The sequence below is a fragment of the Mesoplodon mirus genome, assembly GCF_964341445.2.
Source record: "Mesoplodon mirus genome assembly, chromosome: 8".
In the NCBI taxonomy this organism is placed as follows: Eukaryota; Metazoa; Chordata; class Mammalia; order Artiodactyla; family Ziphiidae; genus Mesoplodon; species Mesoplodon mirus.
Window position 1 is genome coordinate 16159244 of NC_138984.1, and position 144179 is coordinate 16303422.

Sequence of the window (144179 nt, forward strand, 5' to 3'; positions counted from 1 at the left end):
CACACATTCCGAAATAAACGGGAGAGAAAGTGTTTAATCGCTGCAAGAAGAGAACACTTTTATTTCAGCAGTTATTTCAAGAACCATGGTAATAATTGAGTGGCTCAGCTATCTCTTACCACAATGACAGTACTCTCTATCATATGGAAATGATACTTTGATAGGATTTATACGTCTCCTGTGTGTGCATTTAAAAATAGTTTCTAGTCAAACTTGGGAGGTGGAGAGCAATTGCACCTGACTTGCAGCTTGGGGCGGGGGCGGTGGGTGGGGTGGGGAGGGGAAGGATTAACTTCAAGTTGTCAAGCAGACAGTTTTTGCTTGGAAGAAAATTTGGGACTGAACTCTGCAAGGAAAAGATTTGTCCCTAGAGTCAATTTCTTATTCAATTCACACACAGCAAACTTATTTCCTGATTGGAGCCTTAGCATAGGTTCTCAACTCTGGCTGCAGTTTAGAATTACCTGGAGCGCTTAAGAAACAAAACAAAACAAAACAAAACAAAACGCGGAAGCACCCCCGGGTCGAGACATTTATTTAATTGGTCTGGGAGTAGGGGTGGGGGTGGGGAGGGGAGGCGCAGCAGTTTTTAAAAGGCGCCCCAGGTGATTCTACTGAGCAGCAAGATTTGAAAGCCATTATACTTCACAACGTTGTTTATTGAAATGCGACGTTCGCCCCAATCCCACTTTAACGAACTGAACGCCGCCAGGTTTCTTAGAAAATAGGAGATTGTGGACTAATGCTTGGATTTTTGAAACGGCCATAATTTGGATAACTATTTGTTGCTCTGACTGTTCCCTCTCTCTTTCCACACACACACACACACACACACACACACACACACACACACTCACACTGTTGACTTTGTATTCCCAGGAAATTTAGGTAAATATTTGCCTCCTAATTGCGCGCGCTCGTGATCTTCCCTAATGTGGCGGGGATGACGCCTGCGTCTCCGCACATTACAGGGCTTTTCCGTGGGCTCCCCTTGGTCCCTCAAAATAGGGGTGTGCTTTCCAAGTCAAAATTCAGTGACAACGTGGGGATTTGAGGGTGGATTATATGGATAACCAGGAAAGTCTAGAGGTTAAATTAACAAAACCTCGCCAGTTGACAGTTGTGGGTGTCATCGCCCGTGACAGCTGAAGGGGAAGCTGCTGGTCACCAACAGGTGTGGACGTGCGAGCAGATCCAGAGCAGAGAGTAGTGTTTTAAGATATTCGCTAGGAGAGTTACTACATTCTTTCAAAAGACCTCCGAGTAGCCGTTCAGCGTGCAAATTAATTCCACACTCTTGGATCCAGGTGTAAAAGGCATTTGCGCTGAGACCCAGCGGCCAGCGGTGGGATGAGGGGGATTACCTCGATTTCTGTGCGTTTGAACGCGGACGCCCGAGGTGGCTCGTAACTGAGCTCAAGGACCATCCGGGGAAAAGAGCGGGCGCGGGGACCACCGAGGGCAGCCACCGCGACAGGTCCCCGGGGAGGCTCCTGGGCGGGCGGGGTGGAATCCGCATCCTGGGGCTGGCCTGTGGCCGCCCCCGCGCAGCCTCCTGGGCTGGAGAAAACTTGAGGCCGCCCGGGGCGACAGGCTAGTCCCCGCACAACTGGGCCAACGACAACGCCTTAAGCGTGTCCCTTTCGCAGCCCCCGACCCCAAACCCCAGCCCAGTAGCCCCCAAGCTTGCGATCCCGAAGGGCAGGCCGGGGAGAAGTCGGAGACACAAGGACGCCGTCACCAGCCCATTCGTCGCGCGCGGGGGAACCAGCTGGCACGGTGCCTTGCAAACCCAGCCACTCGACATCGCTGCTTAGCTTGTTTATTTGTTTTGTCTTCGTATGGAAACTGGTCTTCAGCCCTAACTCTCCGGATTCTGTGACGTCCCGATTTCAGGGTCTGAAGGTCTATGATCCAGTGGTGTCCTTACCATCTTTGGATGTCCACGGGCCCTCCCAGCGCCCGCCCCATAGCTCTCGGTTTGCATCTATCTTCCTTCCTCCCTCCCTCCCTTCCTTCTTTCCTTCCTTCCCTCCCTCCCTCCCTCGCTCCCTCCCTCCCTCGCTCCCTCCCTTCCTCCCCCCATCCCTCCCTGCCTCCCTGCCTCCCTCCCTGCCTCCCTGCCTCCCTGCCTCCCTGCCTCCCTGCCTCTTTTTTTTTTTTTTTTTTTTTTGCGGTACGCGGGCCTCTCACTGCTGTGGACTCTCCCATCGCGGAGCACAGGCTCCGGACGCACAGGCTCATTGGCCATGGCTCACGGGCCCAGCCGCTCCGCGGCATGCGGGATCCTCCCGGACCGGGGCACGAACCCGAGTCTCCTGCATCGGCAGGCGGACCCTCAACCACTGCGCCACCAGGGAAGCCCCCTCCCTTCCTCTTGGCCCGGCTGCGGGGCTTGCAGGATCTTAGTTCCCCCACTGGGGACTCAATCCGTCTCCGCAGTGAAAGCGCGGAGTCCTAACCACTGGACCGCCAGGGAATTTCCTGCATCTATTCTTAAAAAGAGCAGAGAAGCCCCAAATACGTAGGTTAAGAAGAAAGAGACGCCGAGTGCGGTGGCCGCGGGGCGCGGAGTCGCTTGTCTGTCCCGTCATTTCTCTGCTGCTTTTTGGTCCGCAACCTGGCTTCTCCCCGAATCCCAGCCCCACGGGGCTCCGAAACCCTCTCCCTCCTCCCGCCGCCTTCCGCATTGTCCCCACGGCTTTCAAAGACGCAAAAGGTGTCCTGACAAACCTTCCCATTGTCGCGGGGGGCGGATCAGCGGGACGTGGACGCGAAGGGTTGGGGGCTTGGAAATACCTTGGGCATCTTCGGGTTTCCTCTTGGAAATTCCTCGCAGTTCCCCGCGGGGTGGGGGGCGCTGGCATCCGACCCCAGACCTTCCACCACCATGAGGCGGTCCGCAAGGAGGAGTGGTTCGCCACAAGGCTAGGGGCCTAGGAGGACTTCAAGAAGCCCGGCCCACGCCACGTTCCAAATATAGCGCTGATCCGCAGGGGGCAGGAAGATTTGGATTCTTTCTGCCAACACTCACCAGCTGCCTGCCACGTGCCCGGCCCGAAGCAGGGGCGGCTGGATGATGCTAAGTGTCTCAGGTTCTTCTCCTCACGGAAATATAGGCTAATAAACTCTGGGAGTAAGAAAAAGCGTTGTTTAAAATAAGCAAAAATTTTAAAGTGGGATTGTTTCATTGGAAGGTTTTAAAAAGGGAACTGAAAGGGAGTAAATTTCCAAATTATTTTCAATCGAGATAAGATAGATCAGTACCTCCCAGAGGCATTAAAGGTAACTTTTGTTGACATGTATTTACAACCAGAACAGGGCAAACAATGAGAGGTAAAGTATTTAACCAGCTCCCAGATTCCATCCCTTTGGGGTTCGATGCCAGCATTAGAAACCTGTAGGGCTTTCTAACTGAACAGGAGTGGCAACACCACATTGTGGGGGGTTTAAATCTTAGTTTTGTTGCTTCTTAGCTGTGTGACCTAGAGCAAGTTAAGTAATGTCTCTGGTCCTTTCTTTTCTATTCTTTTCTTTTTCTGGTCCTTTCTTTTTTCTCATTTTAATTGGGTACAATCTAGGTTGTTTTAAGCAGTAAGTATATAAATCTTTGTAAATGGCTGAGGATAATGCCAGTGCCTATGAAGTGCTCAATACATATATGCTATTACTCTTATATAATGTTTTATTACTATTATTATACAATGATAATGTGCCAGTATGATTAAGTGCTGTTGTCGCCACACAATTTCCCCAGTTCTTCCAAGATGGGGAGCCCAAGCCTCTAGACCAAGGAGTGCCAGGCTTTCTGAGCACTCATGCTGCCAACCCCAGGACACTGGGAATGTTCTGAGAAGTCTCCTGGAAAGTGTGGTCTGATTCCTGGGAGGGAGCCTGGGACAGGTGATGGAGAGATGGCTTAGCAGCCTGTAGTGGTGGGGAGAGGTTGGTGGCACCAGAAAAGCCTGACCTCCCTACACTGGTACTTTGATAACTGGTACCTTAAAAGTGTTTCTTCCAAGTGCTGATTTTATCCATCCTTTCTCCCATCACCCTGCACTTCTGTAATGTGTGAGTGGGCAAAGTCCTATCTCTATTTCTTGTTTTTAACATAAATGAATTCTAAAACCTTGGGAACAAACTAAATGACTTATTCTTAAGTCAACTCTCTGTATCCTGGTAGCCCCTAGTATACAAGTATCTCCCCCATGATCACATATTCTGGAACAGTGAAATTGGAGATTCAGACTACTTTTCCCAGTGCAAATGTGTCCTTCAAATTAGAAACAGTCATTCCTTGTTGTCTACAATGAACTGACCCTGACTAACATCAATTAGGATTTTTTTAATCAGCAATATCTTAGTCATAATGTTTCTTCAGTATTTTGTTATTCTCTCTCCCCCTCCCATTTTCAGTCTTCAAGCAATCCTCTTTTCTTCCAGGACTTTTCATTTTCTTCTCTTTTTGTCTGTCTCTGAAAACTTCTATTTTTAGGGTACTTTCCTGCTTTTTGAGCTCAGGAATCTTCTTTGATTTCTCCCTCCTGGAGTGACTTGCCAATCTCTCCACAGAGTTCACAATGCTCCAGGATCTAGCTCCTGCCTTCCTGGGTCATCCTGCCCACATGAAACCACACCATTTGCTCCTTTCTGAAAGTGGGGCTACCTCACCAATCGGAGGAGGAGAGTGCATGCCTCCTCCCCTACTTGGAAATGTGACCTTGTTTGGGGGGACCTTTGATTATTGTTTCTATTACAGGGATGACTCTTATGATCTTATTGTAACAGGACAGCCTGGGCTTTCGGAGAACCTCCTCAGCCTGCTTTGGAGATAGAAAACATAGGTCTGAGGTGCTAGAGGGATTCCCTTTCCACGTGGGCCTTCTTACCTCTGCTGCAGGTACACACTGTTTCTCTTTTTCTCCTTTACTAAGTAGCTCCAAAATCTAGTAAGACTTTTATCAGTAGTTTTCTGACAAGTAAGAACTGCTCCCTTTTGCTGAGTAGTATTTCTGCTACCATTCTGAGAAAGCCACGGCCTCCTTTCAAGCCCCCACTGCAGGGCTGCATGCCGTTGTCTCTACTTTATTTGCTGGTTCCCTTGATCCCAGACTTTCACAGGGCAAGGTGTTTTCAAAGCCTTCCCATTAATAACGTGTGAAGCCTTGTGAAGACATTCTCTCCTGAATGGTCCTGCGTGTTTCTTTCACGTTTACCTCACAAGGCCATTAGCTGGGGAAGGAGGACTGGATTCACTAGGGTCTAGGGCTCCTCTGGAGGAGTCCTTCCTTTCCCCTTCCCCTCAGAGTGGTGGCAGCTGCTGGGAATCATTCAGGAGGGACACGCACATCAGCCCCGCCCTGTGGAGCAGGGCATTTCTAGTCGGCCCAACTTTTCTCCTGCCTGCAAGGACTTTTCTCCAGTTTGGGGAATGGGAATGACAGGTCCCAGTGACTGGGGGGTTGGATACCAAGAAGTTGGGCCTTCCTTTTCTTTCAAATAATAATGCAATTTTCAGACAATGGACACTGAGAGGAAGACTCCCAAGCTCCTGCTGGATTTTTGAGCCACAGACGTGGGAAGGGAGGGAACAGGGAAATCTCGATCTCCTGACCCTCAACGGTGACATCTGCCTTACTCCCAGAGGTGGGGTGAGGGATGGCTTCAAGGAAGCCTCCGTCTGTTGCTGGGAAGATTCAGTCCCCTGTCACCCCTTCAGGAGCCTGAATGAAGTGTCTTCAGAAAGAGGACAGTGGGAAACATCTGAAGAGACTTCAAGCCCCAAGAGGACCCAACAGCTACCTCTTTCCAGGCAGAGCACCTCTGCAGGTTTGGCTGCCCAGGCTCGGCGCCGAGAATGCCAGGACTTCAGGATGCTCCACCCACTGGCAGTAATAACTCCGTAAGGTGTTTTCTGTTTACACGTGTTTTTCACTTTCTCCCTTCACCCTTTTCCTTCCTTCAGCAATCACTCCCTCCTACCTCCCTTCTCTGCAGGAATCTACCTCTACTGAACCTGCCCAGGCCTTTTCTGCTGAAATAGCAATGCCCCCGCCCCACTCCACCTCACTCCAAGGTTGAATACCCCTTCTCCCCCTAAGTTCTGCGAGCTTCGCCAGAGCTGAGCTGCACCCTTACAATCAATCTCCTGACAAGTTACATTTATATTCTCTTTGGTTATTTTCTGGAACATAGGCTCGGCCAGGATGAGGACTGTGGTTTGTTTTCATCACAAGTGTAGCCCCAGCCCTCGGAAAAGCACGTAGTAGACGCTCAAGAAGTATATGTGGGATAAATGCGAAGCTCTGAGACAGCTCTGGGAACACAGCCAGAAGACCAGGCCGACCATGGTGGTGGGGGGAGCAGGGGGAGAGTAAGGTAATCAAAACTGCCCCAGGGAAAGGCTTCAAAGGCCAGGCTTGCAAGTGTCTCAGGCCCTGGAGGTGACCAGTGAGTAAAGGAGCCTGAACATTTAATGAAAATTTTCGGAGGGGGAATGAATGGTTGAGAGAGTGTCGGACACGGAGTATGCCCAGCGCCCGCACGGAGGAAGCCGCAGGAAAGAGGGCGACGCTCCAGGTGCTGCTAAAGCCAGGAGGGGGGTGCTAGCCGGCCACCGCCTCGCTCACCTCTGGGCTCCGCCAGCACGGCCCAAAGCAGGACAGCAGGTCCCGCTTCTCCTCGGGCCATCGGGTCCCCAGGGCGTGCGCCAAAGCAGGCTGCTCCGGGCACCGCGCTCATGAGAGAAGCTCAGATTGCGTGTTGAGACTTTCCGCCTCCTGGGAAGGCTACGAAAAGCCCGCCCGCCAAGGACGCGGAAGGATGCAAGGGCGGGCAGACCAGTCCTTTAGGGTACAGTAGGCTGAAGGCCCAACCTCCGACGCCAGGCTGGAGGTTGCAAAACCAAGAGAGGCACCTAGGAGCGCACCCTACATCCTTCGGGGTCGGATCCTCGCTCTCCGATCTGAGAGAGGCCACGAAGAGGGCTTGCGCAGCACCCACCTCTTCTGCTATGGCCTCGGAAATAATTACCCTATTAGGTTTGTGCCCTGAATTGCCCCCCCTTTTTTAAATACGGCAGAATCTCTTTATGGGGCTCCAGCGGAAGCATCTCAGCTCCGATGTTCCAGGTTCAAGGTACAGAGAGGAAGGGACCTGCTAGGATGGTGTAAGAGGGGTGGGGGGAGGGTGAGAAGGAGCTCAGACCGAGGGAATAATGCTGGCCAGGTTGAGAGGGGTGGTCTCACAGTCACCCCACCGCAGGACGCTTTCCGGAGCGAGCTCAAGGGTCCCTGCCCTCAGCGGACAGAGTGCAGTGGGGCTTCCTGGAAGGAAGCTGAATTTGGCGGTCCCCATCTCCAGCCAGCTTTCCCACGCGGGATCTGGAGGCTTCGAGCTTTCCTGGGTTTCTCTGCCAAGAACTAGAGCCCCACCCCTCCCACGCTCTCCTGCCCAATGCAGGCGTCCTCTTGCACCCTCCAGCGCCTGGGAGGGTTTGGCCTCCTGGACAGCTTCTAAGGTCTTCCCCGCCCCGCCCCCCAGGGCAGCTCTCAGGGGCGTCCTCCGGGCGACAGGACTGGGTTTTCTTCTCTCCACCCCTGTCTCCTCGCCCCAGGAGTCAATGAGTCCCTCCCAGAAACGCTGCTCAGCCCGGATTCGGGCCCCGCAGAATCGAGTTTGGTCCGGCTCCTTCTGCGAGCATCCGAGGGAAGAGGAGGGTGGGGAGCTGGCTGGGGGGCAGGGGGCCGAAGAAACTGGCCGTGGGGTGTGTTCGAACGAGTCTGCTTGTGAGTTGCTGTGTGAGTAAACGAGCGAGTGCCCAGATGCGGGAGGGACCTGAGTGGGGGACACCGGGCTCTGTCGGGGCTCCGGGAACCGTCGGGCGCGCGCGCAGCAGGCTGTGGGCTCGGGGAGAGGCCTGGCGTGGCCCGGAGGGCCGCGTCTCCCCCGGCCGCCACTGCAGCGCCAGCCGGGAAGGGTGGACACGATGAGGACACCGCTCGCTGGCTTCTCGGCTCCTTCCCCAAAGGCGCTCCGGGAAGGGATTAGGCGCCCGCTGTACTTTCGCTTTGGGCCTGATTGATGCGCCCCGCGCACTGAGGGCTGCGTAATTAATAAAGATTACGCCCGTTTTGTCGAGACGTCCCTCTTAATTAATGGAGAGGAGGACGCGAAGGGTGATTTATTTGCATGTGGAAAATTCGCTCGGCGGTGCGGGCTTTGCCCTGTGGAGGCGGCCGCTGGGACCCAGGCCACCACCGGACTGAGGCGTTCTCGTTCCGGATCGAGGTGTCCCCCATCCTGTTCCCCTCGCCTCGCTGTCTCGGGGACCTACTCCCTGGCACTCAACACCCCCTCCCACAGTCTGCCATCACTCTAGCTCGGGGTGGCCCTCCCTTTCCTCAAAGGACGTTGGGGACCTGGCGGGCACTCCCCTCTCTTGCTCCTTCCGGCTCGCTCCCCGCTGCACCTCCTTACCGCTCCCCCTCCCGTCCAGAGGGGGCTTCCAGAGGCGGGGATCACTGATCCGGGGCTCGGCCGGGGCTCCCTTCGGTGCTCTCAGGGAGGGGCCTGCGGGAAGAAGAGGCCAGCTCCGCATCCCTAAGGCCAAAGGCGCTCAGGAAAGGCTGGGAAGCCACCCCGCGCGTGGGCATGTGCGTGTGTGAACCCATCTCGGGATGGATGTTTGTGTGTCTGCGTGGCTATGTATGTATGTGGATTTCTATGTGCCTGTGCGTGTGCGAACGTGTGACTGTGTATGTCCCTGTGTGGGTCTTCTGTGTCTGTTTCTAAGCATCTTAGCGGTGCGTTTTGCTAAAATACCTCCCTCTCTCCCGCCTTACTGTCCACCTGCTACAGCCTAGGAGAAAAGGGCCGTCTCTCTCTTGAGCTTCGCTGCATTAAAACACTCCCGCTTTAGCCGGAAACATTTCCTCCGGGTGTGGGGACCGAGTGCTTCCCACCCAGCAGGGGCTGGGGGCGGGCGGGTGGGGGACGCCGCGAGTGGCCGGCAGCGTGGAGGGCCCAGGAGCCGGGAAGCGGCTTCAAAGGTTTTCGTAACGACTCTTCGGCCTTTATTTATGCCCCTATTAATACAATATCCATCATGTAGATATTGATCTTTATCCTTTAAACTGATACACTGGGAATCAATTAGCCATGCAGATTACATTTCCTACACATCCAAATGTTAACCTTTCAGACTCTGGTCCAGTGACATATATTTTTGCAGCCAGATAGTATTAGATTTCGTTTAGAAATGAAAAGAAGAAGAAAGGCTTTCTGAAGCTCATTCCTCTCGGGGCTACTTGTCTTAACTCCTGGCCGGGGCTGGGCGTTGGGGGTCTGGGGACCAGGATGCCTCTCGCGGGGCTTTCTTGGGGAAAAAAAAAAGAAAGGCCACGAGGGTGACCTGCACCTGGGACCACCGAGGGGACCCGGGACAGCTTTCTGTGGCAGGGCTCTGGGCAGCTGGTTAGGGCCGGGTCTGCAATTCTGTCCAGCGCTCGCTCCAGCTCAGACTTGTCCTGGCCGCCCCTTCCCATCACTTTGAGTTCGAGATGGTCAGTTTTCATCCTTTCAGGGGTTTCCCTTAGGGTTCTCCTTACTCTAAACTTCTAAATCAAAAGTTTTCTTCCACTCCTTGTCCGCAAACCCAAGGTTAGATGAAAGGTTCATCCCCCCAAAGAGAAACTTTGTTTAGATGAGGAAATAGGTGTTTTCCTGGGGGAAGGGAGATGGAGAAAAAGTTTAAGACCTAGGAAGGAACCTAGTGTAAGTCCTATCTAGAGACTGGAAGGGCTGAGGCAGCCTATTTTGGTTGTGGTGACTTCTTTTCTTTTCTTCTTTCCTTTCTCTCCCTCCCTCCCTCTTTCTTTCCTTCCTTTTTTCTTTCTCTTTCTTTCTTTCTTTCTTTTCTTTCTTTCTTTCTCCCTCCACTTTTCCTCCTCCCCTCCACCTTTGAAAGGGTGGAGGGGGTCAGGAAATGACGTATCCCAGGGCAAGGGACCCCTCCTCTCCTCGTACCAGGTGAGCTCCCAGGGGCCGCTCCGAAGTGGGGGGGCGTGGCCGGGAGGCGGACTGCGCACAACACTTCCTAATCATCTTCTTCCGTCCCTGCCAGCCCTCCTCGGGCTTTAGCCAAGTCGCGCCCGGTCTCCCGCTCACGGGAACCTGGTGTCTTCCAGCTCCGCGCACCTGTTGCGTTTACTCCTCCGAGTTGGCTGTGCAGTCCCCGCTCCCGACCCGCTTTTAAAACCTGGGAACCGCAGGTCAGGGACTCACTCACAGCTCTGCCGCCTTAGGCTCCCGGGACCTCACTGTGGCTCAGCTCGATACCCTGAGTTTGAACAGCCTCCCAGATCTTTCTTGCTCCTTGTGTCACCCGCCCCCCGTTTCTCCCTCTAAAATCCACCTGGCAGAGAAACTTGCTGCGGGGGTTGAAGGGATTCAGGCCGAGAGGCGATGGCGGCTCATGGCGCTGGCGCAGTCACCGGGGCCGCGGCGGAGTCCGAGAGAGACCTGGCCTGATCAAAGCGAAAGGCCTGTCAGTCCACCCCCTCCACTGCTTCCCCTTCCGTCCCCTCCACGCCTCTCCCGCCCCACACCAGCGGAACACACAGTCCGGGCACTTCGTGTCCAGAAGTGCCCCCAGGCACCCTGGGGCAGGAGTTCCTGGCGTGGTCACTTGCTCTTCGTTCTGCTCCAGACGTCAAGGAAACCCAGAAGACCTCCCGCTTCCCCCAGCCCTCAGGTCCACGTCCCCAGCTCGGCTCCCACCCCACTTCAGACCTGGCCTGTGCACTTCCTCTCCTCCTCAAGACCCAGGCTGCCCCCAATGCCAGCCAGTACCCCCTTTCCAAGACCCCTAAATCTTTACCTCCCCTCTCCCACCCCAGGATCCCTTCAAACGCGGCCCTGTGTGCTGGCATCTCATACACAAACCAGTAGAGCAGTTACCGAATTTCTCTTGGTAAACTTCAACACCCACCCCCACAACACACACACACACACACACACACACACACACACACACACACTTTCCGAGTTGGGCAAAACACTTTTGGAAGGTTAGAGAGTATGTATTCTATTTTTTATGAGACACCTCTCCCCCCTCTCCCAGACTCTGGCATCTTGTCTTCCTTATTTGCATAAAAATAATTTTTGCAGAACCAAATGAACATCTTGTAGGAGACAAGCTGCTGTGAGATTCATTCTCTCCCTCCCTCACTGCCTTTCAAAAAATATTTTTTTACACCTCACTTCTTCCTCTCCCTTCTGTTTCCTTTCCTCTTTTTCCTTCTTCCTTCTTTTCTCACAAACCATATGTTCTTTATTGAGAACCCGGTCACACGTTCTGGGGCCGCTTCCCTAGCTACAGGGGCACCGCGGGGACAAAACCACTGCGGCTGGCCCACACCACATTTCAGTGCGATGCGCAGATCCTCATCCAGTCCCTAAATCCGACCCCATCCCGACTAATTTTCCAGTGGGGGAGAATAGCGGCGCCAAAGCTTTGGACAAACAACAGCTGGGGGCCTGATCACGGTCGCTAAGCCAGGCGCTGCGATGGGCCACGGGTTTAACCCCAGCAATCACCAATCTGGTATCCGGCCAAGAAGCGCGTGGTCAGGATCTGGCGTTTTGATTTCCTCCCGGTGAACGCGGGAAAACCTTTCCGCGGAATTGAGGGTTTCCCGTCGCGTTTGCTCGAACCTCGGACTGCGTCCTGAGTGATGCCTGCGACCCTGGGACGCATCCCCGCGAGGCTACACCCTCCAGATAAGGCACCCCCACCTCCAGTTCAGGGACATTATTTTACACAGCTCATAATTTCCTCCTAAGGCCTGTGTCTGGCTAGAATGAAGTGGTCTCTCTCCTCTTGGAGGCCCAAGAAGTCCGTGGGCCATGAAACGCTTGTGGCCTGGGGTCCACAAGTGCGGGGCTGTGGGCTGAAGGGTGTCACTTGGCCCAAAGCAGATTCCACTCAACCTGACTGGACGGCAGATCCACGCATCCAAGCTGGCGGGGAGGGAGGGACTTCTAGTGAACCGGGCATTCTCCCCACAGACTTGGAGGGGCAGCCGCTATCTATTTCACCTGAGGTGCCTCTGAAACTGGGGGCAGAGGAAGCAGCTGCAAGTTATTTTCCTTTTGGGGTCGAATTATCCTACTGTTGTCCTCAGGGCTCCAGTTTCATTTTGCAAGTGCACGTGCGGGTGGACACCACAGTTCCTTCACAGACCTGTGCTGGAGACTCTCCTGGCTGCTCTCTGGGTAATTGGTCAGTCTGAGGAAATGATACTGTCCCCCAAACCTGGGCTCAGGGCTGCAGGGCCAGGCGCCCGCCTTCCAAACCCCACTGCAGGGTTACTCCTTTGCCCGCGAGTGGAATGGGGACTCCAGGGCCCACAGGTTCCCGGCAGGGGAGGTGCCCTGGTGGAGATCCCCTTCCTGCTCCGGGGAGTCAGGTGTGGGTGTAGCTTCGGCTTCCAGAGAGACTTTGGAAAGAAGTAAGGGGAGGCCCAAGCTTCCGAGATAGGGAAGGAGTGGCTGGAGTGTAGAATCGGGTGCTTTCTTTGGAAACCAGTCTGGGAAATCGGGAACTACCCCGCCCTCCAGTGACCTGTTGGTCACCCCGCCTCCCCTCCCCGCCCCGCCTCCCCCTCCCCGCCCCTCCTGGTCTGGCCTGACTACGAGTGGGCACCACCGGCCAGGGAGTCTCAGCCAGCATCGCTGTCCTGGCCCTCCCAAGTCAGACCTCGGGGATACCAACCTCAGGGAATTTGGGGAATTCGGAAGTGACCCCGCAGCCCGACCGGCCCAGCTGCCAGGAGCCTGAGGATGCCCACCCACCCGTCTCTGGGTCTCCAGGGTCCTCTGGCTGCTGCCAGGCCGAGGAAGAGCCGAGTTAATCTTCTGGCTACATATATACCTCAGAGAGGTCTGGCAGGGGAGAGGCCAGCAAAGAGACTCCCGGGCTGCAGGCCGCCAGCCCCCCCTCCCCGCCCCCCCGCGCCCCCGTCTCCATTTGTACATTTTTATAGCAAGTGGTGGTCGGTTTATGGATGCGCCTACTGGATGGGCACCTATGGGCCCTCGGAAGAAATCCATTTCAACCTGCAGCACCTCCATTCAAAGGTCCTCCCGGCTCTACAATTGGGAGGATGCGAAACCCGGGAGAGCGAGTCTGCGGCAAGCGCATCCCTTCCCGCATCCGCGCGCTCTCGAGAGAGAGAACGCCCGGCGGGAGAGCACCGGGTCCATGGGGAGGGCTTGAAGACGTAGCCCTAGGCTCCCAAACAAATGAGACTCAGTCCTGGACGTTCTTTAAGCCCTCGTTGCCGCGGGTCCCAGGGTTCCTTTGAACTGTGAGTTGAGTCTGTATTTGCCCTCTTGAAACACACTTTGGGGTCTCCCTCCTTCAACAAGGACGGGTGACCCTAGAAAGTGCTCTGGCCGCTCCACTCAATCTTTGGAGACAGAAAACTTGGAAAAAGTCTAGCTTGAGAAGTAGCTTAGGAAACAGGACACAGGCTTTTGTGGCTCTCAAGTGTGCAAAAAGGAACTGAGAAAGTTGTCCCCTTGACAAATTGAATCATTTTATGTAAAACCAGGTTAAACAGGGCTGCATTCTAAGCAGTGTCCCTCCTGTGTACTATGAATGCACGTGGGGCCCTCCCCACTTGGGTGGGTGAGGGCATGTCCAGACTTTTTCTGGTGTCTCCAGAGGCTGGTCTCCCCTTGCTCAGAGGGTCAACCAAACCTTTTTACTTTGGGCAGAGCTGAAAGCTGCCTGCTTTTCCCACTTGCGAGTGGATTTTTGAAGAGCCAACTCGCAGTCGGTTGAGCAGCTATACTCCCCCCTCCATCTTGCCTTCTTAGTTTGCCTTAATTAGGGGGTGGGGAGTTGGGTTTGGGGGCCCGAGTTCATGTAAAAACTGTCAACTGAGTTAAGGGAAAGGGGAAGGAGAGAGAGGGTGGAGAACTCCAGTGCAGAAAAAATTCAAAAATCGTAAAAGGAAAAGGGGGAACTTGAAGCCCAGAAGTCATTGTTTCCTTTATTTCAAAGGGAAAAACCTGCCTGATTCTCATCCTTTTGATTGATTAAGGCCCTGAATACCTCGCAGGCCCCGAGTGACAGTCCTTGAATAGACTCGAGCGAATAAAGTGCAGTGCTGAGCGCGGGGCTGGCACTCGGGGGTGTAAAGGAGGCGAGTTCGCTGGCACTTACCAAGTTATAAATAAAAGGCTATGCACAATAGCACCTTCTCTAAGGACAGACAGTCTTTACAACACTCCTGGCGTCATATCCTGCTGGGGACACTTCAGCTCCTAGCCAAGACTTTGCTCCTTTTATTTTTCCAGCAGTTTAGTCTGAATACCATAATAAATTCCTGAGAACAAATGCTGCAGCCGGGCAAAACTTTAACATATAGATGCATTCCCCAATGCCAAAGCATTGGGAAATCTATACCTCCAGATTTAGAGCTGGGGCTTCCTAGAGAAGGTTTTTTAATCAAGAAGAGGAGACCTTTTTCTTTCTCCTCCCTTCCCCAGGCTTCAACCAACCAGTACTGGGGCCTCCAGCCACTACCTAAGCTTCACACCATCCCTGCCCCCAGACTGTGAAGACAAAAGAACTTATCAGCACACTCTGGACTCTTCCTGAGAGGAACCTCATAGGGAAGACCCTCATAATAAGCCTATGCCAAGGGGCATGGACCAGAGGAAGGAAGACTAAAGATGACTGGGGGCTCCAATGCCTTCTTATTGTAATTGCACCCCCTTCATTGGCAAGTAAGCCAAGAAAAATGGGCGCAAGGCAGAGCCGCAGGGAGAAGAACAGAGACATAGAGACACACAGAGAGAGAGAATGAGAGGAAGAGTCAGAGACAGAGAAAGACACACAGAGATACACACCGAGAGATAAGGAGACGGAGAAATAGAAAGTCAAGGAGAGAGACACACATAGAGTGACAGACAGACAGACGCGGACCCCTCTCCAGTCTCAGCAGCTGCCATCTCCCTCGGACTGTCTCTCCCTGTTTCCGTGGGTGTACCCTTCTCTTCCCGGGGAAGAGGCGCAGCGCAGGTTCCTCTCCGGGCCTGCCGAGGCTTCGGCGCCGCCGGGGATGGGAAGAGAAAGTGGCCGCTGTCGCCCAATCAGCGCGTGTCTCCGCCACCCGGGACGGTCTCCCCGTCGGCCAATCGCAGCTCAGGGCTCCTGACCAAGCTTTGGGTGAAAGAACTAATAAATGCTCCCGAGCCCGGATCCCCGCACTCGGTGTCACGACGGGAGGAGACTCAGGCCGGCCGCGCACCGCCCCCGGCCCCCCCGCCTCGGCTCGTCGCGGCGCTCCGAGCCCCCTCCCCAGCGCTCCCAGCCGCGGGGCCGCTCGCCCAGCTTCTCAACAAACTTTTCCGCCCTGGGCTCGGGATCCTGGACTCTGGGCCCTCCCTGCCCGCCCCTTTCCCCGGTTCCACCTCGAGCCTCTCTTTGGACTAGGAGCGAGCAACCCCCTCCCCGTGTCCCTCCTCTCGCTCCAGTCTTTTTGGGGAGGGGCTCTCCACGCTTGGGGGAGTTGCCGAGGGTCACCAGCGCCTCTCTCGTCTTTCTATTTCGCCTTCACCTGGATATAATTTCCAAGCGGCGCTGTCCCCAGGATGACCACACTGGCCGGAGCTGTGCCCAGGATGATGCGGCCGGGCCCTGGGCAGAACTACCCGCGCAGCGGGTTCCCGCTGGAAGGTAAGAAAGGGCCTCAGCGCCGCCCAGATCCCGGGGCCGCGGCGGGGCTGCTCCACCCAGCCCCGGGTCTCCACAGACTCCTTTGGCGCGTCCAGGAGCCCATTCCCGGGGTACCCCCGCCCCAGGAGGGAACGGTCGGGCGAGATCCCGACTCGATTTTCTCTGGGCAAACGAAGCGCCCTTCTCTCAACTCCACGCGGAGCTTGGCCGTCAGGCCTGCTCCTGGGCTGTTCCGCTTTCCTCTGTTGTTTTGGAAATGCCGTGGTGGGGAGAGGATCAGGCGGCTTCTGAGCACCAGAAAGCGACTCCTCAGCATTTTGTCCACCCGAAGGCATCTCAAAACTGTCTCGGTTGCTCCCATGTTTGCTAAACTTTTGTTAATTCCGGAAGGAATTTCTTGCCGCGGCAAAGTTGTGGTGGAGTTTGGAAAATGTAGTATTGATTCATTAATTAGAATTCCATTCATCTCCAGCGGCATCTCGAAGTTTCCACCACCTGTTTGGGGAACTGCCTTTCAGTTAGCCTGAAGGTTCTGGAATCCCAGGGAGGCAAGAGGATTTGCAAGCCCGAAACTTTCTACACAATTGGCGAGGTTGAGGCGCCCGAGCCGGGATGCTGACCGGGTGGCGCCTAGCCTTGGCCCTCGGTCCAGAGTAGGATGTAATATCCAGGGCACCAGCGGAGGCGAGGGGACCTGCGAGCAGACCCAACTGTCGCCTCTGTCCCGAGGTGTAACAGGTGACACGTACTGACACCTGCGGCTTGCTTTCAGGACCCTCTTTGACCTTTGGCTGCGGGCCTCTTAGCCAGAAACCCGAAGGGCTGTCAGCTCCTCCAACTGCCCTAGAAAGAAAGCTGCCCCAATTAGACAGGGTTTAGTGCGACTTCGAGAAGGCCTGGGTGAACATCCTTCTGCCAGGAGGCTGTTCCAGCCTCAGAGTCTTCCCGCACAAGTTGTCCCCTTTCCTGGGCCCAAAGGGAAGACAATTTCACTGGAGCGAGTTATTTTGCCCTGGTTGTTCCCTTCACACAAGATTATGTGCCCCTGAATTGCTTAATAATTTGAACAAGTGTAGTTGAAACAGGGTCTGGGGCTGGGAGCCTGAATGGAGCAGTTTCGGTGTTGAGGCTGTAACATGGCGATTGGCCAGAGGAGTGAGAAATTAGGTGGGTTCATCTTTTGGGCTGCTCTCTGCTCTCCCGAAATGACGTTCTGTGCGTCTCTCTCTTCGCCTTCTGCTCTCAGTGTCCACCCCCCTCGGCCAGGGCCGGGTCAACCAACTTGGCGGTGTATTTATCAACGGCAGGCCACTACCCAACCACATCCGTCACAAGATCGTGGAGATGGCCCACCATGGCATCCGGCCCTGTGTCATCTCCCGCCAGCTGCGTGTGTCCCACGGCTGTGTCTCTAAGATCCTGTGTAGATATCAGGAGACAGGCTCCATCCGTCCCGGCGCCATCGGTGGCAGCAAGCCCAAGGTGAGCGCGTGGTCCTGGCCCTGGAGGCCTCCTGCCTTCAGTGTCCCGAGTTAGGGAAGAATGGGCAGGGGGCAAGGATGGCCATCTGGGGCTTTCTGAGGAGTTTTTCTAAATCTGAGAAGGTGTGTGTGTGAGTGTGTGTGTGTGTGTGTGTGTGTGTGTGTGTGTGTATTGGGGGTTGAAGGGAAGTGGCTAGAGTGCTGTCTTAGCTGGCGCTCCTTGATAAATGCTAAGGAAAAACTCCAGCCTTTTTGCAAAGGTGATAAAGCATTTGTTTTTTATGCCTCAGAGTCCTGGAATCCCCATCAAATTATTTTAATAGGCAAACACCCAAAGTGTGCAAGCTGTATGTGGCCACCTGTTGCTGCTTTCTTCCCCAAGCATCATCCCAGCTCCCAGCCACTGCACTGCCTTTTCCAAAACTAATCCAAGGAGCCACTTTTGGTTTTTAATGGTTTCTCTCCCAACTCCCATCCCCAGTCGCCTCCAGTCCAAATTGTCTTCAAGGAGTCAAAAGCCAGGGTGATTTGTTTTCTTTGTAATGAGCCAATGACTTGGCTTTTAAAAGGTACTTTGGTGCTATCCTCAAATTATTTTGGTTCTCCTTAAAAAAGGAAAGAGAATCACACTGGCTACGGCTGAGTGGGAGGGGATTGTATACGGTCTGCCTTTTCTTCTGGATGTGGGGAAAATCCAATATAATTTTCTAGTTGCCACAGGGCAAAACCAAAAGGAGGGTTCTGGTAAACTGAAGACTTCCAGACAACCGCCTCCCCTCCTGCCATGCCAGCCCCCTTTGCAACCTCTCTAAGAATCTCTGGAAACTCTTTTTTATTGGGAAAAAAAGAGCCAGTCTCTAAAATTATCCATATTTGCTATCCTCTCTAATTTTTAAAAAACCTGGACACTCACCTTTTGCGTTTCATTTTGGTCTTCACCTTAGCTAAAATCTTGTGCTTCTTTGGAAAGGCCCAAGTTGCAGATCTAACTTGATTTTTCTGCTCCTCTTTCAAGCATTCCTTTTTTAGTTTCGTTTTCGTGTTGGTTCAGTGTAAGGGGTTGCCTTTCTTTATTTCCATGGATCAGAAAGTACACCCCTTCCAATATGTCATACCTCTTCTTATTTTAAGCCGATTGAGGGGCTGATCTGGGGAGAAGAGTTCCCAGGCTGCTTCCGGGTGGGATGGTTTCCTCTCTGCCCCTTTCTAAAGTACACTGCCCCAGAGAGCAGGGGTCCTTTTGCTAAGCAGAGGGACCTTCCCAGGGGGTGCAAGAAGGAGCGTCGCTCCAGGCCCGAGGCGGTGCGGCCGCCACATCTGGCCCAGAGGACTGGGTACCAACGCCTGCCTGCCTGTTCTCTTAAAGCAGGTGACAACGCCTGACGTGGAGAAGAAAATTGAGGAATACAAAAGAGAGAACCCGGGCATGTTCAGCTGGGAAATTCGAGACAAATTACTGAAGGACGCGGTCTGTGACCGAAACACCGTACCCTCAGGTACCAGGCTCATTAACGTCTTCCTGGGGCAAGGCGTGAGTCGCTATTATCCGGGCGGGCCATCTGAACCATCATCACCCCAATGATCGATCTGGGCGATCGGAAGACGGCCCCTCCCAGGGCTCTGAAATATTTACGAGCTAGACGTTTTTGGCATTTTATGGAGGGAGTGATGAGCTGCTTGTCCTGGGGGTGAGAGACCGCCGCTGAGGGCTCCCCAAAGAGGATTTCTGTCGAAGAGGCAGGGCAGGAAGCGCGAGGCGGAGGCCAAGCGTTTATTAATATTGATGTTCCCTCTTAAAAAGAAACAAATGTTTTGGTAATCCTAACCGAAGGGAGATGGGGCCGCGCCAACCGAGACTTCACCGTGCGCGCCAAGGAGGGGAGGCTTCGGCAACGGCCGGGATTTTTTCCCGAGAGTCCCAGGGCCCATCCGGCGCCCCCGGCGGCCAGGGGGAGGCGGAGGGAGAAGAGGGGCGAGTGCAAGCGAGGGCGAGGGCGCGCGGGTTTGTTTTTAATTAAAAGGAAACTCCCTTTTCCCCCCTGCGAGAACGAGATGTTTCGGAGCATGGATTTGTTTACCAGACTGGAATCTGGAAAAAATAAATGGGGGAGAGTGCATTTTCTTTTGACTTTTACAATAGGAAACGATCCTGCAGTTGAAATTTAAACCCTTTATGGCCTCAAAAAAAAAAAAAGAAAGAAAGAAAGAAAGAAAAAAGAAAAACGTTGAATTGCAGGGGACGGGTCCTCTCTGGTTCTTCCTGCCTTTACCGCGAACCGCGGGGCGCAATGCCTTGAGGTTGAGGCGGTGCAGTGTGGCTGGCGCGAGAAATCTCTTAGATTGGAGACCTAGAGACCCGTCTGTGGAGTCTAGGAGGGAAACTTCCTACTGGGGAGAGCGGACCGAGACCGCGGTTCCCGGCCCTAACCTGGAGGTGCGAGCTTTCCAGGCTCCCGGCTCGCTGTCCCTAGAGGCCGATTATGCGATGGGGGGTATGCGTGGGAGGGTGAGGGGTGGGTGCAGAAGGACGAGGATGCCCAAAGACGCCGGAGGAGGCAGAAGCAAGCTGTGCAGGGCGGGCCTTCTAGGCCCCCCACCCGTACCCCGACCGGGGGCCGGGGGACCCGTTGCAGCGCGGCCCTGCACGTCTCAGTCGTAAGCGCCCCCTTCCTCCTTCCGCCCCCAGTGAGTTCCATCAGCCGCATCCTGAGGAGTAAATTCGGGAAAGGCGAGGAGGAGGAGGCCGACCTGGAAAGGAAGGAGGCGGAGGAGAGTGAGAAGAAGGCGAAACACAGCATCGACGGCATCCTGAGCGAACGAGGTAAGCGGCGGCGCGCTGGGCGGCGCCCTGGGGACCGGCGCCTCCCCGGACTCCGCGATCTGACGTTGGGGTCCTGAGGGCGGCGCGGCGCCGCTCGTGTCAAGGTCCCTTCTCGCTCATGTCCCCTGCACCCGGGTAAGAGCGTTCAAGTGAAAGACCAGAGACGACGCACTTACAGTGAACACAAAAATCTTTTCTTTTCTTTTTTCCTTCTATCTTTAAACCTTTCCTCCACACCACTCGCAGCCCCACGGAAGGCAGACCTGCAAATTGCAGTCTGGGTGCGGGGCCACCCTGCTGCCCTCTGGGGTACGGGACTGGGCGTCTCTGAGCGGTTGTGAGGCTGGGGGCAGTCCGTGAGCCTCCGGAGGTTAAAGGAACTTTTTCCGCCCTTAGGAAAGGCCCGGGTCTCCAAAGGGGTTTCCACATCAGAGGAGGGGGGCGCAGAGAGGGAGAGAGGGAGAGGGACGGGAACGAGGACAAGAGAGAGAGAGAGACTCAAAACTCTTTAAGGTAGTGAGGTCCCAAGGTTGCAACACATTGATTGCCTTATAAATGTATATCTGTAAGTTGGCTGTTTTTTTTGTCTGTTTTAAATTGGTTTTCAAATGCGGTAGGGTTTGAGCTGTGCGTGTCTGGGAAGTAAAACAAGCCTAAGCTCTGGGTTACAAACCGAGGGGCTCTGGGTTCTTGGGCTCGCAATGCCGGCACCCTTTCTCCGCCCAGGGGTGCGGACCATTGTCTTCTTGTTGGCTGCGATCTGTCAGCCTCAAGAGGAAATCTCCCCCGCGGAGTCATAAGTGCAGCCGGCGGGTTGTCTTCAGACTCTAAAGGTACGCCCACTCCCACAAAAGAAAGCCAACCCCGTGGGAGTTGAACCTGGAAGGGTTCACGGCAGCAGGAGAGTCTCAGCCGTTTTGCGTCTCAGCACTTTTGGCCTTGGGGATGGTTGCGCCTCCTCCAAAGCGCAAAGGGCCGGGAGTTGCCAGGTGACCCCCTCCCCCATGCGTGGCGTTCCCTTGCCCGGGGCCGGGACTTCGTTGGGCTGAGTTGACTTTTGAGTTGCCCTAGAAGGGCAGGCGGCTCTCCAGGTGGGCTTGGAGCGGTCACCCACTTCGACCAGCTGGGCCTGAGCCCTCAGCCGGTGGCATCCAGGGTAGGACTGTGGGTCGGGAAAGTGGTCGCTTCTTCTACCTTCATCGCTCAGCTCCGGGGGCGGACCGCTGGCCCTCCGGAGCGGCAGCTTTACAAATCAATGCAAACTCTGTACACAACCTCGAAGGGACCCAGATTTCAATGTTATAAATCCGAACCACAGATTTCAGCGATAAACAGGTGCCTAGAAGCCCCGGCACACACAGGCAATCAAGAAAAGACACCAAAACCCATGGCAGGTTGGGCAGGGGAGATACATGTGCTGTTGCTTCCCTCCTTCTAAAGCAGGGGCCTCACATGGACTCAGTTTAAGCCCTTCCTTTTGGAGGGGTGCGTTTCTGCCCTGGTCTCTGAGAAGACACCCAGCTTTTATTCTAGGTCTAGATGCATCATGGAGGTGCTGGGGAGGGAGGAAGGCAAGAAACCAGCCAACCCCAAACCTAACGGGGCCCTGCAGGCAGCGGGGCAATGAGCCCAGAGGGTAGGAGAGGCTTGCGAAGGGGGGGTGAAGGGTGGCAAGGCTTTGCTACTTGTTGCTGGAGGCGCCTGCTCCGCAGCTCGACAGCTCCCTCTCAGCACCGGCAACCGAGGCCCAGGAGACAAAACGCCCCAAATGAGCTGGTCAAACATTTGTACAACTTTTCCAGCTTTTACAAAGAAGGCCTTCTCTACACAATCTACACTTGGAGATGAACTTGGGAGACAAAGCCTGGAGAGTCCATTGAAACTCACACTTTAGCTCGGCCCAGACAAAGCTCCGGCTCGCAGCAGCTTGATGTGAACAAAGGAAGGCAACCTTTTTATAATTCAGGGAGAAAAGAAGAGAAAACAGCCCCACAAAGGGCCGAGAATAGACATTATGGGCTTGCAATGAGGGATGAATTATTCAATGAGCCCCAATAGCTGCTGCGCCAGGAAGTTTTATGGACTTTCCAGCGTGGAAAAAGTGGCCATTTCACCTACAAAATGTTTCTAGTCTTTTGGGCCGTCTAGCTGGGCCCGCTGCCATTCAAGGGCAATTGCTACCATTTTTAAAATCAGAGTATTCTCCCCAGAGGGGGCTGAACCGTTGAAAACACACACATACACACAACTTGGAGGCTGAAGTCTAATTTAATTTGGGGTTGTCAGGGAAGATGCAGCGTCAGTCTCTTCAGTGCCTCTAGCTCCCTTTCCAGATGAGCCCTGGAGGACAAGAAGGGCCCAGAGAAAGGACAGAGTGGAGTGTAGTTTGAAGGGAAGTTTAGAAACCTCAAAAAATAAAAAAAATTCCCTCTATCCTTTGGGCCGCAAAAGTCCCAGGCTGCCCCGCTTGGAAAATAGACTGAAAGTTGATAAAGGGCTCTGAGCTCCCAGGCCGGGCAGGAGGAGCCTGGCTGAGGAGGGACGTTTAGGTGTCATGATCAGGGCGGTGCGCTCTCTCTGGAGGTTCCAGCTTCCTTTCCGGCCTGCCGGATGTTTCTGAGACTGGCTTTCCCGAGTACCTCTCTCTACTTGTCAGAGACTGGGACACAGGGAGAGAGGTACCCCGAAAGAGGTCAGAACGGCCCTCGTTTTCCTCTCCAGGGTCTTGTCCTTTCTTCTGGATGGCCTCTTTCACCTTCCCAACTTTGCCGTGATCCTCGCTTCGGGCCGACGCGGGGCGCTCAGGCCCGTGCGCCCTAGGCGCGCAATAGATGCTGTGCGCCCCTCCTGGATCTTTGCTTCCAGCTCTTTTGCCAGGATGGAAGGAGAGGGTAGGGCAACCAGGAACACCCCCCCCCCAGCACCCTCCTCATCTCTCGCCCTCCCCCCTCCCCACACACCCTTCCTCTCCCCAAGAGCCGAGCAGGCGCAGCGGTAGGAACCTAGCCCCGGTCGCGGCAACCGGGGCTGTGGGCACGGCCCGCGCTGCGGCCACTCAATAGGCGTCTCTGTTCCTCCCCCGGCGCTGCGGAGCTGGCCCGCGGGCGCCGCCACAATGGGCCGGCCCCCACTCCTGCGCCCTGCGCCCTGCGCCAAAGCGCCGCGCCGCCCCCTCCCCTGCGCTCCGGCCGGCTCGAAGCTTAGCTCGCCGGGCTGCAGCCGACTCAATTGCCTCCTTTATGTCCTTCTCACTTTCATCTAGACACAGCCCGCCTCCCCCGCCCTCTTCTTCTCCTCTTTTTTCCCCCTTCCTTGCCTGAGGCTCACATTAGTGAAATTTCTGCAGCCTCCCCCCATTTTTTTCTTATTTTAAAGAAAGCCCTTAACACAAAAGCAGTGACTAATCAATAGAAACTGCTCCTTCATCAACTCCTCCTCCTCCAGCGGCAGCAGCAGCAGGGTGACGCTTTTCCTGTTTGTGAGTTTTGGGAAACATTTTTGCTTTGTGCCGTAATGGAATTAGAGCACAGATGAGGACTGTAAATGGACACGCGACTGCAAGACTCTCGCTTAAATATTTAGATGCAAAGTTACAATTACTGACTTGTTGCTGCGGCTTTGAAGTGGCAGCTCGGGAGTGCAGGGGGAGAGAGGCCAGATTGCCAAATTGATGTTTTGATTGGGGCTGGAGATACACTTTCATAGGACTTTACCCCTTTTAAGAATCACCAGTGAGCGTGGGAGGTTTGCAACAATTTCAAAGATTGAGCCAAGAGACCCCAAGCATAGGTAGGTTGGAGCTTACCCTCCTTTTTTTTTGAACGCTCCCTTTCAATTTGATGTTTACGAAAAACAGTGCTTTTTTTCTTTTTTTAATTTGAGAAAGTAAAGGTGACAAAAGTTTTGCTTGAGCTTGTAAACTTAGGAGCTTTTCTAAAATTAACGAGGACGGCATCAACTTTTCAGCGGGACATAAGATTAAGCAATTAAAAACGTACAGAAGTTTTAAAAGTCCTGGAACTATTTCGTTTCCAGTGGAATCATGAAAAGAACATTTTATCATTAACGGGAGTGCTACTGACATCGAGGGGAGCGGAAGGCCGTTTCTTCCCTCACCCGCCCCCCCGGACCCCCCCCCCCAAGCCTTCAAGTTAGCAGGGAAGGACATTTTGGCGCGAGGCAAAGGGCGGGGAACAGGCGGGGGCGGGGGAGGGAGGAACTTTCCCACAGATTAAAATCACGGGCTATAGGATCTTAGGTTTGTGGCATCGGAACCTTTATTAAAGTGGACGGCCCACTCTCCGAGTCCATTTGTCAGAATCACGAATTTGACCCCAATGTCGTCTCTGGTCTTTGGGGTTAAATTTCATGTTTTCTGAAGCCCTTACAATACTCAACAAGGAAATATCACCCGTTTAAAAATGTATTGGAAATATCAAAACTTGCATTAAATTAAAACACCTCGCTGTGTTCTTTTCAAGGAGATAACGGTAACGATTTTCCTGTTGGACCGATTTGAAAGGAAACACCCGAGTTCGGATCGTAGTTTTATTTTTCGAGGGTTTGTTTTGTTTGGTTGACGGCTGTAGGCTCACTTTCTAGTCTTATTGAAAACATGCAGATTTTCTAACTAATGCTTGAAATTGTATGTTTATTTTGAAGTTTGATTTGCTTGTTGATAGCACCGGAGCGGGGACGTAGGGGCTTCACGTGGGTAATAATTACTGAAGGGTCATTTAAGAGTCCCCAGGGCTGTGCAGTAAAAGCCATCGGCGCGGTGAGGTGGAACCAGCAAGGGCGCGTCAGTTCAGGGAGTAGAATATGCGGAAATTAATCAGGTGAATACGAGCGTTGCCACCGAACTCAGGTTCAACATTCATGAATACATATATTTTAAGGGAAAAAAAATTCCTTCCTAACTATGAGGTTAAATGCTCACATTGTACGTAAATAAATAGCCAATGAATATTAAAAGCCTCAACAACAGCAATAAACGGTGAGAGAGTTTGGCCAGGGCTGGGGCAGAGAAGGTTGATTCAGTTCGGTGGAGTCCTATGGCAGGTAACTTACTTATGTGAGTAAATAAAGATTAAAGAACCATTAAGAATGTACATATATAACTAACAAGACAGTAAAAGGCAATTAAGCAGTCAGTTTAATGCCTTATCTCACTGGCTGCTCTGGGGTTGTTTTACAACTAGGAATTAAAATCTGAAAAGGAAGTTTTCAGCAGCTCTGGCCAAATATTGATTAAGTAGCTGTTTGTTGATACCATTGTTACGCATTAAAAGGCCGGGATCCCGGCCTCTCAGTGGCCATCTTCCATTGTGAGGGATTCTTAACCACTGAGATCAAAGCGGGATCATTTCAACTTATCTGTCTTGGAAAATCCTCCTTTTCCTCTGAAACCTCTAAGGAGGATTGACTGAATGCTCTTTAAGAAATAGGAACCGAAACCAGCTACGTGTCCTAAGTTTGCAGAGAAGAGATTCATGGGGTGTTTTTAATTATCCTATGGTGATTTCTTGTTTAGAACTTAGGCTAAGATGGTGAATTTATCATCAAATAACTTCTCATTTGGGGGAGGTGATCAGAGGCATGGAAGCTAAGATCCTGAATGTCACTAAATTTCTAAATATGGAAGTTTTACTGAAGTTACCTGCCAAGCTGGAATGACGTAAAGGCAAGATGTCAGAGTTTTGTGTAAGACTAGCTGGAGAACAATTAAATACACAGGAAACTGGGAGTTAGATTGACTGCATTTCTCTACATATGTTTTCACAATTTTTGTGTTTATGGATGGTTAGATGAGTCCCATGTATATTTTTAAACCTCCTACAGTGTAGGAGCAGATATGTGTTTGTTTGTGTGTAGAGTTAAAGTTTATTTATAAGTCGGTCACTATGAGTTATGTTGGCAGTAAACTATACCCAGTTGCACACACACACACACAGATTTATTTCTCCTGTAGGTTACACTTTCTAGAGTCATCAGAATTTGAGGTAACGGCACAGCTTACCAATTCATACTCAGCACTGCTGTTGAATGCTAGGAAAAATATTTCCTTGAATAATTTTATGACTTTTTTGGCTGTTGATTTTTTGATGAACTGTTAGGCTTTTGTTTTGTTTTGTTTTGTTTAAGAGTTCAATATATTTGGATAGATTTTTCTTTTATTATGAGAGCTAAAATGCATGCAAAGTCTCTTTTGGAAATACCATCTCTGTGCTTAATTTGCAAATTCCAACAAGTCACTCTGAGGTTGTGAAATTTATGCCAGATTCAGTTTTGAATATTCAACTGAGCATCATAGATCTGCCTATGTGCGGGATTTTCTGCATCCCTTTCTCTGTGTTCATTTCACTACTAAATAACTGTGCTGAGGGTTTTATTTTTATTTCATTTATTTTATTTTACTCTTATTCACTCTTTTTTAAATAAATTTATTTATTTTATGTATTTATTTTTGGCTTCATTGGGTCTTCTTTGCTGTGCACGGGCTTTCTCTATTTGCGACGAGCGGGGGCTCCTCTTCGTTGCCGTGCGCGGGCTTCTCACTGCCGTGGCTTCTCTTGTTGCAGAGCACGGGCTCTAGGCACGCGGGCTTCAGTAGTTGTGGCACGTGGGCTCAGTAGTTGTGGCTCGCGGGCTCTAGAGCGCAGGCTCAGTAGTTGTGGCGCACGGGCTTAGTTGCTCCGCGGCATGTGGGATCTTCCCGGACCAGGGCTTGAACCCGTGTCGCCTGCGTTGGCAGGCGGATTCTTAACCCCTGCGCCACCAGGCAAGTCCCCTTATTCACTCTTGAGCAAGATGAATCTTGACATACAGAGTCAGAATCATTAGTGGGTATTTTCTAACATTCTGTATTATAATCTCCCAATTAATTAATAATCTATCTGTGCTCAAATGTCCTTTGAAATAGTCCCAATCATTGCAGTGTGGGACAACTGCCTGACACAGATTAAGCTGGAAGTGTGAGTCAGTGCAGATCTATTATGACTGCCTTGTCCTGGGTCCAGATGCAGTGCTAGAGAGTTCTTTGCTGCATTTTCCATGTATATGTATATTTCATGTTTCATTTACATGTGGAGTTAAAGTGACTTTCCCGCCTTGGATATCAGGCTATTTATTCATATACTGCCAGAGGGGACAGCAGAGTCATACTCTGAGTGGGGCCTGATGTCAGTACCAAGGCAGAATTACTGACTCAATAACGGGCTATGTCAATTATATCTCAATAAGGCTGGAAAAAATAAACATTTGATACTATTATTAAAAAAAAAAAAAACACTGGCTGCCTCAGTGGGGAATTGCGATCAGAGAAAGTGAAAGGGAATTTCAGAAGTTGCCACTCTCTTGGAAGATACACACAAAAGTGGGAACAGAGGACCATCCTCTGCTCTGTTAGGAAAGATTTTCTCGCCCCATTCATGACAGTCTCGGGTAGAGAGTGGCACACCTCAGCTTTCAGCTCTGTCTTGCAGTGTTGGGCCAAACACTGAGCTCCAACAGTGTTGAACTTTTGCTGGAATCGGGACGTCTCTCCTTTTAGAAAGCTTCCCCCACATTTCTGTGATGGTCTCAAAGGAACAGAATATATGTACTTTCCAGTTTGTAACTGGAAAATGAGCAGTTATCAAAATGGCCGTTAACGTTATAAAACGTTTATTTAAGAGAGATGAGTTAGAAGCTTCACCATTGTCAAAGGGAGCTATGAAAAACATGGAAAATAGTTGTTGAAGACACTTGAGCAATAAAAGGCCTTATGAATTCATATATTCAATGTCTGTTTTCCTTCCTTCCTGATAAAAACTGAGAAGAGACTAACGGATAATTTCTGCCCTGGAAATGGCCACTTTTCTTTAAAGAAGTAGTTGTATTTTAATAAAGAACAGTGGTGTAACATTTCGAATTTGATTTGGTGCACATTTCTCTTGGGAAAAAAAAATCCTGAGAAAGAGTTTTACCTTGCACATTGCATATAACAAAGTTCATAGCATTTAAATTTTAGCTGCAGGATTTTAAGCTGAAAAAACCCCAAACAACAAAGAACCCCTTCTCTTTGCGGTGAAGCAACTCAATCAAAGTAAGTCTGAGTTTTTATGTCCTCCTTCTTACTGCAGTGATTGGGAAATGAATCTTCCCCAGTAAAACAAACTAGAACTCATGACAGGCAATAACAAACTAGCCATATATTTGTCTCCTTAAACCCATTTAGTGATTTGATTCTTATGTACTTTTATTTGGCCAGCTTTACTGTATCTACAATAGCATATTAATATAAACTCTTGATTGGAGGAGCAATTTCCCACTCATTCTGGGTCCGATTCCATTGGATTCTATTTTAAAATAGCTGATCAAAATGCTTTGTGACAAGGATGGGAGACTCTTCTTGGCTGACTAACATAGGTTTGAAGGAGAGGAAATACCACTGATTTTTCAGCATTAAAAATTTCCAGGATCATATTGAGAATTCAAATAGTATAGTTTTAAGGAGGCTTAAATGTAAATTTAAAAAAATTTTATAATCAGATGGTAGGCATATTTATGGAAACAACTACAGAATTAAATGTACTTGGCTTTATGTCATTACATGCAAACAATAAGTAAGTTAGGGTAGAATAGCTAAGAAAGGAAAGTTAATGGCTGTGTGCAATTTATCTAGCAACATGGAATTGGTTTTTGTATACTTTCATAGTCAATGCTTGTATGGTCACATACAAATTTACATTTTTAACAGAAAGCCTACATTTGTAGGCTTGTGATTTTTATAGGTACACAGATAAACTAAGAGTACAGCCACCATACCCCTCATGTCTTTTATCTTTTTTTTTTTCTTTCGGCAAACCCTAATATAGGCATTAACTTACTTCAGCATTGTCTGAGGGTATTAACATCATTTTTGTTTCCTTTATAGGTTCTATCTTCTTTCTGAAAAAAATCTTGTTTTTAAACAATTATAGACTCATAGAATCTGTCTTCAAACACATATTTTAAAATTCTTCCAGTATTCAAACATATTATCATGATTAAGAAAATCTTGGCCACAGGGTATGTGTGTGAGTGTGTGTGTGTGTGTGTGTGTGTCTCCCAATTACCATGGTTGAGCTTAACCTGAACTAAAGAAAATTAATTGGCCCAATTCATTTTATTATAAGAAAAGCAACAGGTTCCTTCTTTCTGAATCCCCACTTGGCTGGTTTCCTGACTGAAGTTCACTAATACAAATGAATGTTTCTTGTCTGACTTAAACACACCCCAAAGTCCTTTTTCATGTCTTTGCTTGCCTTATAAGAGCATAGCACCCAAGGTAAAAGTAGTCTGTCTTGCATCACTGATTTTGCTCTAAAATTGAGAACAACACATTTTGGGTGTGAGCCCCTTGAGTTCTGATGTCTGGTAAGATGGGGGCACATTATACCAATTTCCCAGGGTGATACGAGAATAAAATGAAGAGATGCAAGTTATGTGCAAGTTACACCTATCTCACAGGAAAACTCAAAATCTTGTGGGGAAAAAAGCCCTCTGAACATGCAGAAAGTGACTAGCCTACTGGCAGATGGGCTCTGCCCAAGGGCAAATAAAAGCTTAATTCAGGCTTAGGAGCAACAGTGAAGACCAACACACATACATGCACACAAGCATGCACACACTCACCAAAAAATTCACTTTCACTGATTCCAGAAAATTGAGTTTATAAGAAACTCTTTAATGTAATAGACTATATTGATTTAATAGTTTGAAAAATAATAAAATTTGGAAACCATTTGCTGAGATGTCAAAAGATATTTCTTAATTACTTTTTCTCCTGCTCTGTAGTTTACTTTTCTCTCTTAGACTAACTTGGCTGTTTAAAACTCTTCCAAATCAAACTTTGTTTTGTTTGTGTATTTGCACAAGTTTTTTTTCCTCCACTGAACTGACAAATAAGTTGCTTTTTGAAAATGGATCTCACACATACGTTCTTATTCCTGAAATCCTGGTGCAGTCCTTCATTTTGTGGAATTGTGTTTGTATAATTTCTCATTGCGTCCCTTCTCCAGCCTGCTTCCTTGTTCTTAAATGTCTTTATGGCTCCGCACGTGAGATTGTGTGCATTCTTCTTTCTTTCTGCATGATTCTTCTTAATCCCTCTCCTTTAAAATTGGAGTTCAGAAATATTAAGGAAACTTTCCAAAATAGTGTTTGTTAAGCTGGAGGATACATTTCAATGACCTCTCTATTCAGTTTCCCTCTCTACCCAGCCCCCAAAGCTTGGGACTTCTGTATGAGTAGGGTGCAAAGCGAGGGTAAAAAGAAAGTAGCCTGGCTTGTAAGACTTGCGGGGGGCTGGAGAGCTCCTGCCCTGTGGTTCTCCTGCTGGAGCAGCTTGCCAGTGCAGCCACTGGAGAGAAGGAAGGTTGTTTTCTTATCCCTGCATGCACTGGGCTGACCTGTCTCTGAAATAGGTCAGGCTGGGGCACCGCCAGTTTACGCAGCTGTCACGGCTTAGGCGTCTCAGCGGGCAGCCCGGCTCCTTGGCCGGTCGACCCCCAGTGAATTGATAAAAATTCGCTGGTGAGCCCTGGGCCTTCCTTCTGGACTGTGCTAGCCCCCTGAAGGCTTTTAGAGGCAAGGGGACTCCTGGATTATGGGGGCCAACTCTCAGCCTAAAAAACGAAAGCGTTCTTTTATTCCGAGGATTGCCCTCTTGTCCATCCCCTCAAGTGAAAAATACATGCGTTGTCAGATTGTATGTTTAAATCATATTTATTTTTGACCAGGTAAACCCTACACTCTGTACATAATTCAAAATATAGAAAAGGGCGTACAATGACAAGTCTTCTTCCCACTCAGGACCCTCAGTATCTTGGCTGTCTTTCTAGAGAGTCTGCATAAACAAGCAGTTGTATTTCTCTCTTAAAAATATTCTCTCCTCTTTGTTTGCACAAATGGTAGCCCACTGTAGAAACTGTTCTGCGTTTTGCTTTTTTTTTTTCCACCTTAGAATATATCTCTGCAATCACTCCTCATCAGAGGCTGAGGGTCTCCTCAGCCTGTTTGTATAGCTGCATAGTATTCCATCCTATTGGCAAGTGATGATTTATTTAACAGCATTTAGAGTGTTTCCAATCCAACAGTACCATTTGGCACATGTGTGACTTTATTTGTAAAATAATTCCTCTGTGGTAGAGACAAAGGGAATGACATTTGTGATTTTGATAGCTTTGGTGGAATTTGGGTTCTGCATTGAGAACAAATGGTGAAGGAATGCTCACTAAACATGGAGTGTGTGCGTGTTTGCCTGTGGCCACTTGTACAAGAAAAAAGAGACACTTCCTTCTACCACTGTACGTAGGTAGGAGCATAGGTTTTGAAATTTCTGCTTAGGAAATTCCTCCAATATTTTGGTATTTCTCCAAATTTAACATTCTCTAAATCCAAGGAAAGCTTTTTGCTTTGACTTATTGGTTCCCCTTTTTATTCTTTTTTTCTTATCTACTGTTTATTTCACTTCGCCTCCATCAAAAATGGTACACTTATGTTAAACATTCTTATTTTTCTTTCTGCGCTGGAAAAATTATAGATAGTTTTTAGAACAATTCAGAGACAACTTATTCTGATTGTTTAGTTACAAAAGAGAAATTGTCTTTCAGGGTTACCAAATTAGGTTTGAACTAGTAAGAAAGCAGATTATGTCTAATAAAACATGGTGTTGTATTTCTAATTTTTGAAAAATGCTGGCCTGATTCTCTAGGGGTTTCTTGAGTTTGGTAAAGGTTAGTTTTTAATTTTATGAACTTTTAAGGAGTATGTATCCATTCCCTTCTAGGCACAGAAGACTTTTTATGTTTTTGCACATAGCTTGCCTCCCTCAAATCATTTCAGGCCATTTTCCCTTAAATCTGATGCTCAGGAATTCAGTTGTTGATGCTGCTGAGTACCTGGCTTACCTAAGCTGGAAGTTCAAGTCTGCGGAATGAACCAGAAAGAACTAGGCTCCAACTATATGAGAAAACAACATTCTCCAAAGCCCCCTGAGAAAACTGGAGATGTGAACACCAATACATATATATATATATATATATATATATATATACATATATATATATATATATATTTTTTTTTTTTTCTTTGCAGTACGCGGGCCTCTCATTGTTGTGGCCTCTCCTGTTGCGGAGCACAGGCTCCGGACGCGCAGGCTCAGCGGCCATGGCTCACGGGCCCAGCCGCTCTGCGGCATGTGGGATCTTCCTGGACTGGGGCACGGACCCGTGTCCCCTGCATTGGCAGGCAGACTCTCAACCACTGCGCCACCAGGGAAGCCCACCAATACATATTTTAAAGTCAATATTTCAAGTCATTCCTTCTTAGGACTGGGCCTTTTGGAAACAGGAGAACAAGTTAGGGGCTAAGGATTTATTTTTGAAAATCAAAATCTTGATTCGTTTTTCTCAAAATAACAGAAAAACAAAAACAAGTCTTCTTTCTTGACTGTTCCTGCAGCCAGCCCCACAGCATGTAGCACTATTCAGCCAGACACAAGGCAGGAAGGTGTGTTTTCCTAATGCTAGAACTTTTGTCTGTGCTTCGATAGAAACAGCCAGCTGGGAACCCTGGTTCTCTTTCTGTTTCCCCTCTGACTGCCTTACAGAACTCCAGAGGAGTCAGTTGGGCATGTAAACAGGCCTGGCATTTAGAGCATCTGCAAAGAGCTGAGAAGAATGAAAAGCAGCTTTCCCCCCCCCCCCCTTTCCTGGCTCTGTGCATAATTTGGATTGAATCAGGCCCATAATTTGTGACATCTGATTACTACCTGCAAAAGTATGCGGCTCTCCATGTAGGAAGGAGGGTCTTAGGAGGATTAATCCCAACGAGGTAAATTGTGATTTGTTTGTCAGGTTGCTGTGAGGTTCTCAACAGAAATTTAGACCACATAAAATCAGTGGTTTTCAGGTCCACCTCAGCAGAATAGCCACTGTTTAAATTCTCACCACATCCTCACATCGTTCTCATCCCACAGGTGAAGGAGGCAGCGGGTGGAGGCGTTCTCTAGGGAACTGGCTCAGCATCAGGGAGCAGGGGTTCTGGTGGGAGAACTGCCCCTTCTCTTCTGATTCTTAGATTTGTAACTTTTTAAAATAAAAAGAGACCCATGAACTCATCTGGTGAAACACTTCAAGTTTCTGTTGCATGATTCCCAAGTGAATGGGATCTCAGTGTCTGGAATTATTGGTTATATTCTGGAAATTTTTAAGACATAAAATCCTCTCAGACCATTTCTAAAGGGGGCTGGGAGTCCATTTCAGGAGGTCGAGCGAATAAATTGGATCTCCTCACAGAGCATCCAGGGAACCTGCAATATGCCAGGGCAGAATATGATTTGGGAAGCTCTCCAGGGTGGAAACTTTCCAGGTGGTAGATTTGCTTGACTTTTACGCAGATGGGACACATCCGGGGCTTGTATGCATGCAAGACACATTTATCAGAGGGCAATAGAAAGGCAATTTCTATAGCTTCTTACCAGGAGCCAATGTCTGCTTGTGGTCACTGGCCCTGCCAAGCTCTGAATACTGCTGAATTTTTGTCTGAAAGAAGAAGGCAAATGGAGCACTGGGAATTTAGCAACAGGTCAGAAACTACAAAGAGCCTGGCTTAAGAGTGCAGGGGCAAGAGGGGTGCCTGGGAATGTCCCCCATTCTACAGGGAATCAGCTCCAGGTAGAAGGCCAGGGTGGAAACTCAAGGCCTGGCTTATTTTGAATTAGCTTCCGGGCTTTTGTCAGTGAACTTTTGGGGCCTCAACTTCTGTCTGTCTTCTTCCTGCCTGTGGAAAGTGTCAGCTAGGGTTTCTCGGGGCATCCTGAGTACAAAGCCAGTTGGGAGCTGGGAAGGCCACCTCATCTCGTTTTCATCAGAGGCTCAAGAAGTGGGTGTGGAGACAAACAGATCTTCTGTAGGTCAAGTACTCATTCCCTGGCACAGCTTTGTGTCACGTGGTTTGTCCTTTTTAGACAAATTGAAGCCAACGGCCGCTACACAGGCTTGCATTCCCGGTGGAGTACTAGCACATACCTGGGGCAGATAAGGAGAGGAACACTTTCCTTACTACAAAATACAAATGACATAGAGAGCCAAATTTGGTCTGACTCTTTGCTGGCTGGCGAACTTTCATCGTTTTATTGAATTACTATAATTTAATGTTACTTGTTTAAAGTAATGATATTTCCCCTGAAATGGATCCTTTTTACTTATTTATTTTTAAAATTGAAAGCTCAAATTAAATTCATTAGGAAAGACAGTGACTATCTTTCACATTGATATTTCTGGCACTTGGAAAATCCTTTTGGAAAAACTTTAGGAGACGGTCACTCAGACTGTAGTTTATAGGAAATGATGTTACCGGAACAAGTTTGGGTTTTGTACAGGGATGTTTGATAATCTCCCTGCCCCCAGTCTTCCGTTCCCAAACCCTGTGAAAATGTTTCTCTCACTTTCTTTTCACAAAGGACTCTATGGGCTGACCTTGGGTGAAAAGGGGGGAGTCTCAGCTGCTGTCCTCTCTTCTTTCCTGTCTCCCCGACCCCTGTCCTGCTTACCCTCCCCTTGTGCACTCCAACTCCACACACACATACCATGGCTTCCACCGAGCTCTACCCCATTCACGTTGACTCGACCAATTGCCCTTCCTAAGGATGCAGTTTCCAAAAGGCCCCTGGGAGCAGATTGCCTGGCATGGAGGAATGACTCCCCAATGGCAGAATTCCAGGTACCCATGTTGGAAAGCTTTTTGGTTGGGGCAAGGTATATAGGTTTCTGTTGCCCCTCAAATCACACTCCAGCAGATCCCAACTTCACTGTGAATGGGCAGGACTAGTTCTGCTATGAGGAAGCTTTTTTTTTTTTTTTTTTTTGTGGTACGCGGGTCTCTCACTGTTGTGGCCTCTCCCATTGCGGAGCACAGGCTCCGGACGCGCAGGCTCAGTGGCCATGGCTCACGGGCCCAGCCGCTCTGCGGCACGTGGGATCTTCCCAGACCAGGGCACGAACCCGCGTCCCCTGCATCGGCAGGCGGACTCTCAACCACTGCGCCACCAGGGAAGCCCGAGGAAGCTCTTTGTTGGTGAGCGTGGCCTTTCAGGGCATGATACCCCATTGAGCTATCTGGGGTAGGCAGAGGCAGGTGGGAACGAAGAGCATTTCTCCTGTAGGTGGATTTTCCACACTTCCTGGATGCCAGGGAAGGGACTTGGCTTGTGTCCTTTGGGTTTCTTGGCAAAAAGCAGGGCCAGAGGAAGGACATACAGCATCTGTTCTGGCTTAGAGCCATAGACAGGGAGGGCACTTCGGGGCCCATCTTGCCTCTGAGCCTAAAACCTTCTAAGGAGCAGATATCTGATCTGAATATTCATGCTTCTAGTGGTGCCTGGACCATTGTCAGAAGTCAGAAGAAGCAAGGTTCTCCTCTTCAGAAGGAGTAGGGCCCACGGGGCATCCATGATGGATCTAGTGGCTAGGAGAGCTTCTGGAAAGTGCTCTGAAGCACTTCCAGGAGTCTTCTGGAAGGCCAGAGCCTCCTGGACTCTCAGTGCTAGGGTCCTGGAGAGCCTCAGAAACACATTGCTTTGGAGGATGTAAGCCAGTAGGGTCCCAGAGGGACAGGTGGCATTTATTCCACCTGTGATATATGGGGTTCAGAAACAGCCCGCTGTGTTTGTGGACTCTGATGATCTTGGTTTCCTGCTGAGCTCCCATAGTTGGCATTTAGACTCGATTGATGTTTTGTAAGTATTAGGTAATGACAGTAGATACAAGCATCTAGAAACAGCCCACATCTCCCCCAGGCCCTCTCAAGTGGAGGATGAAAGAGGAGTCCTGGGCAGAGGTGGGTTTACCATAGAGCTGAGGAACCTTCAGTTCCAGGGCCCCTCACCTGTGTGTATCCCTTCAAGGGGACCCCTAAATGATAAAAGCTTCAGGTCCCACAAAAATGCATCTACCCTTGTCCTCATTCAGTTTAGGGTGGGAAAGATAGAGGCTAAGACACATGGGCTCCCTGTGTATGGAGTATGGGCCTGGCACAGCTGTGTGTGAGAGCATAAAGATATTATAATAATAATACTGATACTCAGTTACCCTCCACTTGTATCTTGGACTTTAGAGTTTCTAGGATACCTCCTCATTTCTTTTTTTTTTTTTTTTTTTCGGTACGCGGGCCTCTCACTGTTGTGGCCTCTCCCGTTGCAGAGCACAGGCTCCAGACACGCAGGCTCAGCGGCCATGGCTCAAGGGCCTAGCTGCTCAGCGGCATGTGGGATCTTCCCGGACTGGGGCACGAACCCGTGTACCCTGCATCGGCAGGCGAACTCTCAACCACTGCACCACCAGGGAAGCCCCTCCTCATTTCTTATGCCTTATCTTGTTTACTTCTGGAGCCAAAGTCTGGGTCTGGCAATCCAGAGCTGCTGAGAATTTACCCATGTGACCTTTAGGCTACACAGCATCCTCAGTCCTTGCAAGGAGCCCCTTAGAGGGATCATGGACCAACTCCTCACAGGAAGCTGAGGAACCTCCATCCACTCACTGGTTACAGGCAGGTGGGTAAGACCCTAATTCTGGGGGGCCTTTGTCCCCTCAGCTGTAAAGGTTGTATTAGGCAATTTTTAGATGTTTCTTGTAGGTCTCTGAAACTACCATTGTGACCAGGTTGCTTTCCCTCTCCGGACCTCATTCTCTCTTCCTTTGAAAAATGGAAGTGTTGGCCAGGTGAAGGCAACAGTCTCTCCCAGCTCTGGCAGGTTGTGGCAGCTGTGGCCATGTCCAGCTCTTGGTAGACATTGGGAAGCCCCAGGCAGCTGTTTGAGGAAACAGTGGGGCCTCCAGGCAGTTGGGAAATCGGGGCAAGAATGGAGAGGCCCCTGGTGGCCCCTCGATGTCTTAGGAGGTGAGCAACTCCTACTTGTCTTATCTCTGGGGGGAAGGATGCCCTTAGGTGCCAGAATAGTGAGGGTGGGGACTTGCTGCACCATTGAACAGGTAGACACCCTGGCTTTTCCCCATCCACACAGGGAAATGCAGGCTTTTTTGTACCTCCTGTCATAGCTGTGGCTTCCAGATGAGGCTGGAAAGGCCTGGGGGTATTGGTTAGAGAACTTCTCCTTAAGTTAGAGTTGCTTAAGCAGGACGGTAACATTCCTTCTTTCAAATCATCTGTGCCTAGACATTTTTTCCTGTGCCCAGAGAGGAACACACGAGATTTCTGGCAACCGATGAAGTCAAAGCTAGGAACTGTCTGGGCTTGAGGAGAGAGAGAATCAGACAATGGTGCATTCACTTAATCGGATTCTGCTGTCATATCTTAAACTTAAATTAGCTCCCTCACTAGTAGTTCTCAGAAACTCAATTGGATAAACAAGATTTGCTTTTTTTTTTTTTTGCCTCTGAGTTAAAATACATGCAATATACACTTAGAAATAAAAAAAATCATATTTGAATCAATCAAAAATTTCCACTTGAAACAGAGTTTGTGAGAAAACTTGTAAAGATTAAATGGGAGATAATTTCAAATCTGAAAACTTTTTTTTGTTTTTTCAAGGACTTTGCTATGAAGCATTTTAGAAACTTGAGGAGAATGTAAGAAATATTTTTCGTTACATTGAAAACAACTCAAAGCAAGATGTCGTAGCCTAACAAAGGAAGATTTTAATAAATTTTTCCTCTCGCTTATTTATTTTTGTGGCGGAAAATTATTTCAGAAGTCAACATCTACTACATATCAAGTTTTTAATATATATTCTGAGAATAGAGAATGGTTCAAATGCTACAGTCCTTAATTACAAAGACTAAAGGATAAAATTAACAATGTAAAATGTATTGTGGAAAGTCATTTTTTGTTTGAGGAATTTTTAGAGCATGTGAAATATCCAATCTAATATATGCATGCATAATTTTTCTTATATATCTGATATCTGTGGCTTAAATTTTGTTGTAGTTTTCTTTATCTTAAACAAACAGATTTTGTAAGCAAATACTGAAAAAATATCTACCAATCTTTAAAAATAGAAGCAGAACATTATAAAATGAGAACATCAGGAAGAGAAACTATACCTCTTTATACATTCAGAATAATAAGCACTACTGTTTACCATATGAAAGAGTTTGTTTCTATTTTTTTTAGTGATTATCCTGTACTCAGATCAAATGTATTGCAATTTTGAACTTTGAATCGCAAATTAAAATTTTTATTTGATAAGAGAGAAAGTCACTACTTGACCTATAGATTAAAGAAGAAATCTGATCTCAGCTACTTTTGGTCAACATTAGAATTTTTGTTGAGTAACTCCATACAAATCAAAACAATTTAAGTTATTGACTCCCTTTCCGTACCCATAAGCAGACGTCTGACTTATACTCCACATGAATTGGGTTCCAACAGGTATGAAGAAGTCGAATTTGTGAGAGTTATGGCATTCATTTGTTTAATATAGTTTGAATAGCAAGATAACAGTATAACTTTTAAAATGACAGGCATTTATAACGCTTTGCCAAGTTTGGGGTGGTGAGCAGTAGTGGATCTGAGTATTTGATTTCCTTTACTTATTTTTTTTTCATGTTTTCTTAGGGAAGTGCTAGTTGAGATTTGAAGAAGAGTTGTTATTCTGTTTAACTATATAAAAACATTAAAATATTTTAGGGAATGCAAAAATACATATGCTTCAGGTTAAGATAGTGAGACATCTTGGATATTTTAATAACATTTCCACTATAAAGTAGCAAAAGTAGACTTTTTAGAACTTTATTCATGAGGTTACATTTGCTGATTAAAGTAATTTGAACACTGGAAGGGCACTAACTTTCTAGTGGTAAGACATTTACTGTTTTCCATGCTACTATTAAAAGAAGTGTTTTTTTATTTATAGGTAGAGTACCATTATGATTATTTTTGTAATTGTTCAATTACAAAACAGTTTTGTAATTGTTTTGTAATTGTTTTTAAAAATCAGTGTTAAAGTAAATTTATACAAATTAAAGAAAATGAAATCAACAAATGCTAGAACTAAACTGTAGAATGATATTCTATAATATAAAGTAAATATACATTCCACTAGAAGTATTTATGTTAATAATACTTAAAGACTTTGTTGTACAATTAAGCTTGGATGTTTGAGATTAAAAATATCCCTTTAGAATCTGGAGAAATTGAAACTGTTGCTATTTGCCAGGAGAGGGACCAGCAGAGCAGAACATGTTCTAGAGAGTACTTATTCCAAACATTCTTCAAACGCTAAGGATTCTGTATATTTTATTTCATAAGTCCTTTGTGACGTCTCTTTCTCACATTAAGATTACAAAGGTAATTTCCCTGGTAACCAAACCAAACCAAACCCCACCAAACTCCAAATTCACTTGCAGAGCACATTACAATTTAGACGTGCTATTGTTAGAATGATGGGAATTTTCTAATGAAGGAAGTGAACTGAGGAACAAATTCAAGAAATTACAGCACCTACTTTGTTATAATGTGGTTGAATTTTTATTCTATTATAGTCCCAAGAGCTGTCAAATTACCTAAAGTGAACAATGAGTTTCTCAACAGAAAAAAAAAAAAAAAAGAAGGAAAAAGAAATTACCCAGAGATGCTGCAACTTACAAAACAATCTTTCCTGCTAGGCTTGTGCAGTTTTAAATACAATTGAATGTTAATTCTATCAGACCTAGTTGATTTAAAAGCTAGGATGGATCAGTAGCTGCTTTTTGGCATTCATTCATTTTTCCACTCTTTTGTTCACTTGACACACAGCTTTTATACACTGGCTTTGCAGGAACCACTGGCGTGATCTCTGAACAATCTGTTGGAGGAGGAAAGGGCTCCTCCAACCAGCAGCCAGGGATTTAATTAAATACTGTGCATCCTGTCTATCTCAAACAGCTGAAGAAATAGCTGTTGGCGTAAAGGTACCAATGAACTTATGTTCTCTGGTGTTAATAGGGCAAGGAACCTTCTTGGTGGTTAAAAAAAAAAAAAAAACCTCCAAAATACCCCCAATCACGTGATTATTATTTTTTAAGTTAAGAAGAATCACATCGAAGCAACAGTCCCGTTCTGTGGAGCTAGACTCAGTATCATGTTGAAAGGGACATGCAGGTTGAAGAAATTATTTTGTTTATTAATTCAGGTTACATGTCCTGCCAGGCTGGCTGGAAGAGAAAGGAAAGAGAGGTGTAACTTTTAAGCACACACTGATTTGTTCTTATTACGTAACAAAAGTCTATTTCTTTATCATGTTATCATTCAGTTAATAAAAATTAGCTACAATAACAGCATCAACTTCAAAACCCCTCAAAGTCCAGGGGATTTTCTTTCACAATGAACATGAATACTGTTCAGAAATACAAACAGTCAAAGGATAACTTTAGGTCTGAAAGAGAAACCTGGCAAGGGTAATTGAATAAGCCTGGGTCCCTTGACTGTGTCATGGTGAGGGCAGTCAACATGTCATAATTAGGTTTATTGAGGGCCATTCCAACAATCTGCTTCTATTCTTCCTGCCTTATTGTCCACAGCTAGGCAAATAGCCAAGGGACAAAAGGAATCAAGTGCTGACAAAACATGAAAGAGGAAAAAGATTTAGCTGCTTTTATCAAAGAAACTGAGAGGGACTTTGTGTAAATAAAATAAGTGACTGGCCATCCTGCATTTAGGCAATGCCGTTTTCATTAGAATTAATTCTTGACATATTGGAAGAGTTCCAAGGGAAGGATTTCTACTTCTGACAAGTTTAATTTGTAAATTAAAAACAGTTGGTTAAACATGAGCCTCCATCAACAAAACTTAACCAAAGCCATACACGGCAAAGGGCTAAGCAGGTGAAAAATAGAATTACTTTGAAAACAAAGTCTTCCCCAAAATTATGCAAATTCTTATTACTTCATAGCAAATGTTTCCCATTGAAGCCTACAGCAGGATGTCTGCTCAGGGAGGTTTGTTTAGATCACATTTTCTTCCCCTTTAAGCCTCTTTAGTTGACATAACACTTACGCCGTGCTTGGGCACCGTGCTGGTTTTTGGGAGAACTGGCAGCAAGAACAGAAGAGGTGGACTGACATTTTTGAAGAAGTCAAGCTAATACTGCTTTTGTAAGTCTACAGACTTCAGGACGGCTTGTTCTGCTTTTTTCTTCATGGAAGGTGAGAGATTCTTGCAAGTGTGCTTTCGATTCCTAGCGGGGATAAACAGTGGAGGCTACTAGGCAGTGTTTCCTAAACTAAATAATCATCAGATCCCAGGTCAATGTTGTCTGCTTGAAGGGTTGCATGCAACGCCGGCTGCGTTGTTGGTTATGACTTGGTGACACAGAGAAAGTGAAAACCTACAGGAGAGAGATTTAGCCAGCATCTGGACAAAGCTTTCTTTTAAGTCTAGAAAGCCCCTTAATAAAACAGCTATTTGTAAAGTTGCAATACCTTTCCTGTTGCATTTTTTCAGCTTGCAAATTAAGCTTCAGATAGGGGTTTTTCACAGGGACCTGAATTTCAGAAGCTGCAAGTGAGAGGTGTCTAGAAAAGAGAAGGCTGTCATGAAAGATTTGTCCCTTGGGAATACAAATTTTACTTGGGTATCAAGTGCCCCTTAGTTTCATTGAGAGTTACACAGGCAGTAAGAAACCTATTACTTGGGTAGCTTCAGTGACTAGCTGTTTAGATTTTAAAAATTCACATTGCTTTACTTCACCTGGCATCAAGGCATATTAGAGACTTACACTGCTGTATTCCTTGGCACTTGAAATTAAAGTGAAAAAAATTTTTTTCTCATCTGAAGGAATCATTTAATTCCATCAGTTAGTGGCTATGAAAAACACTCTGAGTAACGCCCTAGAGAAATGCAAGATATAATCGTTAATCATCAGCAGTACCATTATCATCAGTATCAGTACCAACATGATTGCTGTGTTTGAATGGAGCTTATCAATGGTTGTATTTATAGGACTGTAGCATCCTGGGGAAGCATTGAAATATATATGGTCCGAACAATTTTCTTGTGGCTCATTAAGCTGGATCTGCAGCATCTTGAAGTTTATTTCGCTTGAGTATTTTGGTTAAAAAAACCCAAAGAAACAAAACCAACCCCACAGCACACTGGACCGCTGATCTAGCTCTGCACCAGATGTAACTGTGGACTTATGAAGGGTTTTTTGGTTAAAAGATTTTGCTTTTGGTCCCAGTTCAATGTCTAGCTAGCTGTGTGATGAAGGGAAACTCACTAGCCGTTCTGAGCTGGATTCCTCCAAAGCGGGGGTGACAATAACATGCTCCACTATCTCATAGGATTGTTGTGATGCATTAGTGGCTCTGAACACATCTGAAGTTCTGAACAAGTATAAAGTATTATTTACTTATAATCTGCCCATTGCTTTTGTACTCAGTGAAATAAGATTTGGTAGCTGGTTTGCCTTAATGCTTTCCTTGAGTACAGTTTAACAAGAATTAAGTGCGCCTTCCTGTGGTCAGCTCAGAATACCCTGAAATAATTCTGTATCCAGGACATATGGGACTTGGTTGCTGGAATAACATTGCTTTATTGCAGAGCAGCACACTGGTGCACATCTAGTGGAAAAGTGGTTTGGGGGAAACTGCTTTTAAGGGTTTGGATTTGTGCAAAATAGGTCCTTTGATTTCCACATTGTTCCAATGCCTGTTGGCTCATGTCACAAAATTGGAAGGCCCAGCAGGCCAGGAAGGAGTTTCTCTGGAAGGAGTTGGAGGTTTATGCAGATTGGCTGCCTCTCTGACATTTATTTGCTGCCCTTTTCTCACTCTGTTTTGGCAACTCTGAACCAGATGGACAAGCTCATGGAAAATAAGGCCAGTGAAGAGAAGATGCTTCTGATTTCCTCAAAGATAAGGGAGAACGCTTTCTTTCCCTCTTTCTTTTAACACAGCAGTGGCAATTTTTTTGCGCACGAATTCAAAACTGGCAAGTCACTTCTGGCGACTGATCGAAACTTTTGAACAAGGACTTTCCTTGTTACGTCACTGAGAGTAACATAAACTCTGTTTACCAAGGCCTCCACTGAAGAGAAATGTCCAGGCGCTGGTCCAAATATTATGTCTACCAGAAGCCAACCACCTACTTTGTAGCTGTGCACCAAGAATGTTGTCTGAGCTTTAGCTAAGATGATAATTCACCAGGACTGAAATCCTTCCCTAATCACCAACCTCTCGGAAAGGAGAATGATGCAGAGGGGAAGTATGGCTTACTGTTTCACTCTGCAATCATTTATGATTTGAGCTGTATTTTACCTTACAGTGACCTCTGGTGCAGCTAGTGTATCATTCTATACTTGCAGCTACCACGAGGACACTGGGCACTAAATGGTGATTCCTCCGGGAGAAATGGAAAATACGGCTTTGGTGAATAAAAAGATGCACAGACATGTTTTACTATTTTAGATTCAAACGCCATTCTCTGTTCTGAAAGAGTTAGTGAAGACACTAATTGAAGCACAACTGTTCGTATCAAAAGTAATTATGTCCTGAGCACGGGGACATTTATTTTGAAAGTTCCATTTCTTTCCTGCATGTTAAAGTCATGATATTGTCCTTCTGTGTTACCCACGGTAGAAAATTTCAGACTGAAAACACTTTATCTCAGGCATGTTGCTGACCCCCATCCTTGGAATTTCAGTGTTGAAATATGGGATTAAAAATGGTGAATGAATTTGCTAATTAGGTGCAGCTTTTCTTTCTTTCCTTTTTTTTTTTAAAGGGAAGTATGTGGGGATGGGGATGTGCAGCTCCCGATTTTCATCTTATTATTTATTGTATGTTGTCGCAGTCTGTAGACTTTTTCTTTTATTTGTTTACTCTTGTTTGTTGGAACTAATCACTACTTAAGGAAAAGTCCTCTCCGGGACAGCCCCCTCTTCCCGAAGCCTGTAGCCGAGGTGACCGTTCAGGCATAAAAACGTGCTTATCTGCAAATGAATGGTAGCTCTTTGCTTCATTAAAGCCCCTTTCTCTTTTGGCACTCGCATTGTGACCCTTTGATATTAATTCAAAGGGCAATTAAAGAATGCGGCCCATCTTTGAAGTAAGGCATTCAGGGCAAGGGTAGGGATGAACCTAGGCCTCTGATGGACTGTGTGTATTCAACGGGCCTTTTCAAGACAGTTTGAAGTGAGTCAAAGAAAATGGGCAGGAGAAGGTCAAAGAGAAAAAAAGGGCTAAAGAAACAGTCTGTATTTGTTCGGAGTATTAGCCAAGCAAACTGCAAATAGCAACAAAATGAAACAGTTAATAGAGCAGCCAGACAGAGCCATGTCAATCACTTAACTTGAACAGCATTAGGCTTGCGAAGCTCACTGCACTGTGTTACCTAATTATCTTGGGAAAGGCAGTAACTGGAAGTAATGGTATTGTATTTCTTTCTGCTTACTGCCCAGAAAAAGGTGATAAATACTCACTGCTCCATAATTATGCAACATATATACATAAAGGAGTAGGAAGGGGTGGGAGGGAGCTGGATGGGGGCGGAGGCTGATTGAAGTTGCTGTTCCTGGTCAAAGGACCAAATATGGCACAAATATAGCATTTTCAAACATTAGCATGCTGGAGAATCACTGAACACGTTTCATCTGGAGCTGGCTGAAATCTGCATGATTTCTCCTGTAACAACCCTTAAAGATAAACACGTTTAGCCATCCAAGAAAGTTCTTTTTCAGGAAAAAAAAAATTAACCTGCAAAAGCTGTGCTCAAATAATATGACGGATTGGGCCAAGAGTCCTTGCTGCCTCCGTGGAAATTGAGTGAAGCCGGCACTCGGATCCTAGCTTTCCCCATCGTGCCTGGCTGTTGACTGTTGACACACCCTTGCGGGGAGGTGGCCAGAAAATCCTCAACAGCGAGGTAAGGAGGAAGGACTGGGAGACTGATTGGAGGCTGGATGGGTTTTTATTCTTGCGGTTAGGACGGATAGTTTTGGATTCCACTTTTATCGGTCATGATAAAAAACAAAAGAACAGCGTCAACCACACGCTTCTTTGAACGCTGAGCGAACTGATTTTAAAAAGATTTCTAACTCTCTCAGGGGTGTATGGGTAAGAGAGGAGGAAACCCCAAGCACCCGTTGGAATGTCTGCAGATAGGTCGAACTTGTCTCTGAATTGCAAAATGTGGCCGCCTTTTAAAGGGCCCCTGAGGACTCTATATAGATCATTTGCAATATGGGCTGTTGCAGATTGTTGTTTGATGTTGGGTTTGTGCATAATGGGTTTTGTTTGGAGGGACAGTAATAGATGTGAAGGATCTGTTATGCAGCTTTTGGACATACTGTTAGAATAGAATGTATCTATTAACTTAGAAGTTTTTGCCTTTGTAAAAAGTCCATTATTGAACTAAGTACTCAATTGCTCTGCATTTTAACACACCAATCATGCACTGGCACTTGAAAACTTCCTTCTTTAAAAAAAAAAACCTGATTTGTGGGTCACCCAGGGTGAATTGTATACAAAGCTAGGAAAACAAATTATATGGTTAATTTTTGAACACATAAATCGCTTCAGCTATTTAGTAGAGCCAACGCATAAATTCTCTCCTGTCCTGTTTAATGCTACATATGACAGAAGAACGTTTGAGGGACTAGGAGCCATTTCCACTTGGAAACAAAGTTAGCAGAGAGTAGTAGCTGCTTAAGGAACTGGAATTCAGTGGAATTTACAAATGTCCTTAGGTGTCCTGGGAGAAAAGTACCGAGAAATAGCCTAAATAATAATAAAAACATAATTAAATAGTAATTGTCAAATAAGGGGAAACTCAGGGAATAGAAATAGAAAAATCTAGGACATTTTCATCAATAATAACTATGGAAACTTTTCCACTTTTAGAAAGAGGACTTTTTTTCAGACTAATTTTGAAAACTTGTTTTATTTTAGTTTTAAAATTACAGAGCTCATTTTTATGTTCTTTTTCAGGTTGACTAAAAATCATAGTATCTGGAAATATTAGGAAATGTCCATGGTCTTAGAATACGGAAACATTGACATAACTTTCTGATCAAAATCAGCTCGAAGTTGAAAGAAAGACTGGGAGCATTTTCATTATTCTTTGTGTTTTTCCTAATCCTGGGTGACTTGCAAATTTCCACCAACTTTTACCTTTTTAGCCTCTTTTTCCCCACACAAACCCCTGAGTTTTGTTGCCAGAAATGAAGGCCATGGAACAGTGGAGGGGAAGAGCAATTTGGGTTCCCTTTTGTCTCCTGTGTTAACTTTGCCCCCCTTCCTGAACTCAGAATCATGTACAATCTCTAGGTGAGACTGGTTCTGAAGTCAAGATACATTTTATCATTTGCTCTGCCTGTACCTTGGAGAATTTGAATCCAAATGGCTGACTCTAGTGCAGTGTTCCAATTATTACACTTGTATTCCTGCTATATTCAGGTTCAATGCCGTATCCTTTCATAGGCTTACAATGCAATGGACCCCATTCTGTCATCCCCTCAGCTGCTTCTTAGAGGTACACAAAGAATTCCTGGAATCTGTATGATCTTTGGGATCTTACAGTTTTAAGTGATTCCCCCAAATCAGAATGTACCCTTGGGTCAACAATCAGTCCTTCAAGGGCCAGACAGATTACAACAAAGCAACAATATAATGTACTTCCTATTTTCTATCGAAGGACGCAGGAGTAACACAGCTTGTAAAGGCAGAGCTGGGCTTGGAATCCAGGTTTGTTGGATTCCAGAACATGCACTTGTAACTGCCACACTATGTAACTGGCTTGTGGCTTCTGGGAAGGCAAGTGACATTAAGACAGTATTGAGAAGGGGGCCTGTTCTCAGTGACTGTGCCAGGCAACTCTGCAGCTAGTAGGTCTATGAAATGGGGCCAATAATAGTATTTGCCTTATACAATTGTGATAAAAATTATATGAGAGAATACACAGGGCACAAGTGCCCCTCAATAAACATCAAGTATTGTCTTTATTAATCTTATTTGCGGGGTGTGGCTCAGAGGTGGATTTCCCAGGAAGGTGATAAAGCTTCAACTTTAGGACTCTTGCATGCATGAAACCTTGGGAGTTTGCTGGGTGCTGTAGAGTGTTCTGGGTGGGCAGAGGAAATCAGGATGTGTTTCCGTGTACTAATTCCTACTAAATTGCCTTGAGAGATAAACACAAAAGGTAGCTCCAGTAACTTACTGTACTTTTCCCCCATTCTAAACAAATATTCACTTTGTACCTGGCTTTTGTAATTGTAAATTTATATTCTTCTTAAGAAGGTCCCCCCAAACCTGGACCAGCTACTGGCTGCTGCCGCACTATTGGGTTGCCTCTGCTTTAAAAACCTTGGAGAGATACCCTCTCCAGGCACTGGTGAGCCAGGTTCTGGTGTGAGGTAGGAGATGGTTGCTTTACTGATTGGTTAGTTGAGAGTTCAGTTCATTCATAGGCATTAACTGTGAATTCTGTCTGTTCCTTCAGATTCTATGTGCATGAACTAGAGAAGTCAAAACCACCGTCCTATTCTGGTATTGTTTGAAATCTGGTTTGCTTAACGCTGTAATTGCCAGTATCCTGAGAGGGTTGGAGGAAAAATCTTGCTCCAAGTATTAAGAATCCACAGGAGGCTAACTTAGAACAACTGGGAAAGTATACAACGTAGGGAATTATAATTCACTTTAAAACAAGGGTGACAGATCCTGTATGAATAAGGAGAGACCAGCACTTGCTCAGAAACCAATTCAGACAATTTTGTGAGAAACATACAACAACCAACAAATCAGCTACACTCATCAAATGCCTACTATAGGCTAAGTTACTGGAGAGAATAATGATGAATAAGATGCCCCTCGCCTCTCCACGAGCCTATAGCCTGGAAGGGAAGACAGTCGCATGAGCAGATCATGCCAATCTAAGATGTCGAAGTGCTTTTAAAGTCTAGGGCACCGAAGCAATGCAGGGAAATTCGTCTGGCCATCTCCAGGTTCAGAGGTGCTTCCTGGAGGAGAATATCTCAGAGCTAAGCGTTACAGGGTGACTCGGAGTTGATCTGCACAAGAAGGGCTAGAGGAAAGGCATTACAGGCAGAGGGAACAGCATGGGCAGCAAAGGCATGGAACAGTCAAACACATGTTGTATGTGGGGATTGCCAAGCAGCTGAGGACAACCAGGGGTCCTGTCACCTCAGTCTTAAAAGGAAAAATAAGCACTCCTTTTTCATCTTTCTTCTGTTGTAAATGAACAAGCTACATACTCTACAACAGAATCCTGTTTTCAAAAGGCTAGGTAGACTGCTTTCCCCCGCCCCCAGCTTTACTGAGATATAATTCACATCTAACATGATGTGAGTTTAAGGTGTTCAATGTGTTGATTTGATACACTTGTATGTTGCAAAATGATTACCACCAAAGCGTTAGCTAACACCTGCGTCACATCACATGATGAATATTTCTTTTTTGTGGTGAGAACATTGAAGATCTACTCTCTTAGCAACTTTCAAGTATACAATACAGTATTATTAACTGTAATCACTGTGCTGTACATTAGATCTCCGGAACTTATTTTTCTTATAAATGGAAGTTTGTACCCTTTGACCAAGATCTCCCCTTTCCCCCGCTGCCCCCCCACAGCTCCTGGTAACTACCATTTGGGTCTCTGTTTGTATGAGTTTGGCTTTTTTAGATTCCACATATAAGGCAGATCATACAGTATTTGCTTTCTCTATCTCACTCAACATAATCCTTTCAAGCCTCCATCCATGTCACAATAGGTCTCTTTAATATTTGTTATTAAGTAATTGTTGTTTGAAAAGAAATTGGATTCCATACACTTGAGTTCTCTTTTTTAAATGGGACAAAAATTCTCCCACTATGAGTGACCATTTTGCAGGAGCATTTTGGGGAAGAACAGAGCCTGATACACGGAAGTGGGAAGCTCTTGGGAATGTAACAACCTAACTCTAACTCTTCCTTGATGCTGTGTTCAAGGAGGTGATCTGAGCATGAAGTTACAGACTCTATTTTTTTCTAGATTCCTTCATTTTGTGACTTAAGTTTGTATCTTGAAATTATCATATAGTAAAATAGGCTTAATTTTTGTTTTTTGTATTGAGGTGCAGTTCATACGAACCACTTTAAAGTGAACAATTCAGTGTCATTTAGTACATTCTCAATGTAATGCAACCACCAGCTCTACCTAGCTCTAAGGTATTAAGAACTATTTCATTACCCTGAAAGGAAACCCTGTACCCATTAAGCAACCGCCAATCTGTGTTCTGTCTCTATAGATTTAAATATTCTGGTTATTTCATATAAATAGAATCATACAATATGTGACAATAAGTGACAATCTCTGTCACTTAGCATAATGTTTTAGAGGTTCATTTGCATTGTAACATGTATCAGAACTTCATTCCTTTTTACAACTGGATAATACTCCATTGTATACCCACCGTTTGTTTATCTGTTCATCCACTGGTGGACCTTTGGGCTGTTTCCACCTTTTGGCTATTACGAATAGTGCTACTATGAACGTGTGTGTACATATATTTGTTCTTTCTTGAAATTTTAACACGTGTATGGGTTCACGTAATGACCATCACGATCAGGATACAGTATAGTTCCATCACCCCCCAGATCTCTTCATGCTGCCCCTTTGAACTGACACCCTCCTCCCACTCCCAGCTCCTGGCAGCCACTGATATGTTCTCCAGTTTTGTTCTTTTTAGAATATCGTATAGGGCTTCCCTGGTGGCACAGTGGTTGAGAGTCCGCCTGCCGATGCAGGGGACACGGGTTCGTGTCCCAGTCCGGGAAGATCCCACATGCCGCGGAGCGGCTGGGCCCGTGAGCCATGGCCACTGAGCCTGCGTGTCCGGAGCCTGTGCTCCGCAGCGGGAGAGGCCACAACAGTGAGAGGCCCGCATACCGCAAAAAAAAAAAAAAAAAAAAAAAAGAATATTGTATAAATTCATACAGTATGTAACGCTTTGAGACTGGCTTCATTTACCCCGTATAGTTACTCTGAGATTCGTCCAAGCCATTGAACGTGTCAATACTCTTTCATTCCTTTTTAAAAAATGGATGTATTTATTTATTTTAATTTTAATTTTATATTGGAGCATAGTTGATTAACAATGTTGTGTTAGTTTCAGGTGTACAGCAAAGTGATTCAGTTATACCTATGCCTGTATCTATTTTTTTCAAATTCTTTTCCCATTTAGGTTATTACAGAATACCGAGCAGAGTTCCCTGTGCTATACAGTGGGTCTTTGTTGGTTATCTATTTTAAATATAGTAGTGTGTACACGTCAACCCCAAATTCCCAATCTATCCCTCCCCTCACTTCTCCCCTGGTAACTATAAGTTCGTCTGTGAGTCTGTTTATGTTTTATAAATAAGTTCATTTGTGTCATTTTTTTAAGGTTCTGTGTATAAGCAATATCATATGGTATTTGTCTTTCTCTGTGTGGCTTACTTCACTTAGTGTGATAATCTCCAGTTTCATCCATGTTGCTGCAAATGGCATTATTTCATTCTTTTTTTATGGCTGAGTAGTATTACACTGTATAGATGTACCACATCTTCTTTATACGTTCATCTGTCAATGGACATTTAGGTTGCTTCCAATTGTTGGCTATCATAAACAGCGCTGCAGTGAACATTGGGTTGTGTGTATCATTTCAAGCCATATTGATGAATACTGTTCTATCAAATGGATGTGCTACAGTTTGTATATTCATTCACCTGCTGAGGAACATTTAGGTTATATCTAGTTTTTGTTCATTATGAATAGAGTTGGCATAGACATTTGTGTAAAATTTTTGTTCGAACACAAAATTTCATTTCTCTAGAGTAAATGCCTGGGAGTGGGATTGCTAGGTCATATGTTAAATGTATGTTTAACTTTATAAGAAATTGCCAAACTATTTTCCATAATGGCTATACCATTCTGCATTCCACCAGCAATGGATGAGAGCTCTGGTTGCTCTGCATTGGTGCTAGCCTTGATAGTGTCAGTATTTTAAATTTTTTCCTATTCTTAATAGATGTGTAGAGATATCTAATCATGGTTTAATTCACATTTCCCTAATGACTAATGATATTGAACATCTTTTTATGTGTTTATTTATCATCCATATATCCTCCATATATTCATATATAACTGAGATATCTGTTCAGTCGTTTTGCTCATTTTAAAATTGTTTATATTGTTTTCTTATTGTTGAATTTTGAGAGTTCTTTTTATATTCTGGATTCAACTCCTTTGTCAGATATGTGATTTGCAAATATTTGCTCTCAGTCATTAGCTTGTCTTTTCATTCTTCTAACAGTGTCTCTTGCAGAAAAAAAGATTTTGATTTCAATGAAGTCCAATTTATTGATTTTTTATTTTATGGTTGTGCTTTTTAGTATCATGTCTAAGAACTTTGTGCATAGCCCCAGTCATGAGTATTTTCTCCTATAAAAGATTTTACATTTAGGTCTGTGGTCTGTTTTCAGTTAATTTTTATACCTAGTTTTACGTTTAGGGCAAGGTTTATTTATTTTTGCCTATGTGTGTCCAGTTGTTTCAACACCATTTGTTGAAAAGGTTATCCTTTCTCTGTTGAATCACATTTGCACTTTTGTCAAAATCAACTGGTGGTGTTTGTGTGGGTCTGTTTCTGAACTCCCTATTCTGTTCCATTGATTTATAAGCCAATTCCTTTGCCAATACCACATCTTCATCACCATAGTTTTGTGGTAATTCTTAAAATCCAGTAATGTGATTCCTCTAAACTTCTTCTTTTTCAAAATTGTTTTTGGCTATTCTAATGGTTTTCCACATACGTTTTAGAATCAGCCTATATCTATCTACAAAAATTCCTGCTGGGAACAGTTTATTTTCTGAAAGATGTTTTGTTTTGGTTTTGAAGAGTTTTGGAAATCAGAGAGTGATAATAAGATGAATCTACTTCTATTACATGCAAAATTAATGAAATCATCTACCAAATTGGGGATGCCATTCTATTACAAATTCTTCCTCTATATAAGTGCTCAGTTTTAGTGAAATGGTTGGCTATAAGTCAGAGAGATTGAGCAAAGTCGTGTCTACACCAGAGATAAACTTTGAATCACCACACATGTTTAACCTGCTTTCTGAATTGGTCACACAACACTCAAAATCAGTCTCAGAGAACAAGGAAGGCATACATAAAACATTTAATGTATATTCATGAAAAACAGGTCAACCTGTCCTTGACTTGTGTATAATTTATTTAACTGATACAGATTTAGGCCTTTGGGTCCTTTCCGAAACATTTGCAAATGTGCAGTATTATAGGGTTTCCAGACCAATGTTCTGTCCCATGAATTAAAAACTAGAACATCAGGAACTCAGGGAGGAAAATAGAAAGTAGGAAGTTTTGCTTTCTTTTTCTGCTTTGAGGGAAGAAAGAAATTCATCCCCTGCTCTGCTTCAGAAGAGGATACTTAGAAAGATGTTACAATCTTCTTGGTACCTTCTCCTCTGAGCCTAAAATTTTATTTCAAAGTTCCAATGAACTTTGACTGCCATGTCCTAATGTTTTATACAAATTGACATGTATGCCAGGTATTTAGCATGTTTTTCCTACCCATTTTCTAACATTTAGAATAGAATGAACATTTAACACTTACAAAGTCAACGTGAGCATTATGAAAATGAGCTGAAACTATAATTAAGGATGCAACAAGTAAATCTCAAATTTGGCAGAGGTTGCCTATGAAACTCTTGGTTTTTTGAAGGATGCTGTTAAAATCGGTCATCTTGGACCTCTTGGCACCTTGTTATGTGCATACCAGGTCTGCCAGAATAGTTCAGTTTGTTGATCTAAATTTTGGAGACTTTGGGTTAGATAAAGTCTGCTTGTCTCAGGTTACTCTTTAAAAACTGTATATTGAGATGAATATCCAAGGTTAAAGTTTGTCAGTTAAGTAATTTTAGGAATTTTGCATTGAGACTGCACTGCATTGAAGGGTGTGATGCTGAACGGTTGTGGCTACTTGAATTCATTTTAATTATACGAAGCCTAGGTGGCTCTAGGTTCTTTGGTTACAAGGAGAGCATTATTTTTAAAATTTTGTGTTTTCAGAAATACTTTTTTCATTCCTCAACCAAGACCTTATGGTGTTGAAACATAGCCACATGTAAATGAAAGTAAGTTCTTTGATTTCTTAGTTAAAGAACAGATACAAATATAGTCCAGTAAAACTAACACAATTCAGTAAATGATAATTATAATGCTTTATTTTTCTGTGGTTCTTTTATATGTAGTTTTTATTTGCTACTTCATGTTGTGATGTGCTGCAGATTGGCATGGCTTTCCCCACCTCAGAGATGAAAGCAAGCCTCAAAGAAGTTAAGTGGCTGATCCAAGGCCACTGAGCTGGTAGTAAATAGCAGAATCAGCATGAGAACCTCATTCTCCTGAGAGCATTTTACTTTTAGATAAAATAAATTCCTACCATATATCTGTGAAATAAGGTAAAGGATGACTCCAAAGTACTGAATTTCGGATTCTATGGCAAAAGTTATTTGATATTTTTTGATTTTTTCCATTAAAACAAAAAGAAAAAAGACAAAAATGCTGAATTCTGTAGCACCAGCTCTGGCTTTGAAATATTTCAAAAAACATAGGCATTTGTATTTCTCTTTCTCTAAACACAATCAGTGTTATTTCCCAGAGTAATTTCTCTGTTTGGACTAGTAGTTATAAACCCTTGTATTTTGATGTTCTTAATAGATGTTGATTGGTATAATGCTGCGCCTAGTCTTTATATTTGATATATCATAGAGTACCTGCAAAGTGCTTATTTGCTTTGTACAATCTTTTGGTCTTACCTTTTAATCTAGATATAAAACAGGCAGAAGCAATGTGATTCCTGCCTTTAATGTAATACGATTTCAGGAATTAGGAATTTCCATTTCAGAATGTATCAGGAAGTGAGGAGTGGGCTTATTCAGCAGTGATGTTCTGTTGGATACATTGTGTTCGGTTGATTCAATGTGTGTGTGTGTGTGTGTGTGTGTGCACACGTGTGCATGTTCATTGAAAAGCAGTAAGAGTAGGTTTTTCCTCTCCCAACAAACCACTCTTGGAAGGTAGATCTCAGCAGCTGTAGATGAGGTAAAAGATAAAATAAATTTGGTTTAGGAAAATTTAAATTTTAAGATGATGATGATGATTATTTTTTTAAAAGGAAGCCACAGAGGTGGAAATCTGCAGGAAGAAGTTTTCTTATTCTAGTTCCCTGGTCAAGGCCATTTTAGCAGCTCACTTCACAGTATGCCTCAGGGTTTGAGATTTTTATAGTGTGTATAAAATCAGTGCCATGCAGTCAATCCCAGATGTGACCCAAGAGAATAAGACTCAGAGAAAAAAAATCTCAGCATTACCAATAAGAATTCCTCTTTTTTTTTTAAGAACTAAATTTCAGATCCACATTTTAGAAAGATATAGTCAGCATCCAATAAAACTCAGATTAAAAAGAATCCTCCATCTGCCCCAAATATTCACTAATTGCAAACAATATGCAAGGGTTAGGAATCAAGTCCAAAGGTTAAAGGTTCTTGCTGGCAAGTGAAAGAGGGAGGAAAGAGGTATATTGATGCATGTCAGTTTCCAGATTCTGGGGTCAAGCTGTTGTGCCTAAAAGGAACAAGGCATCTTCAGAAAAAGTGTGATTATCAAACAACAGGTCAAAGTTTATCTCTAGGTCAATGAAAAGGGTGGGGGGAGGGTCATCATTCAGGTTCTGAATATAAGCTTTGTATTTAAATAAATTTGTGGCAAGGTATTCCGTTTTTTTAAAAAATTACCCTATTAGGTTTATTAAATATTATTTAATAATGAAATCAGAAAATTGTTCTCACTTATAATTACTATGAAATAATAATGATAATAATAATAAAGCCTCACAGTATATAATTTAATCCTTAAAACAATGCTGTGAGATATATATTATTATTATATTATATATTATTATTCCCACTTTGCAGATGAAATAATTGAAGCTTAGATACACAGACGCCTTTTCTAAGTTCAGAGTAAGGGGCAGATAAATATACTATTCTTTCCACCACTACAGTTCTCCCCTCGCCGCCCCCTCCGCCAACCGGCCCCTGTCCCCCCGCAAATTGGATGGTGTGATATGAATTAGTCCTAATTTGCTTCAGCATGAAATAGAAATGTTCTTGAGAGCACTCCAGAAAATCACGTTGGTTTTAGGATGGAAGGTTGTCTCTCGAATATTCCTCTTCCTTGAAGCGGTTCTTTTTTTCTTCCCTGTTTCCCGGAAGGGTTTGCCGTCCATACCGTTACAAAGCCCCTTCTGTCCCCCGCCTGGACGTTGCCCGGCCGGCCGTGGTGGTGGTGTGGGGACTCCGAGCCAGGACCGGACGGGGACGCGGTCAGCAGCGGCGGTCGGGCGACGCGGGGAGACCCCGTGGACACAAAAGCCTCAGCAGGCCCCGAAGTCTGCGCTGCTCTCAGATGCAAATGGCCCTCCACTCTCCAGCATCCCTCGTTGTTTTTTGTTTTAGGAAAATATTGCGGGAGGGCATTTGGACCAGTGACTGCAGGCATTCTGATCAGCATTCAAAAAGATGAACCGAGACAGGTAGTTAATATGATTATTTTTTCTACACAAACGGAAGGATGTTTTTGAAACAATGTCTGGAAAATAGGCAGTTTCCCAGGGGAAGTCGTTGAGAAGTCTCTATAATTAGGGTGATAAAATCTCCAATAATAATTTTTAAAAATTCACAAGCTGTGCTGGTTTTAATTTTTCTGGTACCTGCGGAAAAATAATTGTTCTAGCATATTTCTAATGCTTAAAACATAAAAGTCTATTATTAATCGGCTGTTTAGCTGTATAAGTTAAAAGCAAGGGAAAACAATATACAGCTTGAATTACCATGACGTCATAACTTCAATAGTCAGGCAAAGAGTGTGAGGAATTAGATTATCTGAAGGCCTAAAAGTGCTGAGCCCTTTAGTAAGCAAATATTTTTTGTGTCCTTGTTAAGGGACGGCACGCGGAGACATTGAAGCAAAATGTAGACAGTTTGGGTTTTTTTTTCCCCCCATTTAGTAGTTTTTCCTCACAAAAAAAAAGAGCCTATGACATGGTGTGTCTGTGTGTGCCCATTCTGTGAATATTTTCCTGATTTTACCAGCAGGCTCTACAGCATTTTATAACTATTAATAGTTATATTTACTGTCTCCAATTTGCCTTATTAAGCAAAAACTGTCTCACAGTGGCAGGGTCCACTTCCCTGATGCAGGCTGAGCTGAAGTTTAATACCTTTAGAGGTAGAGTCGGTCTAGGGACAGCGTAAAATTTCAAAATGGAGAGGAGAACCAATCCATCCAATTCGACGCCTGCTTTGCGAGGTGGGGTCAGTTCCCTGAAACAAGTTGCGTAGTTGAAGCATAACATTATAAGGATACCGTATTGGTATTCACTTTCTGAATTTCTGGAGAAGGAAATTTAAAAGATGATTAGTTTAAACATCGCCGTTACATACAATATTTAATTTTGTATTCATGAGAAAATGAGACTTCCAGGCTACTAGTAAAGAAAAGCTAATTCCTTGCAGTAGAGAAATCAAAGCGCGGTTTCCGAGTCTCCCGGGCTGAGGGCCTGGAGGAGGTTAGGGGGTCTTTGTACCTGGGGGATTGTCTCTGTGGGAGTAGAGAGGGGGAGGGAAAGATCAGGAAGTGCCTGCCTCGGTGTGAGCCCGAGGGATCAAGGAGGGACCGCAGGGGGCTCTGAGAGGGAGGGATGGTATTAGCGGCCGAGAGGGGGTCCTGCTCGGATCAAGGCATCTTCCAGGCGATGGTGAGCCCAGTCCTCGGGTCCTCGGGGCTGGTCGGAGGGAGAGAATGGTTTTCTGTGAGCAGAGAAAGTCCTTCGTGGAAACTCTGAAAACGCTTAAGAGCTCTGTCTCCACTGTTTGCCCCCCTGGAATGTGATTGATTACCGCACAGTCCCGATCCCGGAAGAAAGAAAAAGAGTCCAGGGGCTCTGAGGCGTCCAAGGACAGGCTCCGGCACAAGCCATAGGGAAGGAGCTGCTCATTCTCAAGGGAGGATCTCACAACTGCGAGTAAAGAATGCTACCGTGTTTGTCATCAGTGCTCAAGGGCGGACCTTTGCTTAAGGGCACTTGAGCGCCCCCTGGAAGAGAGTGCGTCCTGCGTCAGCTCTCGGCGGAGAGTTCTAGTGCGCTTCTGTTGGGTACTTTATGTGTATAAGAAATGCTATCATCACAACACCATGCAAAATAGGAATTATTATCCCTGTTTTACATATGAGTTCCCTGGGGTTGCTGGTGGTTTAATAACCTGCCGGCAACCACACTGCCGGAAAAATGGCAGATCTGGGATTTGACTCCACGTGCATCTTTCTCTGAAATCTAGCCCAGTGGTCAAACTTCACAGAACCTAAGAGTCATACATAGAGAACCTGAATTAGAATACAAAAAGATTCTCAGAACTTTGACTGATATGGTAAGTGCTAGATAAGTGTAGATATTACTACAATTAATTTCTGGGCTTCTTGCATAAGAGAGTATTTCTGGGATCATCTTCAGGTGATTTCGATTTTGCAGATCTGGCGTGGAGCTCAGCAATCATCATTTTTAGCAAACGCCTCAGGTGATTCTGATGTGGATGCTGGTAGATGATTTGCATGATATCCCCATGTAACAGTGGTGCTAACTTCAGCACCTAATGAGGACTCTCCAGCTAGGAGGTCCTGATACTCCTCCCCCCATCTCCTTGAGACTGTGACCGTATTTAGGCAGGGCAGACATTTCCTATCACAAAACCTCAAGAGTGGGACTGCCTCCCTCCTTTTCAGTATTAAAATCAGATCCCATGACTCATGTTTTCGAAGACTACACATTCCCTCTTTCCCCAATGAAACCTGTAAATGAGTTTGGCTACTGAACAAAACAAAATCTCTATTTCTCTTCAGTTGGATGAGTTGCAACTCATCCAACTGACCGAGTTGAGAATAGAAAGTTTAATAGTAAATCTTAAGTACATGAGGGTTTATGATAAATGCATGTTGATATTAACTGAGATGTCTGACACGCTTACACTGTAAAGTGATATGAAAATAATATGAAAAAAAATCTCAGAGATCTTCAAGTGGTCTCAGACAGCGACGATACTTTCTTGCATCCTAAATAATCATGGCCTTGATGGAGACATCAGTTTAGGGGCAGACCCTGAGATGGGTCTCAGAGATGACTTTGTGATAAAATAATGCTCAGAGACTCTGGGAAACCCAGATTTCCAAAGGTTTTTCTGGGTATCTAAGAGGCCCTGACTTTCAGACCTTCAGAGCAACCATATATGTCTGAAGCATTGGACAGTGCTTATGGCAGGAGGAAGCATGTCAGAACAGACATATTTCAGTACAACAAAGACAATCTAAATGTAAGGTGAGAAAAGACTGACAACATGTAAAGTGAAAAAAGACTGTGACAGCTCCTCATCACTACCCGCCCCGCAGGCAAATAATATATCCACTGAACACAAAATGGGATTAGAAGTCCAACTATTATCTGGTAAACCATCTAATATGTCTGACTGAAAACTTAAAGTGAAACTATGCATTAAGAAAAAAAACCTTTGCAATTGGCATTTCCTGGAGATTGGGTGTCAGATATTTTTTTAATTTGATATTTGCTAAACTGTGAGCTCTGTTCTGTTCACCCTTCTGCGTGTACTGCTTTGCACAGACCTGGACGTAGAGTAGGCACTAAATAAACATTTGGTGAATAAATAATTGAGGAATTAGAGAAAAATTTTGTGATGAGGTTATTAAAAACTTTGATCCCTTTTTTTTTCCTGGAAAAGAAAACGTATGTCTAAACATATGTATGGTGTAGGTTCTGTCCTGTTATCTGGACTCTGGTTATATCTTTGACAACTTGTTTTATTGCTCTTTCTGGTGGTGCATCATCTAGGGTTACTCGTATAAATAGGGTCTTGGTTAGCATGAAGTTTTGGATTCTGAATCACACCCTAGAATGTCTTCAGTGTTTGAGAAAGTTAGCATACTAATGTCCAATGTGGATACATATTTTATACTTCAGAACTATAACTTACTTTCATTTTACCTTTCTTCAGTTCTCCACATTTTTCAAAGTCCATTCATGCTCCTATAAATCTGTTCCTTACTATCACCTATGGATTTTTATTACCCCTTAACAGATGGTAAATCTGAGGGTGATACAATTTAGGCAACTGTTTGCCCAGCTGAAGGGCTGGGTTGAGAATAAATCCTGGGAGTAAAATACCAGTTCTTTTGTGTGTGTGTGTGTGTGCTGCCTCTAGCTTCCTTGTTTACCAAATAGGTAAATTTGCTGCCCCGGTGGTGGCCACTTAGATTAAAAAGGATGCCAGTTGTGTATGGGGCATCGGGACATAGGAGTGGGGAGTCAGGTGACAACTATGGTTCTAGCATTTCTGTGGGTATAGCTAGTGGCTTGTGTCAGAGGTCACTGAGTTCATGTGGAGATCCAAGACAATCCAAGAGTCTGAAGTCAAAGTCAAGGTCAACATTGAGCTAAAGTAACCATAGGTGCAAGACTTCAAACCATCTGGGAAACTTGATCAATTAAAAGAGTTTCCTGGTTCTCTATCTGCTTGTGAACTGAGTAATAGCTTTGGTTCTTGGGTGTGATTAATTCATGAATTAGGTTTGGCACTTGCTCTGTAAAGCTGAGTAACATTACAGGGACATGGGTCCTCATGGGAAACCCCCCCCCCCCAACTCTGTCTTCATTCATCCCTGGAGATAGGATAGGGCATCCTTCCATGCATACTGCAGACTTGCATCATGCTAGGGAGAAATGAGAGTTTGTGTTTTATATTTTGCCTACCCCTGGGTGATGCTACTGGTGGTGGGCTTTGGGGGTGACAGGGAATGGGAGGATGAAATTTGGCACAGAATTCATAAACACAAGCATCTACCTGAGAAAGTTATTATGTCAAATCTACTTCCACTTCATACTAGTTAAGTAACTCTTTCTGTGCCTCAGTTTTTTCATCCATAAAATGGGGAATGGGGTTAATTTGCCGATTAGATGAACAAAAGCAAGTAAAAATGTTTGACATGGTACCTGGTGTGTAATAAGTACCCATAAGATGTTGGTTATTGTATAGACCAGGTACTGTTGTATAGACCTTTTTCTATAAAGGACTGTATAGTGAATATTTTTGGTGTTGTGGACCACTGGTCTCTGTCACAACTACTCCTTTGTAACATGTGGCCATACATAAATGAATAGGCATGGCTATGTTCCAATAAACTTTATTTATGGACACTAATATTTCATTTAGTTTTCACGCATTGATGTTTTTCTTCTTTTAATTTTTTTCAACTCTTTAAGAATGTAAAAACCATCCTTAGATCACAGGGCATGCAAAGACAGGTAGTAGGTCGTGTTTGGCTGACCCCTGCTATAGACCATTACATCTCCAATTTGGAAGTATTATTTTATCTCCTATTGCCACATCTATGTTTGTGGAGATTCCCATTATTAGAGTTCTGTTGGCAACATCTGGTTCTGTTGCAAAGCATGTGATGGGGTGTCGACAGTCCTTCCTCATTCATCCCAGACTGGTTATACCCTCAAAGTGGAACACTTCTGGTAGACAATTGAAGTGATGGGATAGATGGTCCTTTAAATGCAAAGTGCATTTTCAATTTTGTGGAGTCCTGGCAAAATTTCATCTTTAAGAAATCTTTCTCAGATGGTAATGTATTAGAACTACTGAGGTCAGTGAAAATTAGTGCTTGATCTAAAGTGAAGAAATATAAAGAAATCTAGTCTTGAATGAGTTATTTGGGGTAACACTGTGTGAGGTCCTATAACATATTCAGAATTCAGAAACCTCAGGTGAGAATGAAGCCATATCTTCAGATGCAATTAAAGGAGAAATGCAAGGTAATATTTAAGTGAAATTATAAGGCACTTGTGCCTGAAACAGCCAACCAGTTTTTTTCCTTGTAACTTTGTAATAGCCCCATTTCTTCCACTTCAATTTCTAGGGTATTATATCTGGCCTAAATCTGGTGCAAGTACCTCTTTCTTTTTTTAAAAACAGTTTTAATTTTTTCTCTTTTTGGACCGCACCGTGCAGCATGTGGGATTTTAGTTCCCCAACCAGGGATCAAACCCACACCCCCTGCAGTGGAAGCGTGGAGTCTTAACCGCTGAACCAGCAGGGAAGTCCTCCCTCTTTCTTTTCATAATAATTTTTTCCAGTTTCTGTGGTGCCAAAATTTCCCATGCAAGATGTGACAATGTTAATTAACATGCATAGAATTTTTAGTTGTGCTTATGGTTGTTTTTCTGATTTTGTTCAAGTTTAAGAGGGTGTGAGTAGTGTCATCGTTTAGGTGCCAAAAGATTTCACGTCCTGGTTAAGATATGGAATTGATTCACGTTGTTTGCAAATTCTCATAAAAATACCCAAGTTTTTTGGGGTTACCTCTCAATACTGGAACTATTTCCATGACTATAAAAGTAACACATATTCATTGCAGAAAAAATATTTAAATAATAATTCACAAGTCATTTGAATTGCATTCGCTTTGAGGCTAATGAGTGTAAGGAACAAGCGCATGGAAGAACCACACTCACGGTGGTGATTTCATGAGGGTATCACCAGCCTCATGAGATCCCTACCCAGGACATGCCCCACATTCCCAAGACATTGCTTTAAGGTTTGAAAACAAAGCAAAATGGCTTTCTGTACTTACCATGAGGTTCTCTGTATTATCCATGACTGTAGGACTCTGTTATAGTTTATAGAATGGGCTTTGCTCACAGGCTGATGAAGTGACTGCCCCTGAAGGCTGATTTCACTGGAATTGAGGAAGAAACCCCATGTCCCCATGGAAGAAGGTTACAATCATGAGTATTGATTGACTTGTCTGTCCCTGCTATTTGGGGGGTAAACTGGGCTTCATTGCTGTTGTTTAGGGATGTTTACACTATGTTCATGGCAAGAAGTGTGGATGTAGAAAAAGTGTCCTTCTCTTGTGCACTGCACTTAGGGACTCTCTGCTTTTACCAGAGGTTTATGAGCAAAAGTGGATTTACAGTGAAGCTAACTTCAGAGCCCTTAGTGGCAAGGAGTCCTTCCAAGTCCTTGCAAAGGGCCCTCAAAATGTGTCACATGGTCATGTGATTTTGTAAAATAGGCAAAAATAAGCTAGTTTTGTGGGTTATTTTTAAAGAACCCTGTCCCCCCAAATTGTAAAAGCTTCAGACCCCACAAAGCCTGGATCTGTTTCTGGCTCTGTATTTGCAGGCTGGGACTTACTTAAACCTTTTTGGAAGGGGAAAAGAAAAACACCTTTGTTGGGAGATATGTAGAATTCTGGGATTTGAGAGTAAATCTTCCCTAAGGCCTAAGACTGAAGAAGACATTGTGAAAAGAAAGATTTTTCTCAGGGAAAGGGGCATGAAGCTGAGACAGGAATGACATTGCTGTTGTATTCCTGTATTAAAAAAAAATCAGAATATTTGAGAAAAAGAAGGGCAGATATCATAAGCTATCAGAAAAGAACCTCATACACTCATATTTTTTATTTTCTGTAGAAAGTAAAGGCTTAATATATTGCCTCTTTAATTTAATATTGGCTCATAAAGTTTGGTGCTGCATTATCTATTACAATAATAATGATGATATGGTGGTAATGATGAAGACAAAAGTACATACGTTACATGAATGTTACAGTTTACAAAACACTTTCATATACTTTCTCTCACTGGTAACCACTGAAGCCAAGAAAGAGTCTCTTTATTTCTGGCCTTTGGATGCCTCCAAAATTAACTGGAATTCTGTAAAAAATTGAGATAGAATGGTCTCCATGCTTCTCTTAATTATTCTTTCCTTATTTTGTGATAAAGCCATGACACCATCTGTCAATTTCTCTTCTTTTGTGAATTCCTCAGCATCAGGGCAGTCTAAATAACCATTGAACTTTGACACACAAAGCTGTTTCTCTTCAAATGGCCTCTAATTTTTCGCTTGCACAACTACTCAACTGGCAAGCAAAGAACCAAGTTCCCTTAAAACCTCCTAGTAAGGCGATGTTTGCATTCGTTAGATTCGTCTGTATAAACTTATTAGTTGGTTTGCTGACCTCTGACTGTTTGACCCTTTAAATGAAAAAGCACCACTGGGACATACAACTAAATTTATACACATTCGAGGAAGTGGTCAGAGAAATGTGTGGTTGTAAAAGGGTTGACCTGAAAATTTAGTCAATAGTTCAATTAGGAAGGAAAAGTGTCGATGGAATGGAAAAGATGAAGTGCTCCTGCAGTACAGAGAAAGGAGGGGTATTTAGGATTGGGAGGTTCAGGGAAGGGAACTGGGTTTTGAGACCTGACATTGTGTAAAGATGGGCAGAAAGGTGGTAGAACAGACAGTGAGTTAAGGTGGAAAAGTCAAGATATGACCAATCCTTGGTCCATTTTGGTAAGCACAAAGGATTCTGGGAAGTAGATTTGTTTCAGTCCAATGAAAACTTTAAACTCCACTCGGTGAACTCTTTGTAGATATTCGTGTACGTGTTCAACTTCATGTTAATTAATAGTTTTCTACATTTTGAAGCTGATTTATTCAGGAATATATTAGTCATTATTTCTTGTAAAAATTGGTTATTAGTGCTTGGTATTTGAATATACATGTTACTTGAGCAAAGAAATTTGTGAATGATACTAAGAAATAGATGATCTAGAAATCATTCTTATGCATTTTAGAGTGAAGATTGGTGATTATCTCCTTAATTCTGGAAACTTATTGGCTTGCTGAGACTTTGGGCAAGTCCTTTTAAACACTCTGAGTATCAACTTCATTTGAGAAACAAGGATACTAATTTCTAACTCACAGAATTGTTACAAAGATATAATGAGGTAAAGAACTTTAATAATCAGAAAAAAACAGAATCATATAATGATTAAATGTACGTATAATGGTTGAGTTGCTAGATATTTTTTTTCCATCTTAGCCCAATTTGAGCCCAAAGTGCTTCATCTCATTTCATTAATTTTTGGATTCAGTGCATCTGGGAGAAGTTTTCTACCTACCATAGTTGATCAGAAAATAGAAGTCGCTTCACCCACAGATCCACAGAAAATTATGAGTTGATAGTGTGATACAGAGAAAAGAAACAGAATTTAGAATTTGAAGACCTAGGTTTGAGATTTAACTCTGTCACTAACAAGCCAGATGATGATAGAGGTACCATTTCATTCATTTGAAACTCAGTTATTATTTTTTTTATCAGTAAGGTAAATCGTGATGATTTTTAAAGTAATTTCCAGCTTTTAAAATTCTGTGCTAAGCAGCGCATTTAATACAAAACATGAACATCTCTAGCAAGTAGTGGAAAAAATATTTTAAACAATATTCCTAAGTTTTCCCCTGCAATTTACATGTTAGTTACCTGGATCATCATCTTCCTGTTTCAGTTGGTTTTCTTCTGTTGGTTTTCTTCTCTAGCCACTTTCTCTCTTTATACCCATCTTATGCTCAGACATTCACACACTGATCCTGCTCTGGTTTCTTCTACCAGGAAGAAAGCATTTTAAGGGCCCCCTCTTACATAATTGCATCATGGTTGGAAATGGGGATGAGGATTTGGGAGGATGGTCAGTAAGGACAACCACCTTTGATGACTCAGGCCTTTGAAAAGCTTTCTTAAAACTGTGGCTTACTTACTGTGAGAGTGGAGAGAGAGATGTATGACAGTGGCTTCAGTGCTTGTTTGAGTGAATTGTATAACTGCATTCACATGTGAATGCAGTTTGAATACACATCATTTATCTCGGTCCTCATATGGGCAAATGCTTATATTTGTACATTCAAATGTATCTGCAAGTGTCCAATGAGCAAATTGGAAGCACCCTACATAACCTCAGAACTCAAGTGAAATTTTCACATATCAACAATACTACCAACCAAACAATTTGGTTGTTATTCTAAAACAACAAATTCATTTGCATACTTGCTGGAGGAAAAAAATTTATTTACTTTTTAATTGTGTAGCTAATCAAGAGAGGGTTTTTATTAAAAACTTATATTTCGTTAATAATATACATGGAACAGAAGAATGGAAAGAAATACCGTAAAGGAGACTGGCCAATGTATATCTCTCTCTTGATCCAGCTATACATTCATGCATGCATCTATCCATCCATCTATGCATCCGTCCACCCATCCATTTATGCAATCTAATCTCTAATTGTAGACACTGCTCAAATTTTATTTTATAATATAATTTACTTTTATAATGTAAAGTCAAAAATCCACCACAAAATAAAAAATGTATTTTGTCCAAGAAACTCTTCTTGGGAATAAACTTACAATTGGGTGACGAAGAGCAGGGCTTCACTTTGAGCTAAATTGGCAACATAGTCTTTAAATGCTGGCATTATCCTTACATATTGATGGGGTGACTTCCAGTTAAAGTTACTGGCTGGTGTGGGTGGGAAGGTGAGTAGGACTACATTTGGTCCACATCCGGAAGGCTCCTTAATTTATTCAAAGCTGCCAAAGATCAGGACGCATTTTCAGACCCTTACCCTCTGCCCTCCCCATTCTGGGCGAGCAGGCCTTCCTGACTCAACAAGACTTGTCATCAGAGCCTTTTGGAGAAAGGAGTGCCTGGGGTCAACCCACTAACTCTGAAATCACTTATTGTGTTACTACTCTTCATCATGAGGAAGGAAAGTTGACCCTCATCTTTTCTGTTCTTTCCTCTTCTGTCCTCCCCTCCTTTACTCTCTCCTACCTAAAACTTCCTTATTCATTTCCTTCCAGCTCTGCAAGATAGTTCCTGGAAAGCTAATGTGGAGAGGAAAGGCAGTTGCCCAACAATTCACACAGAAGCCTGCTTCTGAAGGAGTTCTTGATTTTTTTTTTTTCTTTTCTGGAGTTGGGTACCTGACCTATTCACATTGGTTGTGGCCACTGATCAAAATGAGAAGATGGTGAATTGGTCAAAACTATGCTTCATTTTGCCTATATAGATTCATATCAGTAGACACAATTGAAGATGAGAATTTGCCTCCAAGCAGACATACTCAAGGTTCTTCCCCATGGAAATCGAAATGAATGTTGGCATAAAGGAGAGGGTCAAGTATACTTAATTTCTTGTAGGCTGTTTGCCTGATTTTTGTTAAGCTCAGCCTTCTCGTTTAAGCCTTGAGGTATTTGGGAGCACAGGATTTATTTACTTTCCTCGCTACCGTAATCATTGATCCCACAGCACAGACCTGTGCCCTGGGCCAGGAGGCGTAGAGTATCCTGGGCTACGTTTTAGATTTTTAAGGGAATTGGAAATGCAGCAAGAACTGAATAGCCTTTTTAAGTGGATATGTATATACTGGTTGATGATGGGCAGGATCTTGAGAAGGGGAAGCAGATGGGAGATAGGAGGATGCTCTTATTTCACAAAATCAGGAAATGCTACATACATCTTCAAAGTTTTGGTGATTGTGTTTCTCTCTGAGTCTTAGAACTTAGAGAGCATTTTTATCATGGTATATATTTTTTTAATGCCTGGTGGGGTTGGATAATATGAAGGTGAAGGGATGCAGAGGGCTACATTTTCGGAGGGTATATTGCACATCAGGAGCTGTTCTGTGCTTCACAAGCTCTTCTTTCCTTAAAACCAGTCTTTGAAGCATATGTTTTAAACCACATTTTACTAATGAACAAACTGAGTCAGAATGTTAAAGCAGCTTGCCCCACATCAGAGAGGAAGTGGCCAGGTGGGCATTTGAAGTAGATTGGCGTGTCTCTAGAGCCGGGGGTCTTCTACCATGGCTTACTGCTTAGTTTGCTCCAGCCTTTGGTATCATCTCTTCTGAATTCAACGGTGACTGTTGCTTAGTTGCAAAGAGAAGAAAACAAAATTTCAAAAATCAGCCATCCCTATTTAACCAAGGACAGTGATGTATCATTTACATTATCTGCTTAGTCATCTCGACTGGTTTGCCAGTTCCTCCTGGGGTCCTCTGGTGGGATATGACACTAATTTGGAAGCACCACACCTTTGCAGGATGAAGGAGAGAAATCCCACTCTCTTCTTCATTATCCCTTTCCTCCCAGCCTCTAGCAAAGTACTACTTGCACAGTAGGTCTCCCATGGGTGATTTCTGATGATGACCTTGATGTTGCTACTAATGCGTTTGCCAGGGAGAATTAAGCTCAGCCTTCTCTTTTGCCTCCAGGAAAAGTTTCCTCTTTCATTTATGTTCAGTTATTACCTCTTTCTATCTTCCAACAAGCAATAATTGACCCAGATAAGATTTGGATTTTCAAAACAAGCTTCCTGTACTGCCTCTTTTCTTCCTTTTGGAACCAATAGAAAACGAAAAGCAAAGAAACAATCTTGAAATACCATATGGGAGGTGTCAGTTAAAGTATTTATGTATTAATTTGATCTCTGTATTAAAGATCACAGGCTCACAGAATCTATGGCTCTGTTATTTAGTAAATAATGTATCTAGGTTTTTCAGCCTTGAGAGACCACTTAATCTTCCTGTTGCTGCAGGGCATGGCTGGATTATCTTCCGTATATACTGATACTTTACTTTGACTCACTGGAAAGAGCACTGGAGAGGGAGTAAGGTGATTTGAGTTTTACTTTCTGAGTTTAAGCTCCATACATTATTCATATTCGCATGCCTGGTGCCAAGGACGATATCAGCCAAATCTTAGGCACTCAGTAAATGTTTACTGAAAGATGTGTGATTTGGGGCAACCCTACTTGCTCTTTCTGAGCTTCAACTGCAAAATGAAGGGACCGGCCAAAAGTTGCTTCCTTTGATTCTGAAATTCTGTAAATGTTTTGCTTTGGTACTTCAGGTCTCTTAGTCATTTATCTTCTTAACTCCTTTGGTTGGTTTCTGGCACAAAAAATGTAGTATTTAACTTTCTTCTTTAATCTGCCTTTCTTCTCCTTTCCAAACATCTCCAAGTCATGCTAATCCTGACAAAGTTTAGTTGTTTAGGTTTTGTGTGTCTTGGGTTATCTTGTCCTCATAAGGGTGGCAAAAGCATTCTTTTGTTTTCTACCTGCTGAAAGGCTCTTTGTGTAACTGGTCACCTCTTTCATATATTCAGCCTTAGTTTATTTGTTGACTTTTAAATGACCGATGCACACAATAGCAAAAATATTCGATAGTGGAAAACAAAGGCAGGATGGTTCTCTGTCAATTGTGTCTTATTTAAAGCTCTGTAAATATAGTTAAGGTTTGGGTTTCATAGCCAGAATTCTTTCTTAGTAACTGTATGTAACATAATTTCACATACACCAACCACCATGGAAAATATCACTCACCTTTTATGGTCATGTTTTCACAACGGATTTATAGGGTTGACTGTGACTTGGAAGAAAAATGTGACGATACTGGCCATTTTTTTTTTCAACCCACATCAATGGTTTAACGGACCTGTTCCTCAAATAACAGTGTTAATCATTGATCTTATATTTGGGTAGCCTCTCTTAGTTCTCATTGATCAGGTAGGTTACATTACTCTTGAGACCTCATTTTTTTCTCATCTGTAAAATGGGGATGACAATATTCCAATAGGGTTTTGGTAATGATGAAAGAAAATGCACATAAAGAATGCTGGAAGCAGTGGTTGGCTTTAGTAAGCTGTCAGTAAATCAGTGAATAGCAGCTTTTCTTATATCATTATTACTATTATGGAGGTGATTTTGCCAGAATGTTGAAGGAACTATCACAAGAAGGGCTTTGAGAGATCCATGTTCTGCCTCTAATTAACCAGTTTACATAAAAATGATTTCAGAATTAAGCTGTTCTACACTTGGACCAAAAAATATGGTATCAATTCAGATGCAGTAACAAAAACATAAGCTAAATCTCCTCATAAAGTGGGTGTTTTGCAACATGGTTTTTCTTTCCCTATTAGAGAAATATTTTCCCAAAGGAGGAAAAGAAGGTATGTTTGGGAAAGTAAAATGGCTAGCCACAATTATTTCTTAAACTGATATCATTGGTGATATGAATGGTAAGCAACCCAGAACGAGAGCATTTCCAATATTCTACAGTTGTGCATAAATAAGGTGTAAATGGAAGAAAGATATATAATTACTATATGGAACAAGATCTTATGTTCTATTTCATGGATTTATTTTTTTCATTCATAACATCTTAGAAATGCATATTTAATCCTGAGAGATTAAAAATGCCTATTGTTCTTTCAAAATGTTTGCTGTCCTGATTTTCTTTCCTAACTCAATTCCATTGAATATCTATGAGTTGTCACACTTTTAGTAAGTAATAACTGTGTCAAGCTGTGCTGACAAAATATCCCAGCATAACTGTTAATAAGCATTGTCATTTTCATTGTCATGAAACAGTTTAGCTAATGATTTATCTCTTATAATGCAGCACTTGGGGCAGATGTATGACTTGTCTCTTTAGCAAGTCAAGTAATTTCTCTAACAAAATGTTAAGCACAGATGGGCCATAAGCTGTCAGTTAACTATTATTGTGTCTGCATCTGCTTGCTTTCAATGCACTGTTTTATGTATTCAGTCAGTTACTTAGCTGCAGCTCCCTGAAAAGCTGAACCTACTCTGATTGGCAAATAAAATGTTCATTTGTCTCTTCTTCCTATTGTTTTGTTTTGGTAACACATGTCAGCAGCTCAATTACCCAGTTCATTAACAGCTCCCAAAGGACATGATGGCCAGCCCGTGATAAGAGGGCAATTGTGGCACATATGGTCAATAATGGCCTCTCTCTTGGCAATTGTAAATAAAAGTCACTTGGCCCTTTTCCTTTCACAAGAACTACTGTTTTCCTGTTCCCCTTCAGTGTGCAAATTACCTTTCTTTGCTCCCTGCAATACAATCCCAGTAAACCAAAACCTAGCTTACTGCTTTTAGAGACACGGAGACTTGAGCACAGAGAGAGCTCTGGCTCTTAATTTTAATTATGACTGACTTTTAAGCTCTTGAGGGAGGAAAGTTCTTATCAGGGGAGACTATTCTTAGAAAGCTGTTAGCTGACTAATTAGTTAGCTAATCAGTTTTCCTAATTGAATAGCAACACATTTTCTTGGGGCTTTCCTCTTTTTTTCTCTTTGAAATACGCTGGTGGTGGTTACCACGAAGTTTCAAAAAGCCATTTAAGACAAATATTTGCGAGTAGAAATCATTTGCAGGGGTCAGGTAGGGAAGTGTGGCTTCATCTTTGCTTGATGAGAGAGATTCACTTCGTTAAAGGGATTCTTGTTACACACACGTAAATCTGGGTTAATCTGGGTCACTGTCAGGGTCCCCCAAAGTAGTCATGATTCCTTCTTCACTTTATGCCTTTGGAAGGAGGTGCTGAAACAGTAGTTTGGTTGGGATTTTGTGGCTCCTTTAAGCAACATGTTGCTTGTGTCGGGGAAAAGAAAGGGCACAAACATGTTTTTACTTAAACACATCAACGAATACAGCTACTAAAAATAATCACTAGCGGGGGCTGCAATAAGGAGAAATAGCCTTTTTTTCTAGCTGTATTGTTACAAAGGAGGCCTTTTAAGTGACTAATGGTCAGGTAGTGGCTGTTAGGAGAGAACTCCACCGGATTACATTTCCTCAGTGTAACATTTCCTCAGTGTAACGTGAATAGAGATCCAACACGCACCTGAAATTCAATGTTATTGGAACCTCAGGATCCGGGGTCTTTAGGGCCATGCAGCTCATTGCCTCGGAGGCAGCTTGGCCGTTCAGCCAGCCTCTGCTTGTCAGCCCTTATCTTAAATAAACACCCAATGGTCCATGTTGTGCATTTCAAGTCACTCTCGGGCCCTGGAGCACACACGGCCCTCCTGGACTGCCCCCGCGGCCGGCCATATTCATAACCAATCTGTACTCTCCTCCCAGGGCAGCAGGGACTCGGGGAGTTGTTGAGTGTCAGGGTTTATTTGCGCTATTTTGATTAGCACCAACCTGGCAGGAGCTTATTTTCCTTCTAATGACCCCGTGCTGTGAGAAGGCGGCTTCCGAGGGAAGGGCTTGGGTCAGAGGGGAGGGGACCGGCGTTACATTTCTGCAGCCCCCAAATGGGGACTGCTGGGCGGGAACAAGAGTAGGTGAATGCTGGAGGGTCTTAATTAGATTTAGAGTTCTTAAAAGAACCTTTCCGAGAGAGCCCAGAATATCCTTGCCATACACTGTCCTGCTTTTTTTTTTTTTGCACTTGCTAAAGATTTTTGGGCTGGCAAATTGGGGGAGAAGTTGTAGAGGCAATAAAAGCAAAACAAGACCCCCTGACCGCCCCCCCACCACCACACACACCCAAGAGGCCACTGATCAGGTTATAAACTCTCTCTCCTAGTTTATCAACCATCATGGTCACAATTACTCAAATCCTAGTTCTGAGTTAGGAATTCTGGAAAGTTCATTAGATAGCTCGAGAGTTTGTTAGGTCACACACGCTTTCTAGATCTACTTTAGGATTTTGTTGTAAATCTTTGATTTGTTCCTTTCAGCGGGGTCTCTTCTTTTTTCCTTCTCTTGACGTATATACAATTTAAAAACATTAAAAAAATAATGTTGCCGATTACTTCTTAGCTTGTGAATTAATGTGGCAGAGAAGCTTCCAGGTGCTGAAGTCTCTCAACTGGCTTGGATTAACCCCTACTGTGCTTCCATTTCAACCTCCCCCTCCTCCCTCCTCTGGAAAAAAAAAACACCCAACCTCCCCTTTCTCATCCACTCCGGCTTTCTTTGTGTCTGCTGCTCCCTGCCAGGCAGGTGTCAGAGCCCTGAATGAGGGTAAACGCTCCATTGATGGATTCCACAGATGGAGCGTGGAAATCGGTAGAATAGGCCTCGGCCACAGGCCATTTCTTGGGATCCAACAAAAGCCTCCAAATAAGTCAACAAAAATCCCAAAGATCACAAAGGGAAAGTGTCATTTGTCATTTACTCTGGGTCTGTGAGGGAATATCAGACTCTTCCTGGTTTTCACCCGAGTAAACACGAGAGAGGTCATTCACATCTCTCTCAGTGTAAAAGGGCTATTTCAGATCAGAAGACAGTTAGTTGTCCCATTGTCCCCTTCGTGTTGAATGGTAAAACTCACAAACACAGGAGACATTCTACAATTAGCCAAGAAAGTACATCCAACTTCAAGTTGACCTGTTAAAGACCTCATGGGATATACTTCTGAAATACCCTCATGCTGTCTGACACAGGGTGAAACCACCTTGTGGGGCTCTTAGGCATGATTTTTATTTTTATCTTGTTCTTTCATCGGTGAAACATAGCTTTGAGTGCCAACGCTGACAGGTTTAGCTCGGAAAGGTTAGTATAGATGGGACGACCATCTGATTTGGTCTGAGGCTGTCTTAGAATAAATGACAGTTGACCAAGGAAGTTCAGCCTCGAAACCTGCAGAGAGAGATTCCCCCCACCTCCTCCCGTGTCTGTAAATTGCATTGTGTTATATCTGGGGAAAACATAGAGTTTAAATGGTTGTCATGTTTTGATTCTTTAATTATTCAAATGAAAAGTCTTGCTGAGAAGAAAGACAGTGTGCCAAATGCATGCTTGTGAATGATTTGGGTTCTCCATTTTTTGCCTGTCTCCCATCTCTGAATTATACTGGTCTGGAAACCAATAATTATAGAATTCCACGTGACTAAATCCCTATAAAATTGAGGTAAGATCTCATGTATAATAGCATTAACTAGGATGAAATATTTCCTGAGGCTATAGAAGAGGTCACAAGGGGTTAACGGACAAAGACATACTCTCTAATTCTGTAATTCCTTCTTTAATTAAACTTCATGGTTGGTCCGCTGGTGGTAATACTTCTGCCTTCTCCTCCCAGTTTGATTTGTTTCCGAAAGAAGAATTTGTAATCCTATGGGGTATGATTGTTGCCTATGCTTGATCTTTTTTTTTTTTTCTTTAAGCAGAAAATGTCCATTTTCCCAAGGCTGATTTGGGGAGTTAATGTGAGATGATTGGGATAACTAAAAATTTTGCTCCTAAGACCTAGAATTAGCTTAACATAGAAAAAGAAGAAATGAACTTCTTTTAAAGTTAAGAATAAAGCACAGAGTCGAAACACTCAGGCACCTGGGTGAGAGGTGACATTTTCCCGGTGATCACGCTGAGGTTTCTGCTGAATAACTTGTGAATATCCCAACAGGTTTCAAGTTTTTATTCCTGCGCTTTTGCCTAAAAAGAATTTGAGGTTACTTTACAGCTCTTGATATCCTTTCACTAAGGTGCCTTTTATATCAAAAAAGAAGACTTTAATAAAGATATAAACAGAGCAATCAGTTCTACTGCTTGTGGACAATAGTATTTCCCTATTGACCCTGGATCTTAGAACTAAGGGTCTGTGATGATTATTAATGGAGACTGCACATGGTCAGACTGACTGCTTTAATTTCTTAAATTCATTCAATATCTTGGAAAATTGATCAATTTCTTAGTGCTTTATTGTTGTTAAACATCTATACTTTGAATATATAAAGAATTCAATAAATATCTGTTGAATTAAATTCAATTGGGAAATTGATTTGGCATATACTATTGATTAAACTGTTGTATTTCTGTCAATTTCATTTGGTTCTAAGAAGTTTTGAAAATTTGGGACAAATAAGAATAGTAGTGGCAATCAGCTAAATGATTTACATTGGGATTCCTGTTTTGGTGTGTTTCCTGTATTCCTCTTCAAAAGGACTGTTTGTGTGTGTATGTGTGTGTGTGTGTGTGTGTGTGTGTGTTTGTGATAAAGAAACTCAACACCTATTTAGAACACTCCAGGCTAGATGAGAGAGAGTTCTCTGAAGTCCCATAAACCTGGGTCAAATCCCAGTTTCCAAGTTGTGTGACCTGAATAACCTCTCTGACTCTTTCTTTCCTTTTTCTGGGGTGAGTATTTACTTCATGGGTTTTTGTGTAGTTATGTAAGGAAAGGAGAGAAATTCTCCACCTCTTGGTAAGGTTTGCTCCAGGTTCATTGGCGACATTGAGTTAAACAAATGTTTAAGTCAGAGAATGGATTGTGAAGGGGTTTTGGTAATAGAGTCAAAACTTTCAGAGTCTGATAAGAATATGGATTGGGATAAAATCTGAGAATTTTTATGCAATTAAAACAATAAAATCTCCACTTAAAGGACCATGTATTATGTACTGATATGGATTTTCTTATGAGAACTATTCTGGAATTTCAAATTAGGGGACAATATCTCTAAAGAACAGTAAAACAAACTTTGTGAAGGCAGGTGTAGAATGTAACTGAGCAACTTAAATGTATGAAAGTCTCCCTTTAATATCAAGGCCAGACAGTATAAAGAGGCTGAAGAAATTATATTTAATCTAGTTGCTATGTCCTGGCAATTTATTAACATTTAGATAACTGTCTTGTTAACACTGCTTGTAGTTTTCAAGTCATAGCTTAAATATTATTCACAGAAAAAAAATAATTTCTTTCTGTCAAGCTGTCTGAAAGAAAGGCCTTGTTTTTACTTTGCTGAAATATTTAGCAAGATTACATACTTGGTATCTAGTATCGAATTTATTCCAGTATCTTGAGTAAAGTTAAATATGTAAAATAGAACTTCAACAGATTGATTTAATTTGTGCTATTAAAATGGGATTTAAGTTTTAGACTTGTTTTTGGTAAAAACTGAATGATTCAAATTTAGGACATTATTGTGAACCATGTTCTGTGTAAATAATACATTTTAGGGCTTCCCTGGTGGTGCAGGGTTAAGAATCTGCCTGCCAATGCAGGGGACATGGGTTCGAGCCCTGGTCCAGGAAGATCCCACATGCTGCGGAGCAACTAAGCCCGTGCGCCACAACTACTGAGCCTGCGCTCTAGAACCTGTGAGCCACAACTACTGAAGCCCACCTGCCTAGAGCACGTGCTCCGCAACAAGAGAAGCCACCGCAATGAGAAGCCTGAGACTGCAACGAAGAGTAGACCCTGCTCACTGCAACTAGAGAAAGCCTGCGTGCGGCAATGAAGACCCAACGCAGCCAAAAATAAAATAAATTTTAAAAAACCACAAAAAATATTTTAATTCTATTGAGTAGTATAAGAAATGGTAGTGTTTCCATCTTTAGAAAGAGCAAGTATTTCCTAGCTGGTAGGTTAATCTAGGGTTGCTGACTGAACATTTTTTAAAGCCCACATCCTTTTGGAGTTTACAGATGGGGAAAAGTTAGAATTGACTTGTAAGGTTGTGGCTTCATCGTGTCAAAAACGATCAGTTGGTTCAGATAATTTTCTAGCAGAAAAATCAGGCAAATCGTTTCCTCGGTGTCTTTAAAATGATGCTCTTTGGAGTTTTTCCTAGTTAGATGGAACCTTTGGATTGCTTTTGAATAAACAGTCTAGGAATAAAAGTAGTAATTTCCTAGCTTGTTAAAGAAAAATTTATTTTTGGTGGTAAAGGCTGTGCTACTGAACTCAGATATTCTTAGTCTTATTTATCACTGGCTGTTGGTGGTTCTTCATCTTTTTTTAAAAATCACAATCCTCTTTGAAAAAATTGGTAATTATTCCCTAGAAAAATTCAGGCATGCAAGTACTTGCAAGAATTTCCAAGTAATTTTCAAGGATTTTCAAGGAACCCCTGCCCCAAAGCTCATCTATAAATGGTAGTTGGGTGACTCATAAGAGCAGAATTTCCATTTTAAAGATGTAAAATGGTGATAGAAAAGTGAATTTTGGTTCAAAACTTAATTTTTCTCCTGTACTTCTATTCATTCAGCATGTATTTATTGAGCACCTATTATGTTCCAGCAGTAATTCTAGCACTGAACAAGGCAAAGGAAGGGTCTTGAGCTCATAGAGCTTCTATTCTGGGGGATGTCAATTGTTAAGGTGAAACAGTGGTCTTGACCCTCAAAATTAACTCTGGTTGGTACTTGTACATCTAAGCAACCCTTTTTCTCCAGAAACCAGCGATGATTTTGATTAATTGACCTGACAGTGCATGGCACATCATATTTACTTGGGAAGATTTACTAGCCCCAGAGACTCCCAAAGGGAACATGAAAATTTCCACATACTGTTATCCTAATGGGATCATAGTAAGAGAAAGTGCAAGCAAAGATTTAAGGTTCTCACAGGCAGAGGAGAGATTTTGGTCAGTTCTTAAATGCTGTTGAGTTTTTCACCTGAATTCACTTTAGACCGAAAAGTCAGGGCAACAGAAACTGGAAGCATGGAAGGAAAACATTTTATAAAAATTTATTTTCTTCTTAGGGGAATGAGTAATCTGTTTCTTGGGGAGTACATTATTTATAACTGAAAAAAATACAGGTGGGAGCAATTTTTTGGATAAATTGTGGCAGAAAATATTTTATATACTTGGGAATTTTGAGGGGGAAGTGAATAATTAATCTGAAATAGTCTGTAGAGAGGGTTCTCAGAGTGTCTGTCCAGAATCAGTAACACCAGCGTCAATCACCAGGGAATGTGTTAAAAATGCAAATTCTCAGAGCCCACCCCAGACGTAGTATGGAATCAGAAGAGGGGACAGCCATCTGGTTTTTAACAGGTTTTTCCAGTGATTCTGATGCTCCAGAGGTTTGAGAACCACTGCCCTACAATTAGGCACAAATTATTGTTCTTTTAATTTGGTTCACGTTTATTAAAGGTATACACATGTAAGTTGTATTGGCTGCTTTTGAAGTTTATAATGCAATGAATGACATATTTCTTAGCATGTTAATACTCCTGTAAAATGTTAGTATACTTAAAGTCTATTTTTCTTTCTTTCAGTTAATACTAAAATTTCCTAAAATAAGATTTATATTAAATTAGACCATTTTACATTAAATTAGATGACATAATTGAAAAGCCAAGCATAATGGCTAACATACAGTAGAGCATTACATATTATAATTCCCTTTTGCTTTTACGTGCCAGTGTTGGTTTTCTTTGATTTGTCATATATATTATTAATTCACTCTCTTAATTTCACAGTATTTGAATGTGAATAAAATGTAGAAGTACTAAAATATTAGAAGACTTAAAATTATATTTGTGGGTTATTTTGGATGTGTACCTTTTGGGGCAGCTTAGAATTTATACTGAAGTAAAATGAAATTTTAAATTTCTATAGGGCAGAATCAAGTTTGAGCTTAAGAGAAAAGAGAATTAGTAGTATAGGAGATACTTCATTTTAGGATTGCTTCTAGCACTTCCTGCATTTCCCCAGGTTCTACCAGCCTGAGGGTGCAAATGAGTTACCTTGACATTGACATTAGTCATCTACAATTTTCTGGCTTTCTCTCCTCATCTGACAGCACACCTCAGCCTCTTCCCCAGAGGATCCTCCAGTTATTTGGAAGTTTTGAGAGCATTTGCATGTGTTCAGGGGCAAGGCTGCTCTGGCTCCCACGCCACACTCATAGAGTCTGTGGCCTGGGAGCCCTCTGACAACCTCTGCCACTGTCCTGAGGTCCAGGCCTCTGGGAGGGGGCTGCTCTCCTACGGAGAGCCCTGTGTCTGGTGCATCCTCAAGCTGAAGAACCTGCTATTGGCCAACAGGTAGTCTCTACTGCCACAACTCACAGACACCAAATTGCATCATTAATGCAAATTTCTACTTAATTTCCCAGCTCCTCCTCCGGTTTCTTGGGCGCCTGCATACTAAAACTGGAAGGTCGGGCCTTCCCCGGCGGTCCAGTGGTTAAGACGCCGCGCTGTCACTGCAGGGTGCGCGGGTTCAATCCCTGGTCGGGGAGCTTGGGTCCCGCATGCCGTGTGGCACGGCCAAAAAAAAAAAAACTAAAACTGGAAGGTCTCCTTCCTTGATGCGTGCTCATACAGGCAAATTCAAGCTTTGGTGAGGAGGGCGCCTGTAGCAAGACTGGCTTCAGGGACGTGTGGCCTATGCAGTCGCTCAGGGCCCCATGTGCAGAAGGCCCTGTGCTTAGTTTTATGCTCTGTAGTTGCCATCTTGAAATTTGTGATAACTTGTGAACACGGGGGTCCTGCGTTTTTATTTTGCACTGCACTCCTCAAACTAGGCAGCGGTCCTAAGCAGCTGCCTATCAGACCCAGATTCTGAACTTCTGTTTAGAAACAGTTCAGTAGACTATGCCTGCTTCTTCCTGAGTCTGTTCTTGAGATTTGCTTTAACAATATCTAAACTCTCCTTAAAGCATTTCCTAATATCTGACCATGAGATAGTAAATTTAACACGGTGTTTCTTATAGGAGCGGTACAGTCTACAAATTTATAGGAATCCTGCACTGGTTTACGATTATTGCCTTTTTAGATATGAAGTCAGTTTTGGAATAGTAATTTTAAAGAATCACTTTTTAACAAATTTTTTCCTGGTCTAAAAGCTGGTGAAGATTGATCAGGAACCAAATTAAATGTGATTCATTTATTAGACAAGAACGGAGTACCCATTAAAGGCTAAGGACATGGGCCAGAAAAATGGAGTAAGGCCTGTCTCTGCTTTCTAAGAGCTCATAATGGGCTTAGAATGACAGATGCAGAGAGCAATTATTTCTGCCTGGGGGCCTTGGAGATGGGATAGGGGAAGAGATTAAATACCATTTAATAATGTAATACTGCAAGGAGGGGCTTTGTGTCAGTGGGAGGACATTGGGAATGTACTTTAGACTAGGATTTGAATCATTATAGCTTGGTCAGACTGTTTTTGTTTTTTTTCATATTTTGGATGCTCCAAGAAGCTTGCGTGATCTCAGTTCCTTAACCAGGTATCGAACCCGGGCCATGGCAGTGACAGTGCTGAATCCTCACCGCTCAGCCTCCAGTGAACTCCCCAGACTTGTTTTCTGATTCACATTTGATCACTTTTTTTCTCCTGTGCTTTTAGCCTCGGCACCCCAATCAGATGAAGGCTCTGACATCGACTCTGAACCAGATTTACCGCTCAAGAGGAAACAGCGCAGGAGCCGGACCACTTTCACAGCAGAGCAGCTTGAAGAACTGGAACGGGCTTTTGAAAGAACTCACTATCCTGATATTTACACTAGGGAGGAACTGGCCCAGAGGGCAAAGCTCACCGAGGCCCGAGTACAGGTACTGACGTCCAAACATCCCCGTCCTGCTTAAACCCACACAGGAAACAAGAGTGTCTTCTCCTCTAAAGCATATTTCAGGCCAAGAAAGTAAATATATCAGGAATGGTCCTTCATTGTGAACGGCAGCCTCTCACATTATAAAGTTCTTCCTTTCTCTCTCATTTCTTTCCTTCATATTTCGCCTTGTCGTGATAACATCATGATCTCCATTTCCGTTTTATTGCATGTGCTTGGTCCAAGTACCTCCTGCCAACACCCCCCTCGCCCCCTGCCCCGCCATCTCCCCCGAGGTATGTCTGTGGTATATAGCAACATATTACTTTGCTAACCAGTCAGAAAGTTTTCCTTTTCCTCTTAATAGGTTGATAAGTCCAATTAAATTTATTGATGTGATGGCTATATTTGGCTTCTTTTCTATCATATTATTTGATACAAGTATTTTATATGTATAGATTTAAAACTGTGATCCATTTAATTAGCTTTCTTTGTATTCTTAGTATTTTTTTTGTATTTATGAAAGTATACGTTCTTATTTTACACTTTGGTTGTCATTACGAGGAGAATGTAATTATATCAGATATATCACAGAGAAGGGTGTCAATTCACATTATTTATTCATCATTTCAGGAATCCTTGTTATGTACCAAGCACTGTATAGACTTTGGGGGTGGTACATAGATAATAGCAAAATTTTGAGTGGTTACTCTGTGCCAGGCACTGTTCTAAATGCTTTACAAGAATTAATTCATTTACTCACCATTAAAACCCTAGATTGGTGCTATTAATATCCCCAATTTATAGATGAGGAAACTGAGACTCAGACTATGTAAGTAGCTACCCAAAGTCATGTAGCTAGTAAGTGATCGAGGTAATTGGATTCCATACACTTCCTCCCTATGGCCTTTCAATTATGAAGATGTGCAAAGTTATATAAGGTAAAATCCCTTCCTTTAAGTCTAGAAGCATTTCAAGTAACTATATTATTTAAAGAACATTTTAAATTATCTTTTCAACTCAGAAGTGTTCTGAACCCTCTGGAGAGGCTACTTTGGTGTAATATGTTTCTATTGAGTGATAGAATCATGTTTCATTATGAATAATGAACTTTCTTCTCAAGGTAGTAAAGCGTGGTTGGAAAGATTACAAATGCCTCAGGGTATCCTGGAACCCCTTACTGCCCCAGGAGTGAAGTTACCTTATCTGGAAATGTCATGTTATTGCCAGATACTTGATGTTCATAGTTAGAGTGAGGCTGGGGACTCAGCAGCGAACTAGGCAGTTGATGTGGTCTCCAGATTGATCAACACTTTCCCATAAGCATGGAACTACCTCTCCTATCACAGACTATTTTGGAATAGCCTCTTGTAGCCTGCAGAGCCCAGTCAGAGGGATTGTTTTCTTCAACTTGACTTTCTTTCTGATCATCACAGTGCTAGGAAGGCCAAGGAACACTAAGATGAATTAAGACACATTTCTCAAGGAACTAGTGTTTAAAGGGTAGTAAAGTAAATGCATGAATAATTTAAAAACAAAGCCGAGATGATAAGTGTGTTAGAGAGAGCTGAAGTGCAGGGAGAGTCGAGAAGAGGAAAGGGTGAGATTTTATTGGAGTAAACAAGAGGGGCTCATGAAGAAGGGAGGGTTCAGATGGCCTTTTGAGTTCAGATAGATAGTCATTGGACAGGGAGGTTGGGAGAGTATTTTAGTAACACAGAATAATGAGCAAAAGCACAGAGACTCGGAAGCACATGAGTTGCATATCAGTTGACCTTTCATTTTTCACTCTAGTCATGTTGAGCACACAGTGAATAGTTCAAGTTGGTTAAGGTTAGGGAGTGCTAGGGTGGTAGGAAGGAATATGATTGATTGAAAATCTATTTGCTCTCTTTGTATTCTTAGTGTTTATTTTTTGGTACTTTTGAAAATGTTCATTCTTAACACTGGATATCATTATGGGGAGAATATGATTATATCAGATATAACATACAGAAGTGGGTCAATTCATGTTATTCACTCATCATTTCAGGGATCCTTGTTATGTACCAGGCACTCTGTGGAGTTTAGGGGTGGTACCTAGACAACAGCAAACTTTTGAGTGGTTTCTGAAGTAGGTCAGTGGCAGTGAGAAGGGAAAGGAGAGAACTGCCTTGAAAGGTGGAATGTGGGCAGCTGATTGTGTGAGCTGGAGGTGGGTGCAAAGGTGAGTGTAGGGAAGAGTCACAGATACACTGGGGTTTGCAACACAAATGTTTTACAGCTGGAGCTATTCAATCCCTCTGCCTATTACATTGGGATATAGTGCTCCTTCCCAGAAATGACCACCGCTAACCGCAAATCATGATGATATTTATATATGTATATGTAAATATCACGTTATTTTATGGTAATATATACCGTGCATGTATTATCATATATATAATAATGCTACAAATATTATATATATCAAATCTATTTGCTTTTATTATAGTTCTGTGATCACCTGGTTTAAATGTAAAGTGAGGTCCATTCATTCTTCCATTGTTTTGGCAAACTTTTATTGAGTGCCCACTATATTCCAGGATCTGGTCCTTATCCTCTCTGGCTGGCCAAGCCCACATACTGGGTCTGTCCTTAAGATAGATTGAAGATCAGTTCTGAACTCAGAGTCAAAAAATAAACATTGGCTGTAAAGAAATCAAACAAAGGGAGCGATGGAAAATTGAAAAGAGTGTGCTGTGTTGCTCTACCTCGTTCATTGTTGCTTTTGCCAAAGACAAGGATGGGGGGACAGAGTTAATCTCAACCGCATGCAGCTTGTACAGTGCCCGGCACTCGCATCTGGCTCAGCGAACGTCAAAGGAGAATAAGAATGGCCCATTAACTTCCAGAGGACATGGGATCAAACCAATAAAGAGTGGTTCATATTTTTCTATACAGTGACCTCCTCTCCAAAGCGGGGCCCTCATTAACCTAACAGCTGTCCTAATGTGGCTTTAACCCGGTGACTCTTTACATTCCTTATGGCTTCATTAGTTCCCTTGAGACACATCATGTCTTGCACCACAGCTATGATCTACAGCCTAACAAATTCCCTACAACACCCGGCATATGGATCTTTTACTTAACCCAGCAGGAAAAAGAAGGGAGTAGTTAATCACTGATTAAAATGCCAGAACAAAATCCTTTAGTTTTTAGAAGGATCTGGGAAAGCAGTAGCAAAGTCAACTCAGTTTGAGTGATAGCCAGAGAGTGTGAGTTATTTTAATTTGGGGCACCTGGGAAAACCCAACACCAACGCCCCCCCCCAAAAAAAACCCCAAATGTGTCTACATTCCTTTTTTTTTTCCTCCCAGAGGGGGAAAAAAAAACTTATAAACACTTCTGGATAAAAACGAGACTAAATCTTTAATAAATTAGACCTATGTCAGTATTCCATAAAAATTTGTTTAGACAGTAGCCATGTTATATTTATCAGAGTCAAATCTGAGTACACAATCTAAGAATTATTGTACAGCAAAGACTAATTTGCCTAATTCACCTCCTGGGTAGTTGTTACTATGCAAATAATGGCAAGCACTAAAGTTTTGTAAGGAAGGGTGACTTGCAGACATTTATGATGTGTAAACGTTTTAGTAAATATTCCACCTAAAACTCCAGGAAGTAGGCAAGTATTGTTCTCTTACCACCCAGGTAATGGAAGACAGGAAAGGAAGCTGCTTGTGGAAAAGCATTTAACTAGGAGTCAGAAGATGTGGGTTTTGGTTTCAGCTTTGCCAAAAATGTTTTGTTGAGCAAGTCACAATTTTGCTGTAATCCTGCTGGACTGCAGGTTTTAAAAAATTTAAATATAAATTTGAAAATATGGGGTTTAGATCAGATGATCTTAGTCTGGGTCCATGGATGACCAGGATAATCATGGATGGACTTCAGGAGATCTGGGAAACTTGAGATTTGTGCACAAATGTTGTGCCTTTGCCTGTGTGTGTGTGTGTGTGTGTGCGCGCACAAGTGTTAAATAGGGAGAGAGGACCCCTAGCTCTCATCATTTTCCCAAAAATCGCCACCTCTTGTTCTTTCTTTCTTTCTTTTTTTTTTTTTTGGCAGCACCACACAGCTTATGGGATTTTAGTTCCCCGACCAGGGATTGAACCCAGGCCCTCAGCAGTGAGAGAGCAGAGTCCTAACCACTGGACGGCCAGGGAATTCCACGCCCCCCACCACGTTCTTTCCTTTAATTAAAAATCCCTAGGATGCATGATCTCTCAGGACCCTTATAGCATCAGTAATTTGTGATCCTCAGGGAAGCCCAATGGTGGTTTAAAGCCATCTAACAGATCTGTATAGTTTATTTTATTATTATTATTATTTGCGTTACGCGGGCCTCTCACTATCGCGGCCTCTTTTGCTGTGGAGCACAGGCTCCCGACGCGCAGGCTCCCGACGCGCAGGCTCAGCGGCCATGACTCACGGGCCCAGCCGCTCCGCGGCACGCGGGATCCTCCCAGACCGGGGCACGAACCCGCATCCCCTGCACCGGCAGGCGGACTCCCAACCACACTCTGAAGTATGTTTTTTAAAAATATATTTCTAGGGCTTCCCTGGTGGTGCAGTGTTATGCGGACTCTCAACCACTGCGTCACCAGGGAAGCGCCCTGAAGTATGTTTTTTAAAAATATATTTGTAGGGCTTCCCTGGTGGTGCAGTGGTAAGCGGACTCTCAACCACTGCGCCACCAGGGAAGCCCCCTGAAGTACGTTTTTTTTTAAAAATATATTCCTAGGGCTTCCTTGGTGGCGCAGTGGTAAGCGGACTCTCAACCACTGCGCCACCAGGGAAGCCCCCTGAAGTATGTTTTTTTTTAAATATATTCCTAGGGCTTCCTTGGTGGCGCAGTGGTAGGTGGACTCTAAACCACTGCGCCACCAGGGAAGCCCCAGATCTGTATAGTTTAAAAGTTAAGACAGGTACGGAATATTGGCCCTGAACTCCATAATAAAGCAAAAATGTGGTCATCCTACAATTCTCTGCAGGAGTTTGCTCTTGGGGTATTTAAAGATGCAGTTAAGTACGCTTTCATGTGTGTCGTGATCCTCTGACATTCACAGGAGCGTGGCATTTCTCCTCTTCAGCCTTGCTCATCCTTTCCCCAACCTGCTCTCCATACAGTGGTCAAGGCTGGGTAGCAGCAATGGTAAGAGGGCTGGGCGGCTGTGATATGGGAGAGGGGGAGTGGAGTGAGTGGGAAGGTCCAGGCAACAAGCAGCTTGTCCTGAATTTACCTACTTGGAAAGTATTGTAATTGGCACTTTAGTATCAGCTCTAGTATTTAATGAAACATTTTATAATCTTGTTGTGAGTTCTCTCTCTAAGGATTAATGATTACATTCTCTTCCCATTTTTTAAATGCCTTTTTGAAATAACCCATCTGGAACAATGTAGGTTAGATTGCCTTTGAGGACCACGCCAAAAATGTGAACCAGTAATTTATTGACGGGCAAAATTAGGCTTACACCATGGGACAATTAACACTAATCCATGAACCTTGGAAGCAATTTGGACCTAAGTCTCCATTCAAGCCAAACTAGCGTTCAATTATTTGAGGTGTTATTTGGGTACTTTCCTGTTTGCTCAGGGGCACAAAAGGCTTTGGCTGTAGACCAGAGAGCTTAGAAAACAAAGCAAGTCTCTAATTCTTGGATTTCTCAGTGTGACGTTTGTATTTAATAACTAACATTTACTGAACACAGTATCTCTTAGGTGTTTTGCAAGCTTTGATTGTACTCTCATTTAACTGATTATATTGTCTCATTTAATCTTGTGAAGGAGTTTTTTATTTCTCCCATTTAGCAGATGAGAAAACAGAGACCCACAGATATTATGCAAATTGTTCAAGATCACAGAGGTAGTGAGGGGTGGGGAAAGGTGGGATTCAACTATTGCCTGGTCTGCACTGCTCCCATGTGAATGAAAAGTATTACCGTATTTCTTAAAATATTGTTTTTTTACAACTTTCATTGTTGAGAACAAATTGGTACTTTTTTTACTCGTGAAGAGAAAAATTTATAAAAACCTATTCTTTTGTGATTCATTACCTTTTCCCCCTAGTTATCATGATGTTATATTTTAAATTTTGCTTCAAAAATCATTTGATATTATATTACTCCAGAATGGGTCTAAATATCATTTCCAAAAGCGTGAATATGACTTTGTAGAAGGGCTCTGAAGAGAGACCTACGAGTAGGGAAAGATCCAGGAGCAGATGAAAATGAACCAGGCTGCAGTTCATCAAATGAAATAAAAACTTGGTGCGAGGGAAGGTTCTGATGTAGTGTGATATTATACAGGCAATTGTAAGCAATTAACCATGCCTGGTAGTAGTTATCCACCAATGTATGTCTCCCGCCCCACTTTCTTACCATGCTAAGTGTGATGTGGAAGGCCAGGTAATGCTGCGTGGGGAGAGTGAAATCACATTGAATTAGAGATCGTAGAATGACATTTAATAGGTAGATAGCTTAGTAAAACTTATTCTTTCTGCCCTTCTGGCTAAGAAATTGGTGGAACACTCATATTCTCCTCCAGAACATCAAAGGCCAGTTTGTCTCTGTTGCAATTGCTACCCTTTTCAAAACAAAGTTTCTCGTGATAGTAACTGAATCATAGATGCCTTCCACCCATTTTAGATGAACTTATTCAGTATTCTGCACTTACACATGCCATTCAGTAGATTATTCCTTGATTGTCTGTTAGGAATTAGAGAGACAATATTGGAAGAGTTGGGTAGGACTTCTGAGGACCAAGGGAATGTCTTTCAGTCAAAGATGGGCTAATAACAGTACCCCAGGATCACTTTGTATAGCCAGTTTGGGTACTTAAAATGAAGGTGATTTCAAGGGCATTTTTTTTTCTATTAAAAATAGATGTTTATGAGTTTCAAAGCATAAAGAAGGCAAGGGCCATTTCCCATTTTGCAACTTCAATATATTTTTCCTTTAGTGCTTCTTTTGGCAGTTTCAGCTGGTTCTAGGAGTTGCAGAGGCTGGCAGGGGCAAGATGATAGAAAAATCTGGTTAAATGGTCAGAGACAGGCAGCTCAGTCTTCAGTAAGCCCTGCTTCCCTCAGGAATAGCCCTCTGGATTTATTTAGCCTAAATTTAAACAACATTTAAATTCCTTCCTTTGGGAAACTCTTAAACGTCCTGTTGAAGGTTTGTTTTTCAGTAAAGATTTGCTTCCCAACTATTTCTCTTCATCTTATATTGTAGTTATAATATATGCTGTATTGTAACTATAAGAATTTTTATCCAACTCCTGGTAGGTTTATTCCATGTCATCAATATTTACTTGTATCATTTTGGAAAAATGGAAATAACCCCCCAAAACTTTATACCCCTAGCCTTTTGGATTTAATGTTTTGAAGGGATTTGTAGTTACGATGTTTCTTCTAATTTATTATCTGAGCAAAGACATTTTTGATTTAAAAAAATGGATTATGGAGGTGTTAGCATGAATGTAAATCAAAAGTAGGTTAAGACTGATGGAATAACCAGGCAGAGCCCACCCACTGGATAAATCAAATTTGGTTTACTTATCTAAAAGTTACAGCAGGAAGTTGGCACAGAGAGGTTGGCAACATGCTCTGATAATGTCAGAAGTGGCAAGCTGCTGAGTTCTTCATAAGGGATCTCACCAGTAGATTTGAAGACAGTAAGTCTGAATGAGTGAAGTCACATCAGAACTTTTGGAAATTCAACTCTCCTCCCAGCCTAGTACATAAAACTGAAGATGCACTGCACATGGGTTCGTCTAGATAAGTGTGGGGAGAAAAACAAAAAACAAAAAAAACAACCCATCACCTGAGCCAGGTGTGCCTCATTAATCTGGAGGTTTTATACTATAAAATATGACACAGTGCGTGGTATAGTACGGTGCGTTCAGGCATGAAAACAACCCTAATTTCTTACCCCCAGCCTCCTCAGGCTCACCAGCTTGTTCCAAGCACTTCCCTGAAAACAGTTTTCTTACCCTGATGCCTTTGGGAGTCCTGGTAACAGACGCTTAGACTTGCACTGAGGAAACACAATTGATGCAGACCTGAAATAGAGTACTGTCAATGGTTCTATTATCCCAGGTGGCAATTTATTAAGTTAAGTAAAACTCTAATTCAATTATGTATCAACATGGGAAAATATTGACTTCCCTTCTTTTCCTGTTGGAAACTCAAGGAGTATTAAATGTTGGTGTTCTGAGGAAGTTCAAACAGCTTTCCTTACAACTGTCTTGCATCATGGTTAGAGATGACCAAACTCTTTTCCAGACAAATGCTTGGGTGACTGGCATAAGTTTAAGCAGATACCTTGGCAAAGTACCTGTTAAACTGGGCTTTCTTGCTACAGAAGGGAGACATGCCTCTCTCCACTCTTTTAAAAATTTTGTGACTTGAAATTTACATTTAAGTTGTATAATTGTTAACTTTGTTCTATAAGGAAATCAAGTCTCAACTTTTCGTAGACATGCTGGTCTCTTGTATCTCTTCCAACTGGCATGACCACTTTTCGAAATCATATCCAAGCTTTAAAAGGAGTTGAAACTTCGTCTCCACTCTAAACTTCTCCTGATTTCTCTGCATTTTCAAACGTGGAGTTTCTACCTCCTGTGAGCAGTTATTTTGGTGACCTTGATTACTCTGTGAGTTCCCAGAGGAGAGACAGTAAGCTACTTGAGCGCAGGGGTCCTATCTTATCCACCCCTTTAGCCCTCTGTTGAAAAGATAGGTGCTTATAGCTGCTGTTGAAAGAAATAATAAATAAACCCACTATTTGAAAGAGCTTCATAGATAAAATGCTTTCATTTCTTGAAATACTTACCTCTTCATCATCTATTTCCATGAAGATCAGCACAATGTCTCACACTCTGGAAGGGATGGTAAAAGAGCTCCATTTATCCTTCTGGTTAATTTATATGACTTTCCAGGAATTGTGCACATAATGTCCATAGAAATACAAACACATTGATAAGACTATAAAAAACAAGGATTGGTGTGATAGGTAAGACCAAATTAGGACACATGTCACGCGGGGGTCAAACAGACCCCTGGATCCTCCCCGTTTTGCTGCGGTACATGAAGGTGGGAGGTGCTTATGGTGATGGCAGGGAGTTTCCGTTGTTCCCGTCCCTGCTTAACCATCCCTCCCCATGGTCACCCCCAGGCTCGTGGGGGCTCTGCAGGACCATGGAAGGCCCTCGAAGTCCCTCTACTGACCCCTGACATCTAACTCTCCTTTCTTCCCTGACAATACAACCCAGAAGGTGGAGGGCTCTTGTGTCTATTTGCCCTGTCAGTAAGGGGCCTTTAATCTGTTTTAGCATGAAAAATTCATTAAGACTGTACTATTATTTCATCAGTGAAATCCTCAAATTTTAAATTAAATCCATAGGTCTGGTTTAGCAACCGCCGTGCAAGATGGAGGAAGCAGGCTGGGGCCAATCAACTGATGGCTTTCAACCATCTCATTCCGGGGGGATTCCCTCCCACGGCCATGCCGACACTGCCAACATACCAGCTGTCCGAGACCTCTTACCAGCCCACAGCTATTCCGCAAGGTATGGAGGATGCAACTCCCAATCTTGTTCCTTGCTGCTTAATTTATGCAGTGAAATCTTCTGCGGTGTCCTTGTGGCTGTTTGTATGTTCATTACGTTACATGAGGTTGTCCTGAAAGTACTGATACCTGTCACATTTCAGAAACATAGTTTGTTCTGTGACCTGTCTGAATCTCTCTAGATAAATGTGTTGTAATATAATACTGTTTCAGTATTTTAAAACAAAACAACAGCCTCCCTAAATAAGCATGCAATTTGCTTTTCATTTGTTAAAACTTTACATTTATACTCCAGTCTGCCATTAACTGAAGTTCTGTGATGGCTCCTAACTGCAGTAGGAATAGAGGGAAGGTAAGCTTTGATAAAAAGTCCCTCTGTCTTAATGCATAGAGGTGAATGGGATACATGATAAAACTAAATTAGTTTGCGTTATGAAAGATAGCATTGCAGGCATTCGAAACTATACTATCACACTAATGTTCAAGTGCTTTGGAAGGATATTTGATAAGAATCTTGAGACTTGCAATTCTTACATGGGTTAATCCTCACGTTGATTAATAACATTCACTACCAAAATAGGTTTGTTCGCACTGTTGATGTGATTTCTGAATTTCTCTTCTGGGTGAGTGTGTGTTGAAAGTATGTAGATAAATTAGGTACTTGCACATATGTGCAGAGATGTGGCTGTATTTGTTATGAGTGGTTCTAGACCTGAGTGTCAAGAAGGACAGCTTGAAATGTACATGTGGCTGACCAGGATATATTGCTGATGGCTTGGTGACTGTGAACCTTTGTACTGAACTTTCTCTGCTGGCCTCCAAAGGAGATTTATGGCTGATGACCTTCTTCCTTGCAGCCGTGTCGGATCCCAGCAGCACGGTCCACAGACCTCAGCCGCTTCCTCCAAGCACTGTACACCAAAGCACTATTCCTTCCACCCCGGACAGCAGCTCTGCCTACTGCCTCTCCAGCACCAGGCATGGATTTTCCAGCTATACAGACAGCTTTGTGCCTCCGTCCGGGCCCTCCAACCCCATGAACCCCGCCATTGGCAATGGCCTTTCACCTCAGGTCAGTCCCATGTTTCCAGACAGACGATTTGCTGTATACCAGAACCAAATAGTCAATTCCCCGAGGCAGTCGTATAATGAATTGCCAAATTTAAACCATAATGTATTCTTTATACAAGCCACATGATTTCAGTTTTCTAGTTTCCTTTCTCTCCACCCTTCCTACGGGCTGTATCAAAAGTTGTAGCTTAGACTTAAAATCCAAGTGACTTTTCATGTAATCACAGAGATTTTATGTTATACTTAGTTGTCAAGGCATTCATCTTCTGCATTCCTTGTTCAGGGTTTTGGGTAAGAGGTTCACACACATTTCTTTTTTTTAATGGTATCTGGTCAGCTGATAGGGTTGTGAGCAAGAACACTTAATAAGAAAACACCAAAGCTTTTATACGATATTTGGAGAAGAGGTTAACAAGTTGTGTGGAGAGAGACCCAGCTGATGACTACAGAACTCTAGGATAAATGAGTTATAAACGCACAGATTAGGAGAATGACTGCTCTTTGGGAATATATAGATATTTGAATGTTGTAATTGTTTTTCTAATTTGCATTGGACTATGAGCTTTTCTTGAGAGATTATATTAATAAATTGCCTTGATAATTGCATGTCAGAGGGTTGGTTAAATTTCCTACATGTGGCATCTGTCTGAGGTTGACATTATTAGCAGTTGTTTAAATACAGATCACTTGATTTTATTAGAGAGCACTTGGCCCAGGTGGCGAGGAGAGCTGCCCGCTGAATTTGGAGAAATGTCACGAAGGGGTTGCAATCTATAATTGCAATCGAGCATCTCTTCAGGGCTGAGAGTGAGAGTTTTAACAGCTTTATCTTTTCTTAACCCCCTTTTTCCTCTTGGTGGTTAGAAAAACAGAGAGAAGCTCAGAATGACACAAATGAAAAGTGAAAAGACAATTATACTCAATTACACACTAATCACTGACTATCACTGCTGCCTAAACACCAAGAGGGCATTCTAATAGGCAGAAAATGAGATTTTAATGGCACAAAGGGTGGCCAAAATAACGACTCGTATATCTTCGCCTGCTTCGTTTTCTTCAACTTGTGGTCTGCGTCTTGGGAGTGGAGTTCCTGGGCTCTGCACAACGGTGATAACTCCGAGCAGCTGAGAAGTTCAAAGCCGTTGGAGTTGAAAAGAATGAATAGCAAAGGCAATGAAATAAACATTTCTGCCTAAAGGCAAAAGTTCATAAATCCTTTTTTGTAACAGTGAATGTAATTAAGTTTCATAGATTCCTATAGCACATCCTGGGATAAAAAATAAGAGGTGGCTTTAAGCCTCAGCTGAAAAATAACAACATGAAAACAATGGACGTGCTTCCTACAGGACTTTAATACATTTAATTTCCAAGTGCTGGCATCCGTGAATGTGATTTTGCATGAAAATCATGGATTTATATTAATAGATTCATCTTTAAATGTCTGGATCTATAGCATAGAAGCTTCTTCCACAGTTTAGAAGTAACATCAGAAGTAGTTATCTCTGCAGTTTTATAAGTCATTTGGGGCCATAGAAGAGCTTTTTATGAACATGATTTAGTTGAAAGTTTGCATAAAAGTAAACTTCAACTCGAACCACTTCTGTAAGGTGAGACCCAGGATTCTCTTGGCATTTCTTAGTGTTCGAGCATAATAAAAATGATGACACAAACCTGTATTCTCTAGGTGAAGCTCCTAGTTTCTTGTATTATATAGATGTCTGCTCTTGTATGTTATAGGAAGTATAAGTGTATTATACAGTGTTGTATAAGTGGAGGTACTAGCACTTGACCTTGAAACTGTTAATCCTTGATTTCAAGAAGCCTGGCTATGATTCCAGAGCTGGCGGTAGGGTGGGAATCATTCCAATATCAAGCCATGGGAAATTCCACAGGCAGCTTCTTCTGTATTTCTTCACTATGCTCTTACACATTATGTTAACTCCTCACTTATTAAATTGCAAATATCCAGGACATTTTGTATTTCTACCATATATTTCCTCCTCAACCTACCACTAGGAACCCATGTTGTCTTAGTTCTTCTAGCATCTCCAGTGAGTTAGAAAAGAAACAAATAATATGAAACTCCTCCTTATTTCCTTAGGCAAAGTTGGAGGAAAAAAGGCTGAGTGAATCAATATCTTGCCAGACATATTTACAAAAAGATGGAACAGGAACATTAGGAGAGTTGGGAATTAAAACTCAGATTTCTATAGCCTTTAAGATTTACCATTTCTCAGGAATGCCTCTATTTAAGCAAGGTGGGGAGGTGTGCACTACCCTGGTTTTGATTGTTTGGCTTTATTAAAAATATTGTAAAGACAATTTGAAGAAAAGAGTCCACGTCTAACAGCTGGTTTACCTGTTAACTAAAGAAGAGAGTAAAGAAAGGGTGGTCATGGCTTAGTCTTTTTGCTTGCTATAGAGAAGTGCTTATTAATATACTGGATCATATAATATTAAAAATGGAACTAAACCTGCGACTGCCATTTCTCCTCTTCTCCAACTTTTCCACTTCCTCTGTCTCTATCTGGATGTCTAATATACAGACAAATCAACTGAGGCTCAGAGAGCTTGTGATCACAGCGCTAATAGTGAGAGAGCTGGGACTGGACAGAGGATTCCCAGCTCCTACTCTCAAATCTCATTCATGATAGCACCCAGTTGGGTGAAGAGGAGACAGGTTTCATAAAAAATAGAGGCGGGGGTCTTATTCATATTTTAAAATCATTTTATAGAAACTAGTTTTCTAAACTTTGGATTTGAGTTAATTAACACTCTTTTTGCTAATGCACTCTTTACGTGCTTTTTTGCTTTACACATTTTTCTTATCAATCTTTTAACTTCCCCCAATAATAAAACGTACTTCATGGTTATTGTAGAAAACGGAAAAAATTTTAAAAAGGTATCTCTAGAGTAGGAAAAGAATTCCCCTGGGGAGTCACTGTTAATATTTTTGCATATTGCCTTTCAGCTCTTTTTGGGTCTTATGCTTAAAAAAAATATATATATATATACATACACACACACACACATATATATATAATTGAGATAGTATGCATGTTCTATATTATATAATATGTAACTTTGCATCTTACGTATTCCCTGCCTTTACCCTTCATCATAGGTCTTTACCTACCTATTAATTTTTTTTTTTTTGCGATACGCGGGCCTCTCACTGTTGTGGCCTCTCCTGTTGTGGAGCACAGGCTCCGGACGTGCAGGCTCAGTGGCCATGGCTCATGGGCCCAGCCGCTCCGCGGCATGTGGGATCCTCCCAGACCGGGTCATGAACCCGTGTCCCCTGAAACGGCAGGCGGACTCTCAACCACTACGCCACCAGGGAAGCCCCATACCTATTAATTTAAATTGAATTGGAGCTAAAGTTTTTTGAGTCATTATGATCAATTCATTGTAAATCTCTTTAGTGGATGCTATTTCATTTGTGCATTTTATTTGATTATTTTCTTAGTGTCATTGAAATTGATGTATTGTTTGCCATTCAGACTTGCATGAGTTAGAATGTATGTGAACTGTTGTAAAATCGGCTTTCTAGTTTCTTGTCAAAGAATTAATAGACACCATTATGATAAGCAAATTGTTTCTCTGTTTGTGTGAGGGAGGTAGTTGATTTTCCTTTGGGGTCTCTAACATATCTGCTCCCTTGAGCAAAGATTCTTTTAAAGCTTGGAATCAGGGACTTCCTTGGTGGTCCAGTGGGCAAGGCTCCATGCTTTACTGCCCGGGCCGTGGGTTTGGGAAACTAAGATCTCTCATGACCTGCGGCCTAAAAAAAAAAAAAAAAAAAAAAAAAAAGCTTGGAATCAGAGCCATTAGTCAAATGGTGTTTCTTAGATTCCCTCAGTGCTTTTCCCAGAGAAATTCTCAGCTTCGGGAGGGATGGGTGTGAAGCAGTGAATCAGGAAAAGGTTACACTGTCCAGCTGGTGGGATTAGAGTAGTAGTAGACTGACAGGCATCTATGACATTCTAAATCTCAGAATCCTGATGAAAACTTTTAGAAGCTTTGGTCCTATCCTTCCTCAAATTGCTAAAAGCGTCTGTGTGTTACTGAATCGTTGGAAAAGTGTATCTTGTTCTGAGGGAATCCATAACTGTATCTGGGGAATATTCCCATTTTATTTATGGAAAAGCTGAGGCCAGCGCAACACAGCTAGAGTCACTGGCAGAGTTAAAATCCAAGTCTACCTCTCTTGCAGTTATTACTAGTTCTTTAATAAACCAAATTACACATTTCACTTGCTGAAGAAGCCTAATGTTGCAGAAAGTTTTCCATGGGCTCCGGCAGTGATGTTCAGCTCGATTTTCCTGCAGGAACCATCAAAAGCCTTCACAGATGGAGGGCTGGGCTTCACACTCCCTCAAAAGCTGGATTTGTCAGGGAACTTGAGATTCTCAGGGATGGGTGGGTTGGGAATAGGCTAATTCCCTTGAAATTTTCTACTGTCTCTGAATTTCTAGGACCACTTGAACTATATAACCCTTTCAGGAGATGAGGCTTTTATAATGAATGACAAAACACGATCTGAGAAGAAAACCATTCAACTCCCTCTACCCTGCAGTAGCACCCTCTTTTGAAAAGTTGTGTTTTCTTGGTGTGGGAACACCACAGAAAGAGCAAAGGGAAATAGAGACCACGTATTTCCCCTCCAAACCCAGCTGGTGTGTTCCCAGCACCTTCCTGCATGTGCAGGAGAAAAAAAGGAATGCCGACTTGGAATACTGAGTGCCAAGGAAATACTACCATATGCTCATGCTCAAGACGTGAGACTAATTAACGTTTGGCCCATGTTCTTCTAATTAACTTTCCTTTGCAAGAAACATTACCCTCACTGCTCCCCCCACCTCCAAAACACGCAGAGCCAAACCCCCAAAACAAGGCCAATTAAATGAACAAACTTATATCATTTCAACACCCCCCTACTCCTACAAACGCCACGGTTTCTGGTGACAGCTTCTAATGATTTTTTGAGTGAAATACAGTATCAGTGGGTTACACTAGGAAGTTATCTAGGAAGCTTTTTTTTTATTATTATGTAGTATACAAAAATGGGCCAACTTGGCTGCATTTAGGGTTCATCAGCCATTGCAAATGATTCTTCGAATGTTTTGGGTTTGGTAAAACCTAAAACACATTTTGCCAAGCACTTTTCCTCCTTAATTTTTCAAACTGTGTATTTTAGGGAAAATTTGATCCATATGGTTTTGATTCATTTACTCTTATATCATTGACATTTTTTTTTCCTACGGAGCCATTTGATATCCAAGAAGCTTTCTGAGCCTTTCCTACGTTCATTTTAAGCATTTTCCTCCTTAAAAAGAGGAAGTCCTCTTTGTAACCTCAGAGGCTATAAATTTTGAGTACTCTCTCAATTCAGCAATACTTAAAAATACATTTGGTATAAATCTGGATTATTATGAACATATTTTATGTTTAGGACAGATGGGCAGATTTTCGTTTCTGGTTTATGAGTGAAACCAATGATAAAATAAGAAAATAGGCTTAAATTACAAAAAAACGTTTTGTTATAGACAACTTTTAACTGTTATTAATAAATCCCCACAGTAAGATCTATGCTCAGAGGCCTCATTTCAAATTTTGGCCAGGTCTTGTGTAAGATGTAATTGAATAACCAGTACACCTGTCCTATTTCATGGATAATGTACTGAGGAAAGAAAAAATTCTCATAAAGATTTGTGTACCAGGCTTAAACATGCCTGAATGTTTGCTCACTACTCAGCACCTCAGGAACAAAGAGCAGGTCTGCAGATCTCATCAAGTTTATCGGCCATTCATCTGCTAAGTCTGGTTGAATCATCACAGCTTTGTGGGGATGAGATACTGCCTCTGAAACAGACCCAAGAAAGAGCAGATATATCTTTACACTAAGGAGATTGTGGTTAATGGTGGAAGACGTCAGGATAAACTTTTGTTCTTATTCACATTTTATAAAAGAAAAATTTTAACTCCATCACCCATCCAGTTACTTTTAAAGAATAATATTAAAATTGAGATTATCAGTGTGTAATGTATGTAAATTGCATATTTGGTGTCAGCTACGCTTATTAGGCAGCTTCTCCATTTCATGCATATATGTATTAGACTGTTGTGGTTCCATTTCAAATCAGATTTCAATTGCTCAGCACAGTTTCTTTTGACAAACATTTGTTACTCCTGAAACTTACTAGGGAGAAGCATTTAAGCATTAATATGTGTACACAGAACTCAAGACTGCTTTTGATTTTGCTTGTCATTTCCTGGACCACAGTGTTCACAATTATCTCAGATTCCTTAGCTGCAAGGCAAGATGAATGATCTTTGTCCATCGAAGGTGTGCGGTTTACTACACATCAGTTTGTTATGCGAATGGGGTATAGTCATTAAGAATGGTTGTGATGGGTACTTTTCTGTTTTGTATAGAGAGAATATCCTTTTCACTGTGGTATAGCAATTCCTTGGTCTTCTTTAGTACTGTTGATACATGTAAAAGCAGTAAGATTTACCCTGATGGCAGGGCCAGCTCCTGTTTCAGGAGGGCTATTTTTCTGGACATTTTGGGCACACATCCAGAAGCTACTTGATGCCAGGCCATTTGTTTTGTCCATTTCACACACAGGTTGCAGATCCTGTGCCCTCAACCTATCTTTATCATCGTGAAGAACCAGACAAACAGGTGGCCTGCCACCAACTCATTTCCAAACAAAGGCACTACCTCTTTACAATTTCCAGAAATTCATCTGTGGAAGAAAAAGGAGTGCTTTTGATTAAAGAGATTGATTGGGTGTCAAACAAAGCTTGGACAGAGAGACATTCTGTACAAAAGTGGCAGCCTCTCCGAAGCTTCAGCCTCTTTCTGTTTCATTTCTAAAGCAATTCATGAGCTCAAAACCAGGGCTGCAGAAGCCTTTTACATGTTTATGAAGGCTCAAGGATGTTTATGATCATAAATAAGCCCATTTCAGCTACACCAGAGTAACCACTGGCCATTTGCATGTTTCCATTCCTCCATATTAGGTTTTCAAGATATTCTGCTTGGTGGTGAAAACATTGCTGCTAATCCATTTGTTGAATCAGTGCAGGCTGTAATTGACCTGGTGCCTTTGGTTTTTCTCCGAAGGCTGTGGTTGCTACCCTTAAAGAGCTTGAGGAGAGCCCTGGTTTATGTCAGCTCTAGCCACAGCCTCTTGGGTTAGTTGGAGAATTGTGAGAGAAACAAGTACTTGGCCAAAATCTCTTTTTTAAAGAAAAGGAGGGAGCAGCAGCCACCAGTGACTGAATCTTACATCACGTCACTGAATTGAGCCACAAGAAAACCTTTCTTGCTGAATTAAAATTTTTTTGTGAATTAAATTGATTAAATTGATTTAAGTAGAAATTCCATCAGCTACTTTCTCTTGTACAATGGACAAAAAATGTAACAACCCCAAGGTATTTAGGCCCATTTGAATTCCTTTAGCCATTGAAGAGAAAAAATTGAGTGTGATTGCTTGGTCCATAACTAAGCTACCGGAATAAAAAGTTTTTCTTTTTCGTCAGTAAAACATAGGAAAGCCGTGCTGAATTCTAGTGTGAGGCCAATGGTCTGAATCAACCCTTTATATGTGGTTGGAATGCAATGTAAAGCTTTTAATTTATTACTGCATTTGCAAAATGGCAATATCTATAGAAATCTCAATACTTGCATATTTATTCAATTAGAGGCTGAATGTGTGCTTTGTACTGCAGACACAGAAGACTGGATTCAGTCATTAGTTGTACACTATTTTTTTTTTTTTTTTAAAGAATCTGTCTCTGCAAAACAGTCTGGGTCTCATCAGAGGTGTATATTTTTCAATGTATAGTGTAATATTTAAAAATTCCTCTTGACATTTAGCTAGAGTTCAGTAAACTAGAGTTTCTGAGTTTAGTGATTGTATTGTCTTTGCTGATCAATGGAAAAGATGGTAAATTGGGAGACCCTTTGAGATAGTGCATTTTGTAGAATCAAAGGGTTGTGTTTCTACCTTGCAGGGAATATTTCGGAGCTGTGAGATGACTGGGCAGGCTGTCCTCAGCACTGAACTAATGAAGGATGCAGGCATTATTTAAAGAAATAACCATCTTTTCCCCCTCCACAAAATACTGATGTCTCATTTTGGGCAGCTTGCATTACAAAATCTAATTAAACAGTTGCCGATTAAAAAAACCCTCTATATCACTTCTTGGCCTTTTGGCTAAGATCAAGTGTAAAAACCCTCTAAAGAGCTGACCCTCTATATATAAGATGCCAAGGGAAAATTTCTAGTTCAGTATGAACCCTTCTATGACACTTGTAGGCAATATTTCTTGTTTTAGTCTCTATTGATGCCACATTAGTGTGTTTATACCTTGTTAAAATACATACCACACTGTATTATAGCATATCCATCCCCCCTTTGGACCATGAGCTTCTAGAGGCATGATACTAGGTCATAATCATCCTTGAACACCCAGAAACCAAACAGTGTCTCATAATAAAGACTTGTTCCCCAAAGTGGGCTCTTTGGAATAGTGGTTTGGAGAAAAAGGATTTTGAGTCAACGATTTGGTAAATATTTCAAATTATATCCCTTTACCTTTCAGAGTCCCAGTGCACATTAGCCTACTAAAGGCTCTGACAAGTCTTGCAGTATAGAAACATGTTTGTTTAACTCAGTGTTCTCTAATTTAACTGGGGATCCCTTTTGTTGAGTATCAGACTACCAAGTTTTGAGGAACATTTCCTAGGAAGTGCTGAATGAAAAAAATGGGTAGAGACCCAACTCATGATTTGTCCATTTCTAGAATTGTTCTTTAATTTTTTTTCACTAGTGAATGTTTCTTCTATTTAATGTCTGATGTTATCTCCTGCTTCAATACATTGTCACCCTCTGCAAGTGACCTTAGCAGGAAAAAGAGTAATTTTAAAGAAGAAGCTATAAACTGCTTAATAATGTTAAGATAGGCAGAAAAAGGGAGTAAAAACAGAGAGAATTCCTGTTTAGTGAACTGACGGCCATGTGGGTATAACTCATTGATCTAAGCAGGATCCCCAAAGTCAAAAGCACTAGATTCCAGTACTTAACAGCCACTCACTAGCTGTGTGTCTTCAGGCAAGGTGCTTAAACTATCTCAGCTTCTGTTTCAATCTCCTGTTAAACTTGGGAGATATTGAAAAAGAGTCACCCTATAGAGCTACGCAGAGAAACACAGTACTTAAAAGGATTAAATGCATTTTTTTGGATTAAACGCATTTTGATAAAGTGATAATACTGTTTGTTGCAACAGAGCTCTCATTATTGTTTGCTGAAAAATATCACACAGGCGTCTGACAAAAAAACATACTTTTCTTTGTCCCTGATGAATAAGACAAATGTGGAAGCTGAATACCATCAAAGGAAAAGCAGTTTCTTGGTGGACTGGAGTATTTTAAGGTATTCTACTCAGACAGTTTAAAGACCTAAGGACACATATTGGTGTCCATTCAGAATGCAGTCATTGTAATGCTCTTGGGATATGATACTCCCCAGAAATACAATGTACAAAAATTGGTTTTGTTTGAGTAATTCAGATCACAATAACATGAGAACCCACTACAACGAAAAGAAGAGGCAACCATCCTTTATTCCATGGGGCTAAGAGTAGGGAGGGGACAGGGTTGTCCTATTGTTTCCTATTCTTGTTCTTGTTTTGATTTATTGAAATGTAATTTTAAAAAATTATTTATTTATTTATTTATTTATTTATTTATTTATTTTTGGCTGCATTGGGTCTTCGTTGCTGTACGCGGGCTTTCTCTAGTTGTGGTGAGCGGGGGGCTACTCTTCGTTGCGGTGCGCGGGCTTCTCACTGCAGTGGCTTCTCTTGTTGCAGAGCACGGGCTCTAGGCGCACGGGCTTCAGTAGTGTGGCGCACGGGCTTCAGTAGTGTGGCACACAGGCTTCAGTAGTTGTGGCTCACGGGCTTAGTTGCTCCGCGGCATGTGGGATCTTCCCGGACCAGGGCTCGAACCCATGTCCCCTGCATTGGCAGGCAGATTCTTAATCAGTGTACCACCAGGGAAGCCCCTCGAAATAAAATATTGACATGAACTCATTTTTAAAAAATCTACAGTCTAGCTTTTATGATACTAGATACCTCAAAGGCAGGAGAATCTTATGAACGCTATACTTCTCTCTCACCAGCAAAAGACAAAGGTAGCTAAAACAACAGGTGCAACAGCAAGGTTTTAGAAAGTAAGGGGCAATCTAAGTAATTTTGATTTAACTGATTGGGGAGTATTCCTTTTATCACTAAATTACAAAGACTCTATTTTGTCAAGATCTGTAGGAGCAGATTTAATTTCTGTAGGTCAAAGAACTATGTATATGGCCTCACTGTGGGTCCTGGATGTTGCCAGCTACTTCAAGTTGCCTGGGAATAGGAGACATAGCCACTGCCCAATTTATGATCAAGAACACAAGTAAGTTTTCAGGTGGAAAAGCACTGCAACATCTTTATTGGTCCAGTGTCCCTGGAGTCGGGAAGGTGGGGAATTAAAGTAGGTAGGACTTTAGCTTACTGGAATAGTAGCTTCTGGTTCTTAGAAGGCTGCATTCTCAGATGTTGTCCCAGATGTATAGAGTTGTTACACATTTCCATGCATCTTAAATGAAAGCTTATTCTGCCTTAACACAAAACCTGTGAAACAGGGCAGAAAACACTTCCTGAAGGGTAAGTTCATTCTCAGACTTTTGCAAGGCCGTGCACTGCTTTCCCATAGTTAATAGAAACAATTTTCCTGATATCTACTCGTTAAATCAGTACCACTTGATCTTTTCAGTTGGCTCTTTTCTCTGTCCTAAGGACTTATCTTCCTTCACATGAAGAGAAGTGTAGGGAAGTTTCTCTTCTGTAATCTTCAGGCGTTTAGTAGATGGAGTCTTATGCCATGGACTTCGGGCAGCCACAGAAATATTTGCCTGCATCACACATGAATCACACATGCATCACACATGATCTGGAAGAAAGAAGAAATTTCACTGTTGAGCCGGGCAAATTTTTCCTCCCTCAGTAGCCTGGAATGTCTGCCCTCCACACAGTTGTAGTACTGGGTGGAAGGGGAAGTTTTTGGGGAGTGAAGATACAGTGTAGCCCAGCACCCCTATGCTTCAGAGGGGCAGTGTGGAGGTCCTTCTTTCTAAAAGGTAACGTGGACACCTAGGTAAAGTTCTGCGTGAATCTCAGACAGAACTGGGCAGTTAAGATTCAGCAAGGTGTGCATTTACGAATGGTTATTAGGTGAATCAGCCCTGGATTTTCTTGAATGCAGGCTTATCTTATGGGCAATTAGAGATAAAGTTTTAAACACCATCTCACTGAAGTACTGTGGGATGCCCAAGTGTAGAGCTTTTCCCTTTCTATATTTGGAATCCTAGGTCTCAAGAGGTCAATTAATATTTAGCAAACGGGTCCAGAAGTAGTCATAAAATTAAACCGAGATATATGCTTAATTTTCTACAGTCATGTTTTTGAAATGGTGATAGGTTTGAGTGCTTACTCTTTAGAGGGCTGCTGTTGTTTCCTGAAATGAGAAGAGTTAACAGCAGGTAATGTCATTCCTCTCAGAAAGAGTTTGAGACTCTCTGTGTTAAGTGATGAATGAGGGTATCTGACCCACATCTGTTTTACATTAGAATGGAACATTGCCCTGACATCGTTAGGAGCATTTGTCAAGATTCCCTAGACAGAGCTTCTGTAAATTACATGCTGCAAATGTGTCAGGGTCAGATAAGAGGATATCATTAACTCCCCCAAGTTTACTCAGGGCTCTGTCAGTCCATCTTAATATGCTAACAGCCAACAATTTTCCTTGAGCCGTTTTGCTATATTTTTCATTCATAGAAGAAAAAATATGTATGCTACACCCTACCCCCCCCAATATCACACATGTTCTTTTCTCATAAATCATATTAATTGTAGACATGGTCACAAAGCATATTAAATGCAGGCATGCGTAAATGAATTAAAACATATGAGAATTTTATTACAGCCCATGGTGGGTCCAACATAGTCAAATACAAACTGTAGTAACCATACTTTTTCATTTAGGTGAAATGAGCTTTTTCTTAATGGGCTTTATTTTATTGATAATAGATGGACACAATATGATTGTTCATCATTGTCTAGAAGTAAACTCTGTATGTGTATATGTATATATGTCTCTTGCAAGCCATTTCTATGCTAATTTTTTTGCCTAGATTTATATTTTAGTCATCAGTCTCTAAAGAATATTGCTATCCATTTGACAGCTTAGGTCTATTGAGAAATAGGTATTCTAAAGAATCAATAAAGTAAAAGTCATTCTGTAACTTGTCACAGAGCTGGAGATTAAAGCATATATAACACTTAGAGTTTAACTGACAAGGTACTCACTGTGCTCTTTACAAATAAAACTTGGAAATATATGTACCATATGAACCACACTTGTCTGACACGCATACTTTTTCATCATGTGTGAAACATAGCTACTTTAAAATGTTAGCTAAGGTTTAAAATAAAAAATAAGCTGGACATTTTACATGCACTGGTTTTCTATCTGGTTAGGTAAAGGTCAGCCATGCCCTTCCCGTAACTCTGGGTGGGTGAGAAGGTCACCATCCTTACCTTGCTAGAAACTTCTGCCTTCAGGCAACTTCCCTCTTACAGCTTTCAAACAGACAGGGCCAAAAAATCTAATTATTTAGATGCTAATCAACTGCAGGATAATTCCCAAGGCATTTGAATCTGAAGACAACATTTTCAGGAAAATCTCTGCTGTTCAAGTTTAGGGTTAGTTACAGCCTCAAAGATACAGTCACTGATATTTAAGCATAACGTAACTCCAGTAGTACCCGTATTGGAAAAAAACACTTGCATAAACATTTGAATTTTTTGTTTGGTTGTGGGAATAAATTATATCCAAATTTTAAAAGTGTATAATCATTAGCCTTTTGAGAAAAGTGTAGAAGCTATGAAAAAAAAAACCCTTTATGTCATACAAAGCTGTAATTCACAGTGGTTTTCTAAAATGCAACTAAATGTGTATTATTAAATGTTAAATCAGAAAAGCATCTGATTACTTAAGAGCAAAAACGTAAATAAAGACATGAACCAGGATTCCTGCTAAGGAAAAAAAAGAAGCGCCTAGACGTACACCATAATTTGCTAAATCATTTTAGATTTCTGATAAGCTCTGAGTACTTTCAACTGATGGCAAAATCATAACACTTAAGCCAAGACGGATATTTTCCAGACACATTGTTTTAAATGTAAATCTTAACTTGACTCATAGTTTTTTATCTTTTATATTTAATCTTACAATAGGAAAATTAATTCAAGAGAAATATGGCATGAAGCAATTGTAAAGAGTTAGTTTTTCCTGAACCATATAATCTTCCAATCAAGATATAAACAACTTATTTGGAATTCTGAAACTTGAGAATGAGCTTTTAAAAAGATCTTCAATCAAGTCTCTAATAAAGGGAATGACTGAGGAACCAGCAGAAGTCCCAGTTCACGATTCTAAGGCTTGAATTTGTTTTTAAAGGTTAGCCATAAAACAATTTAGAAACGGTGTCTGGGAAATGTTTTGGAGGTAACAATTTACTGATGTACTTAATAGATTTTTTTCCAGATGCCTCACCTAAGAGTTGTACTCAACTAAAAGTTAAAAAAAAAAAAAAAATCCTCCTCCCATCTCCATTCCCAAGGAGACAGGACAGAGATCTTTATAAAAGGAAAACTTCTCTGGTTCATTGTAGTTCCTGGACTCATCTGACATTTAATAAGAATGTGATTGATGTTCAGTAGACAGAACTGATTAGCCCTGAGTCTATTTCTTTTCCTGTGAAATTGTTTGTGAAAACCAGGCAATTGTGTTTCTCCTACCTCAAATTAAAAAATAAAATAAAATCAGGCAAAAATGCCAGCCCTGTAATAGAAATAGCTTATTAATGGCTTATGAGGAAAAATCCCCCACTTTGCAACCAATGGAGATTTTATTTTAGGCTTTGAATTACAAATTGCTGTAGGAAAAGCTTATATGAAAGAGATCCTGACAATATTCTTAAAAAGAAAATATGACTGGAAGACATTCCATGACCATATTGGGGGAGTTCTAAGAAGTCTGTTTACCAACTTTGTGCAGCAGAAAGAAATTTCCATAGCTTCCCTTGAACCACATTAAATAGCAAAATTGCTTTTAAAGAAATGTACATAAAAATGTAATGGGACCCTTCCATAGAGATTTGAGGTTTTAAATGATGTTGGGGAAAGTAATGCATTTTGTATTGATATAGTTATTTTTCTTTTCCAACACAGATTTCCTTTTTAATTTTTAAATAAGAAGCTGTTACAATGATGTACATTTCTCAAGTTTTCTCAGTGTGAAATATTGAAATAAATTGCGTTAGTTGTCATTATTCATTCATTTCCATTTCAGAGCAAATGTAGGGAAGTATTAGTGCCTCTTTTCCCATCCTCATCCAATTCTTGAGAAAGAAGTCATGATTACAATGTGTGACCATCACAGTGGAAAGAAAAACTCGTGGGAGAATATCTGTCTCTAAGCAAGATAACGGGTCTCTGGTCCTCTTTATTTCCTCACATTAGCTTCCGCAAGTATTGGGCTGCTGAGCTAAGGGCAATTGCTAAAGCAGGAGCTGTCATGAGCTTCCGGTGTGTGACAGTCATAATAGTGACACGAAGATCCATCAAGCATCCCTCTTATTCCATTCACACAGCAGCCATCCCTCCTGACTGGATCATGAGCTGGGATGTCTTTAGGACACTGTGTCCTGGCACCTTTAAGGAGCTATCTTTCTCTTGCCCTAGAATATAGCCTTGGCAGATGGTACTGTATGTTCTCCATCCTCCAACAAATATATTTCAAGGTCTTCCTGTCCTAAGATATTTTCTAATTCAACAGCTGCAAAAAGTTGCTACGTGAACATCATCAGCTGAATTTTGCTTATAGGAAGGACTCATTTCTTCTCTTTTAGGATCTTCATGTTTTTTTCCTCCCATGGACAGAATTATTGCAGCCTTCAAAGTTATGCAAACAAGAAATATATGGCAGAGGATTAAAAAAAGTTTATCACAAAAATGTACATATAGCTCATGGGAGAGTGCTCATGTTTTGAATAGAATTCTACTATTACTCTTCAACTGTGACTGTGTATAGAGTATTCCATTTCTTCCTTAAAGAGGTATACCATTAACAGAATTTCAAGTAAGTATCTTCACGAAGGATACTATTAAAAATATATTTCCTTTTTATCCAGTACCACTGGATATTTTTCTTTGAATTTATACAGTTACAAAGTTGCTTTTTCTAAGTACTTTTTTTTTTTGCGGTACGCGGGCCTCTCAGTGTTGTGGCCTCTCCCATTGCGGAGCACAGGCTCCGGACACACAGGCTCAGCGGCCATGGCTCACGGGCCTAGCCGCTCCGCGGCATGTGGGATCTTCCCGGACCGGGGCACGAACCTGCGTCCCCTGCATCGGCAGGCGGACTCTCAACCACTGCGCCACCAGGGAAGCCCTCTAAGTACTTTTAAAAAAAACTTAGCACAGATTATTTACACGGTAAAATATTTGTGCCCTGTGCCATAATACCCCTTTCATTAAAAATATCACATTTTTAATATTTTAATTTTCCTTGTCCATTCTTGCCCATTAGACCAGTACACAGAGAGGTACTCCTGATTTGAAAGGACTGTGTTTGGCACTGAACAACCCCTACTTTAAAGACTTCTCTTCTAATAGACATTCGTAATTTGGGCTGAAAGAAAATATTTAATAAATTAGTATATCAATTGACATTTATGAATTTTCCAAGTATATACTGCAAAATCATCTACATGAACTCAAAGAAAGGCAAAAAAGAAAAAAAATATATATGGAAGAACATTCAGGAAATAAATGCATTTGGGGCTATGTTCAGGTTTTTTAAATGAGAAAATGAAGTAATTAACTTACTGTAATCAGCAGCGTATGAGAGCCCCACGTTCTGGTGACTTTTCATCCTCCTTTAGCTGTGACTCCTATTCTTACTTTACTCTGTGACTCCTCACTTTCCCCTAATCCCCAATAAAACAAAAGTATGCTCTGAAACATACGATTTTTTTGGGGGGGGAATATAAGTAATTTTTAGAGATTTTGAAAAATCTCAAGCTCAAGAAAATTTTGATCCCTTGGAATGTCTTTAAAAATGTGAGTAAGACTGTGTTGCTTTCCCCACACCAGCCCGCCTTCCCATCTGCTCACACAGAGAAGAACTCAAGTGAAAGGGAGACAAGGAAATGGAGAATAGAGACTTGCCGGGGTGGGATGGTGAGGAGAATCATGGCTTGTTAAAATGGAGGAAGAAAGGGTAATCCATAGAAGGTGGTGAACAGATTCTCTTCTGTTTTCTCTCTTTCTTTTTTCTTTTGGTCTTTTGGGGCTAATTGAAGATGGATCAGTTTAAAGCTTTATTTCAAGAAGATTTTGTTTAGTTATGAGGATTATGCAAACCCTTCCCAAAGGGGATTGTGGCCTCACTGGTTTTGGAATCTAATTTAGGAAGCTTTCTGGAATGCGAGATTCATCCCTCCCTCCTGCCTTGCTGGTACGCCTCCATCCAGGATTCTGTGGCCTGAATTACCTTGGTGGATAACCCAAGACCTACAATCAGGGTTGAGTTTCATGACTGCCCTCTCATCTTGCTCTTATTTGTACACTTTAATCTCCATATGCTTCAAACGTCTTAAAATACAACAGGACTAGGATGGAAATATTGTGCCGTGGTGGGTCCCTGCATTGAAATACTTTGTAAGCAGGTGATGTTTTCTGGAAGCTCTTCACTCAGCAGTTGATTTCTTCTGCGATTGCTTTTTGAGTCCTGCCACTGACTTGCATGAAGTTGAGAAAAATCACTTCCTCTCTTGGGTGGCAGTTTTCCAGATGCAAAATTAATTATCTACTTGCTTCCATCACAAGGTGTTGTAAGGGTCAGCGAGCCTGTGTTTGTGAAACTTGTCACCGTGCTAATTGGAAAGTTGTTCTGTTATCACAGTTTTGTTTTTGTAAAAGTTCGCTTGCTCTCCAGGGTTATTTAAAAAACCGAGTAGACTTTTTATAACATGTTTGCATTTCAGGCTTTTTTTTTTAACACTTCTTATGAAAATGTTAGTTTAGAGAAGAAATGAAAGGATTAGGTAATGGAGGCAGTTATTTGGAGAATCATTTACCATTCATTCATTCATTCAGTACCTAATATGTGCCAGCCCTCTGTTAGGTGCTGATGATATGAAAATCGGTAGATGACTCCCCTCAGAGCTCTCATAATTCAAAGTAGGTGACCAAGTACTAATTACACAGTAAGAGGGATGAGGAAAACGCAAGGGAGTATCAGGGAGGGTGTACTAATTTCTAATTACTGAAGGATGGCCAAGATGGGGAGTGGAGATTTTGTGAGAGGGAACTCTATGAAAAAAGACACAGAGATCTCAAAATACACAAAAAGAATTTGATTTGGATTCAACTTAAAAACAATATAAGCAAATGCCTGTTTAAAATGACATGTGAAACTCCCAGTTGTGATACATGGTTAAACATTATTCAATACGAACAGATAGAATTTCTTCCTCCTTCCAACCGTCTGTCCCTGTGTCCCTCCTTTGAATTTCCAGTATGATTTTATCACTAGGGGCATGGTGTCCTCTCTCTCCCACCCTCTCTCCTTCCTTCTTTTTCTTTTCCCTTCTTCCCCCACCCTCCTTCCCCTTTCCCCCTCTCCTTCTTTCTGAAACTGCAGTCAGATGTTATCACTGGGCATGATGTAATATCTCTGCCACTTTGAATGGAGGTCACCGTCTTTGGGACAGCTCTTTAACAGTAGATTTCCAAAGAAGTAAAACTTGGCCTTTTTCAGTTATCCTTTCAGCTATAGGCTAGGGTCTGGTCCTCCCTGCATTCTCACTTCTTCCTAATCTGCCTGTTTATTTTAGGTAATGGGACTCCTGACCAACCACGGTGGGGTACCCCATCAGCCCCAGACCGACTATGCGCTCTCGCCTCTCACTGGGGCCCTGGAACCTACCACGACGGTGTCGGCCAGCTGCAGTCAGAGACTAGACCATATGAAGAGCTTGGACAGTCTGCCAACCTCTCAGTCTTATTGTCCACCCACCTATAGCACCACGGGCTACAGTATGGACCCTGTCACAGGCTACCAATATGGGCAGTATGGACAAAGTAAGCCTTGGACTTTCTAGGGGGTAATTACTCCTGGAAGGGTGAAACACTTTAACTCTTCCTTGAGAAAGGGGAGCTGCCAGCATGATTAAGCCTTCCATCCTGGTATCAATTTTGTGGCAAAGCCAGCTGGTTGTTCCAGCAAGGGCTTCCCAGTATAATTATTTTCTTAACCAATGTCAGCAACATCTTGCGGTTATTAATTGCTGAGACGTGAAAGCTGATTGCCACTAGGTAAAACACAAGGGTTGGCCAAAATGAAATAACCTCTGGCATTAGAAACACATGTTCTTAATGAGGTCAGCTCAAGGATCATATGGGGTATAATCCCAAGGACACAGAGTTCTGTCAAACTTGTCTTAGGAATAAAAATATTCGTCTCGATCCTTTGATACCTCGGTATTAAATATGACATTGTCAGCCTGTAGCTGATTTTGCCCCTTGCTGTGAATTGTCCCAGCCTGACCTGAAAAGCTGCATGTGTTTCCTTACAGGTGCCTTTCATTATCTCAAGCCAGATATCGCATAAGTGAACTGTCCACTTGGAGCTTAAACTGGCCCTGTTTCCGGTCTCCACAGCCTAGACGTGAAGAATCTTCTCAGAAAAAAAAAATCACCCTCTTGGGGGGCAGTCTCGACAGGAGACAAAGGAGAATGATTGCTTTTCTTTCTCCAGTAGTTGGTTTCAAATTCTTTTGAACGTGTTGGACAAAAGCAGTGGAGAAAAGGAAGATCCGGAACAATAAAAGACAAATGCAACATTTTAAGGCAATGATTTAACATGGCTACATATCAAATATCCCAACTCTCTAGTGCTGATGATCAAGGAGCTAAAACATTCCATTTGTGTGCATGTGTGTGTGTGTGTGTGTCAGTGTGATTTATCTTGACTGGTTTGGGCAAGTAGAATGTTCTGAAAATATAGTCGGAGAATAAAGTATAACAAGTTTGATGTCCAATGCTGACACTTCTACAACCTTAAAACTGCTCACGCCATGAAGCAGGAACGGAGGAATCCTTGACTTTTACACACTGGAAATGGATATAAAAATAAATGCCACCATTTTTAGGAAGTTAGACTAGATGTAAAGGACCTCCCAAATAAATTATTTGTTATCTTATCCTCATCTGTAATTCAGTTGTCAATACATGTCCTGGATGGACACGTCTTGCTAACAGCATATGGGGGAACCAGAAGAAAAGCTTGTTTTCTTTCTCAGTGTGGGAGAGGTGTGTGACATTTGCCCAATTTAGTTTCATTTGGAAGCCAACCTGGGCGGGGGGAGGGCATGGTGGAGAAGTGATGTGCATTCCCACAGCTGCTTATCAGTGTGCAATACTGTGTACCTCATGGATGCTTTGGCATTGGCCAGGGCCATAGAAACAGAATCAGAAGTATATTTTTGCAGGTGCTTTATTTTCGCAGCCCATGATTCATTGTGGTAGAATGCAGTGATGTTTGCCATTTGCTGGACAACCAATACCCGGCTTGCTCCTTTTGATTAGAGACCATGTTTGAGAATAATGCTTTTAAAATGACTTCGTTTACATTCTTCTCTTTTCTATGAGAGGCAGGGCAACACCAGAAATGTCCATGTGGCTGTCATGTACTTTTAAATTATACAATAATACCTGAAATTGAAAGATGATAGGAACTGAGGTTTACATACGTTTGTGTGGTGACATTTTAGAATGTCAATAAATTTGTTTTTTGAGATGTTAAGAGGAACAGGAAGGTGGAATGCAGTGTTATTTATTTCTTTCTATTCTTGGAACCATGAATGAGGTAGGCACAAGTACATTCCTTTTAGAGTTAAGAACTATGACATAGTGAGTTAGTGAGACTAGACATAGTACTGAGTTTAGTTCCTACGTTGGTCTTAGGGGGTGGTGGATCAAGAGAAGTGCTATCTTCGTGTTGCAGCCTCAGCCAACAACAATGTGTTGTAAAAATGTCTTTCCTGTAAAAAGTGCAGTAAATATTTACTATTTATAATGAATAAACAGTTATGAAAACTTGCCCAACACTGCTTTTTTGGGGGAACTGGTGAACGCAGTATTAATAAAAACTTGGAAATGGGGAACCAACAAAGCATATACTTCACTTCTAATGTCTTTTATTTATTTATTTATTTATTTATTTATTTATTTATTTATTTATTTTTGCGGTACGCGGGCCTCTCACTGTTGTGGCCTCTCCCGTTGCGGAGCACAGCCTCCGGACGCGCAGGCTCAGTAGTTGTGGCTCACGGGCCCAGCCGCTCCACGGCATGTGGGATCTTCCCGGACCGGGGCACGAACCCGTGTCCCCTGCATCGGCAGGTAGATTCTCAACCACTGCGCCACCAGGGAAGCCCTGTTTTTTTAACTTATTTTTTTAAATATTAAATTTCTTTTATTTCTTTACCTAGAAATAATCCTACATCAAATATTGGTATATACTTTATCATTATCACAAAAGGTTATTCTGGAATAAGAAGGAAAGACAATCTCAAAATTCATCCACCAATTATCAGGATGTTCCAATGACCAAATCAACCTCATGTTCACCTTGTTCATCTGCATAACTCAGTAATAGTAATATAACAAAGTTTGCCTCACAACTATAGATACATATTTTTTAAATTAATTTTTATTGGCCTTTTAGATTAGACTGTCACATGGATGAATAAGGTTACACAACCCACACTTGTGTTCTCATGAAGAAGCTTGGCTGAACATACATTTAAGGATTGCAGCTTGTGTTTTCATAGATGTGGAATCTAGAAAAGACCCTCAAGCCCACCTTCCTGTCTCCCTGGTTCTCACAGAGCTGTCAACTCTCTTCATTGTCACCTGGAAGTGTGTTTTCCCTCAGAGTACTTAATTCCATCTTCAGCGCCAACAGTCATATCTACTGAGGTTTTTATTGAAAGCTCTCATATTTTGTTATTTATTTTGTTTTAGAAGCTTTCTTTATGCTTCATGAAAAGGCATTACTGCCCTTTTTTTTTTTTTTTTTTTTTTTTTTGCGGTACATGGGCCTCTCACCGTTGTGGCCTCTCCCGTTGTGGAGCACAGACTCCAGACATGCAGGCTCAGCGGCCATGGCTCACGGGCCCAGCCGCTCTGCGGCATATGGGATCTTCCCGGACCGGGGCACGAACCCGCGTCCCCTGCATCGGCAGGTCGACTCTCAACCACTGCGCCAGGGAAGCCCTACTGCCTATTTTATTCATTTTTCTTCCGCCTCTCCCTTCCTCCTTTTCTTCCATCCTCCTTCCTTTCCTCTTCTTTTCCCTCCCTCTGTTCCTTCAACACTTATTTAGTGAGAGTCTAAATGTGCCAAGCATGGTGCTTGGCCCTGGTGTTACAGCGGTGATTATAATGTAGTGGGTAAGACAGAGAAGCAAATACATGGCTACGGTAAAGCATGAGGACACTTTATTGGGGAAATGATCATGATGCTCTTTCAAGGTCTTACTTGTATTACCTTGTTTATTCCTCTCAACATCTTACATGAGGCAGGTGATGTCATTAGCATACTTCTTTTACGAGAGATCACCCAAGGGCAGAGCTGAGATTTGAACCCAGGAGGTCCAATTTCAGAGCCGGTGAGCTTAAACCCTCTCTGCTTTCCCAGACTGGTATGAGAGAACCTTATAATAAAGGAGTTCCGTCTAATTTGTAGCAACTAGTCATGTATGGCTACTTAAATAAGTTATTGAAAGTAAATAAAATTTAAAAGTCAGATCCTAGTTGCACTAGCCACATCCCCAGTGTGCAAGGGTCACATGTGGCCAGAAGCTACCATACTGGGCAGTGATAAAGAACATTCCCATCATCGTGGAAAGTTCTATTGTTCAGCGCTGATCTAAAGCACCTGAGCTCATCTTTTAAAAACTCCAAGGACTCGAAGTGCAGTAGATAAAAATGTCCAAATTCTTTAAATGCCTTAAGGTCTTTTTAGCAATACACTCATCCTTCTAGTCAAATATGTTGCCCCTTTTCTGACAATTATCTATTCCAAAAATAAGAAGAGGAAAGGAAGGTAATCCTTACTGAATTTTTACTCTTGTTATCTTGCTTAATCTTCACAAAATCCTGTGAGCTGGACATTATTAGCCCCAATTTACAGATAAACAGACTGAGGTCCAGAGTTGTTCATTAGTTTGGGCAAGGTCACACCCTGTCAGAAATAGCAGAAGCAGGCTTTGACTTCTGTTCAGCCTGATGGTGGAACTCACTGCTTTACCTCTGCAAATCCTGCTTGTGTCACTTCATTATGTCAAGCTGTCCTCATGCCAAACTCAAGTTGAAAACAAGCATTTAAAAGAAAAATCATTCACTCTCAACACATGAGAGAAATGCTACCAGGATGTGGGATTACTCAGTAGAAACTGATCTTACATATCACTTTCCCTCCCCTCCTGATCTCAGAACTTGCCATGTGTGGCTCATACCTCTTTTTGATATACTTCTTTATACCCTTCTCTTATTTCTACCTGTCTCTGAGATCTGTTGCTCTGCTCATATTTCTTATGTTGAAACTCTCTGTAGATCATTTTTTCCCCTGACTTTCTTTTGGGTATCTAATCCATCCCCAGGGGAGTGGGGATCTGACTTCCCCAGTCCTAACCCTAGTCGGGGTCCCTAGTCTTACCCCCTGGAACAGGCATCCCTCAGGACTTTGAATTCTTGGCATTCAACTGTGTTCAAACCTGATTGTGTGTGAAGGGCTTCCCTTTTGTTCGTGTACTTATAGAATTTAATTCGAAAACTTAAAACATAAAAACTGAAAATTAGAGCTTAAAATTATTGAATAGTGCATGTACGAATGTCAGCTGCTGAGTCATACCTTGACAGCAATTTTCCTAGAAATAGGCGTATTTTACATCTGTGATGGAAACAAACATATTGATTTAGGATTTTAAGTAGCCCAGTTTGGAAATGCGTTTTCACACACACTTGGATACTTGGGGAACCGTTCCATGTTAGGAGGGACCTTCATTAACCTTGGCATATGGAACCAGTGTAATGGACCAGGTCACTGGCTTATGGTTGTGAGTTTAGAAAGAGGCTTAAGGGCTTCCCTGGTGGTGCAGTGGTTGAGAGTCCGCCTGCCGATGCAGGGGACATGGGTTCGTGCCTCGGTCCGGGAAGATCCCACATGCCGCGGAGCCGGGAAGATCCCACATGATGCGGAGCAGCTGGGCCCGTTGAGCCATGGCCGCTGAGCCTGCGCGTCCGGAGCCAGTGCTCCACAACGGGAGAGGCCACAACGGTGAGAGGCCCACGTACCGCAAAAAAAAAAAAAAAAAAAAAAGAAAGAGACTTAAATGGGGGAGGGATGGATTAATTAATGCCCTTTGTGTGGACATGCCATGGAAGAATCCTTCCTCAAACTACATCATTGCCACATGGAACCAGAACCGAGATCTCTATAGGAGGAAATCTATTTGGGGGATGAAGACTAGGGCCTCAACCATTCTGAGTAAACGATGTTTTGGTGTTTAATCACTTATGGGTAAGGAGAGCTGGTGTCAAACATCAAGAAGCAGAACAAGTGACAAGTGGCAGTACTTATGCAAAGAGATCCAGAGACGAGCCTCATGGATTTGGAATCAGTGTTAGATGATACATGAGACTATAGGAATAAGGAACTCAATTTAGGGTTGTTGCCAAATGCCAGTGATATACGTTAGTTCTGTCTTTTTCGTAGACCTACTCTTTTGTATTGCAGAGCATTGTAACCCAAGTATCTAGTCGCAGGTGTGACCCAAAATGAGTACTCAGTGCCTACCTGTTGAATAAATAAATGAGTGAAGAGTGACTCAGACTGTCCTAATGTGCTCTTCTGAAGAAGGATCTCCACCTGAAGGGTGTGTGAATTGTAGTTGGAAGGGTATAAGATGAAGCAAGTATTTGGAGGTACCGACTTTATCCAGGAAAATGAGCAGCTTTTAAAACATTTTCTACTTAAGTAAGGGAAGTAAGGAAGAACACAGATGTATTGGCAGGTGGATGAGGAGGCCACGAAGTTGCAGGAGTCCACCTCTGCTGCCTCTGTTTTCTCTGAAGCTGAGTGCAAGGGAAGGAGACAAGCATTTAAAATGGCCTCAGGGCTTAGTAATATTCCATTGTATATATGTGCCACATTTTCTTTATCCATTATTACTCAGCCATAAAAAGAAAAGAAATTGAGCTATTTGTAATGAGGTGGATAGACCTAGAGTCTGTCATACAGAGTGAAGTAAGTCAGAAAGAGAAAGACAAATACCATATGCTAACACATATATATGGAATTTAGGGGGAAAAATGTCGTGAAGAACGTAGGGGTAAAACAGGAATAAAGACACAGACCTACTAGAGAATGGACTTGAGGATATGGGGAGGGGGAAGGGTAAGCTGTGACAAAGTGAGAGAGAGGCATGAACATATATACAATACCAAACGTAAAATAGATAGCTAGTGGGAAGCAGCCGCATAGCACAGGGAGATCAGCTCGGTGCTTTGTGACCACCTAGAGGAGTGGGATGGGGGGGTGGGAGGGAGGGAGACGCAAGAGGGAAGAGATATGGGAACATATGTATATGTATAAATGATTCACTTTGTTATAAAGCAGAAACTAACACACCATTGTAAAGCAATTATATTCCAATAAAGATTTTAAAAAATTAAATAAATAAAATGGCCTCAGGGGAGCAGTGAGGGATCTGTCTTGGGACACAGAGAGGATGTGGAGCAGCCTTGAGCACCCAGGAGAGGGCAGGATGACTTCTTTTAGCTGTGCTTCGTGGCTCACGCAAAGGGATTGAGTGGACTGGAGACTGGATTGATTCTTTTGGGGAGATTTGCAGCATAGCCAGCTAGGTGTGAGTGGTGGAAAGGCTACTGGAGGGGATGGAAGGGGCTGAGTCTTGCAGGGCCTTGAAGGCCATTGTAAGAGTTTCCTTCTAAGTACCTATGAGGCTGGTAGACTAAGGTTTTAAAGGAGGGAGAAACACAACCTGACATACATTGTTGGAAAGATCATTTGGGAGAGCTGCTGTTTGGTGCTGGGGACAAGAGCTGAGGTGGGATTCACTGCACACCAGAGAAGAGACGACATCATCTCTGCCTAGGGATTCCAGAGAGACATTGAAAATGGACCCCAAGGTCCTGGACTTGACAGGGTTATAAAGTGTAGGGGACATTCTTCTGAGACAAACCTCTTCCCACGCCTTTACATTGTCACATCCTTAAGAATGACGTATTGCTCTGAAAGTAATTTTCTGAAGGCAGTGTAGCCTAATGCTATAGATTTTAAGGACTCTAGACCTAGGTTTTAAATTCTCCATGGGCAGTTTAAAAATTTGTACTACCTGATAAGTCATCTAATTTCTCTAAACTAATTTGAAATACTGTAAAGAAAGAAAAATGGTGATGGTTTCCTTATTGGACTCTATTGAGGGTTAAATGTTATCTTGCATATGCCTGGCTAAAGGTGGGCAATCAATAAATTTTAGCTATTAATATTATTATTTAATCACATTGGTCATAATATGCAGACTGTAAAACCTATTCCTGGGCTTTTAAACTTGCACATTAAACTATCCCAGTTACTAAAATAATGGAGGAATTATTTTTAATGACCATGAATGGAGAAGTCAAAAAATAGCTCTTTTATGTGAATATAACTTATTGAGCAGATGTATTCATAGTTTCTTTTTTTCCTTTGCCATACATAGTCATAGTTTTTAAATGATTCTCTCTTACCACTGAGAATTCCCAAAATAATGGGACTGAAGTCACAAACAAAATAATAACCTGACCTCTGCCCCAAAGAATCCTTACTGATGATGGCTTATTTATCAAGGCAACTTTTGTCATGGAAACAGGTCTGTTGCTAAGATGCAAAGGAAATACAGTAAGGGTCAGTCTGAGGCAGTGGTCTCCAACACCCCACCCCCTGTGCTGACACACAGAGGAATGTCTCACTGCTGGAGAGGACCATTTCTAGTTCTTTTTGGGTTGGATTTTATAGGAATGTGTATTTGTGGGGGGAGAGGAGAAAGTGTGAGTAGAGTTTTGCAAGCACAAGTCCGGGGGCTTTTAACCTCATGGTCCAGGGCAGGAGGTGGTCTAGTGTTTGACTACCTAAATGGTGATTCCTATATGTCTTCTTTGCTGAAAGAGCCCCAACTTCATTCCGTTTTGTTGCAGTCATGTCCTTGGATCAGTTGAAACCAGTAAAATCCAGGGTGTAGATGGGGAGGGAAGGAAGAACTGTGCTCCAGCACACTCTTGAAGATGAGAGTGAGGCACATACTCAATATTTTTTTTTTCCACTTCTTTTTTTTTTTTGCAACTTTATTGGAGTATAATTGCTTCACAATGGTTAGTTTCTGCTTTATAACAAAGTGAATCAGTTATACACATACATCTGTTCCCATATCCCCTCCCTCTTGCCTCTCCCTCCCTCCCACCCTCCCCAACATACTCAATATTATGCTAACAATTAGAACGTGAATTGGGAGTCATTGAGAACTGAGCTCCAAGCCTTTTATTCATTTATTTGGTAAACACCTTTTTGAGAATCTTCTGCTAGCCAGAAATTGTTTTAGTGTCTTTGATGTTTTGTTCAACAAATAGACTTGGTTCCTGACTTTGGAAGCTCATGTAGGGAAGATAGATCTACAGGAGTAAAGAAGCAAACGTATAATTAGAAATAGTGCTGAATGTTGGAAAGGAACAGAATGAGATGCAAAGGGAGATTAATGGGTCCTACCTAGATTGAGTCTTTAGGGAAGGTCTGACAGGGAATGAGAAAAAATGAGTCTTGGGAAGTGAACAGAGAAGTTTTCTAAGCAGAGGGAATAGAATGTGTGATGGCCTGGATTTGAGAAAGAGCTTTGCTTGTTTGAGGTACTGAAATTAGGTCCTTGCATCTGTTTTGCAGAGGCGGACTATGGCATAAGATGAGGCTGGCCTGGGCTGGGTCATGCCCGGCCCCCTGTAGGCCACAGTAAGGAGTTTGGATTTGATTCTCTATGCAAGGAGAAGTGACCGAGGACTTTCAAGCAGAGGAGGGACATTATCTAATTTCCTTCCTCCGTGAAGATTGTGTTGGAGGGAGACAGGACTGGAAATCCTGGGCAGTAACATGATGAGACTTGACCTGCGTGTGTCTTCCTGGAGGGAGGATGGCTGTGGAATCACTCAGATGTGGATTTGCATCCTCATTCAATCTCCTATGATTAATTACTTATGCTTTCCAGGCAGTAGTTTCTCGGAGCTGCTGTTTTCAAAATTAAGTGAGTAATAATTCATAGGGTGCTGAGATTAACTGAGTTAATTTTATGTGTCAACACAGGTTTGGTGCATATTGTGAACTTCAAGAAACATTAATTTTTCTTTCCCTCCCCACTGGGAGTAGATAAAAGACCTGATACTCTCCTTCTTTTTTTCTTTTTTTGAAATTAAAAAAATATTATTTATTTATTTTTGGCTGTGTTGGGTCTTCATTGTCGCGCGCTTGCTTTGTCTAGTTGCCGCAAGCGGGGGCTGCTCTTCGTTGCGGTGAGCGGGCTTCTCATTGCGGTGCCTTCTCTTGTTGCGGAGCACAGGCTCTAGGCGCGCGGGCTTCAGTAGTTGTGGTGCACGGCCTCAGTAGCTGTGGCTTGTGGACTCTAGAGCGCAGGCTCAGTAGCTGTGGTGCATGTAATGGGTTAGTTGCTGCGCGGCATGTGGGATCTTCCCAGGCCAGGGCTCGAACCCGTGTCCCCTGAATTGGCAGGTGGATTCTTTTTGTTTTGTTTTGTTTTGTTTTGTTTTTTGCAGTACGCGGGCTTCTCACTGTTGTGGCCTCTCCCGTTGCGGAGCACAGGCTCCGGACGCACAGGCTCAGCGGCCATGGCTCACGGGGCCAGCCACTCCGCGGCATGTGGGATCTTCCTGGACCGGGGCACGAACCCGTGTCCCCTGCATCGGCAGGCGGACTCTCAACCACTGCGCCACCAGGGAAGCCCGGCAGGTGGATTCTTAACCACTGCGCCACCAGGGAAGCCCTGATCTCTACTTCTTAATGAAGACGTGTGTGCTGCATAGAGGCCAATGGGTTGGTGAAAGTAAGACAGAGAAAAGATGTTAATCCTTGCCCTATGGGGTCTATTATAAGGGTAGTGATGTCTGTTAGTATTTACTTCACAACATTAAAAATTCTGTTTTCATTGTAAAAATACTAAAGGTCAATTAAAGGAAAATTAGAAACTATAGAAAACTAGAAAGATTAAAACAAACAAACAAAAACTCATTTAAAGAGACACAACCCAAACATAACCACGGGTAATAGTTTGGTTTTCTTAGCCTCTTTGCACCGAGGATAACACAGCAGACAATGTCTACTTGTTAGCGGTGCTGAAAGAAAGACGAGGTGTTCATGAAAATTTAAAAAATTTTGGACAAAGGATACTATATAAATATAGTGCACTGTTGTTTCATTGTCACTTTCAAAATGATTGTAAAGATTTAAATATTGGGGTCCTCTTTTGGACTGATTAGTGTTTCACAGTCTCAAGCGTTTCCCCAATATTAGGGAAAAGAAGACATCTTGAGGAAGGTAACTTTGGTATCTCATAAATTATTATCCTAGCAGCTAAATGGATTTTATGCCTTGTAAGTAATTTATTTCATTTAAGAAAACGTGTTGACTATGGCAACCTGAGGATATGATGCCTTATTGCTGAAGAGATGAATTGGAATTAATTCATTATTCTAATGATAAGCAATTAAATTGTATTTCTGACAGCTGGTAACTGGAAGATTTTCATGCACAAAAAAGGAATTGGCTGAGTTACTACACACACACAACATCATATAAATCCCCATTGTCTAAGTGACCAATATCACACCACAGGAAATCAGCACTTGGGCATAAATGTCTTTCAGTCTTTGGAAATACAGTGTATATTATCCAGTTACTCAGTCTGTGTCATGAAATATGAAAATAGTTCAAGAAAGACACATCCCACTTGACCTTTGCAGAATGATTTAATAAAGTTAGCTTGATACAAAAATATGAAAGAGTAATTGCTGATAAAAGCGGAACTGTGGCTTCCTTCTTTCAGATCCTCCTTTCTTTGGAAACACTTCACAGGCTTTATTAACTCTTTAATGTTTTTGTAATTGGTGGCATTTGTCCCTGAGGCCATGTTACTAGCCCTGGAATTGGGTTCCATCAGAGCAGAGATTCTGCATCTCCTAGGTTTTCATCCCCTTTCAGCACTCATCTTGATATCTTTGTCTATATAATTAGGCAAATATGTTTTCAATTGTTTTTACGTGTGTACACATTTCATCCCTTTTACTGCTATCTTGATTGATGTTTTATGGGATAAATTTTCAATTGGTGGCCTCCTCCACTTAGAGAGGTGCCAACATTGGCTTCTGCATCCACTTAGGACTCTATCAGTTCCATCTGCAGGTGTAACTGAATATGGTCCTTCACTTTCCCAAGGAAGGCTGGACTTCCTGGGTTTTCTAACTGAGGGCTCTATCACCCCATCCTCTTATTCACTGTTATTTATTTATTTTATGGTGTTATTCTGATTTGAAATGAAATATAGAAAAAATTTGGAGACTACAAAGAAGTTTAAAAGAAAACTTCCTTGTGGATTTAGAACTATCATCACAATGGCAGCCATCAGCTGAAGTGATTTCTTCCCAGAGGTCTCTCCGACCTCTCAAGCTAGTTACCCGTTCCCTGTCAATAACGTTATGCAGTTTATTTTCATCAGAGGGCACATCATTACCTGATATTTTCTTGCTCACTTATTTGTGTTAATTGTGACAGTAAGGATCTTGTCTGTCCTACTTAATGGTACTTCTCCTGCGCCTATAATGGCCTAGGATATATTTGGGCCTCAATAAATATTTGCCTAATTTAATGAATGAACTGGCTTATATTTTAAAACACACCTTTTTTTTCCTCTTAAACATCTAAAAGTACTAAAAAGTTCTATCATAATTACCAGGTTTATGTTTTTCTTTACATCAGCATTTCTTCTGATATTGTGTCAGCCAGGATAAGCTGGGCAACACTGCCATAACAGCCTCAAATCTTAGTGGCTTAAGACAATGAAGATTTACTTCTAACTTTCTCTACATGTCCAATGAGTTCTGCTCATCGTGGTCACTCAGGAACCCTGGCTGATGGAGGTTTTATTTTTGCACATGCTTTCAGCAAGACTGGGACAGAAGAAGGGAATAGATGAGTTGAACATTGGCTCTTAAAACTTCTGCTCAGGGCTTCCTTGGTGGCGCAGTGGTTGAGAGTCTGCCTACCGATGCAGGGGATACGGGTTCGTGCCCCGGTCCAGGATGATCCCACATGCCGCAGAGCGGCTGGTCCCGTGAGCCATGGCCGCTGAGACTGCGTGTCCGGAGCCTGTGCTCCACAACGGGAGAGGCCACAACTGGGAGAGGCCACAACAGTGAGAGGCCGCGTACCACAAAACAAACAAACAAACAAATTCTGCCCAGATGAGACACATTTTATATCTGTTCACATTTTATTGACCAAAGCAAGCCACACAGGCTAACGTCAAAAAAGGTGAAGGATATGCGTTGCCACCTTGTGCTTAGAAAGAGATCTAGAATTATTCCAACTACAGCTCTTGTGAGGACTATGTGGGTTAATAGCACACTTGGTAAATGATGAAAAGTAATTCTGTTTCTTAACCTAGATTCCCAATCCTTCTCTCCAGCCTCTCCACTACTAACAGGCTCTGGTATATCATACTCAAAATTTTCTCTTCATATGAAAATACATGTGGTGTGTATATGGATGTATGCATACATCCCTTTTTTGGTACTCAAATAAGAATATTCAATAACACTCTTCTGTCTTTTATTCTTGGTTGTTGGATTATTTCTACATAATATATTTAAAAAAACCTTTCTCTATCTATCATATAGCTCTCCTGCATGAGTGGCCATTGCTGTATGCACCATACTTTACTTAACCACTTCCTTTTTGATGGTAGGGTGTTTCCAATCTCCTCCTTTGACAGCAATGCTAACAACACACTTCGGTGACACTGCTGTGGTGTAGGGTAGTAAGAACCAACCTGGCTTGGCTTCGGAAAGATCTGGTTTGTAATCCTAAATCCCACTGATTAGCTGAATAGGCAACTCATCCAAGCCTCATAAGTCTTGGTTTTCTCAGCTATGAAATGGAGATATTAACGCATCCCTTACGGCACTGTCATGAGAAATAAATGGGGTAATTTTCCTGTGACCTAATGGCCTTTCAATAAAAATGGGTGGGTGAGTGTTACAAGTCACTGAACTTGAAGTGAAGGGACTATTCATGCTGAATTTTACTATAATAGTAGGTAACCATTAGTAAGCACTCATATGTATAGATGCCATGGAGATTCTCTCATTTTTTTCTCTATTCTATTGTATAAAACCTGAATTTTTAAGAACAGAAAGGAAACTGCGATTTATTAATTTTAAGATCTTAAATTTCCAAGACACACAAGTACAAATAGAGGTTTGGACATTAACACGGAAAATGACACCATCATCAAGATCCTTGACTACACACAGAAATAACCATGGAAGGGGTGGTCGTGACTGGGCCCTTCAGTCCTTTTAATATTATGTATCTCATATAATTTATAAACTGCTATAAAGAAAGAGAACAAGGCAGAAAAGGGTCAGTGAGGGAAGGTCTAGCATTAGGTTATGACCTCAGGATTTTCTCTACTGACTTCCTATGTCCTAACTGAAAATAGGTACAATGTTAACTATCCTGTTATGGTAAATCATTACCTACTGGAAAGTTAAATGAGATGCAGGTGAGCAAAAGATAAAACACTGTTTTCTGATACAAGCATTCATTACATTTTTCTTACAAACTGTCTCTCTTACATGGCTCATCACAAAAGCTACAGTTTTTTGCCAAGTGTACATATGGTGTCCTTTGATCTATTCTATCCTATCCTCTCCTGTCCTATGTGGTTCGATTCAGCTCTATCTTGTTTTATCCTGTCCTGTCCTATTCTATTAATTTCATTTTATTCCAGTTCATGAAAATAATTCTGGGCTTGATCCCTACATTAATTTCATGGCCAAGATTAACAGTTTGAAAAATCCTGCCCTCAAAGTCTTCCGTTTGTTTCCTTTTGTTTACTAGCTAGCCGTCTAGATCTAGATTGTGATGCCACCCAAATTTACATATTCAACAGAGTGACACACTTCACTTCTGCTCATATTTCATTGGCCAAAGCAAACCACATGGTCCTTCTCACTTCAGACTTAATGTATCCCAAGCAGAACCACTCATTCCCCTTCTATCACAGTCTGATTCAACCATGCTGCCTCTCATCTCAGTAAGTTGCATCACTATTCACCCAGTTGATCATGCCCCCAAATTGGGAGTCATTTTGACTCTTCTTTTTCTTTCATGCTGCACATCCAAATTACCAGCACATTGTAGTAGCTTTAAAAATATATCTCACATCCAATCACCTCTTAGTATTTCTGTTGCTAACAATTTAACGTAGTCATTGCTCTCTCTCAATACCTAGACCACTACCTCAGTACTCTCCAAATGTGATCTTTGTTTCCACTCTTAGCACCCCACCAAGTCTGTTTTCCATGCAGCAGCCACAGTGATTATTTTAAATGTAGATCAAATCTTCTAGTGATGTTTTCTCACACCTAGAATAAAATGCAATCAATGTTTTTCAACTGTGGTTTGTGATCTGTCTGTCTCTGTGTGTGTACATGTATGCAAGCATGTGCTGGTTTGTGATGCAAAAGTGTTTTTCTTACTTTGAGTTGCAGCAAAACAAACAAACAAAAAATTGCAAACCTATTTGATAATCTGGCTCCTGGATCCCTTTACAGCTTCCTTTGTTGTAATCCTCTTGTTTATTCAGCTCTAACCCCACTGGCTTCCTTGCTGTTTCTTAGCACTCCAAGCACCCATTACCTCAGGACCTTTGCACTTTATATTTATTCATGCTGAAACATTGATCATCCAGATATTCTGCAACTTCAGTTTCCTTTACCTACTTAGACACCCTCTCCCCATTTTCTTTGTCACTTTCAGAGGCCTAAAGGTTGGTTCAAAAAATCAGATTCTAGGGCAAAGGATCCAAAGAAAATGGATGTGGGGCAAAACCCATGTATTTTTTCTCCTTAAGATCCTTTATTAGTATATGTATATAAAATTCTATACTTTTCATAACCAAACTAGAATGAGGCATATATATAAAAAGTTAAGAATCTGTGTATCTCCCTCCAACTCCCCAAATTAACAGTATCTCTCCACTTATTCTTTATGCTTATACAAATATATAAACCTATATTTGCACACATGGAGTTGTTTTTAGTTTGCTTTTTGCACATTACTGTGCTTTATTTTTTTGTGTTGCTACATAATGCTGCAGAGGGTGGATCTGTCTTAATTCATTACACCGTTTTCTGATGGAAGGACCAACATTCAGATTTTTCCTGCTAGTAAATATGCTGGGGTAAATTTATTTATATATCTCTATCTCTGTCCCTGTCTCTGTCTCTATCTCTCTCTCTATTCGTATCTCTTTCCATGTTGGCACTTTTGCTTCTACAGGATGGATTTCCAGAAGTGGGACTGCTGTGTAAGCTATTTCATTTTCAGTTAACTTCCCAGCCCTTCAGCAACCTAGCACCCTTCTTGCCTTAGCTCGCTCATGGCTCCCACCCCCAACCGTCCCACCAAAGTGCACACAAGATGGCGACCACGGGAGGTAAAGTAGCTGTTGTGGCTCCTGACCTAAGTTGTTTGTTTATAGTGACCCCCACCTCAGAAGCAGGCAGTCTGCTCCTTTTGACCACTGACAAAGGGAGTAATTAATGTAAAATTCATGCCCTTTTCTGGATTGTATTCTGTACTACCTGCCTTTAAGAGGACTTTGAATGAAGCTACACACATCGGGGAGTTTGGAAAATTTTTACATAGTTCATAAAAGAGGAGGGAATAATGATGCTACTATTCAAAGTTCCATTTAATTGTGTGGCTGGTTTATACACCCCTGAGAGTTTAAGTAAGACTATATTAACCGTATCATTAGAGTACCTAATGCAATAAACAGATTTTTAGATAAATTCACGACATGGTTTAGAATTTAAATCTGTATTTTTATTAGAATTCATTTGGCATTAGTGTAATAGAACAGCTTTTTGATTTTTTTCTCTTCATCCTAGCTTCTTTTTCATGATTTCTTAGTTCTCTGCTTTATCTTTTAGAGCTTCTAAGTTATTTATTTTTTTTTTGTATTTTTCAAGCAATTAATATTTGGCAATTAAAAGAATTTGTGGTTAAAAAAATCTTTAGTTTTAGGTTAACTGAAGTAAAGGCAACAACAACAACCAAAAAAGCCAAACCCAAAAGAAATAGGTGAACCAGAAAAAACATAATGAAAAAAGTGCTATAAATTCACCAGGACTAAAATCATAAACTAAATAGTCTGACATTTATCTGACACATATTCAATGATAAAGTAAATACTGCATTTTAAGATGTTCAAATTAATTTTATCAAGTTGATTAATATATACATCCTGAAACACTTTCTATACTTTAAAGTGAATTTAAAGGATTAATTCCTGATACCAAAATGATGTACTAAAACAGCGAAAAGGTAGTCATATACAAAGACCATTATTAAATGATTCTGCATGGCAGTGTTGGCTAGCTGGTTTCACTATATCAGAGATCTCAACTCAGAACTTAGGACACTGATCAAATAAAAATCAAGAAATGAAATGGGATTTCATGACTTCATTATTGTTGGCTATGTTCTCTCAGCCTGAGGTTTTTGTTTTTTTTAAATGAAAGAATGGAGAATTTGAATCTAGAAGGCAGCGGGGCTGTTGCACAAAACAGGCAACTACAGGGCTATCGCTTCTATTCTGATCTTGCTCAAGTTCATCAGGGAAAATTAACCTTGGCAGCTTATTCAGTGACTAAATCTTGATATTTTTCTGGCTTAATTCATAACATAACTGTAAGCTATTGCTCCGTGTTTATATTTCCCATCCATTTCTCACATTTCCAAAGCATGCTGATATGTGATCCGGGCAGTTTAGCTACCATAATTGGCATTTTTCTTGGGCCAAAAGGAAACAAATTCCTTATCCTCCATACTTTTTTAATTTCTGAAAAACAACAAGTAACATGGTTAATCCTCTTTTTGATCTTTCTTCCTTTTGAATTTTCCTTATATTCTTTCTCTCTTTTAATCTTTTACTCTTTTTAATCTTCTCATTTTGCCCCACCCCTTTTATTTGACTTCTCGTTATGTATTCCTTTCAAAGAATTGGTCCAGTCTATGGAAATGGGTCTTTAAAGGGTGTTCAAAGAGCCATTATCCACAGTTAGAGGCCCTACTATTTCTCTAAAGAATTTCATTGCAGCACTTGCCAAGCTGTCCCAACAGACTATCTTTCACAGTATTAATAGCACATAAATCTTGTGGACAAAATGATGCTCAGTGAAATTACTTTTTGTGACAAAAAATTAAAATACTTTAGATTTTTCATCTTCTGTATATACGTGTAAGACAAAAGGTTATCCTAACAACTCAGAAAAATTGGTAGTTGATTTAACAAGCCACTTAGCTTTTTCAATCAGGAGCATCCATATACATTGTTAATTTCTGTTAGACTACGTTGGTGACAACGACGGTAGCAGAAAGGCAGTTGAGTTTCAGATGCGAGCACTGTTGAATTAATCTTTACTTTATTATGCAATTTTGAAACTCACGTAGCAGTGAAATTGTTCAGGTATAAGGTATACTTTTAACAGTAGCCAATAGTTTGGAAAGAAAGGAATGAAAGTTTGGGAAGTTACAAATAAAAATATACAGGCCTTTCACCTAACTTGAAAGACTTATTTAAAATGAGTTGCCTATTTCTCTTATAAGTCACATTTTCAAAACACACTCATAAGATGTTTGGCTGCTGGTCTAATATTACACCTTTCTCTTTCATCTTTCTTTTCACTACAAACCCTTAATGACAAACGCAGGCAGGCCAGTGATACTGATATACCGCGAGCTTAGCATGTGAATTAGTCATCAGACAATCAGTTCAGGGGTCAGGCTTAGAGAAACAGTGCAAAGTTTGCAAAATGCAGGTCGGCAGAGGTGCTCTCCACTTCAAAGGGGGCGTGCTTGGCCACGAGAATTTAGATCCCAGGCAGAAACAGCTGGGATTGTCGTTTGTCCAGAGATGGAAGGTTTGTGTGTGTTTGAGCATGTTTGTAGCTGAGATTGGGTTTCACTACTTTGTAAAACAACAATTTACTTTAGGTGGCTGTGCTGGTGAAACACAATAGGAAGTTAGTGTCCACAGAAGCCCAGGTCACTAATATCAAGCAAGGGGACTTGATCTAGGACAAACCACACCAAAAAGATATCTGAAACGTCCCCCTGGGGTTGCCTTGCTCAGGACAGTTAAGGATTTCATTTTCTTAGAAATTTATGAAAGCATTTCCTTTTCTTGGGAGTGAAGTTAGAACATGGTTTTATTTGTAAAGGAACTGAAGTGAAAATATTAAAATTTGGGTCTATCTTGAAGATTTTAGAATTTGCTTTTTCTATCTCTTATTTTTTTCAAGGGCAAATGTATGAAATAAAAAGTATGACTCAGATTTTTGTTTGAAAGAACTATATAGAAAACCGATGTGTCCTTTTCCACTTCAATTTATTTTTCTTGGGAAAAAAAAGGGAAGTCAAGTCTGCATGCTACCCTAACGGTAAAACTTGTTTTAATTAAAGTTGCAATGAATATTTACATTTGTATTCAGTCTGTAAGTGCATTTTAGTTTCAGTTTTAAAACTGAGATTTCTTTTCAGTGTACTTAGGGTTTTAGGGCAAATCATGCACAGTCAATCAGCCAGAATTCAGCAAGTAGGGAAGTTGCTATCTTCCAAGGAGTAAACGTACAGGATACTAGTTTGATCTCAAGCTGATGTTACCATTTTTCATTTTTGAGAAAAGCTACAGCATGAATCAAGAGAACTGGATTCTTGCATCTCTCAGTGTTTTTCAACTACTGGAAAGAAAACTGGAAAGCAAAGTAAAAAATGCTACAGAAGAGAAAAAAATCCAAAATCCAAACCATATGACAATGCCTATTTCTTCATTTTCTTTGTCATGTTGTTTTACTCTTTCCTGGCGTTAACTGTCTTTTTGGGTTATAGTTGCTCCAAGAAAGCCATTTCAAAGAAAGATCTTTACCAGGAGTTCAATGAGAGTGAGCATTGAAACAAGAATGTGACCCTTCCATGGCGGAGAACTATTACTTTGAAGACGAAAGTCTTCTTTGAACACTGAAACAAGGATACTGTGCTAAATACTAGTAGAAGGCTCCTATCGCAGGGGGAACGTAGACACCTTATGCAGCTAATTCCAGCCTGAAAAACCAAATTATTGCCTAAACACACAAAAAAGACCGACTTTCTAAAAAGCTGATTTATTTGCAAAAGAGTTTTCAAGAAGCAGCATAACTTATAATGGCTTTCTCTCTTTTTATAAGTCACTATTAACATGCCACTAATTCATCATGGGACATCTGTAATGGAATGTTTTGGATTGTGTTCTTTTAAGTTATGGACAGAAAAAGAAGAAAAAACGTTCAAATCAGGTATGGTGAACAGTTTGAAGGAATTTGTCACTTATTATATTTCTGGCTATAAAGACCATGCATTTCTGCTTTCATTGGTAATTAACTCTGGGAGTACATGCAGTATAGCAGAACATGTTTTACCCTTCTTTATGAACTAATACCACTGAATATGGGAATATATCAATTCCCTCCTTGCCCCCTGCCCCCCAGCACCCAGTTGAGTTAATATGCAACGGGAAACTTATTAGCACAACATCTGCAGAACATAATTACTCTGCTGTTTTATATCCTTTTACTGGAAAGCTAGGAGCTGAAAGCTGACGTTTTTCCTTTTCATGACTTGAAAACATTCATAAATCTTACAACACGAGCGCTTCTCTGATTTTCATTGGTGGCCATTAATGGTCATTTATTTCCACAGGCTATTCCCATGAATGTAAAAAATAAAGTATATTTTTAATACTGATTAAGTTGATGTAAAACACAGTATATCTAACATGTATTTATTTTCAATGTATCAGGTTGTCTAACTCTTTTGCTCAATAATTTCTTTGATATTTTAGATTGACTTAGAAACCCTTTGTGTTTGTTTTGAACACTGGAAATTTCAGTGGTGCTTTTGAAAGGGTTTTAAGAATAATAACATCATCTATATAACAGACATTATATTGCAAACATTATAAGTAAATAAGGATGGTTCCCAACTCTCTACAAAACGTCACAGTGATTGTGTTGTGACCAGCTTTCACCACTGTGGTATGAATTCATTAAGTGAGTGTCTACTATGTGACAGACACATGTCTAGGAGTTGGGGATGTAGAGACGTGCAAAACAAAATGCTTACCTTCATGGAGATTACTTTCTAGGAGGGGAGGCAGACAGTAAATAAATGCGAGGTCAGGTTGTAATAGAAAGGAGAAAAATAAAGCAAGATAAGACATTAGGGTTGGGGGTGCTGTTTTAGGTAGGGGTTAGACCCAGTGTGTCTGGGCAGGTGATATTTGAGGAGATTTGAATGATGGGAAAGAATTAGTTATGCGATGAGCTGGGGGAAGAAGATTCTAGACAAAGGGTCAGAAAGTGTGAAGACAATGTAAAGGGGAAGAGTTGGTGTGTTGGAGGATAAACTCATCTGGGAAAAAGTGAAAGAGGAGAGAGAAGGGGACATGTGTCTGGGAGAGTTGGAAAGAACCAGATCATGGGAGACCTTGCTGGTCCCAGTAGGAATATTGAATTCTATTCTAAGCATGAAGGGAAGACACTGAGGGTTTTAATTGCTGTTTTTAAAAGATTTATCTGGCTGTTGTTTGAATAGACTCGAGGGAGGCAAGAGTGGAGGCAGGAGGCTACTGAAATGGTCCAGGAGAGAAATGAAGTATCTTGGACCCATGGCTGCCCATATAGCTGTGCAGGTTGTGCGCAAGCTAGAATTATCAAACAGAGTTCTACTCCAGCATTTCTATGTGTATCAGTTCTGTTCACGTGTTCATGATTCAAAATTCAGTTTTGTTTAATCTTAGTGCAAAGGTCAGCCATACACAATTAAGATTTGAACTCATCCACATTAATATCAGTTCAGATCATGAAATTATCATTTATTATTTTAACACAATAAGCTATAACGGATTGCATCTTTGGCATATTATGATTTAAATATTCATTTTTCAGATGGGATAAACAGATTTAGGGGGGAAAGAAATAAAATAGATGGATAAAACTAAGATCGGAAGTGATGGATAAATAGACAAATACAAATTTAAGAGAAAAATTCCCAATGCATTATTAAATCATTGCTATTACTGTAAAAAAAAAAAAAAACCAGAAGTTCAGGTAATGATCTGTGAAGAGGTGGTTATACTTTGAAATAGCAGCATGATGATTTTTTTTTTACCTTTATTGGAGTATAATTGCTTTACAATTGTGTGTTAGTTTTTGCTTTATAACAAAGTGAATCAGTTATACATATGTTCCCATATCTCTTCCCTCTTGCATCTCCCTCCCTCCCACCCTCCCTATCCCACCCCTCTAGGTGGTCACAAAGCACCGAGCTGATCTCTTTATGCTATGCAGCTGCTTCCCACTAGCTATCTATTTTACATTTGGTAGTGTATATATGTCCATGCCACTCTCTCACTTTGTCACAGCTTACCTTTCCCCTCCCCATATCCTCAAGTCCATTCTCTAGTAGGTCTGTGTTTTATTCCTGTCTTACTCCTAGGTTCTTCATGACATTTTTTTCTTAGATTCCATATATATGTGTTAGCATACGGTATTTGTCTTTCTCTTTCTGACTTACTTCACTCTGTATGACAGACTCCAGGTCCATCCACCTCACTACATATAACTCAATTTTGTTTCTTTTTATGGCTGAGTAATATTCCATTGTATATATGTGCCACATCTTCTTTATCCATTTATCCGATGATGGACACTTAGGTTGTTTCCATCTCCTGGCTATTGTAAATCGAGCTGCAATGAACATTTTGGTACATGATTCTTTTTGAACTATGGGTATATGCCTAGTAGTGGGATTGCTGGGTCATATGGTAATTCTATTTGTAGATTTTTAAGGAACCTCCATACTTTTCTCCATAGTGGCTGTACCAATTCACATTCCCACCAGCAGTGCAAGAGTGTTCCCTTTTCTCCACACCCTCTCCAGCATTTATTGTTTCTAGATTTTTTGATGATGGCCATTCTGACCGGTGTGAGATGATATCTCATTGTAGTTTTGATTTGCATTTCTCTAATGATTAATGATGTTGAGCATTCTTTCATGTGTTTGTTGGCAGTCTGTATATCTTCTTTGGAGAAACGTCTATTTAGGTCTTCTGCCCAGTTTTGGATTGGGTTGTTTGTTTTTTTGTTATTGAGGTGCATGTGCTGCTTGTAAATTTTGGAGATTAATCCTTTGTCAGTTGCTTCATTTGCAAATATTTTCTTCCATTCTGAGGGTTGTCTTTTGGTCTTGTTTATGGTTTCCTTTGCTGTGCAAAAGCTTTGAAGTTTCATTAGGTCCCATTTGTTTATCTTTGTTTTTATTTCCATTTCTCTAGGAGGTGAGTCAAAAAAGGATCTTGCTGTGATTTACAGCATGATGATTTTATTAGCACAAATCAAATTCCTGGAAAAAGTGATAATGAAAACTAACTTTTATCAAATGCTTCCTTTGTGCCAGGAATTTTTGGTAAGCATGTCACTTGCTTTATTTTATTTAATTATCACAACAATTCCAGGAGGAGATACTATCATCTCCAATTGTAAGAAATTTGTTCAGTGTCTTGATACAATATATAAAAAACCCTAAAGACTCCACCAAAAAGCTATTAGAACTAAGAAATGAATTCAATAAAGTTGCAGGATACATGACTAGTATACAGTAATCCGTTGCATTTCTCTACACTAATAACAAACTATCAGAAAGAGAAATGAAAAAAAATCTCATTTACAATTGCATAAAAAATACCTAGAAATAAATTTAATCAAGGAGGTGAAAGACCTGTACACCGAAAACTATGACGCTGACAAAAGAAATTGAAGATGACACAAATAAAAGGAAAGATACACAGTGCTCTTGGATTGGAAGAATTAATTTTGTTAAAATGTCCATACTACCTAAAGCAATCTGCTGATTAGATGCAAATACCAATGGCGTTTTTCACTGAACTAGAACAAATAACCCTAAAATTTGTATCGAACCAAAAAAGACTGCAAAGAGCCAAAGCAATCTTGATAAAGAAGAACAAAGGAGGATGTATAAACACCTTGATACAAATTATACTACAAAGCTATAGTAATCAAAACAGTATGGAATTGGCACAAAAACAGACACATAGATCAATGGAACAGAACAGAGAGCCTAGAAATAAACTCATGCTTTTATGGTCAATTAATCTATGACCAAAATGGCAAGAATATAAAATGGGGAAAAGAAACTCTTTTCAATAAATAGTGTTTGGAAAACTGAGCAGTTATATGCACAATAGTGAAATTGAACCACTTTCTTATACCATATACAAAAACAAACTCAAAATGGGTTAAAGACTTAAATGTAAGACCTGAAACCATAAAACTCTTACATAGGCAGTAAGCATTTTGACACTGGTCTTAGCAATATTTTTTTGGATATGTCTCTTCAGTCAAGGGAAACAAATGGGACTACATCAAACTTATAAACCTTTCCACAGCAAAGGAAACCACTGACGAAATGGAAAAGGCAACCAACTGAATGGGAGATGTTTGCAAACAATATATTCAATAGGGGGTTGATAACTAAAATATATAAAGAACTCATAAAACTCAACATCAAAAAACCCCCCAAAACCCAACAAAACCTAATTCAAAAATGGGCATAGGACCTGAATAGACATTTTTCCAAAGAAGATGTACAGTTGATCAACAGGCACAAGAAAAGATACTCAACATCACTTATCATCAAGGAAATTCGAATTAAAACCACAATGAGATATCATCTCACACCTATCAGGATGGTTATTATCAAAAAGTCAAGAAATAACAAATATTGGCAAGAATGTGGAGAAAAAACCCTGTGCACTGTTTGTGGAATTGTAAATTGGTGCAACCACTACAAAAAACAGCATGGAGTTTTCTCAAAAAATTAAAAAATAGAACTAACATATGTTCCGCAATTCCACTTCTAGGTATTTATCTGAAGGAAACAAAAACATTAATTCGAAAAGATATATGCACCCCTGTGCTTGTTGCACTATTATTTACAATAGCCAAGATATAGAAGCAACCTAAATGCCCATCAATAGGCGAATGGATAAAAAGATGTAGTTTATATATACAGTGGAATATTACTCAGCCACAAAGAAGAATGCAGTCTTGTTATTTGCAACAACATGGATGGACCTGAATGGTATTATGTTAAGTGAAGTTAGTCAGACAGAGAAAGACAAATGATGCATGATTTCACTTATATGTGGAATCTAAAAAACAAAACAAATGGACAAACAAAAGAGAAACAGGCTCATAGATATAGAGAACAAACTGGTGGTTGTGGAGGATGGGAGAAATAGGTGAAATGAATTAAGAGGTACAAGCTTCCAGTTATAAAATAAATAAGTCACCAGCTGGTAATGTACACATAGGGAATATAGTCAATAATATTGTAGTAACCTTGTATGGTGACAGATGGCAACTAGACTTATTGTGGTGATCATTTCATAATGTATAAGAGTACTGAATCACTATGTTATACAGCTGAAACTAATATAATATTTATGGTAATTATAATTCAGCAAAAACAAAAAAGAAATTTGTGCAATGTTACACAGATGGCAAGTAAAGGTCATCTATATTTTGAACCCATATTTGTTTGACTCCAAAGCTCATAATTTTTACCATTAATAGCAAGGCCTTATGCCTGGCTCATTAGGACTTACTGAAGAAAGGAAGTTTGTGAGGGTTCAGAGAAAGGCAGATGAATATCAGGGCTGACTAAACTTGACATTGTGTTATGGTCCTTAAATTCTCCCTGATTACTGGAAAGAGACATTCCAGGGGCTGAGGCAGGGATGGACATATGGGAAGAGATGGGAGTGATGGGGTGGGGGTCTGCTGACTCAATTGTGGATGAAGGAAGGCTCTAAAGACAGGGACCTTATAGGGAGTTAGTAAAACATTTACTTTTTTCCCCCACATGTCTGCTAAGGTTTTGTGGCCAGTAATTGAGCCTTTTAAGGAACAAAGCTCACAGATGGAGGATTTATTTATGTGGTACACTTGCTGGTTGTTTGTTAGTTACACTGTTAATGGCCTCCCCAGCATCCATTTCCTCCTTCCTTCCTAATAGAACTGTGATATTATTTGGGTATTTAGTCAATCCCGTACAGCTGGGTGGTCAGGAAATGTTGACCCCTCCCCCACCCAGTTCCAGGGTGGGTATGATTGGTCTAGAGGGAATCTAATGCCCCTTGATGATGATTTATTTAAAACTAAGCATGTGACTCAGTGAAAGGGAGTCTATCAGCTGGTTTCCAAGGAAAGTTTTGCCTCCCAAGAAAAAGTCAAAGGAAGAGACAGACACATCTTCTTCCTCCTGACATTGTTTCATGGTGTGATGTTCGTTTGGTGCTAATTTGGCCATTTTGATCCAGCTTTGGGAGGCGTCAGATATGGGCCGAAGAGAGGAGAGGAAAGAACCTGGATTCCTCTTGATATCATCGGTCTGCTGAATCAACCAACACTGAAGCTTTATTCAGCTTCAGACTTTCTGTTATGTGGGATTAAAGTTCTTTTTTTTTTTTTTTGCAGTACGTGGGCCTCTCACTGCTGTGGCGTCTCCCGTTGCGGAGCACAGTCTCCGGACGCGCAGGCTCAGCGGCCATGGCGCACGGGTCCAGCCGCTCCGCGGCATGTGGGATCTTCCCGGACCGGGGCACGGACCTGTGTCCCCTGCATCAGCAGGCGGACTCCCAACCACTGTGTCATCAGGGAAGCCCTAAAGTTCTTTTTTGTTTAAGCCAGTTTGAGATTGGTTCTGTTGCTTATAGCCAAATAACATTCTCAGTGGTATAACCTCTTATTACCATGGTACTGAAAATTTTTGACACAGCTTGATTCCATCATCCACATGGCTGCTTGGGTAATATTAGGAAATATCCACATGTTTTTGACCTCAATTACACTAAATGAACAGGGCTTCTAAGTTGGAAGTGACACCACCGGACACCACTTTTTTCATCTTGCCTCTACCAAACCTAAAATGTTTGGAGTTGTAAGAGGTCCTGCTCATTTTTTCTTGCTCACTCATCCTTTATTGAAATTGGCCATTTGCTATAGCCCTGCTAAAAGGGGTGGGCTTGGGTGGCCATGTTTTTCAAGGATCTTGTTACATTCTTTAGCTACCACTTGATTCAAGAGACTGGACAATTGTCTCAACTGGATTAATGATATTTCTATCCTGGGATTTTTTCCCCTTAACCTTTAAGTTTTGTTTTTCTTTTTCTTTTAATGAATGAATGAATTAATTAATTTTTGGCTGCACTGGGTCTTTGTTGCTGTGCGCGGGCTTTCTCTAATTGCGTTGAATGGGGTCTACTCTTCACTGCGGTGAGCTGGCTTCTCATTGCGGTGGCTTCTCTCGTGTGGAGCACGAGCCCTAGGTGTGTAGCCTTCAGTAGTTGTAGCACATGGGCTCAGTAGTTGTGACGCACAGGCTTAGTTGCTCTGCAGCATGTGGGATCTTCCCGGACCAGGGTTCGAACCCATGTCCCCTGCATTGACAGGCGAATTCTTAACCACTGTGCCACCAGGGAAGTCCCCCTTAACCTTTAAGTTTTAATATAAAATACAGATACAAAAAAAAGAATGCAAATGCATAGCTTAATGAATTATAATAAGGCAAATACCTTTATAACTACCCTCCAGATCATGTAATAGAACTTTGTCAGCCAACTCTGAAGCCCCTTCATTTGTCCAATCCCAATAACTATCCTGACTTTTACATTTATCACTTTCTTGAGCTTCTTTCTTCTTTTATTACTAAACTGTGCATTCTAGACCCTGTGGTTTAGTCTTGCTCATTAAAACAAAACAAAACCAAAAACCTTAGAAGCCTCTCAGATCTAGAAATCTCTTCTAATCTACAGTTTGCCCCTTAAAATAGATATTGTGGTGGTCCTTCTATTCCTTACTCAGGACTGAGGCACTCATACCTCCAGCTGCCGGGGCACTGTGGATCCTTGCGTCCATGCCTTTGTATAATTCTATCCCCTTCAGTGGACACCTATGACTTGCTTCGAACCAACAGAATATGGCAAAGGTGACGGAGTGTCACTTCTGTGATTGTTACATTATAGAAGACTGTTTTGTTAGCAGATTCATTGTAGAGATTCTCCTTTCTGGTTTGCTGAAGTAAGTGACCCTACTGGGGAAGCTCATGTGGAAAGAAACTCTGCCTGCCTGGTTTGGTCCTCTTCTGTCAATTTGAATAACTGTGAAGGGCCACCTAGCTCCTGTGCTCTGCTGTGGCACCAGCTGTGTGTCTGTTATGACTAACCCATAGCTCAACTTCCCCCTCTGCCTGATGCTGCTGCCCTCACCTCCTTATGGATATTGTTCCTTAGTTCACTCCCTAATGAACCTTTCTGCATGCAAGTCTCTGTCTCAGAGTCTGTTTACAGGTATTCCCTTAAACTCTTTCTTTTGCTTGTAATTTATCTTTTGAAGAACCCAGAGTGTTTAACCTGCAGGCTTTTTCCTCCATCTGGACTTTGCTGATTGCATGTTCATCAGTCCTCTGTCTTTTCAGAAAATTAGCAGCAGGATGCAGGTGCTAGATTAGACTCAGGTTCCTTCCCTTTGAAAACAGCATAAGGGTTGGTGTTTCATTTGCAAAAAGGGCTATCATAGTTATTTTGCTTTTTTGATTTAGGAGATATTGATATGCAATGCCTAGTTGCATTAATTCACTGAGGATTGAAAAATCGCGGTAACTCTAATTTTATTATTTTGTTTTCATTTTAGTAGCTAGAATAATTTTATAAAGAGATGCTTGCCCTCCTCTATCCGGTGGTACAGTTCATATAGAAAAGACAAGAAAAATATGTGATTCTTTCCTTTTATTTACTCAGTTTTTAAAATAAATTTATTTATTTATTTTTGGCTGCATTGGGTTTCCATTGCTGCATGCGGGCTTTCTCTAGTTGTGGCGAGCGGGGGCTACTCCTCGTTATGGTGCGTGGGCTTCTTACTGCGGTGGCTTCTCTTGTGGAGCATGAGCTCTAGGCGGGCGAGCTTTAGCAGTTGTGGCACACAGGCTGAGTAGTTGTGGCTCGCGGGCTCTAGAGGGCAGGTTCAGTAACTGTGGCACATGGGCTCAGTTGCTCAGTGGCATGTGGGATCTTCCCAGGCCAGGGCTCAAACCCGTGTCCCCTGCATTGACAGGCAGATTCTTAATCACTGCACCACCAGGGAAGTCCTATTTACTCAGTTTTTAAGACAATGGATTTGATTCTTGTCATCTCAGATGACTAATTATTAATATGATTTTAAACATTATAATCTCATGGATTTAGACATATTTGATAGACTTCAAACCACCGTAGTTCTTATTTTTGTTGAAGTTAAAGTTGGCCTGTCTCTTCACATTGGCTCCTGATTCCCTTTAATGTGACCCTAATTGTCTTTGATACCATTTTGACTCTCTGGTACATCCTTGGCTCATCCTCTGTATTTGTTTCTTCAGACCAATAATAAGCCATTTCTCCAAGAAGTTCTGGTTTCTTTTAGTGTGAAATATTTCAAGACAGCAATCTGGGTACTGGGGTGCCCTCACTGATTTTCGGTAGGTCATTGTTCTGGGTCTTTTCAGTGTCCAGAACTAAAGGAGAGAAAAATAATAACACACACACACACATATACATAATATGTACACACACACATATAAACACATACACACATATACATAGATATACATGTATACATGTACACACACAAACACACACATATACACACACAGGTAAATACACACATATACACACACGTGTAAACACACACATATGTACATACATAACATACACATAGATACATACACAGAGATATACACACAGATACACACATATAAATGTGCACACATACATACACACATATAAACACACACATATGTACATAGACATATACACATACATCTAACCTTGTAAATTCATACTGAAATTTCCAATTCAAATTTAGGAATACAGGGTCTTTACTTCTCCTATATTAAATCTTTATCTTCCTTTTCCTTTTTTCTCTAAGACGTGGAGTAACTTTATTACTTTTTAAACATTTATTTATTTATTTATTATTTATTTATTTAATTTATTTTTGGCTGCATCAGGTCTTAGTTGTGGCACGTGGGTTTTTTGTTGAGACATGCGGGATCTTTTGTTGTGGTGCGTGGGCTCTTCCTTGTGGCACACGGGCTTCTCGCTAGTTGTGGCATACGGGTTTTCTCTTCTCTTGTTGTGGTGCACAGGATCCAGGGTGCATAGGCTCTGTAGTTGTGGCGCACAGGTTCCAGAGTGTGCGGGATCTGTAGTTTGTGGCACGTGGGCTCCAGGTGAGGCGCACAAGCTCAGTAGTTGTGGCACGCAGGCTTAGTTGCCCCACGGCATGTGGGATCTTAGTGCCCTGACGAGGGATTGAACCTGCGTCCCCTGCACTGTAAGGCAGATTCTTTACCACTGGACCACGCGGGAAGTCCCCTTCTTTCTTTTTCTTAAGGGCACAGGGGATGATAGAATTAGAATTCTATATTAACGTTGTCCTACATTATTCATACAGTAATCTCAGAATAACAATGCCAATGATACTTTCACCATTCTGATTACTGAAAACAGTTATTGCTAGTTTTATTTAGTACATGCTATCCTCACTCTCCCACTTTTTTATGGCTGCACTATGTCTTCATTGTCAGATATATAGCCATTTACTCCTCAGACTTTTTCCCTTTGAATGCTCATTTAATCTGTGTTCTATAAGTTATTCTATGTTTGCTCACTAGTAGTCCTCATGTTTATGTCTTTTTTGTCATTTTGGCTGTCTCAAGCTTGTTTTTAGTAGATTCCACAGGAAGGGCTCATGGGAACAGTACTCCCTGAAATGCTGATAATAGTTGTTGTGTGCCTTTTATACTTGAAAACAGCTTTGCAGGATACAAAATCCTTAGCTCACATTTTCTTTTCTTGGGAAGCTTAAATATATTAACCTATTTTCTTCTCCCATAAAATGTTGCTGTTAAAAACTCTGAAGATAATCTGATTTTTTTCTCTTATAAATCATGTGCTCTTTTTTTGCCTAAATGTTCCTCAAATTTCTTCTTTTTCTTTAAAGCCTAGTAATTTTACTAGAATACATTTTAGTGTCAGATACACACATATAAATGTGCACACATACACATGGACCACATGTCTGTGGTCCAATGTTCTCATGCACTTGAGAATTATACATTTTTTTAAATTTCAGGAAAATTTTGTAGAAATAAAGTTTCTAAGTATTCTATTCCTTTATTTATTTATTTTTAAAGGAAATTTCTATATCTGTAAATTGGACTTGGCCTGTCTTCAATATCTGTCATGTTCTCTTAAATCCTTTTTATCTCTTACTTCACTTACCTTTAATTTAAAATATTTTCTATGGGGTGGGTGAGAGTAAGCAAAATGGGTGAAGAAAACCCCTCCCAAAACCAAAACACAAATCAAAAGACTAAAAAAATTAAAAAACATTTTCTCCTTTTCACCTTCTATTTCTCATAAGGCATTAGTTATTATGTGTATTGTCTCTTGTATTCATCCAGTTTAGTCTTCATGTTTAAAATGATTTTTTTCCTTTTATTTCTAATTCTTTCTTGAATTCTGCCACATAACTTCTGAGTTTCTCTAATGCTGATTTATGTCTTGGTTGTTTTCATAATATCTTCCAGCCCATTTTGAAACAGTCCATTACAGTTTTGATCTGGTTTTTGAGCACATATTTCTGTCATGCTGGATGTTACTGTTCTCCCATTCTCTTTTATCTTGTGGCACTTTTGTAGATTTGACCTTAATATTTTCAGTTACTCATTTTTACATGAATTTAGTTTTCCTGAACTTTAGACAAAAACTGAGTTCAGAAAGCTTTTCAACTTCACAAAGCTCCCTCTCCTTTCTTTTTTCACATGTTCAATAAAATGGAGACTTGTTTTCTGAGATTTCCTGGCTGTTCTTCCTCTTGCACCTTTTTATCTGAACCATCTCTTTCCTTCATCTCTGTTGCTCCTGTTCTGTTTAGTTTTGTTTTTCTTCTAGTAGTTTCTCTTCAGGCTGGACCCCTGTTCTAGAAGGTAGCCTGGGGGCCAGTTGTGAGAGTTCACAGGGGCTGCACTGCCCCAGCCTCTTCAGGACTCCTTGGACGGCTCCTTGTTTGCATCTACTGCTGGAGTAGGCATGACCCCTTCCAGCTGTGGATTTCAAATTGACCCTTCACATTTCCCAGGGAAATCTGTCTACTTTTGTGATATTTTCCTTGTCTCAGGTTTGTCAGATGCCCTATTGCTTCCCTTTGCTTTCATTTATTCAGACACCAATAACTTACAGATCTAGAGGCTGTTGGCAGTTTGGCCCCATCCACTTATATTTTGACGTGTAGGACTGCCTCGTCACATAGTTTTGTTTTTTCTTTTCATTTTAAAATTTTATTTATTTATTTATTTATTTATTTATTTTAGTGCTTTGGCTGGGAATGTTTTGTTTCTAATTGAGGTGAAATTCATATAACATAAAATTAACTACTTTAAAGTGTAGAGTCCAGTGTCATTTAGTATACTCACCATGTTGGGAAATCATCACTGTTGTCTACTTCCAAGACATTTTCATCACTCCAAAAGAAAATCCCATAGCCATTAAGCAATCTTTCCCTATTCTCCTTGGACTTCAGCCTCTGGCAACCAGCAGTTTGCCTTCTATCTCTATAAATTTACCTATTTGGGACATTTCATGTGAATGGAATCATATACTATATGACCTTTTGTGTCGGGCTTCTTTCACTTAGCATAATGTTTTCAAGTTCATCCACTTCGTAGCATGTATCCTTATTTCATTTCTTTTTATGGCTGAGTAATATTCCATTGTAGATACATATCATGATTTGTTTATCCATTCATTCTGTCACTTAGTTTTATTGTAAATGTCCATGGGCTTTTAGTTTTGCTTTCCAGTTGCTCTGTTAGTTTTTGTGTAGGGATTCAGGAAGATCCCCAAACTGCCGCTGCCACTTCAGCCATCTTCCTAGAATTCTATGGGGTTTTACTTGAGACTTTAAATGCCTGAGTTTTATTATTAAAATTGAAAAGAACAGCATCTGTTCCTTTCATCTGTTCAGGTGGTGCATGAAAGGGAAGGTCCACAAAATCCTGCTGAGGTCCTAGTGTTCTCCTTTTCTTTATTCTTTTTGAGGTTGATTAACAAGCTTTTCTTTGGATTTCATAAATCTGTATCTTCATTTCCACCACCACCACTTCCATTAATTTTAACCAGCTTGGGTGTGTTTCTGTCCTTTGCAGCCCAGCATGCCATGACACCACCCCTCCCCCCAATCTAGCACTTGTGTTTCCTCTACAATTCCAACCTAGGTCCAATTCCCTCTTGGGAAGAACAGCAGAATACCTCTCAGTGGTATTCCTGAGTTGACAGGAATACCAGTTCCTGTCAATTCAGTTGGCATGTTCTTTAGTAAACTCCCAAAGTAACAGATGACTTTGTATGTATGAACTCATATCCTTTCTTCTGATTTTATATTTGGTCATTTCCTCTGCTGCTCCCTGGCTTTGATTGGATTCCTTAGATGCCAAACCAGAGACAGATATTCTCAAGCAACAGATTTATTGAAGCAGTGCTCTCAAGTGGACACTGGCAGGGAGTAGGTGTAGCAGACTGAGACAGAAGCCAGGCAAAATGTGGCTTTAGCTGAAGCCCAGCCTCAGTCTGATCCCACATGGAACTCTGAGGCATGAAAGACACCAAGAGTTGTCCTACCTTGAGGACGTGGTGCAGACCCTTTGTCTGGGACTCTAACAGCCTAACATCTTTGGGCAATGCCTCTCCTCTAGCTCGGGGTAACTTGATGGGGAAGGGTACAGCCCTGAACTATTAGCCCTCATCTCAACCAGGGGATGGGAGCACCAGTTCAGTAATGAGGATCTTGGTGGGGCACCAACTGTGTCTACTACACTTCCTATCTGGTTTCACATGTCAAGAATTTTTCTTCCCTATACATATGTTTATCTGTATCTATACATTTCATGTGCATATAACACACATAAAGTTATACCTATGAATCTTTGTACATATGCGTATGTATATGTTGTGCATTTGTATATTTGTATGTTTATAAATACATGCCTTTTAACTTTGGTGATTTTCCCATCCTACTTTTGTTTTATTTAGACAAAGTTGGGGGCTTGAAGAAGGAGTGAGGTTTGTCTACTGGGAATAGAGTCAGGGACTCCAGTGACTTCTACTAGGAAGATGCTCCTATGAGAATTGGTACATTAATGGCAGGGGGTGGGTTGTGGGATGGGGGGCTCTTCCCAGCAAGGGTGAGGGGGTTGAGGGGTTCCTTAAGAGGGTTTAGCTTTGCTACTTATGAGTGTGGAATCAAAAGGGGCAGGAAGTGGCCCCTTTTGTAAAAAGGGGCCCCTTATGTAGGTCACTTGTAAGTCAAATTTTCTGTAAGAGGCAATTGCTCGTGTTGGGAACTTGTGGTATCTCATATTTTGAGGCTTAAAAAGAAAAATATTCTTTGGGCTGTGGTGTGGGGTAAAGGTGGAGGCAGCAGGAGCAGCTGAGGGAGGGAGTAATTAATGTCTCAAGGTCAATTTCATCTTTATGGTTTGCGGTTCTGTGGTTCCTTTTTGATTTTGTTTCTTTCTGTCGTAAAACTTGTTATAGAAGTGATAGAGCTATGTGGAGCCTTCTATGAGAACTTCAAGTCAGTGAAAGGCACCATTAAAGGTCTTTTGACAGTTTACAATATTTAGTTCAAATGTGTATTTTGAATTTTTGTGGTGAGAAATTATACATATTTGCCTTTTTAAAGAGATGTTGTATGAGTGCTTGTGACGTGTTAAGCCCCCGAAAACTGTTTTGACACTTGGATGTATTAATAAATTATCTGTAACTATCTACGTATAGAATCTGATGTTCCCTGTCCAAATGGGTGAAAAGAAAAAAAAAATTCACAAAGACATTGCTTCTTTCTTTTTCTACTTTTTAAGAATTGTCAAAACCTCTTTGTTTCTTTTCCCAGCATGGACCCTGCAGGCAGAAGTGGAGGGTAATTTTAGGAATGGATGATACATAAGGAGGCCAAAACCCAGGAGGTCATGACCTGTGGCTTCTATAAGTGAAGAGTTTCTATTTTGGGAGAGCAGTGCTTGCGATGTTCCCTTATTATCTGCAGATCCGACAGCTTGGGGTGTCACAATTGGCCTCCAACCTCATTTTCCTACTGACTTTCTAGAGACAAAACACAAGCAAGACCCATCTGGTACTGCCTTTCTCTTACTGCACTTCTGCATTCCTGTTTCTCTCATATTCTAACATGTTTTGGGATATTTTGTTAATATGCATGTATGTATACATATACACATATATACATATTTATCTGTCTATCTATCTATCTATCATCTATGCCACTTCACTGGAGACTGCTAAAAATTTCTAGCTCATTTTGGTGGTGTTTTTTTTTTCACATTTGACATAGATCCTGATTTTTGAGTTTCCAGGAAGAACCTTGTTTGAATCATAAGGATCTTGATAAAGAACTTTGTCTCTGTAATTTCTCTTTCCTTCAGGCTCCAGAGCTCCAAAAATTTAACTTTCTGTCTATTGGGCAAGAGCTGTCTTCCCTCACAGAGAATCAGCTCATGTTTTTCTTTAATAGACTTTCAATGTTTGAAGCTGGTTGAAATTAAGAGCTTTCATCATTTAAGAACTGTCAACAGCCAAAATGTCTTAATCCAGCATGAAACTGAAGTGGAGTGTACTTTTAAGTGCTCTTGGGAAAAGGTGACATTTTAAATAAATAAGTGAAATAAATTAGGAGATGATAGCTTCCTGAACCTCAATAGAGGTTCCTGGAAGCTAATTTTTAACCATGTGATATGAGTTAACTTCTTCCCAAAGAATGGGTCCATTTAGGCAACAAGGCGACCCTGTTTCCCACGATCCGAAAACACTACGCAATGTTTCTGATCACATGGCTTTATAAATATATTTCACGCCTAAGTGCGTGGGACTGGAATTGGGTGGGTAAAGTTTCCTTAGTTTAAAACTGCCACAGCATAGAACTTGTTTTCTCCTGTGGTTTAAGAAGTGTTCTGAGACCCCAATATACTCCCCCTTTGCAAAGTGGATGTGCTGTCGGCAAGGAGCTTGTAGTTCACGGTAACCAGCTGTTGGGAACAAAAAGTCACAAGACAGATTCTCTGACAGCAGTTTTTCCTGTGAAGGGTCAGAGAATAAACATTTTAGGTTTTGCTGGCTAACAGGCAAAATTAAGGATATTATGTAGGTACTCATCTCAAAAGAGAGAAAACATTTTCCACAGATTTTTAATTGGCAAGATTAAAAATATAATAATCACCACAGTTATTGTGTATAATCTTTGTCATGCAGATCTACTAATGAGAAGAATGAGTTTTTTTGGGGGGTAACATTTCATTTAATGGGGCTTCAAAGTTAGCTGGCCATCATCAAATCATTCGTAAACATTCATCTGTCAGAGCCATTCTTGACTGGGGGTGTGCACATGCAAACAGGTGGCAGGCTGGTTTTGGCCGTCTGGCCGTTTGTTAAGAGAACCCATCCTAGGCACTCTCTCTAAGTGCTGCGTTTGGATTTATTTCTGCTGTCTGAGGAGGCATAACAAAAGTAGAGAAGTACATATGTTTAAAATGTGTATG

The 144179-nt window shown here is 42.0% G+C and overlaps 1 protein-coding gene across 3 annotated transcripts; it reads left to right on the plus strand.

The window, feature by feature from the left end:
• Positions 1–15666: 15666 nt before the first annotated feature.
• PAX3 (paired box 3) lies at positions 15667–108834 on the plus strand (the record flags this gene model as incomplete). Of its 3 annotated transcripts, XM_082631565.1 has the most annotated exons (10): positions 15667–15751; positions 16998–17233; positions 18599–18728; positions 19919–20053; positions 78956–79161; positions 88580–88745; positions 89602–89816; positions 107842–108088; positions 108583–108613; positions 108768–108834. In XM_082631565.1, the coding sequence occupies 10 exons, from the start codon at positions 15667–15669 to the stop codon at positions 108832–108834; spliced, it is 1518 nt and encodes a 505-aa protein (XP_082487691.1). The 3 variants fall into 3 exon arrangements, with proteins under 3 accessions (XP_082487691.1, XP_082487692.1, XP_082487693.1); XM_082631566.1 differs by lacking the exon at positions 108768–108834 and having other exon boundaries at positions 18602–18728; positions 108583–108617; XM_082631567.1 differs by lacking the exons at positions 107842–108088; positions 108768–108834 and having other exon boundaries at positions 108583–108621.
• Between the last annotated feature and the right edge of the window lie 35345 nt (positions 108835–144179).